Raw genomic sequence first — 144179 nt, 5'->3', positions numbered from 1 at the left:
TTAATTAACATTAGTGTTATACATGGTGGTACAGAAACAGGAGCAAAAAGAGAGAGTTACAATTTTAACTATCACCCTAATGATGGCAAATTAACTAAAACGGATAACATTACAATATCGACTCGTTAGTTATTAGGCATTGTGGTGATTGGTTTACATGGCACTAAATCGCAGCAGCTAATTTGATTTAGAGTTACGTTTCAAAATTAAATTAATACTAAAACCCGTTTTGTTATTGAAACCATTCAAAGTTATTTTTTTTTAATATTTCCTTGCATTAGGCATAATACGTAAGAAATACACACAAAATGAAAAGCACTTGTAAAAATCTTAATGTGTAAAAATAAATCGTAATTATAAGGTTGCTATGCCCTAACAGGGTTCATGTTTGATACTTAAATGTAATAGATAACACCTTGTAAATGACAACATGATGCAATAAATATACTGATTACTGAAATATATTATTATGGAATAAATTAAGACAAACCACATAATTAAAATACTCAACTAACACATATTTAATAACCTATTCTGTATTTTTTACTTAATATTTATATTCATTTATTTCGTATATGCATAGATACATTAATACCTACCCCAGTTAAGAACATATGATAGTATTCTTTGTCTTCAAGAATTATGACATTAATTGCCAACTCCTTATAATGTTATTTTATCAATGATATTTTATTGCTTTATTAACTCATATCAAAGTCAACAATGGCTTCAATGCGTGTTAAAATGTTCTCACCATTTGAATACGCGGTCAATCATTTTATGAGGTTTACATCATGAAGTTTTTACTTTTCATCATTCCTTAATTACTTATAAGTACGGGGCCGGGAATTTCGGGAGTTAAAATTAAAACTTTAGAGGATCCTTTAGACGAGGAGTCGAAGGAAACAGTAGTGACAATTACTTACTATATGTTTATTAAAGTATTAAACTGCATGATCCTGACATCATCATTGTACGTTATGTACAATTATAGTTGTGCCGTTCTCAAGACCGTTCACAATTTAGTATGGGAAATATTCTCGAGAATGACACAACTCTTTACAGTAAGTTGCAGAGATAACTGACCCTCTACTTAGAAACTAGTTTTTAGGGGGGTCAATTATCTCTGCAGATAAGAGTGAAATGTATTATTATTGGTGCAGTAAAGAATCTTTACTTACTTACTAGCTTTTCTTAATCTTTGGACACTGTTTTGGCATTCGTACTATATAACAAAAAACAAGACGAATCAACAAGCAATAGTTTCCATGTCTGTCGTTCTTAATTTAAAATAGAAAGCTCGGTTTTGCATCAAGGGACTATACGTCATACTTCTAATTAGTTCTTGGAAACGCAAGCCATAGAATTCCGTAGCAAAACCTACATCCCGCAGAAGCATTACATTTTTGCTAATATTTTTCCTTCGTAGATTTCTCGAGTGCGGTTGCCGGCGGCGAATCCCCGATGGACGCTCATACGTCTTTTAGCTGCCCAGGCGTCTCTGAGGAGTCTGGGAAAACGACTGTATTTAAGTAAATATTACAGGAATAGATTCTGCAGATGTTTGCTTTGAGGTCTTTTACAGGACCTAGAGATTTTTAAAATGTCGTTAGTTTTTCTACGTAAGTGTATGTGGCACATCTTGTTAACATTTAAATTACTAGCGGGTTTATGATTCTGACTGAGCGATTTTTGATATAACTTCTTGTAATGCAGCGAGTGATGTGATAATCATAATAATTACACATATTCAACAGACACGACGTCCTCGTAACATTAATTAATGAGTGCTACAGTTGGGATTCGTCGTGTATTTGAGTACGAACACATTTGCTTTATTCAATGTTCACTGTTTAAACCGAAGTTACTCTCTCCCGTTGAAGTTATTTGATCTAGTCTTTTATTGAAGAATGGTCTATTCCTTAGGAACTGGAACACTGATTAAAGCTACACTGTGAAGAGAGAGTAAGGCAGATCAATCAAAGGAAAGAGTGGTTGGTTCTTCGATGTAGCATCAATAGTATCTAATAGCGTATGAAACAACGCAACAAAGTATCTACCACCCTCAAATACTTTTCGGAATATATATCTACAGTTCACGTTCAAATGTATCTGCAATAGTTTAATTATTGTATTAAGACGTATCTCTTTTTGTTCAGCTATCAGATAATGGTAGATAATTTTGAAGCTTGGTCTGACGACTTTACTTTTGATGCTGACTGTACCTAATTAACTTAATAAGTACTTTTGGCTACCACAACAGCTACCTAAAACGAATAAAATTAACCACTGATGATCTCCGCCCTAATCGGAACCACTCCACCAACGATAGACTACATCTACGATCATGCCCAAAATCAACATCGCCATACCATGAAATCATCTGACATAGTCTTCAGCTCTTCAAATTCAACCTTACAATCTCCAAGACCTCATTAACAGAGAAAGTACATTGACCTCATTTGCATACTCTCCAGTACCATAATCAACAATGTAACAAAGTTGAACGGCACATAAATACACCTCTAGCTTTGCTTTGTAGCTATTGTATGTAATTTATTTATCAGAGCCAAGCTTCTTATGCTACATTCTCTCTAGAAGCCCTAACTTCACAAACTCTAAACCGTAGTCAAAATAATTATGTGGCTGACCGTTTCGCTACCATTACATGGGCGTAATTCGAAAAATGTATTCACTGTTCATTACTTTTCTGTAATACGATATTATGTTATTAATATTATTATATATTATGTTATTGCCTTTTTTAATTTTTGTAATTTTTCATTGACATTGTAATTTTTAATTAAATTAATATTATATTTTTATTCTCACTTTTTATGCGGTTTTTTATTTTTTATTGAATATAAATAAATAATAATAATAAATATTATAAGACATTATTACACAAATTGAGTAAGTCCCACAGTAAGCTCAATAAGGCTTGTGTTGAGGGTACTTAGACAACGATATATATAATATATAAATATTTATAAGTACTTAAATACATAGAAAACACCCATGACTCAGGAACAAATATCCATGCTCATCACACGAATAAATGCCCTTACCAGGATTTGAACCCGGGACCATCAGCTTCGTAGGCAGGGTCACTACCCACTAGGCCAAACCGGTCGTCAAATAATATAAATGGTGGAGTTCGTGGGAGCGGATATGGAAGAGAACCATCTCACATCTGAGGATGCCGAAGACCGGGCAAAGTGGAGAAGATTAAGTAGGAAAGCGGACCCTGGCGCTAGGCCGGGAAAACACTAGGTTGAAGAAGAAGAAGAAATGGTATGATATGATATGATATTGCATGCAAGTATTTGTTCAACGCATGTGTGCAAAATATCCGTACCGTGGCTAAAATACGTACACCTTAAAATTTTCGATAAGTATTCCAGCCAGATGAAAACGATCGCTGCGCTGTTTGACAATAAATAATAAATTATTTCCGCTCCGTGACGGCTTTCGCTTTATTTCACTAATTAATCGCGCATTGAATACTGAAAATGTGGCGTAAGAATATGAACAGACGGAGGGTTAACTCTTTTGAGGATCTTAGGTTAATTATCTTCACTAGGGAAAATTAGATAAAATATCACGCCTGTCATATAGATCTGGGACGCAGCCCTCGATTTTTGAAAGAATAAGCAAAGCGAAGCGAAGTTCTTACATTTAACTTGGAACACACGGCTGGCTTGATATTCGTTTTTTTTTTAAGAACTATTTGAGAATTGTTACGCAATACCTTTCGTAAATTTATTCTAATTGAAATTAAATTAGATAAACGTGTTGTTTTCATTTAATTTTTTAAGTTCTAACATGAGCAAAATCGATCAAAGGGTTTTGGAGCTAATAGAAGCGCCTAGAAGGCCCAAAAGCTATTTGTGAGGGGTTTTGCTATAACCTACACTGGTCAGATCCTTTGCAAGAAAGTATGCGTGGCCATAGTGTAGGTCCGTAGGTATGGTAGAGGGACGCTTGTCTGGTCGATTGAAGTGAGTATGCGGTGAACTGGGCATTTTAGGAGACTAATAAAGGATTAGTAGAAATCACTGGTCCGGTTGAGTTGGAAATCGATACCTGACCTGAGAATGTGCGGTGTACAAACGTTTGAATTCATTAGTCTCACTATGATAAAAATTTATAACTGATGATCTCATCCCGTCAAGCCCTAGTTTACCCTCTGGGTTGGATGGTCAGATTGCAGTCGCTTTCGTAAAAACTAGTGCCTACGCCAATTCTTGGGATTAGTTGTTAAGCGGAACCCAGGCTCCCATGAGCCGTTGCAAAAATTCCGGGAAAAACGCGAGGAAGAAGAAAAAGCATGCTCCTGTATGTAGTCATACTCAAATCAATGTTGAAACTTAGTACCTATTCTTGTACTCTTTGGCACGTCTGGGACTCCCGCTTACAAGAAAAGACGTCATTTATCCTACAGAGTGTGTAATTTATTCGTGTACTTGCACAATTATCCAGCCCTGTAATATCGTCTAATTGTTCCTGTTTTACATTTTACAATCTCGGCCGACAGAGACCTTCTCAATTAATGGTGTGGTTTCAAATGAAACAGATTTCCTCTTTTGTTCAGGGTTTTTAGGTAGGTAAATTAACTCGGCTTGCCATAACTACTTACAAATAGGTGTAATAATGTGAAAAATTGTATTAAATATAGGGACAAATGTATATTTATACTCAAATAAGTAGGTACCTGCAATCTATTGCATTACAAAGTTTGATTTTGAGTATCTATCTAAAATATAAATAAATAGCCTCGAGAAGTCGGGCTGCCTAAAGGTACGCCATAGGATCAAGTACATATTCGTATATATTTCGCAGCAGCACAAGCGGTACACCAGTGTGGCTCCCACTAGTTCGGCACTGACATAAACGCTATCGAGAACGTAATCTACTTTCTATGCATCTCACTCGTACTCGCATATAAGTGCGAGCGAGATGTATAGAAAATAAATTACGTTCTCGATGGCGTATATGTCAGTTTGGACACTTTAAGTGACTCATGGTGCGGGTACTGACCGCAGACCGTTTTCGAGTTTTGCGGCCAACTGATCTTTTCAAGATGCTTTAGATTAAATCGGGAATTCTAGGTTCACTATACATGTAGAGCAAATCTAATAGGACAGTAACGGAAAATTAGAAATTGTAAGATATGAAAGTAGAGTCGGTAAATTTGTTGTCATTTTTATACAATTGTAATTTGGTCTTACCAATTTGAGTTCATGAACATGATTTTTCATCAACATTTTGTTAATTTCTTTCTGGGATGGAGGCCTACAACGCGTAAGCTAACAGAGAACGCCTAAAAGTTTTCGTTTTTATTTGATTTTACAAAATAATTTGATATCATTCGATAGAAAAAGGAAATAGTTAGGACCTGAAAATTTGCTTAATGTTAGTATGACATGACTCAAGGCATCGGAGTTTTTATCCCATGGTAAGACTAATAGCAAGCTATGGAGTTGACATTAGCAATAAAATTCAACTCATATTCATACTCATTCTTATTCATCTATTTAATGAGTGATTTTAATTTTGCAAGGACAAGAATGCTTGTAAACGATCCTTTAATTTTGTCTTTCAGAATATAAATATTAGTAATAAAAAATAATGACCATTTTTATGTATTGATTAATTTACATTAATATTATTTTTACCTCTTTTAATATACATATTTTTAATGAATTAGTTTTTAACAAGCAGAAACGTCTGCGAACTATGCTATTAAGCTTAGAATAAATTTAAAATTGGAAAAATTACTGTCTTGGGTCCAGAGGCCGTGAGTTCAAGTCTCACCCAAGACAGTAATTTTTCCACTTTTAAATTTATTCTAAGCTTAATAGCATCGTTCGCAGACGTTTCTGCTTGTTAAAAATTAATTTAGTATGGGTAGCACATCGTTACTGGTGAATTTCCAATATGACTTGGAACTCCGGTAGGCATCTAAGAAGTGTTACGTTCTTACGGTAGATGTCGCTAGGGTCCCTTAGGCCCATATGGTGGAAAAATTTGCTGCCTAGGGATGAGGTCTTGGTGGCTCAGATGGCAGAGCGCTGGAGTATCGATCCAGAGGCACTGAGTTCAAGTCTCACCCAAGACAGTATTTTTTCCACTTTTAAATTTATTTTTAATGAAATTTCGTAATATTATTAATACAAAAAATAGTCATTATTCTTATTTGTAATATTTATATATTCAAAGACAAAATTAAAGTAACTCGTCAAAGATCTAGTTCTTGGTTATAAAATTAAACTCGCTTATTAAATAGATTAATAGTATGAGTATGAATATGAGTTGAATTTTATTGCTAATGTCGAATCCATAGCTCGCTATCTTACTCTTATCATGCGATAAAAACTCCGATGCCTAGACATGAGTTGCTAATTATTGTAGCTGTCAGTCTGTTACAAGGGGCGGAAATGTATAATTTGCATATTCCGTTATGTATGTACTGTTTTTTTTTTTAATTGATTTAGGCCATTGAGATCTCTAAAAACAAATATTATTTTTTCAAGTGGTTTACGATTTTTCTTACTAATCCATTTGGCAATTTGATCCACATAGAAATCAATACTACCTAGGGAATAAATAGGTATGCGCTTAAGTCCGAGCACGAGCGTTGCTTTATTGGGTTAAATTCAAGTGCACTAAGCCAAATACGATAGAATTACGACTGCAGGTGCACAGGTGCCCTTGAATGCTGTTACTAAAGTTCATTTTATACGAGCCGTGCACGAGTTCACTTTGTGATAACTCTTGACATCTGCCCACTGTAGCTTTATATCGTTTACTGCATTCAGGGACAATCAAATCTGACAATGACATAACAACTACAGGTAAAAAATATGATAAAATTTAAGGTCATTACGCAAAAGCTTTTCTATTCATTTAGTTAAATTACTGATATATAATACCATTATTTGAAACGAGCTCAGATCAGATAATATTACCTACTTCTTAAAACGAGGACATTAACGAGATCTACATAAATCGAACACATGTTCATTGATCGAATGAACACGAAGCCTATGTTATTTTACATTGTACAGTCACGTCTAAAACATCGATACGAAAAAAGTGCCAAAAATATGTATACACGTAGAGACGTGTATATACGTCTTTATTGTCTATATATTAAGGGAGTGTATACATAATATTTATGGCACATTTTTTGTATCGATATTTTCAGACGTGACTGTACAATGTAAAATAACATAGGCTTCGTGTTCATTCGATCAATGAACATGTGTTCGATTTATGTAGATCTCGTTAACATGGTTTCACTCGGGTGGAAATATCCACGACCATTTTTATTAGATTCATATAATAAAATCTGCATGGGGAAACAGCGTCCTAGATTGAAAACGGTTCTGAATTAATTTAAGCGGTAGAGTTTATCTTGTAGCTCAAACGAAGTTTTTCAGGAAAAATGTAAGTCTAGATTTTTGGAGTGGAAATTTAATTGGAACGGGTTGATAGAAACAAGTTTTAAACAAAAGCGAAACAAAATATTTGTATTTTAGTGGTAGGTATTATTTGTAGCTCCGATACTCTATTGGTTTAGGAGGAAACGTCCAGGAAAATCTAAAAATATATTCGTACGTCAAAAGGTCTCTGAGAAAAACGTATTTAATCGATTTGCAAGCCCAAAGTGATCCCATAAGTGCTTTGTGAACAAAGTGTTGTATGCGGAGCACTAAACACTTCCTATTCGTAAGATTTTCTTTTATATGAGAAAAATGATTATCACTGTTAAATCAAAGACTAGGTGTGGTTATGTAGATGATCATTTTATAATTCACTGTCAAAACGTTTTTTATATCTATCTACATACATAACACCACCGCTATTCTAAATTTTTAGACAAAATAAAGATATAAAAAATTCAGTTTCATATACGGTTGTTCAAATAACCTTATTTGAACAAACTGACCGCAGTTTGAATAGGTGCATACGCGTTATTATATTATAAAGCTTTACTACCACTACCTTCCACACGATTTGTTTACCTCGCTATACAAGTTAATTATTCAACGTAGGTATGAAACTGTTGCAGGCCTTACAAAAAAAAATAGTGCAAATATGAGGGATAAAAACGAACATACATTTATTATCCTAAAATTAAAAAAAAATGCACGAAGATCATAACTATAATTACGGAGAAAAAAATTAAATTGATCTAGCTAAAAAAAAACTTCCTCGAACCCGTATCTTATTCAAGGTTTTCGATTTCTAGGAGGCTGATACCTCGGAGACAGGTTGGTCGGTAAAATTTGGGCCCCGTTCGTGCCACCGCGCCCGTCCGGACTGCTCGGACCTGCGGCTTCCGACTGTGCCCCGTCACACGGGAAAAGTAACAAATTATTTCTTGAACGCCGTTTTATTTGGTCGACATGACGATTAACAATTTCGCCCGTATTAGCTTCTACTGCATAATCGGTGCTACCTAAAAATTCCTTCAAGCCACTTATCCGAATTCCTAGAAGTATAATTTCTGCACCAGATCATGTCACCTGCTTGGAAGTCACGGTGCGCACCGCCGGCAGCGCGTTGTTGCCGCGCCTGCGCTTTGCGCGCGTGTGCTCCTCTCTCCGGTTTTAAACAATCCAGACGTGTGCGCAAACTTCTACCTTGTAGGATATTAGCAGGACTTTCCCCAGTCATACTATGTATTGTATTTCTATAAATTAAAAGGAATCTACTCAGAGCTATCTCCGCATTGAGTTGCTATTTTTGCGCCTTAAGCAAAACGTGTTTAAATATTTTTACAGCGCTTTCCGCAGACGAGGGGTGGTAAAAAAATTAAAGTCCTGACTAGAAAAGGGGGAGGGGGGGGGGGGTCCGTTATCTGATACTACTTGTTAGGAATACCAAACCTAGCCCAGATTTCTCGCAACTTAGCGATGACAGCGGCCGCAGTGGTACTCGTAATTTTGATAACCTCAATCCACTTGGAACACGCTTCTACTATTACTAGACACATAACTCCTGCGATGGGCCCTAAGAAATCTAGGTGTAACCTGGTCCACGGGCGCTCCGGCCACGGCCAGGCGCGCGGGGCCTGCGCCGGCGGTGCGCTGGCCGTCGTCGCGCACACGGCGCATGCGCCGCACGTCCGCTCGATCGCTTCATCCATGCCCGGAAACCAGGCATAACTTCTCGCTAATGATTTGGTCTTTACGCCTCATATCTGAGTTTCACGAAGTTCCCTAATAACCTTGTCTTGGCAGCCCCCCGGTATTACCACTCGGTGTCCCCACATGATGCACCAAGCCCAAGTTCTAAATTAAGTTCCTTCCTACGATTGAAATACGGTTTCAATTGCTCTAAAATAAAACTTGTTACGCGACGCGTGTTTGTTGTTCTTTTATTTTTTAGCACTTTGTAATCTAATAGCAGGGTGTCAGACGCAAAGTGGAGATACTTTTGTTCGGGCTCCTTTTTCTCTTTTTTTTTTTTAATACTACATCGGTGGCAAACAAGCATACGGCCTGCCTGATGGTAAGCAGTCTCCGTAGCCTATGTACACCTGCAACTCCAGAGGAGTTACATGCGCGTTGCCGACCCTAACCCCACCCCCCTCGTTGAGCGTCATTTTCCACTTCACTTAATTTATGCGCTTTAATAAGCCGCGATAAGACATCCGCCACGTTTTGCTCTGATTATATGTCGAAATCGTACGCCGACAAACATAAAGCCCATCTCTGTAACCTACTGGCCGTCATACTCGTTACGCCTACATTGGGTCCAAAAATGCTAACCTGTTCGCAAAGAAAAACGCCTACTATACAAGTATTACTACTATACATTAAAATACACTGCACTCATGTTTTGCTGATTTTGTTGTGGCGAGGTGCTCCCGAATTGCAATGTGCTAGGCTTGGCTGTGCTCGCGCTTGCCGACGTCCCCGCGCCCCCGCTAGTCTCAACCGCTAGTCCATCTCTTTCCGCCGCCTCAAGATTCGATGCGATGGACACAGCTTTTTCGAAGTCTAATTTCAATTCAGTAAATAATCTTTGCCGAAATAAATCGTCACTAGTTCCGCATGCAAATTGATCACGCAAATTCTCGTTAAGTGCTGTTTTGAAATCGCAATAGCGAGATAATTTCTTTAATTCCGCTACATAATCCTTTACGTCAGTACGTGACCTTTGACTTGACGACATTGGCGGAAGCGAAAACGTTCTGCCAACACAGATGACGGCGGTTGGAGATGGTTTTCCATTATTTTCACAACCTCTGCGTATGTTAATTTTCCAGGTTTTTTAGGGCTACATAGGGTTACCATTAACTCATATGCTGCATCGCCGATGGCCGAGATTAATATCGGTAGCTTCATGTCGTCCGCGACCGAGTTGACCTTGAAGAACATTTCCACTCTGTCCACATATACTCGCCAATTTCCATTACTTAAATCGAAAGCACTTAACTTGCCGATGGTTGTCATGATTTTCCACGCGAAGCACTTCGAAAAAAAAACTGTATTATCCCAGCCCGTCGCCAGTGTTAAATCACAGACTAGGTGTGGTTCTGTAGATGATCATTTAATAATTCACTGTCAAAACGTTTTCTATATCTACCTACATACATAACAATTACACTGTTTGCTTCACTAGCCTACGTAAAATATATAGATTAGCAAACAGACTTTAATCAAGAGATGTCCTAATCTGACTACCAAATTATCCTGTGATATTGAATTTTAGCCGGATGTTGCGTAGACATTTTACCCTAGCTCCGAATTAATTAACAGCCGGTATACATTCGATTCAAGACTTGTGGCTGATAAGTTTACTGCCTGACTGCCTACTTACTCACCAACTGAACATCTGAGATTATCAGAATCAAATGGCGGCTTGTTGTAATGCTTGCCCACAGCTCTGACCTTTAAAGTAGTTCCCACGCAAACGTACTCACTGTCATATGAATAATTCAATTTACCTGTATGTTACTTTGAAATATTAGTTATTCTATTGATTCATGAATACTACCATCATGGCCGTTTTGGAGCAGTCTAATTGGAGATTGGGAACCACTCCTTACAAAGGACTACAGCATAACCTATAATGTTGAAAATAAAATTATAATTTGGGGACTGACGGCCTGAGCCCATTGCGGTTTTATCGTTTATCATCGCGGCCCCAACGCTTTTGCGATGGGTGATATAATATTTATTTATTGAATCAAGTTATCATAACATTGCAGCTTACGCCAAAGTGTTACATAGATTCATAACTTAAAAACAACTTATTTATTAATTAAAAACTAACTTACATCTACGAATATCTGTCTTGCATCCTTTCAAGCATTCCCTTCCACTCAGATATCAGCCTTCCTATCCCTGTCGCAAACAAATCACACTCTAGTAGTGCCGTGAGTAAGGAGTTAGCGAGTGCAGTTGCGCGCAGTACGGGGAGTGCAGGCGCAGACGAGTACGCGTGCGCACTATGACCAGCAGGGGCGGTCGCCTCCGTTTACTACAGTACGCATAAGGTACAGAAAGTTTTAGAAACTTTTCTAGGAGACCAGACAGTATTGGTCTTACACCTCAAAACCTTAACTAAGTATAAAGCATGCTAGTCCTAGATTTCTACGCAGCTCTAGTGAATCGTAGCCTAAGTGCCCCTGCAGAAATCTAGTCGGGTACATGAAGGGGTAATAAAGATGTATTTTCCTATATATTTAGGTTGCGCAGAAATTTCTTTTGGATTTATTTTCTTCTTTTTTTGGGTTCTAGCGCCAGGGTATACTTCTTTTCATGCGGACTCCACACTACAGCGTTTGTCTCGAGTATGCTTCTTACGAGTGCCGCATATAGTGCTCGCGTCGCATCTACAGTGAGAGGCCGAGTTTCGTACGAAGCCCAATCTTTGGAACGCCTTGCGGGTAACATCCTGTATGTGTGGTCGCAACGTTAGCCGTGAGTCGAAAATTACTCCGAGGTCGCGAACTTCTTCGACGCGGGCCATTGTGCTCCCTGCCATGCGGTAGTCATGACAGAGAGGCAAGCAAGAAAGAGAAAAGGTCATTACCTTACATTTTTCAATGTTAAATAATAGCCTGTTTCGCAAACTCCATTCGTAAACCGCGTCAATGTCGTCTTGAAGATTTTCACAGTCACTAGCGGATTTAACTGCCATGATCAGCTTTACGTCGTCTGCAAATAGCAGTACCGTAGATGTTCGGATAACTTCAGGCAAGTCATTAATCAGAATCAAGGATAGCAACGGCCCTAAATTTGATCCCTGACGTATACCCGAGCGTGTTGTACGGCTTGGAAAGATATGGGCCATACTTAACAAAGTGTTTCCTGTTCTTAAGGTAACAAGAAAACAAGCGCAATAGGCGGGGGATGAATCCCATTTTTTCCCAGTTTATGTAGCAGTAGATCGTTGTCTCGTTGTCTCCCTTTTGAATGCCTACTGAAAATCGAGATAGACGACGTCAACCTGACAGTGATCGTCCATCTTACTAGAGAGAAGGTCCACCAGTTCCACCACATTGGTGGCCACAGATCTCTTGGGTAGGAAAGCATGCTGTTGGCGATGTATGGCAAGCACTGTGGTAGAAGGTAATCATGGAGAACCATCTCAAACACCTTGGCAAGGGCAGACAATATGGTAATAGGCCGATAGTTTTCCACTTTTAACTTGGAAACTTTCTTAGGGATCGGGGTGACACGGGATATTTTCCAGGTATAATATGAAAATGTATGTGATCACATCAATCAGGAGATCAATGCAACCTTTAATTATGAATGCTGGAATTGCATCCGGACCTGCCGACGTACCTGGCTTCAGTCGCTTAACAGCACGCCTGAAAGAGTCAGCAGTGATTGTTCGAATATCCACAAGTTGCGAACTGGCCAGGGTATTTGAGCTGGCCGGCACTGGATCGAGTTTCGGAGTATCTGGAAGGAAAACCGACTGGAAGTGTACAGCGAGCGCATCGGCTGCACCAGCTCCCTGATATCCCGTACCGTCCCGTGTGACTAATGGCTCAGTTCCCCCGTGACTCCGTAGAGTATTCACATAGTATATGCTAGTCGTCAATGTCTCTCTATGGCATCGCAGCTCCCCAACGGATGGGCCGATTTCGATGCAGTTTTTTTACGTGACAGTCAGTTTTCTCTGTTCTTGGTTTGGGATAGAAATCGATGTAGCTGTTTAAAGAGTATCACCCCTTTTCCAAAATGATTTGGAGCATTTTGAGGCAAAAATCGCTCCCCAGAGTCGCGAGTTTGAGTCTCTTCCGAGAAAGTGATTTTTTCCACTTTTTATCTAAATCTAAGTTTTATGTAATTTTCTATCACAAGTTTGTTTGATTTTGCAATCAGAGACACATAACAAGTAAAAAACGGAAACATAAGTATGCTGGTTAATTACTAATATTACTTAATATACTCGTATATCAGTGACGATCCAGTCCAAAAAATAAAAAAACAAAAAAATCCCGAACGTGCATCTAAATTTAATCTGCTAACCCTCATAGGTACCTCGTCAATCGTTTTCCAAATTTCCATTGACAGTTTCGTATGTAGATGTCGCTCGTTAGCCGCCCTTACCTGGCCGTCGATCGTATTTCCGTCACATATTCCGCAAATGCGAGCGAACAAGTGTGTCGAACTCATGATCCAGTATACCGTGACCCGACATGCGTACAAATCAACGATACGTTCGGAGTACTCTCTTATACAGGTCCGTGTCACCAATGCTTGTGCTTGACAAGCTATTAAGCTATTGGAACGATACCTACTGCTGGTTCAAACTCGAATCCTTTGAGTCCCCTGCTTTAATAAGACTCGATTCGACTTTTCGAACTCTTATAATTAAGTCGAAACTAAAGTTCTTTTCAACTTATTAGCCTTTTGTAAAGACTTTAGTCCTTTTCAGAGAACTCTCTTTTTTACTAAAAAATTTAATGCACTGTCTTTATGTAAAAGTACTGTATTTGGGTTAGGTACACCATACAAAAATATATTTTAAATATTGTTTAATTTAAATAAAACCTACAATATTGTAGACGGAGTCTTTACTCGGAGGCTCGATTACTTTTAAGTTGCATTAAAAAAAGACTCGGGACCTAAAAGACTCGAAAGTTTCACAGAGTCTTGTAAATACGAGTTGAGTTCTTAAAATGTAGACTTATAAGACTTGGGTTCCTACCAACACTAATCCCGTTAACCCCTCCGATACGCCGTGAGCGTGCTATTTACAAAATGCTGCGACCATATCCCCGATAGACCACGACGTTTAACAGTCACATGTCTTCTGTTTTATTAAGCCGTAAATCATGTGCGGAATGAACACTGTTGAAATGTGTATAAAATTGCGAATGAACTGGGCAAGTAAGTGAACTGGAAAACCTTTATTGTTGTTGTGTAACATAAAGTGACAGAGGGACAGTTCGATTCGGAATGGTGACAGGTATAGGTAACGTCACTATTATACTGCGACTACGAATATATTTTGCTTCATATAGGTTTTTATATTTCATTCCATTTTATGGATTTCCATGGAATGAAATATAATACATATAGTTTACATTCAAAACTAAGTATAATATATTACAATAGTAAGTACCTCTACGCATTTATAATGTTAAATATTTTTAGTTAGATACATAGTTATCACGATAGAGTTTTTATAAAGTGTAATATGTAAGGTCTTAAAATCAATTGAATAGCTTGTCTCCAAAATTAAGCAATTTACTTTACTTTTATAACATTGAAAACTCAAACCTGATTAACACCGCTATAAACACGTAGACGCGGCCCTATCTCGCATCTGATTTTTGAAACTCAAGCACTATCACTTTATAGCTGCCTTTACATCCAATCTCCAAATATTTACGATCGACTTAGGCATGAGTTTATCACGGAGGCTTGTTTGGACGATGATCCGGGCTCCCTTAGGACGATGCTTGGGACACTTTTATTACGGGCCTTAAAGAGCCTATAGCAACACAATAACCCAGTTAGGAACGTTAGAAACTGGCTATAACCATTCAGCAAATAAAACAAAAATAATCTCACGTGCTTAATACGTATTATATATACATTCTATGTATAGTTTGCCGTAAAGTTTATTTTTGCCACATTGTCATATATGAGGATAGTACACTTTTTTATTTCATTAACTTTGACTGACTTTCGTTAACTTTGAAGGAAACCAACATAGTACAGTTTTCGTAATTTCGGACATCCTTGTTTTTAATTTTGCATACAAAATAATTAAATGCCCGATGTACCGCTATTATAAAAAATAACTCAATCAAAATTTAATTAACAAAAAAGACATTTCTTTTCATTAGTTATTTCAAGTAGTAGTAAGTATTAGGTGATGAGCGACATCAAAACTGAAGAACAACAAAATAATATATAAATTTTGTAAAAAGCAGAAACTTCTTAGAATACATTTAAAAGTAAAAAAAGTTACCGTCTTGGGTGAGACTTGAACTCACGATGCTGGATCGCTAGCCCAATGCTACCAAAACCTCACCCAAGGACAGCAAATATTTCCACCATATGGGCCTTTACGGAGGCACCCTAGACACATTTACCGTAAGACTGTTACATTTTTTAAACGGCCAAGATACAGATGGCAGAGCAATGTGCTAGCGATCCAGTGTCGTGAGTTCAAGTGTGACCCAAGACAGTAAATTTTTGCAGTTATCAATTTATTTTAGGGTTAAAATATTTAATATTTCATTTAGGTAGACGTACATCTTTAAAAACTTGAGATTTATCTTAAAGTTTTATTTTTTTTAACAATGATCAAGAAAAAGTTCTTGAGAATGTGTTTTAGTATGTAATATTCTCCTAAAAATAAACGTTTATTTTATTTAAATTCAGTGAAAATATATAAATTTGAATCTAGGGTTAAAGATATTTAATATTCTCAAAAGAAATTACCATTTCACTTCATGAGAATCTAAGAGTTGTAACTTTATTATTTTAGATGGCGACTATCAGCGTATCAGTTGAAAAATGTAATGATAAAATTCGGCTGATAATCTAGTACATATTATCTTACTAAAAATTTATTCGACTTATATCGATGATATTCAATTAACGAGTATCTATGCCCGCAACATTACAATTTAAAACAAAAATAAAATACAACGTAAACTCTCGTGTAAGTAACGAGCCTTTTCGCACTTGTACAACGTTTTAGAGTAGGTACATATGGCCCTTTAAATTTTCAACATACGCACGTATAGTGCTGGTTACTACACTGTAAAAGTGATAACGATTCAGTTAAAATGTGTATCAAATTGAATTTGTGTATATATCTCCAGTGATATTAGTATATTACACAAAATGTTACATATAACGCCTAACCTAACCCTAATAACCAATAATGCTAAAATTACCTAACTATATATTTTTTGATGAAAATTAATTCAAATTAGATAGCTTTTATATTACTCATTTATATGAATAGGTGCGCAGTTAGCAACTTTGCTAGCTGTAGTTACTATAACTACATCCACTAATCCACTAATGGGTATAAGTATAGGACTGCATATATGTTTACCCCCTATATATTTTGATAAAATGGTCTTGTTCAACTGCGTATAGTATTTTTCATATGCACAGATCCGGCCCACATCAGCCTCTGATTGACAGAACCTAGACGTCTATAAAAATATAAGCCGACGAGTAACGACGGGCCTTAAATCCGGTTTCGAAACACACAGGGCGGAAAAAACGCAACGGTAATTCCATATCTTATATGTTCATCAAATGTACAATAACTATGCGCAATGTTTCCGATAGTCCTTATGTTAACGCTTTTCTGGTTGAAGGAGTCCGTGGTCTTTTCGACAACCTAATACTAAGATTTCACGCAGGTGCTAATTTTTACGAAAGCGATTGCCGATATTTCAATCCAATTTATAGGTGAGGTAACAGGAGTCCTTGATGAGATTAGACCACGATGTCTTCCTTCTCGGAATTGCCAGAAAAGCCAGTGATATTTAGCTGGTTTCAAATCTACGAATTCCGCAGATCTTGTCGCCCAGCAGATTGTGCAGCAATATATGGTCGATTGACTTGAGTAAAATATATAAATAAATATTAGGGGAAATCTTACACAGATCAAGCTAGCCCCAAACTAAGCAAAGCTTGTACTATGGGTACTAGGCGACGATAATAATATAAACAAACTTATATAGATTTTATTTAAAGTCCCAAAGTCAACTCAATAAAGCTTGTGTTGAGGATACCTACTTAAAACAACGATATATACAAATATGTAAATAATAACATACATAGAAAACACCCATGACTGAGGAACAAAAATCCGTGCTCATTGCACGAATAAATGCCCTTGCCAGGATTTGAACACGGGACTACCGGCTTCATAGGCAGGGTCACTACCCACTAGGCCAGACCGGTCGACAAAATATAAATATAGTATAATTTCTGTGTTTTAGTTTTAGTACATACCTTTCTTTAAATTCAGCGTGTTAAGTGAAAATATGCTCCTGTTTCCGATAAGTACGAGTACCTACGTAAAATAAAGATTGACTGTGACACCGGCCGTTTACCGCTGCTGCAACGCTGCAGCAGTAACGCTTCGACAGTAGCACTGCTGCGGTCGCAATCCGAACGGATTCAGACTGCACCAGTGTTACTAATATCGGCATTAAATCTCGGCCCAATACGAATAATGATTAAGACACGTTTCAGATCTTGGAAAGATTTTTAAAAAATCGATAGCTTAATGACATGTCAAAATTAACGTCTATTTCGATACCGCTGTGATCCCAATAAGATCTATGTGCGATATTTCCAACGTCAGTGACATTGGTTGCCCGAATCGAGCTGCTTCTGTCAATTATACGACATACAAACGATATCTAAATGAGAACTTATCTAAACCATTAGGGCTAAGATGGTCGGCTCTTTATCATTTGTCACCATACCTGTCCCGTTCTAATAAGTATGTAAGTGCGAAAATGACGGGCATAGTGACAAGTGATAAAAATGGAACCATGATGCCGCCGCAGCTGTGGCAGCATGGTTCCATTTTTATCATCTGTCACTATGCCCGTCACTTTCGCACTTACATACTTGTTAGAACGTGACGGGCATGGTGAGAAATGATAAAAAGTCGACCATCTTAGCCCAGCAGAACTTATCGTTATCGTATCTCATTCTTCAATTCTTGTCGTTAGAGATTTCCTGCAGCAAATCAGTCTGCAGTAAAGCAGCAATGCAATGCTTTTAGTCTGAATCTGAATGAAACCTTATCGCGCTTAATCAATCAATCAATCATATATTTATTTGCAAAAATACAGAAACATAAGGTGTTAGAACTATTCAGGTACAATGTGTATTTTACTTGCAAGCAAGCATGCAAATATAATGTCAAATCTAAGCATTGAAAAATAAGTCCCGATGACCTGTTCTCACTTACTCCTGACGCAGCTCAATGGCTGAAACCTTGGATATAAATTTGTGACATACCTGATATATTTTCGATTTTTTGTGATTTTTTATGCCATTCGATTAAATAAATAATTGAAAAATAACAAAATTGAAATTAAGACACTAACATAAATAATTAGAAAAGTTAGGAAAAACTACTGAGTTTTTCCTACTGACTGCAGTAGCCATACAACAATAAAAATAATAAATAAATAATAATAAATAATAAATCTTTATTTACTTGAAACCTAATACAAAATGTGAGGCTTTGTGAACAGGTACTTTAAGAAGAAGTGAAAACACAATAATAATACTAAGATGGAAAATGCCAATGTAAAAAATCTAAATATTATATAAAGAAAAGAAAAACGGCTGACGTGTATGTGTTTGTGTGTGTGTGTGTGTGTGTGTGTGTGTGTGTGTGTGTGTGTGTGTGTGTGTGTGTGTGTGTGTGTGTGTGTGTGTGTGTGTGTGTGCGTTTGCGCGCGTGGGTGTGTGTGTCTGTACAGTTCTATGTTTTAAAAAAGGGAAAATATTATACATATAGGGCTAAGGTTAGTAAAATGACTCATTTGATAGTGTTTCATAGTGATTCCGTTTCTTGATAGGTCTGTGATTTAAGCCATGTTTGTAATTTAGACTAGAATTAGTAATAAAGGGGAAAAAAGAAATATATAATAAATATGAAAATAATTAGACCAATTTGCATAGTTGAAAACAATTAATAGTTTATATTTTAATACATACTAAAGACTTTGTCATTACTCATTAAAATCGAAATATTTTTTAATATTATAACAACATTTGTCAAGCAGCCAGTTTGTTAATTTACGACTAAATTCATTATATTGCAGCAGCTTTAAGTTAGAGTTGATAATGTACCTTTGAAATAGACGCTTAATATCTTTAAACTTGTAAGCCTGTGGGAATTTAGTTTAATGAATGCCTTTCATAACGAGTTTGAGTCAATGCAAAAATAATTACGAAAAGTAATAACCAAAATTAAGTCCTTTAATTCCCAGCAGCCCAGACAATGCATATCTAAATATAGTTATTAATTTAAATTAAGCAAAACCGCCGTCGCAGTGCGTATCCGTAGCTTAATCTAGGTACCGACGAAACCCAGGGGAATAGAGGAAATTTTGTTGAGAAAAAATAAGCTTCCAAGACCTCTGCGGCTACTAAAGTGAGTTTAATAGTTCCCCCTTCAAACCATTTTATCTTAAATCGGCTCGTATTTTCCGCAACGCGTAATACCCGCTTCCGCATCACGCAGAATCGATGAGAGTGAATATTAAAGTTCCGGGATGTAATAAATGGGTTTCTTCTCGGCAGTCAAACAAACGGGTAAGTGCGACGAAAAATTAATATTGAATAATTGTTTGTTTAACAAGCAATTCACCCACGACAATAGAGCTTAAAAAACTTATATTTTTTAAGAAAAAAAGTAACATGTTTTTAAAAAGTACATAGAACTCGTTAAAAAAAAATGTAAATAAATATTAGTTTAAGCTCTACCTATACAAAAGCTATCTCAACAAGTAGGCACTCAAATATTAGGCGCCAATCTTACACATGACTGAAACATAGACTGTAAAGATTGGGTTTATGAGGTAGTTGGCTAAATGATATGAAAAGTTAATAAAACAGATAATGCAGTCATCTCATAACTTTTGAGCCTATTATCTACAAATTTATTTTATGAAAAAAGAAAGGCTAAGATAGATATCTTTTTCAACACAACGCGCCGTCTGAATAATTTGTTGTGACAAATTATGGCCCCATTCAAAAGAAGGCTGCGGCGCTCAGATTTATGTATGTTTTTAGGTTTTAGGCGGAGCGGCGTGATTTTTGCAATTTGAGAAGCATTTTTTCTGCTTGTATTGGAAAACGGGACAGAATTTAAATATTGTTTTATATCTAGAGGAGCTATAAGCCATTTCGGGTCTTTTATTTTCCGGAGCTTGACATCGGGCCGGGATCGTCAAATGTTTTAAACTATATTGATGGCAAGAAAGAGGAACACTTTTTTTTCCCAGGCATTTTGTTGCATCAACATACAGCCAATTTAAATTTAATCGTTTTTTTGTTACATTGTTTGATTAAAGTTTTATTCATAAACTAAAACGAGTAATACGAGTACATGATCGCTGACGATTGTTAGTCATGATTAATGATCTTGTTCGGTGATCCTTGTTTGATCAGAAATGCAATTCAGGCGGCTCAAGCCAGTTTAGTTTGTTCGTCATCCAGGTGATCGTCCATGTGTACTATACGTGATAAATATAGTTAGCGTAACTGAATAGTCTCATCAGCAGATGATTTTAACCGTTTCCAGGCCGATGCTAATGCACGTCATCGGTTACTTGTAAATAAGTAAGTAATCAGTTGGCCGTGCTGATTCCGGGCAACGCAAGGTATAAACGAATTATCTTTATGGTGAAAAAGATGAAGGAGGGCTTTTAAGTGCCGTAATGTTATCTTATTTACTGATATATACCAACATTTTCCTCCCTCTTTGCATCGGGTGCATCATCAACTGGTCTTGGCCCCTTTCTAGGGAACAACTTCTCTTTGATAATCTGCCGCCAACTCCTTCTGTCTGTCGCCGAATGTAGGGCATCGTGGAATGTAAGCAGATGGTAGACAGCCTGGTTAATATATTAGTAAGGCGCGCTATCTAATGTATGTCCAAATTCTCCTCTCAACACCATACCTCAAAGCTCTTGATGTTGATAGAGATATTTCTATCCTTCCATATTTTCTCCAGACTGACATTCTTGACAAACTGATATTTTTGAATCCTGTCGTCGAACTGGACAATGAGATGAGCTGAAAGCTTGACCACCAGCGGTGATCAGCTATAATTATGTTGTTGGTGTTTTCTCGTGCCCGTTGTGCGCACGGGTCTTTGCCAACAAGATTAGCTACGTCAGCCACACGAGAGCACATGAACGCCAACAAAGGAGTTGAAGCAGTCGCCGTGGCCGAAAACGGTCAGGAACATATATATACTACTAGAAAAAAAAACTGACTCTGGCGTCTTGTCTACAGCTGGATGTACTAAATAACACCATTTTATGTATTTATCGATCGCCCTCAACTCCAAACGCAGAAAGTTTCATCGAGTCTCTTAAATGTCATTTGGAAACCCTAAAACCTGGCAATAACCTCATAATCACCGGGGACATCAACATTAACATAAAAATGAAACCGTTAGAGCCCTCGCATGAGTATAAAAACAGAATAAATTATTTAAATATGTTATCCATGTTCGGGCTGATGGCTGGGCACATGAAACCTACTAGGGGAAAAAACTGTTTAGACCATTTTATTTTAAAAATAAATAAGGTTAAATATTCTTCTACCATAGCCATCATCAAAACAAGTACAACCGATCACTATACAACTTTTCTTTTATTGTCAAAAACTAAAACTCTACATGTAGTAAATAAAACAAAAACTACTATAAACTATGAAAACGCTTTAAGATACTTAAAAGAAAACGCTTTATCGGAGCTTATGTTTTGTAAAGACCCTGATATCTTAACTGACCGTTTAATAAATATATTGAGTGAAACGCTAAAAGCAAACACTACCTCTACTACCATACCTAGCACAAAACGTATCATCAAACCCTGGATATCTCCCGGTATATTGCGCTGTATACGTAACCGTAATAAGCTACAGCAGAAATTAAATAACGATCCTTATAATGACGTCTTAAAAATAACATACATGCGCTACAGAAATTACTGTAATAACCTTGTTAAAAAATTAAAAAGAAAATATGAACGAGAGTTACTAGCTAACTCAATAAACAATAATAAATTATTATGGACAAACATTAAAAATCTAACCTATACTAATAAATCAAGTAAATTACAAACTGAGTTAATAAATATTAAATCAACTGCTTCAGAGTCAGCTCATCATATAAATAAGTACTTTGTAAACATTGGAAAACATCTTGCGCAACAAATTCCTCCTAAGTCTCACGACGATCTAAATGTGTATCTCAGCAGCCTTCCTATACAGCCTGGATCCTTTGTTCTACTGCCTGTAAGCAATGACGAAGTTTCTAACATACTAAGAAACCTCAAATCTAGTAGTGCGCCGGGATGGGACAGCGTACCTACGACGTTTTTAAAGTATGCAGCTCAAGATTTAATTCCTGTAATAACTCACCTAGCAAATCTTAGTTTTAATTTAGCAATATTCCCAAAATCATTAAAACAATCTCTAATCACTCCTGTGTACAAGGGTGGGGATAGAGACGACATCAGCAACTACAGGCCGATCTCGGTGCTACCTGTGATATCGAAAATCTTGGAAAAGATACTTAATGCTAGATTATTAAGCTACCTCACAAAGTTTAATCTTTTATCACAAAATCAATTTGGTTTTAGACACGGAAAATCCACTGAAGATGCTATTACTGCCCTTACCTCGCTAGCTGTGAATGCCCTAGATAGTAACGACAAGTGCTTAACTGTCTTTTTAGACCTAAAAAAGGCGTTCGACACCGTCTCCATTCCTATGCTTTTACACAAACTGGAGAAAAAAGGAGTAAGAGGAACACCGCTTTCTTTGTTTAAAAGCTATCTCTCTGGCAGAAAACAACGCGTCAAGCTGGGAGAAGTTATCAGTGAGGACGAGACTGTGTCATATGGTGTGCCACAGGGAAGTGTCTTGGGGCCTACCCTGTTCTTGGTTTACATCAACGACCTCTGTGACATGGTCATCCCACATGCAAAAATATTTTCCTATGCAGATGACACAGCCGTCGTCTTCACTGCTAAATCATGGAATGAGGCTAAATCCAATGCTGAATCAGGAATGGCTCAAATCTCTACATGGTTAAGGATAAATTTGTTAACACTTAATGCCAATAAAACAAAATATATATGTTTTTCCATCACAAATTCCACACAGCCAAATTTTGACATGAACCTTAAGATCCACTCTTGCAATCTGAATGATTCCACAACCTGCAGCTGCCCAATCATAGAAAAAGTTGCCCAAATAAAATATCTGGGAATAATTCTTGACGAGCATCTAAATTGGTACTCTCACCTCGAGCAAGTTATCGGTAGAGTCAGGAAATTGGTTTGGATTTTCAGGGCGCTAAGACATATTGTACCAGGTAGAGATAACTTGATCCCTTCTAAACCACGAAACATTTTAAATGAAATTTACATATCCCTGGTATAGTCTGTATTGGCGTACTGCATATCTGTCTGGGGTGGTTCCGCTAAGAGTCGATTTATTGATCTGGAACGTGCACAGAGGGCGCTAGTGAAGGTCATGTATTTCAAAAAATTAAGATACTCGACGGAGAAACTATACCAGATTAGCGACCTCTTATCAGTCAGAAAACTCTATATTGTGCAGACTATACTAAAGAAACACAAGACCCTTACCTACAATCCTAACTACAACACAAAACGAACTATAACGAATGTAGCGAGATCTTCTCATAATAGAACCACCTTTGCGAATTCACAACTCAATGCAAAATCCGCTCACATATATAATAAAATCAATAAAATCCTAAACATTTACCCTAAACAGTCCCAGGAATGTAAGTCCACCGTAATCAAATGGCTCACAAATAAAACATATGAGGAAACAGAATGCCTATTACGATGAGTACCATTACACACACACACACACACACACACACACACACACACACACACACACACACACACACACACACACACACACACACACACACACACGCAGTCAAGCTTACTGGAAATTAAATTAAATTAAATTAAATTTATTTATTTTAATATAGTTTATGTCGTCTTGTATCGTTCATAATTAATGTATAGCTTGTTAGTAGTATATTTTGTCTGTAAATTGTAAATAGTATTTATAGGTAGTAAATTTTGTAAATAGTACAGATCTTAGTATTAGTTATTAATTAATCACGGAAGAGCGGTGCCTCCCAACACAGGCAATATTGCTTACCGGGAGACACCATCCCCTAAATTATATAAACTGTATTTAATGAAATAAAGAATTTTGTATTTTTGTATTTTGTATTTTTGTATACTTTCTCCAGAGCAGTGTTGGGCAAAAATCAATTCGAATTAGAATAAGAATAAAAACAGAAATTTTATTCTTATTCCAACACAATGGAATAAGATTAAATCATGCAATTTTTATTTTAAATAATGAATAAAAGATGAAATAGTTATTCCAGAAATGGAGTTATTCTAAATAAGGTTTTAGTGGAATAAGTTATTTAGAATTAGAATGAAGTTTGAAGTTGTTGTTAGGTCAATCTTGAGAGTCGATTTACTACCACTTCCTGACGTTCGATTTGGCTCAAATTTCGTATACTTGAGTATCTGGTGGACTTTGTGACTGTGCAATATTATGGTGCCATGAAGCTGGTCTGATGATGGAGCCAGAAGATGGCCAAAGGAACTCCTAAAGTAAACAAAATAAAGACACCGTGTTTCGGCTCATTTGATGTGTCTTGACAAACACTTTGATGTTGTGTGGTATCCAGGGTCCACGCCAGAACTGGATAGTAACCAAGGGCGTCATGTTATGAAACTACGCCTTCTCATCCATTTAGGGTTCGTTCGATTCGTCGCTAGTAATAATTACATATTCAGACAAAATATTACGTTGGAAATAGAATTGTTTTTTTTTTTTATATTGTATTTAATTTATAATATAATTTAGAGGTTTCAGACGCTAAAGTAAATTATTTTTAAAATTCTAAAAAGTAAAAGTACCTAATGAACTTTGGATTTGTAGTTGATAATGGGGAACTTGTTGAATTGCACACTTTGTCATTGTCATCATTTGGCATACGTATGTTTTTCTGAAACTGTATGTGGACTTTACGTCATGCATCATCCTGTCAAGTATGTACATTAGATCAGCACGGCTAGCACATGATTGAATGGACAGTATGTCGACGCAAGGTCACGCGAGATAGATTACCCGTCCTGTTCTTATCAATATAGTTAGTGCGTGACGGGTAGTCTATCCCGCGTGACCTTGCGTCGACATCGATATACTGGCGATTCCATCATATGCTAGCCGTGAAAGTTTGTGATAGGATTAAAACAATTTTTTTATTTATACTACCGGCTTTATAGCTTAAGAAATTGGTGGTAGTTATACCACCAACTTCTTAAGCTTAAGTATGCTATCTCGTTCACATCTACGGAATGTAAATGAGATAGCAAATGACGACAGGTAAAAAAATAACCCTTGTAATAACAAATACCCTTATCACTATTTTTTTTGAAAGTCCCAGACTCACTGCGCTACACTGCGTCAGAATGTATTTATCGGTTATCGGGCATGTTTCTACTTTAAGTATAGATACCATAAAACTAAAAACAATAGGATTTCATTACGATTCTTTTTTTTTTTGAAACCTTGACTGAACACCTGCAGCTGGCGGCCCTGCAAAAGATCTTTGAGCATGTTATTTTGCCGTTGAATAATATGAAGAAATTTTAAATAACAAAATTAGCTTTACTAAGAAAAATTCTCACGTTACAATTCTTATTCATGTCATATTATTTCAAATAAAAAAATCATGATTATTTTTATTTGAATAAGAATAATTTATTTCCATTCAATTTCCTCACCGAAGAATTATTCCAGGCGGAATTATTTGAAATAAATTTGACGGGAATAAAATCAATGTGATTTTATTCTTACAAATTCTTATTCCAATCATGATTTTATTCTTGAATGCCCAACACTGCTCCAGAGCACTGCGCCATGGCACCCATGGCCATTCCGATTATTCTGCAGATTTCAGCCTTAGATGACCTGTTGTTGCCTATATTAGAGCTATGAAGTTATCAAGTGTTACGCTGCGCTCCAACTTCCGCTGGCGTTCTAATATCATAAGTTTGGTTTTAAGACCTATTGATCAAGAGTCTACATTTTTCACTGATATTTTCCATCCTGTTCAGGAGACAGCCCGTCTTTGCTTCGCTGGCTGCCAGAAGGGTGGTGTTATCAGTGTTCCTTAAGTTTGATATTTTATGTCCTCACGATGTATTCACCGTATTCATTTTACAGGATTAGCGAGAGAATGTACTCTTGTCGAATACCTTTCTTGAAGTTGTAAGGGTTTGAAGTGGTTCAGTCAACTTTGACTACTCTCTGGCTGTTGTAGTATAAAGATTTCAGTAGTGCAGTAAGATATCGAGGTAAGTATAAACATTACCAAAAGAACATCATACAAGCGATACCAGTCGACGCAGTCAAAGGCCTTGCTATACTCGTGAACGGGTGCTGTTTGTGGAGACCGGTATGTTTAAGCTTACACGGGCTACATTATGTTATAAGTATGTAACTTTACTTTTGAGTGGCATTAACGTGAGACACTTCATTCGGTTCTAGTCGGATTTAATTTTTTGTTTTTTAATTATTTATATAAGAATTCAAGCCTTGGAGACCCTCTACATCTCTAAGGATAATTTAATATTTTTTTTTATATTTTATCTCTGACACTGAGAGACTTATACATCTCTAAATAATTTTAGTATTTGTTGTTTTTTTTTTATCATAGTTGTTTTTTTGTGTAATTTGACATTTAAAGACAGTATACATCTCTAATAAAGTATATAATTTATTTCATCGATTCCATATTTGTAATTTTTATTGTTTGTAAAAATGGACAAGTAAAAGTGCCCCTGTGGCCTATTTGGTGAATAAATGTTTGATATTTGATATAGTTAACGAAACACGGTTGCTGGCGTACCGCACTTGTACCACTTCTCTATAATTTGCCTGACGTTCAGTATTGCTCCCTGGTGTCTTTGCCCTTCACAAAACTTGCCCGTTCTAGAGGGACCTGCCAATCGAGATAATAGCGGATCCTGCTGTTAATAACAAGAAGGAGAATTTTGCTGGCTTGCGTGATTGGGTCAAGGGTACGGTAGTTATCTTATTTCTTATGCAGATGTATGAACACCGATTGGGTCCAGTTTATAGTCCAGTCGTCGTTTTGCCATATGTGGTTGTATTACTTATGTATTATATGTTAATGCGGTTCCTGAGGGATTTGATTCTCTTTATTGGCTTTAGCCGATCGATTGCTACTTTTTTAATAATAATAATAACGCAGGGCAGCTTGTGGCGAGCTGTTGGGGAGTAGCGACACCACGTACCCGAGCGCTTCTGGGGAGTTCTGTTACCCGCAAGGAGGACGGGTGGGACAGGATTCTCTGCCTTAGCCGCCCAGCCAGAGGGGATTCGTTAGAGCTATAAGTTCCAGGGTGAAATATGCATAAGACGCGAGTTGGCACAGTGGCTCAGCCACTGGGTAGAAAGCGGCGTACACCTCTCGACAGCCCTGAGCCGCTCACACCGCTGTTGCCCTAGAGCCATCCTAGATGTCGCTGTTTGTGAGGGCCCATCTTGTGAGGGCGAATCACCGTCTGCCGGAAATAAAATTGCATACCATTTTATTAGGCAGGCGTCCGGTCCCATAGCCCAGTACTTAGTCCATCACCCAATAACCTAGTTCATTTAATACTCGTAATAACCTATTTTTATTTTACTCTCAATAGTCCGTACACCCTGGCGGATGCTGCCTCTGCATGCATCCCATGACACGAGCAAGGGCAGCATCCGCTCAGTGTACTCCTTACATTTTATTAAAGTGTTAAAAGGACTCTACGTTTCGGCTTCGGCTCCGCGCACGCCTCCCAAAGGTCCGGAACACCATTGTTCCGTGATGGGAAAGACATACAAATAACAATAATATTCTTTATTGTGCACAATGAATACTTGACTAAATACAGCAATTTAAAATAAAAACTAAGCAACAACATGTATACTTAGGTACAAGCTGCAAAAAGGCTCAACCAGGGATTGATGATTCGGAGCCGTACAATTGCCTACAAAATATTTTTCATTGAAATATTCTATATGAACGCGAAAGCGGCTGCATGATTTCAGACATGGAAGAGTAACCAATTCTTTAATAATTTAAGCTGCTACAAATTCAAATTAAAAAAATTACGCGATGGCATTGCGGCGTGGCCCTTAATTTACACGACAGGTTTTATTTTTACCAAAATATTTAACATTTCTAGTCTCACGATGCAAATCTGTCCCTTAGCTTATAATAAGTGGTTTACTGGTCTCGTATATTAGATAAGAGTGTAGTATTTAAAGAAATTTCTATACGAAGTTCAATCTCTCTAGGAAATAAATATTCAAAACGGTGAATTTACATTTGAAAAAGGGCCTAGTTTCGGATCCGAATACATAATAGGTATCAGAAACGACATGCGAACTTTAATAGTACATTATGATACAAGTGTGCTAAGTTTGGTCATTACACACGCGTTTCATACAACGTTTTTCAACACACTTGCGAGGAAAAAACAAAACCTATAAATTAGCTTTTTTTTTTGTCGAAACAGTAAAATCCTTACGTGCTTTCTGTGCTAGCAACTTGCGAAACTTTTCCAATTTTATGACAAATACGGAAAATGGCTGGCGCGTTTTTTTTTACGCACGATTCCAATGTGCGCGCAAGGCAAAGGCGAACGAAATCGACAAACAGCCAATTAAACAAATGTAAAAAAGCTAATATTTTCGTATTTCTATTCGACGTATGGAGATCAAATCGATAAAATGTTATGTTTATTCATTAATGTAATTTACGAGATAATTTAATTTATAAATTATGTTTGGTTTGATAAAACCTCGTTGAACTAACATTTGAATCCTAATAGTTGATTTAAAAAAATGTATTACTCGACCAAATTAAGAAGGCTCCGTTATCCATGCATATTATTAGCAATCAGTTACCTTCTTAACTCAGTCGGATAATATAATAAAAAAGCACGAGTGTTATAATATACTGAAAGAGTAAGCGTGTTTAATAAGTAGGATTATGAGCCAAAAATTGGTGGAATAAAAACGTCGTTTTGAGCAAGTGTGTTGAAAATATTATACTGATATTGATTCGATTCTCAGTGTATTTCACTTATATACCTAACAATGTGGTGTGAGTGTAGGAATGTGTGTACAGAGTAATAAATAAAAAAAAACAAGTCCAAACTTTTTAAACTTGAATGCCGTTCCAGTAAATGAACACCTTGCAGAATTTCTTATCCGGTTACGTATTACTCGTGTGTGGGGATTTTCGTTGCCTTCGTATAGCCCGGAGGTGCATCACGGCACGGGTCGCTACAGCATGGCTCCAGGGATTGTTGCATATTCATAATTCAAATATGTGCTTCAATTTCAACCGACGCTCCTGAGTCGGATGTGCATTGACGAGTGTGGCGAAAATATTTGATAGTTTATTTAATAATCCGTCATGAAAATGCAGGTAAATTTTGACTGTGTTTAAAGGATCTGTTACTAATTAGTATGTACTTTATGAAAATTGAGACCGTTATGTTTTAATTTTAGAAATATCTTCTTTCACTTGACGGTTAGGCTTAATGCACCAATAGATGGCGTAAGTAGTAGCGGATTCAGGAATTTATTTCGTTTAATTTGGTTGGCAGTTGACACTTAAAGATCTTTAAAAATGCTACCCTTGTAAACGGCCTTGTAGGCCCTTTGTAAACGAGCCGCCTTGATGCATCAATGTCTTATTTTATTATCTGTGAAAATTTGGCAAAAAACAGTTTAAGGCACAGTATGGTAAGTTACTCTATGGTTTACGATAGGTGGTAGTCCTGCACTCTGGCGGCAGAACATTGCAGTATTTATTTATTTATTTATTTCAAGAGAAAACTTAAGTGGTATACATATTTTTTCGCCAAACAGAGGACAGTTTGTTAGCAAATAGTGCGCTCTAAAATAAAACTAACACTGTTGTGTCAATATACTCCCTACTTGGCAAGTGGTCATGAAAGGGGCGCGCTTTCTAGAATTAAGTTATCTATACGCTTATTTCTTTATGATGTGTAAATTACTTTTGCAAACCTGACTTAGTACGGGGATTTAAAAAGAAATATGGGGCTTCATAACGCGCGCTGACTCACGCAGCTTAGCCCGTAAAATAATGTTAAGTAGGTAGCAGTTCCGGCTAGAGAATTTTCGCGGTCAGCACTTCATCAAATTTGTCATATTTAAATTGGTATCATAAACGTCATGAAATTATTCACGCAATATAATACGCGGTTTAAATTTGATACGCATATTTTAATAACTAGAATAGTTCGCTCCTAACTATAAACTCGCGATTCGTCTAAATAATTGATTTAAACAAGCTTGTCTTTTCATCACAGACTTGTATAGAGTTAATTCATAGATATTTATTTTATTAAATTGCAATTGAATATAATCTTTATTACGCATTTGAGATAAAGGGCCTTTTGGATCAGAATAAAAATGAAGAAATATGATATGGCGGCCGTTTGTTCCAATTTGACTACGAATTCTTATCAAGCGGCCTTTCAGTTCCCTAGTTATAATTTTTTGTCATGGACTATGGTCTGATGGTCGACTTTATAAATGATATTTTTGTATAAATGATGACTAAACTACCATTTTATCCAGTTTTTATTGATTTGACGTATTTTCCACTTCTGACATCGATAGTTGATAACTGCATAACATGGTCGTTGGATAATATGTCATTTGTCTACATTTATAGCTTTATCTTAGTTGATTAGTGGATCAGTTAAATGCTATAAATGACACTTGTCTAGATTTATACCGTTTTATAGCATTCATACATTCATACCGTTTTGTCTATTCATCGAGTTTCAAATAGATGTTTCATAACCTTAAAATATGTCACTCTATCATAGTAACCTAAACGTTATTCTCGCGGCTTTATAAATAATTAAATCACTTCTCAGATAATCGTCATTCAACGCATTAAATGATTTATGATATGGTGACAAAAGCATCATAAGCCCCAAACCAATTTAAAAAAAATCAAGATTGCGAACGTTATGTCGATTTAAACTAAAGTAATTTTTCCTAAAATAGTGACGAACTTTATCCATCAAACCTCGATTTCCAACTCACTCAGACTAGTGTTACTCGTATACCTAACTACTAACCCACTAATGTTTGATATGCCCGTTATAATAAAACGTCCACTTTCCTGCGTACAAAGGTACCACCATTTGCAGCTGGGTGTACCTACGCTATGGCCACGTAAGCTTCCTTGCAAACGAGTTAACCAGTGTACGAGTATCAAGACTATTATTACACTAAAAAAGACCCGCGAGCGACTCAACTGTGCGCGCAGTTCGACAAAGTCAAATATTTTAATACTACGCATGAGGTTGTATAGAATTTCATTTTATCCAATCAAAACTTTTATTGACCAATCACAACTTTTTTTGATAGCGGGAAATTGTGTATTGGGATCACCCACAATACATTCAATGCTGCTGGCAGGTTTAATGATAGAGAAGGGATAACTGTCAGTGTATTATGAGTATTTGGGCGGTTTTCCTAAGTCAAAAATGAGAGCTTGGTCTATTTTTATTTATTTAAACTTTATTGCACCATAAAAATAAGTACAAATGGCGGACTTAATGCCTTAAGGCATTCTCTACCAGTCAACCATAGCCTATAAATCTTTCGTCGCTGGAGAATACAACTTCGTAACGTCACTTATACTGAAATATACCTAAGTATAAAGTTTGCTGATTTACTTGCATACTTTTGGCCGTTTCACCTTTAATCGACACAAAACACCGAAGGTCGTGAGTTCAAACATCTTCAGCGCTCAATAGTTGTAATGATTCAGAGAGCCTACCGCGAAACTCGAACATTGACATTTCGTTATTTGCCTCTTTCTCGAATATGATAGAGTAATCGAAATAAAGAGGCCAATAACGAAATTTCAAGTTTCATGTATAGCCCACCTGGTTAGGAAGATATACAAAAAAAGGTTCAAAATGTTATGCTTTGTATTTTGGACGTTGTCGAATTACCTAAGGGTTAATACAAATTTTAACGTTTCTAAATTGTATATTGATTAATCGAGGAATGCCTGGTATAGGATATTTTATGGAAATTATTTTGAATACATCTCCAGATTTAATGTGTTTTTAACCATAGAGACTATACATCTCTATTGTATTGTAGTAATTATTTATTTTAAGATTATTATAATGTAATGTTTACCCAGGTTTTGGCTGGTGTGTTTATAAATGTTGTTATGTATTTTTCATGTCACTATATGATGTTACTATAAAATCTATAAAAGTTGTATTGACTTGTAAGAGCCCTTGAGGCCTACTTGCAGAATAAATTTTTGAATTTTGAATACAACCAGCTTAAAATCGTTGAAAAATTACCCTTCTTTATAAGAAGACGTATTTTTTGGAACAGAACCAATAATTTAACTGGGTCAAAACGCTTTTTGCTGTTTTTTTAATGTAATCCTACTGATCTATTTCAAATAAAAGGTTGCAGAAATTGGTAATTCTAGAGGTCAAACAAAATTGACCTAAGATAATAATAATTCATATTTAGCTAAACAAATGAATTTGGCTAACAAGTATTTGCTGACTCTACCAACAGTATTAATAAATCAAAACCACTTCCAACAAATTAAAATCTAATCCAAAGTTCTGTGCTAAACTTTAGTAACAATAACTCAATACCTATTATTATTCAAGATAAACTAATGCTTTCAGAACACTTACGTACTTTGAGGTGCATATATTCTTCTTATTGGCGTTAAATAACATTTCTAAATTTGAATTTACTTGCATTATAATTCGGCCAACCGTTCTTATAATTAGAAAAAGTGCAAATGTAAAATTTATACATATGTTTTGGGCGTATTTTTTTTATACTACGTCGGTGGCAAACAAGCATACGGCCCGCCTGATGGTAAGCAGTATCCGTAGCCTATGTACACCTGCAACTCCAGAGAAGTTACATGCGCGTTGCCGACCCTAACCCCCTCCCGCCCCTCGTTGAGCTCTGGAAACCCCCAAAAATACCCCCAAAATCCTTTCAACGGAACGTCTTTACTTTTTTTCTTTCTTTTACAGTCCCCTGTCCCTCATTCTGATAATAATAGTAGTGTTACATTATTATGAATATACCTACAAAAATTGCCCTTGTATTTTAAGGACCCTTATTATGTACCTGTTACACAAAATAATATTTTATTATGTCTGCCGTAAATGCTGGTTCAGTATTGCGTTCAAAATTACATACTGTATATTGTAGTTTTAAAATGAGCTTACCCGAATAACAACATTCTGGCAACGATCTCTATTATGATGGATACAGGATGAATAGTAAGATACCTCTACCTCACTACTTTTATGTGGGTTTTACGATTCCGAAGATAAACTGAAGACGTTACGTGAGTACTTATGCGAAGGTATCTACTCGTATTTTAAACCTTTCGGGTGTGGCCTATAACAGGAGCAATAAATTAAAGTGTAGGGTTCCTATTGAACAAAAAAATGCAATTTTGCATGGATACATAAATTATGCAAGACGAAGAGAACGGTAAAAAAAACTACAAAAAAAATTAGGGTATTCTCATATCAATGTTTTTTGAATATTTTTTTCGGCAGCCGTATTGTGATCTTAAAAGGCGCTACAACTTTTCAAAAACTCCGCTCTTTAAACCTGCTGTACCTTAAGTTAAAATTCAAATGTGTATGTGTAATGTGTAGCGACATGAAACTCTTGCATGTACCTCCTAGTAGTAGGGCAGTGTTCGCGAAGTTGTGTTAGTATTTTTTGTTTGGATAAACATTTTCTAAAGCAAATATTATTGAATGTACCATCAGCAGTGCATCGCGACTTTATTCATTCATGATTTCTCCATGTAATTTCGTAGCTTACTCTACAGCCAATGTAATCACCAAAATGTTTTGTCATCTTGTAGTTATAAAGAAACCGCGTGATGCTTAATGTTGACTAAAGCTTGCGTACCTATCAGCGTTAATTAATTCGTGAAAAAGCTGAACGCAATAACTTCAGCTTATTGCATTTTTCCCTGGAACATCAGTCGGAGCTTCAGCATAATTAAAGTGAAATAACAAAATTCTTTTTTGCAGGCATTTTTATATTTAATCGATACCTACTCCATTTTCCTACATAGGAAAATATAACTAAAAGGGCGTAACCGACATGTTGTTGTTTGGAAAGTTACGTTCTTTAGTCAATTTAGCCTGAGCATAGAGTTCGCTGCAGTCTACAAAACTTCCCCCATCACTTAAAACTTGCATTTTCATTTACCCTGTCATGGCCATCACTTTAAGCCGCGTTATTTTAAAAGTGAGCTTTATTTTGTGCCTGTTAAGGTTGCTTTTAAAATGACTAAAACTGAGAAGATATGAGGTTGTGGAAGTTAATGGGTCACGTGTACCTTCATTTGTTTCTTGTCTATAGATGAAGTTTGGGAAACAGTTTATCTTGGTTTTCAAAACTTCAACATGCGCATATTTATCGGAGCGATGTCTTCCGTTAACTACGTGAATTTCGATCGCTGTATCTGAGCAAAGCATGGGTATGTGAGATTTTGGGATGAAGATCTGTTATGGCGTTTAATTTGACAACCCGTAATAACTTAGATTGTTGTGGTCCGCATATCTACCTATATAGTGCAATCGTTCACCCACGGAGTGTGGAGAGTTGCGACCGGTCTAAAATAATACGAGCCAGTACGAAACAAAAGAAATGACTCGGGTAGGCAAGACCTAATTTTCCGAAAGCATAAAATAAAAATATATTAACCCCGAGCTTGAGACTTTTAAAAATGCAGGCGACTTAAAAATTATGAGAGAGGATAGTGGAAAGACTGACTTCGTTTTTAACATTGTTTATTATTTTTAGTACTTGGGGTTAATACGTGTACGTGTGTGTTTAATAGGTGTGAACCTGGACTTTCCTTCATTCAAAATAAAATTGTAAACTAAAATATTGAAAATAATACTTAGATTTTTATTCAATAAATATTTTGCAAATAAAATTACTTTCGTGAAACTGCATGGAAATTTAAGATATATCGATTTCATCTTAAAGCATGTGTCTATATGATGAAATGTTAATGTAGATTGCTCCGTGTTACAACGTCACGCTGACGTACATGGAGATTCAGTATAAATTTTAATATTTATAAAACATAGCGGCGATTGGATTGGACTCGTTCATTAGCTAATGGTTCCGAGGAGCATATCGCGCCAGCCAAATGGCGGTTACACCCACGTAGGGCTAGAGCCGCGGGTTTTTAGTACCAAGAAAAATATTAAAATGTAAAAGCCTGAGTCGGTAATCGTTACAGATTACTATCACGTTAGTGATTCAATACTCTTTTAATCTGTTTTCGCTGCAACGTTCGTAGCTGCGTAGTCTCAAATATAAAATACTAAATTAATGCGTAAAAACCCCCAAAACCCCTAAGATAGTTGCTTACAAGCTAACCCGTGTAATTGTGCCTATCTTGATATACAATAATTGACAATATATTTAATTGAAGTCAACAGGTCAATCATGTATGTATTAAAATAAATAAATATGATAACCTATTCTAATATTGCATCTCTACGATCTTTACGACAAAGTTGATTAAGCTATTGTAAACCAATGATTAAAATTACTGAACTAACAAAAGTCTTTCTAGGACAGGAAATATTACGCAACGTAAATAATCTTCCCACATAATATATTATCTAGACTGACATACCTACTAACGAACGTGGCAGAAGAGTTGTGTGAAGTGTTGTGGGCCGGAAAAGTGCTGGGCACGCACTTTGAATAAATTTCCGTATGAATCAATAATCTGACAAGCAAATGAGAAAGTCAATTACAAAAATCAGTGGCAAACAAGCATACGGCCCGCCTGATGGTAAGCAGTCTCCGTAGCCTATGTACGCCTCCAGAGGAGTTACATACGCGATGCTGATTCTAACACTACGCACCCTCGTTGAGCCAATGAACATACAAAATTAAAATAGTAAAGAAACTTGTAGAATTGTTATGAATGATCTTTAAAATTAACTCAATTAAATTAAAAAAAAAAAATTAAAATTTATTGATTTCAAGCTATTTGGCTCATATTTGTACAATATTCAAACAACACACACATTATAATAGAAATAGACACTAAAGAATAACTACACTAAAATATACAATAAATTTACAAATTATAATAATTATGCTAGCTAGCCGACGCCTGTTCTCACATGCCTATTACAACAGTGGGTGATGTAAGGACAGTCGAGACGGTCTGCAATCATCGCCAGGACAGTGTTAGAGCTGGCACCAGCGCGGCAGCGCGCATGCGCATGGAGGCGTGAAAACAGGCCGTGCGGGCCCCCGCAAACATGCCCGAGGCACTGCAGTAGCGGGGCAGCCCCACCACTGCCCTGAACGCGTTATTGTACTGAACGCGGAGCGCGTTGTACGATCTCTGCGTGTAGTTTGCCCACAATCCGCACGTGTACAGCGACGTGCAGTGCAGTACGCCTTGAAAAGCGTTATCTTCACGTCCCTAATACAACGAGCAAACCTGCGAGCCAACATATTCGCTCTCACGCACAACGCCCTCCGCTCCCGCTCCATGTCGGCATCATCTTTGAGGTCCGCAGTAACAATATGCCCTAAGTACTTAAAACTCTGTACTCTGTCTAAGAGCGCTCCGTTAAGGCTAACAGGTGGTACGTTCGATTGCTTGCTATTGCGGGCCTCAAAGACCATGTATTGGCTCATCGTCACATTGTACCTCAAGCCGTGACTCACCGCGTACCCCTCACATATTTTTAATAATCTTCTAAGACCACAGACTGACGCGCTCAACAGCACCATGTCGTCTGCGTAACTTAGATTATTAACGCAAACTCCGTCAACCTGACATCCGACATGCCGCCTGCTGAGCGCCTCAATCAGGTCGTTCATGTAAAGGTTGAAGAGTGCGGGAGAAGTCAGACCACCCTGTCTCACCCCGCATTCCAACCCATACTGATCAGACATTGCTCCCGCCCACCTGACAGCGTTGACCTGATGTCCATCCCAGTACTTAAGGATATTTATTAGTTCTAGCGGTGGGTTAATTGACTCGAGCTTTTTCCATAGCACTTCGTAGGACACCAGATCAAAAGCCTTAGAGAGGTCAAGAAAGCATGCGAATACCGGGGTCTCGCGATCGGTATAATATCTGACGGTATGCTTAAGACACAGTATGGCACTTTCTGTGGACAGGTGAGGCCGAAACCCAAACTGGTTATCGTGCAACTTTAAGTATTTGCCTAACTGTGTATTAAGCATAGCGTCAAACACTTTTGCAATAATCGTCGCAAGAGAAATGGGCCGGTAGTTACACTTATCTGTCAAATCTCCAGTTTTATTTTTCACTACCGGCACCACTATCGTTTTCAGCATGTCTGTGGGCAGATATGAATGACTCAAACACAAATTATAAAACATAGCTAGGACTCGTGATATGTGTGGACCAGCATGCTGAAGATGCTCGATGCTCAGACCGTCGTGACCGGGAGATTTGCCTCTTGAGATCGACTTTATCGCATTAGAGACATTTTTGGCTGTAAATCTTATCCCTACTATGTCACTTATGATCCGAGCACCGGGCGTTACACGCATCGGTCCCAGCGGTGATTGTACACGAAAGTGGTCTTTGAAAATGTCCGCTATGCCCTTTGAGTCACTCACCCCGTCAATACTCACCGGAAGGCCAGGCCGTACGTTCATCTTTTTGTGTTTTTCCAAAAACCTCTAAAATCGCCTTTAGAGTGTTGTTCAGCTAGGGCATCCATTTTTAGCTGATCTTCATGGTTTTGGCATTTGAACATCCTACGACTGTCACACATCTCATTATATACTTCGCCAGGTCTAGGCTTTCCGCAAGACACCCATTCCACAAATTTCAACATAGCCGCCCGATGAGCATCAGCCACATGTTTATTCCACCCCACCACACGCTGACCTTTACCCCCCCTACCTCTGCTACCCCTCCCACATACCGCTGCCTCACACAATGTTGTTACAATATTTTTATACATATTGTCTAAGGTAATAAAAATCCAAAAAATAGATTACACTTTTGTTTGTAATCTTTCCTAACTCTTTTTTTTAAACATTCCTTCTGTGACGACAAAAAAACCGCATTCCTGAAGTGAATAATGTATTATTTATTTTCATTTTTCTTTAATTTTTGCTTGTATACCTAATTTGTTACTTAATGTATCACCACAATTGCGACGGAGACTGACCAAAACATTTCTAAACGCCTATACAAGTAAGTATTTACATTTTTATTACTAGTTATTTTCAAACAAAATATAATGTATTTAATTTCATATCTAGTAAATTGGCAGAAAGCCTGCACTTAAGATTTAAAATGTACACTCAAACGAAATACAATTTGCACTTGTATTCAAGAAAATTAGTTTCTAATTTGATATTTAAAATTTAAAAAGGCTCTTGGACTAATTGGCAAAGCTTTAACCCATCCCACAGAGTAAGTAAAGTCTAGACGGCTGGTAGGAGTGGTAACAAAGTTGAAGCACGCAAGCTTGAAAGGAGTATTCACTTCAAAGTATAAAATAATTCCAAATCAATGATGTACACATGTGCCAAAGGTACGAGTACCCTAGCAATAACCACCAATTTAATTTCAGTAGGTTATTAGTGGGTATAATTTAATATGTTTCAATTAAGTGTTAAACGTTTATGTGAGACTATACATAGTATACACACATAGTATGTGTAATACGTAATACACATGTATTATGTTGACCGGTTTAGCCTAGTGGGTAGTGACTGCCTACGAAGCTGATGGTACCGGGTTCAAATCCTGGTAAGGGCATTTATTCGTGTGATGAGCATGGATATTTGTTCCTGAGTCATGGGTGTTTTCTAAGTATTAATAAATATTTATATATTATATATATCGTTGTGTAAGTACCCTCAACACAAGCCTTATTGAGCTTACTGCGGGACTTAGTCAATTTGTGTAATAATGTCCTATAATATTAATATTTATTTATGTAATAGGTACCTACGAGAATGTAAATAATAATTATAATATTAGTGGCTGTATCAAGGGCCAGATACAGAACGCGGTACTCTTGGACATGGAGCCGTAGTTTTTGATACATAATTGTTGACTTTTTTTAACTCTAATTGAAATATATTCTTATACAGATGTTTTTATATTAAGGAACTGTCCATGTTTTTCCATTTATCTCGGTCTTTGGCCTTAATTGGCCAATTTTCGCCGGCCATGTTTATAATATCCTTCGACCAACATGTTTTGAGTTTTCCTGCTTTTCTTTTCCCATGTGGTCATTGGCCACTTTGTGACTTTACTGGTTCATCTTTCATCTGTCGTACTGGCTATGTGGGCGGCCCATAACCATTTAAGCTTGAGTAGGTATAAACTCTAGTGCGTCCATGCATGACATTTGTTTTGGATCTGATGTGCTTAACTACTATTAACTTTCTGTTTTATTTTTATTTTTAGAATACTCCTTTACATCGCTGTTTGACAGGTTCTAGGTAGTTTGCTCTTATTCGTGTGTACCCAAGTTTGACAGGCATATGTGAGACAAGGTAAGATACAACCATGTAAAGTCCATCACTGATTTTTTTCATGTTTAGCCTGTGGTTTCCCTTTAGGAGTTCTTTGTAAGTCCGAATTCTCTCCAGCCGACCTACTTCTTCACTGGTGTTTCGGTGCCGAATGATATCCACTTGCCCAATTATTTAATATAATTATTATTGGGGGTGTTGCGGGCCTTTGAATGCCACGTCGATCAAGCAGTGATGTATTGTGACGGCCCTCTAATTAAAGTTCATTACTAATGCCCGTTGAATCCAGGAAGTTCCAAATTCTTTGGGCCGTAATGTTCCACTGCGAAAAGACTCCTGTTTTAAATTCATTTAGATTATTTTGAAACGTCACTTTAAACACTCGCGGTGGTACGCCATTTTCTTTGTCACATAGATTAAATTTCGCAGATCTAACTGTAACACGTAGGTACTAATGATTACCTACCTTATTGTATGCAGATTATATACACAAAAAAATTCCATTGTGTGGCATATCCATTATCTGTTGTAATTATGGAGTATGGAATTAAAAGGAGGAAAATCTCTTATGGCAGGACTATTGCAAAATTGACCAGCTTTCAGATTTAAATAATAGTTCCTAATCTCTCCGTTGGCGCTAGGTAGGTTCATGGATTACATGAACCATAGAGGTATAATAATATAGAGATGAAATGGGGGAGCGGCAACAAATAACCCGGCCAAATTACGTAGGTTGTTTGTGGTATGGTATCAGGAATGTTAAAACGTGTTTTTAATTTTGTTGCATTGCGTATGTTCTATCCCTCACGGGCGCACGCGTATAGCACATCTATATAAAAACCAGGACTATGACATTTAATTTGGTGTAATGTGGAGCCACTTATTTAATGTTTCTTGATTGACACTTTTCATACATAGAGATTTTCCTTCATTTCTATTACACACTCACACACTCCATTTGAATCCTGATTTGAATCCTGCTTGTTCTATAGGTTCATGGTCGTCAATGACTATGAGTACCTATGTACTTATACAAAAACTTAAAACTATTGCCAATAAATATAACTCGATATCTCTAAGTTTTTTAAAATTATTTATTAATACTAAGAATGATCACTGGCAGTAATAACGAAAGTGGCTGCCATCTGATCTTTCGATCCAGAGGGCAACCTAGGACGCTAGACCTTTGTGGGAAAAAGACACCCCTGTAAAACCAGAAAAGCCATAATAATCATCGCTCACGCCTTTATAATAAATAACCATTCAAGTTGACTATCTTCGTCTACACCCCAATAAATTGCAAACACGATAGAAACAACGATCTTCTCTTCATTTGTATTTATTTTACGACTTATTTGTTTGAGACTTTTACGTTTTTGTTATCCAGCCAAAACTTGATTTCTTGACGCTGAGCGATATAAGTCTTCTATAATACAAATTTATTTGACAACTTGTGTTGATATTATCAGGGATTATTAAAAATATAACATAATTTTTTCGTGGATCACGTGGGTATGTAGGTTGGCAAATATGCAATATATATCAGTGACATATTATGGTGGCGTTCTGTCGCCAAAACATAGACATATGTAGACATAGAAATTTTTTATTTAACACCACATTGAAAAATGTTTACAGGCAATGCTACAAAACATTACAAGCCTTAGAATTAGACTAAAGTCACAACTGAATGATTACAATAAAAAAATTAATTATAATTTTAAAATTATGAATATTATGATAGTAAAAAGGAGCGAACCTCAGCATGTGTTGCAGCAGGCTTACCTACTACAACGCTGGTTTTCAGGCCGACCCTTCGTACAATACGAATTTGCTTGTTGCTTGTCGGAAACAGTGTTAAGTTTTAAGTTTATGAAATTTATATGTATGTTAGTGTATGTAAGGTATGTATATATGGGCCTTTATTTCTTGATAATAAATGTTTTATTTTATTTTAAGGACGAGGAGACGGCACGGCAAAGTCTTCAAGCGTGTGTGATGTTTGTGGGTTCTGTGGTTCAGGAGGCTGTTTTTAGGGTTCTGTAGCCAAATGGCAAAAAACGGAACCCTTATAGATTCGTCATGTCCGTCTGTCTGTCCGATTATGTCACCGCCACTTTTTTCCGAAACTATAAGAGTTATACTGTTCAAACTTGGTAAGTAGATGTATTCTATGAAGCGCATTAGGATTTTACACAAAAATAGAAAAAAAAAAACAATAAATTTTGGGGGTTCCCCATACTTAAAACTGAAACTCAAAAAATCTTTTTTCATCAAACCCATACGTGTGGGGTATCTATGGATAGGTCTTTAAAAATGATATTGAGGTTTCTAATATCATTTTTTTCTAAACTGAATAGTATGTGCGAGAGACACTTCCAAAGTGGTAAAATGTGTGTCCCCCCCTCCGTAACTTCTAAAATAACAGAATGAAAAATCTAAAAAAAATATATGATATACATTGCCATGCAAACTTCCACCGAAAATTGGTTTGAACGAGATCTAGTAAGTAGTTTTTTTTAATACGTCATAAAATGTAAAAAAACAATTTTTTCATCAAACCTATACGTGTAGGGTATCTATGGATAGGTCTTCAAAAATGATATTTAGGTTCCTAATATCATTTTTTTCTAAACTGAATAATTTGCGCGAGAGACACTTCCAAAGTGAAAAAATGTGTCCCCCCCCCCCCTGTAGCTTCTAAAATAACAGAATGAAAAATCAAAAAAAAATATATGATATACATTACCATGCAAACTTCCACCGAAAATTGGTTTGAACGCGATTTAGTAAGTAGTTCTTTTTAATACGTCATAAATGGTACGGAACCCTTCATGGGCGAGTCCGACTCGCACTTGGCCGCTTTTTTTATTTCGAGCGCTCATTTTTGTCACTTGAAATTCTGTGGAAAACGGCGAGTTGATATTTTTGAAATACGAGCAATATAAATTGGGAATCTAGCGGTGTTGCCTAGTAGTGGATATATATTAAAGGGAGAAATTTAAAAAACAGCCCCGAGGTTTTAAAGCAATACAAATGGGTCTTCGTGTTAGGTTTGCGTGTTTTATTTAGTAAAATACAGTAACATTCAGAACTTCTTCCTTTTTGGGCGTCTATTAAAAAGGGTACTTAATGACCAAAGTCGTGACCTAATGGATGGGTGTTAAAAATTAAGAGAGGGTTGTAAAGCTTGAGGAACTTTTAAACGCATCGTTAACCCTTTTAAGACGTAGTTAAGTCAGGTTACGGCGGGAATAACTCTACACATTGTCTTCGTATTTTATTACCGTAATAAATATTTAAATTTCGGTTATGGAACTCTTCGCCTGTTAAGATGAAATTTTTCCCTGGATATAAAAAGTGTTTGTTTACTTTTCGAGTTATTAATAAACATTAGGCCTATAAAATATTCCTGGGATATGGTTTGGTAATGTCGTTATCATAAACATTGCTATAATTATATATGCCTCTGATTTTTCTAGATATTATCGGTCTTTAAGCAGGAATTAAATATTTTTGATTTTACGATATACCTTATACATGATATTATTCTATTTCTAATAAGACTAACAAAATATTACCCTTTTAAAACATTAACCTTACAGTTTGAGTAAAAGATAAAACTTATGACAAACACTGCCAGGGTGTACTTTATGTTCCCAAAAAAGGCATTAACACCGTAGGTAGTTTCATGTATTACACTTTTCTAACTTTACTTGTAAGTGTTTGTCACGTAGACATGGCGCCATCCCTAACACGTGGTGGTCCTCTACACACATGTATTGTTAAAATATTGACGCGCCAACCACAGCTGGTTTACTTAGGACGAGTAGTTTCTGCGTCAGCGTCAGGCCATTTTCCTGAATGCTCATTTGCAAACATGACCTACAAGGCATTATGCCCCTATTTGGAAATGTAATGCACACTTACAATGACCAAGGCCTGAAGTTTCATGATCATACTGCAAAATAAAATACATCCTCAATTAAGATTCTTATTCAATTTAGGATTAGTTTATATAGGCTAATTGTCAAGTGTTTTAAGACTCACAAGCTCATAACATAACGTACCTAGGTAAGTCTTCAGCCTCTAAATCAACAAGCCCTACAAGACCTACCACATCATCATCATCATCCTCGCGTAGTCCTGGCATTTTGCCACGGCGCATGTGAGCTTGATGGGGTCCGCTTGGCAACTAATCCTAAGAATTGGTGTAGGCACTAGTTTTTACGAAAGCGACTGCCATCTGATCTTCCAATCCAGAGGGTAAACGAGGCCTTATTGCGATTGGTCCGGTTTCCTCACGATGTTTTCCTTCACCGAAAAGCAATTGGTAAAAATCAAATGATGAAAATGTACGAAATCTACATAAGTTCCGAAAAACACATTGGTACGAGCCGGGGCTTGAACTCGTGACCTCCTGATTGCAAGTCACACGCTCATACCGCTAGGCCACCAGCGCTTCTTCACCGACTATATAAACACTAATATGAGTATTGCTTTTAAATTAAATTTTAAGAGTTAACGGGTTTTAGAGTCTTGACCTTATTAGACTTAGGAACGTGGTAGTGAATGAGATCTGATATTTGTTAAATCTTAGTACCGTCGAGTTTACAAACATCTTTGTAAGCCAACGTTCCAAAAAAGTATTTAAACGCATTACTGTCATTCTCTTAGAGGCATATAAATACATATTTTTTTAACGTTGGCTTGTAAAGTTATTTGTAAACACGAATGTATAGGTGGGTAAATGTTATTTCTTCAAATTGAGAAGTCACATAAATCCTCAAAATGTTTCCCAATTTGTTTATAATTTGGTATGCCTTTCCCTAAGCCGATCCCATTATCCGGTCCAAGAAGGTGTGAATAATCAAACAATAATGAAATTACAGCGACGTTCTTTAACGGTGTGCCTACATTTAAACACAACAAACTCGTATCTCTCTACGGTCACGTAATTAAAACAAGACCATATATCCATTGAATAAAGTCTAATCTGAGTTAACACCATACTGTGATACGATTTGTGATAAATTACTTTTGTAAATTATCTCGGTACCTTTTACCTAAACAAGTCTCCTGTAAGAGGCCAAGGAAAACAAAGTAAAGGTTTTTAAATAAGTAATACTTACGAGTTTTCTTCCGTATAATGTATTTTTTTCCATTTTACGCATGATTGGTGTCATTCTAAACAAATGAAGCAGAAATTGACGAGTATGACGAGAAAAAGAAATTTCAATAGCGAGGGAAATTTAACATAAGGTGACGCGCTCAAATGGAACTCAATGGCTTTTGTTTATATTGTTCACATGTGTAGCTTGAGTGCCGTCTGGCACCTGTTTCATCAGTTTGACAGTTGTTACCTGACAAGTCGAGGTACCACTCGGATTCAGATTGCACTAGCGTTACAACTACAATATTTCGGCGCGACATTGCTGCCGACTGCATTGCTGCCGTAAATGTCCAAAATCCGGGCTCAACATTGATTTTAAAATAAAATAATATGGATCTATAAAACATAAGTAGCTCACCATTAGCATTCCCTCGTTCCTGCCAGAAATATGTCTTTGTATGTATAGTTATGGTAATGCTTAATTGCTTACTGCTACTTGCGCCTGTTGTCTGCCTCTATAATTAATCAATTGTTTTTCTATAAGCTGTATATTTTATAGAGGTGTGCCAATAAAGAGTATTCTATATACCTACTTTAAAAAATCTTAAGTTCCACTGTTCACTGCGAACGGAACGTCCCCGACGTAACTTGCAGGGATTCCAGGGAATAATTTACCAAGCAACCTTATGAAAGAAGCCATAGAGAAAACTGCGATTAGTACAACTGCTTACATTTCTGAGAATTACGTTTTCGTTCCTAAGCATGATATATTATATTTATTGTATACGACACTTACTGATTATATCCCTTAATCTATAAGCAAAAAAAAATTATAAGCACATTTTTCGGCAATGTTACAATTTAGAGGCCTAATTTTGGCCTAACCATACGGTAATCATGTAATTTCTTTGAGACAAAAGACCTAGAACGCTTAACATGACTTGCGTTGTCGCGCGCGACTTTAAGTATGAAGTAGTTGACATAGTTATGAAGTAGCGCGCGACGTTGCAAGTCATGCTAAGCATCAGTATCTCACAAATCATACAATTCGGAACGTAATCTGTTAATTTTTGGGCAATGTAAAAATGTGTGTACTATAACATAGTAACTACTCTAACGTAGCGATTATAGTCAATCAAAATTATCACTATTTGATACTCGTAACAGAATTGATTGTAAATTGTGTGCAGAGTTTGTGATACATGTACTACTACAATAACGACATAATCAACCTACATGCTTTTATTATAAATTGTGCTGTATTAGGTATCGCTTAAAATTTTGTATTTTGGTCTAACGACTTCAAAAAATGCATATCTAAAATAAAAAATAAGGTCATCTTTTGGCTTGTTATACTTACTCCATTTTCAAATCTATGTATTATTAAATATGCCTAGCATTTATATGATTTTTAACATAACACTTAATAAGATAGACCTTGAGTTAAACGTAGAGGTCGCTAATGATACTAATAATAACGATCTTATCATTTTGTCTCGATCGGCCCGGCCATCATCCGGGTATACATTTAACGTCGTTGTATACAGAGCTCCCGTTTGTTTCATTCAATGATTTCCCAGCAAAGGCCGGACGGAGATCGTTCCCGCGATTACGAACGGATCAAAGAAGGCCTTAAGCCGTTGATACATGTGATCAACCGTGTTACACACGATTTATTTCAATCATTGCTACATTTTTGAAAGTTAAATCTGGATCGGGTTTGTAGATTCTTTGGGATAGAAATTGGATTAGGTACTTACAATTTGTGGAGGGTTTTGCTTTGTCGATCTTGTTGGATGTTTGGTAAACTGCTGTATTCTTGTGGAGAATCGAATGATATGTGCAATTTGATGTGTATTTAATAAATATACTTAATGTTAGTCTTCGTTCTATGGAGTGATTGGATGAACTACTTAATCTTATACCTTTAAACGAGCAATTCTTGTATATATATTTCTGTGATCTCGGAAACGGCTCTAACGATTTCGCTGAAATTTGGTATATGGGGGTTTTTGGGGGTATACAATCTATCTAGATTAGTCTTATGTTTGGGAAAACGCGTGTTTTCGAGTTTTCATGCGTTTTTTCTTTCGACGCAGAATATGGTCGCTAATTTCGTGTTGCTGGCCACTGTCCGTCTGGTCCAGCGGGTTAAGACGCGGACTGCTAAACGAGTGTTACGGGTTCGAATCTCACCCGGTGACTAACTTTTGTTTTTTTTTTATATGTTCAAGTTTATATATAATATTTTAATTTTTATTGTTTTAGACAAGTTTAATTTAGTAAAAAAATGACCTATGTAATAAGAGAAATTGACAATAGATGGCGTTACTCTGTGACAAGTGCTGTAAGGTTAAAATCGATTGTAAATAATAATAATTGTCAGTTAACATTTTACTTTTTAAGTTTATGTAGATTATCACCTATACACCACCATATTACAATAAATAGTTATAACCGAGCAAAGCTCGGTCGCCCAGGTACTGTTCTATGATATGAAATCGACTTGCAGTATTTAAGTAAGTTAAGAGATATGTTATTATTATTATTTATTTATTCATTAACAATATTGCAATTGTGTCTGAATATTGACTATATCTAATACTTAATCTAACATGCGTCAATTCTATAAACTATAATAAAAGATGAATTACAAAACATCAATACGAAATAATTATTATTGAATTATTTAAAAATGACAACTATCAGTAAAATATTTAATAAATTCATCAATGGAATAAAAGCACTCCCGCAACAACAGCGCTCTTAATCTGCTTTTAAAAATATTAAGGCTAGTAATGTTCTTCCACTCACCAGGAAGTTTGTTGTACAGTTGTACACCCTGGTAGTGTGCGCAATGACGCACTACTTTTAAGTTCGGCTGCAATTTACAATGTAGGTATTTCCGTCTTGTATTCTCCCGCACTCGTCTATCTTCAGTAGTCTCGTATTCGCCTAGACTTTTAACCAGGTCAGTAAGGAGCAACAGGATGTACAAACACGGAACAGTTAGTATTCCCATCTTTTTGAAATGCTCTTTGCATGGCTCAGGTTGTGAAATTCGGACTATGGTCCTTATCGCCCGCTTTTGAATTACAAAGGCTTTATACATATTATAGTCATAGCTATTTCCCCAAAATTTTACACTATAACGAAGCTTTGATTCAACCAATGCGTGATAAACCATCTTTAGATGTTTACGATTAACTACGTCCCGCAAACTACGCAGAACATAGCAAGCCGAGCTGATGGAAGCTTCTATACTTGCAAGTTCATTTTTCCAAGTAAGTAGATCGTCAATGTGGATACCAAGGAACTTAACACTAGTAACATTTTCGATGTTGTTACCACAAAATGTCAGATTCAGCATGTCCTTTTGCCTAACAGTAGACCTAAGGAGCATTGCACTTGTCTTACCTGGATTCACCTTCAATTTGTTGCAACTGAACCACTGATGAAATAATTCTAGCGCTCGATTTGCTTTATTATTTAGATTTTCCAGCGAACTAGAGTTTACAATGGCATTAGTGTCGTCCGCAAAAACTACCAAGTTGATATCCGGTATTTCTTTTGTGACAAATTGTATCAGGTCATTTGTATAAATAACGAATAAAACCATTCATTCATTATGTAGATACAGATACATTCCCATACCGTATTATTTTCAATTCTTATCCATTAAAATCAGACTCTAAAAGTATCCACTTATTTATAAAATGCTGGGCAATGGATCGATCAAGTATAAACAAATCCAATTATATTATTGTTCTTGTTCGGTAACAATATTGGCAAATTGTGGCTTACTAAAATTCCACTAAAGTTTTCCTCGCAGTGCAAACCGCCGTACAAATAAACACAAAACTACGCAATTATCATACATTATTTAATTACATGGTAACAAATAGCCCCTAGTTTAGCAACATAAAATGAGATAGTGCCTATAAATAACGCTTGGGACGTGGAAGCAATATATCATTAGTTTTACATTGCCCGGACGCGTTGTTTTGGTAAATTTTACACCATCTATGGAGGTTTGTACGAATGGCACGAGTATGCCAACTATTATGCTAAATGAGCTAGTATCTGAATATGTCGATGAGCACCTAAACTATACTGAAATATTTTTTCGTAGGCCCCTAAGATCACTACCACTAAAATCAAGTGGATTGTTAACCCTTTATCAGGCTGACAGTTCAAAAATGAAAATCGAATGTCAGTCTTACTCATCGAAAATAGAACACAAGTTTGAAGTGCCGTATGTGGGAAATATATCTCCCTTAGCCCGGTAAAGGGTTAAATAAATATTTTTGGGTTATTCCCACTAGTTACCATGAAGTTGTTACCAGTTGGTAACTACTGGGAATTTTCTTCCCACCTTTTACCACTGAACGCTGACAAAATTTTGGTGGTAACTACTGGGAAAAATATTGCCACCTTTTACCAGTGGTAACTACTGAAAAAAAATCCCAGTAGTAATTTGGTGGTAACTAGTGGGAATAACCCATTTTTTCAAACCAAAAACGTCCTGCACGATCCTTCACTACTATTGATTGATTAGTTTAATAATTTTTGCGATATTTTATCAAACTACCAAACGTAGTATCCATGTTCAATTCCAGCCTAGGAGATTTTATACGAAATTTTTGTCTAACTTCGTCGGTAATAATATTTCTGCTATTTTGTAGGTGATATTTTTGCTCAGGTTATCTTAATGCTGCTAGCTCTACTACACAAAGGACTCGTAATTGACTTTGGAAAACTAGTTCGAATACGATAAACAGTTTAATGAGTTTTCGAAAATTACTTACGGTCATTATGCTTGACGTGACATAATGGAGTGAACCTCGATGACGCGAAATCCTCGTTAACACCAAAATGCTCTTTCCTTCCCTTCAGAGCCCAAAATCAGTGACGAGACGATACAATTTAGTTAATAACAACAATATAAACAAACCTTATTGAATGTAAGATGAGGACCTTATATATTGATTATTCCACCATTACCGAAATATGGTTTTCATTCACAACGAATAAACAGAGTAAAGAAAAAATGACAGGGGTTGGTTTGGAAAAATTCACATCATTTGTCCCGTATCCCGCCCACCATGATTGATGCCATGGTGAGGAAAACATCAAGTTTTTTCCGTCGTCAGGTAATTCCGTGAAGTTTCCCGGATCAGGTCAACTGAAAATGATACCTTCTACTTGGATGGGCATTCAAATCATCGTTTTACGAAGATGGGAAGGTGTGTTTATTCCCGTGAAGAATTTTTACTTGTGGAGTGTTTGAATGAACGAGAGGGAATGTTGTATTAGGTACAAGTAAGTTTTTTATGCCTGATTTGCGAGCGAGCTGGAACAGCGCGCTGGGAAGCCTAAAAATGCCGCTTTGTAATTCCATTTTTTAAGCTAGAAATTAATTGTAGTATTGCGAGAAAGGAATAGCTAAATTATTCTTCCAACAGTTTTATTTCTATTGTGTTTAACTTTAACTTACCCTTATATCTAACGATAAGAAAAGTCATGTTATATTAATATTAAATAGTTATAAAGCATAGTTCATATAGAATTGGCACATAATTAGCAATGTTTAAAAAATAATAATTCCATGGCGGGAAAATATTGACAATTACAGTTCAATCACCAACCTTCAAAGTATTAATGGTGAAAATATTATTTTCCTAGCTTTATGCATTTTAAAGTTTTCGGCCATCAAAATTGAGAACAGGAGATTGATCGTGCACAAATACTTCGAAAATTCTTATCGATCCCGGACCAAGACAGCTAAGTCGCTTAAGATGCTAAAAGCTAGTATTTGTAGGGTCATAAAACGTTACAAGGAGACTCTATCAGCCGACAGGAAAACACAAACTAATCGGAGGTCTGGGACAAATAACAAGATTTTGGGAAAAAAGTCCCAAGGTCACTCAAACAAAATTCAGGACGGTCTAATTACGATTTATCCCAAAAATTCAAAGAAACTTCTAGAGAGATAAAGATGATTCACCTCAGAGGTGGCTATAAGAGCTATCGAGCAATAAAACAGCCAAATCGGACTGTTAAACAGATCCGACAAGCTAAAACACTAGCTCGACTATTGTACGACCCAGTATTGACAAAATTCGAAGGTTGCTTGTTGTTGGACGACAAGACGTATGTAAAACTCGATTTTAATCAACTACTCGGTTCGAAGTTTTATATGGCCAATAATAGAGGTAATTTACCCGAATAATATAAGTTCGTGAAACTTGACAACTTCGCAAAAAAACATATTTTATGGCAATTCAAAAATTCAATTTGAATTTGAATTTTTGAATTTTGAAGGAATTTATAATTTCGGCTGTAAGAGAAAAGTTTTATAACATAGTCAACAATGAAGTCGGACCTTTATATTAAAGAGTGCTTAGAGAAATGAGTATTGGTATTTATTAGAACCCATAACGGTCCTGTGAAATGTTGGCCAGATTTAGCCAGCTGCCACTACCCAAAAAAAGTTTTGGTATGGTATGCTAATAATCAGGCCAATTACATACCCCGCGAGATGAATCCTTCGAATTGTTCCCAATTTCAATCTATCAAAAACTACTGGGCAATCATGAAAAAAAATTAAATAAGACTAGTCAAATTGTCCAGGGTATCAATTCATTGCGATCTACAAGAAATCAATACGCCAAAAATGTCGACAAAAGTGTTGTTCAGAAAATGACGGGGGTCCATTATGAAAACAGTTCGTAATTATTTACATAACAGAGTTTATTTATTTATTTATACATATTTGAAAGCTAAATACATTACTATTTAAAATTCACCATTCATAACTTTCTTATTTTATTAACTTAAAAAAATAACAATCTTCTAGTGCGTACCAATTCTATATGAACTATGCTTTAATAATTACACATTAATGTAAACAACGACAAGGGGAATCTTGATCCACCGTGATACAGTTTTTACTAGTACGGGGATCAGATGACGCTTACTCAATGTTTTATTGCATTTACCTTAAAACTTGTGTACAAATTATTTACAATGGTAAGTTCACCTTGTATCATTTATTACTTGTAAGCAGTTCAGCAGCATCATGTAGCTAAATAAAGTTTATTTTTAATTTTTTTTTTGTTTTTTTCTTGTGCAGTTAGTAACAATATACTAGAGATGGAAATATGGTAGTCCCTTGAAGGAAAAATTAAACATGTTCTAAATAACTACAGGAAACTTTTCACTCAGTCATGAAAAACTCAAAAATATGAATTTCTTCCATTAATATTATAGTCGCGAGAAATTGTGATTTTTTTAGTCATATTCCTAAGCTTCATGACCTATCCTACAAGAATTCTGTAAGACGCTTTCCGATTTCGCTTTTAACTGATTTTAGGCAAATATTTCGTTATACTTGAAGATAAAAAAAATCTTGAAGAAAGAACTAGGTATTTTTTTCCTATTTATCTACTTTCTGGTAGAATGTCGGTAGGATTCCTGAATATATTATGTGTAAATAAATATCTTAACATGCAATCACTACACTATCACGAGTAATGTACTCATAATTTCTTAAGTAATGTCAACACTCATGAAAGTGCCCCGTATTGGTATTCTCAAAATTTTGGTCAAGCGTAAGGTCACACGAGCTCACGTACGCACGTCGCGTCGCCGCGCGCTCGAATATGCCAAAATATATGCGAAAGAAATGTCTTCGTCACGAACAAATAACACGGCTTGTAGTGTGGATGGATGCAAAAACCAGGGCTCGGAACCGGTTTATTTTTTAATTTCCCGAAATAGCCCAATATTTTTAATTATTTTACACTCTTTACGTAGGACTGGATCATGTTTTTAGGTAACAACTTCGCATTATTAGATAGTCCCATTAAAAATTTAATAATAAACCAAAGAACGAAAAAGAACGTAATAAAACCGGTATTTTTTGTATGAAGAAAAAACCGGTTCCGAGCATTGGCAAAAACAACAAAACTAATAAAAAATATTGTTTTTGCTCTTCCGATAGGAAAAGTAAGTAGACATTCTCAATGTAAGTACACCTATTGTTATTATTTTTAATTACCATACTTGCACGCTACGTAGGTGGTATTGAATGTCTTTAAAGATGTATTATTTTTTACGACAAATTAGCTCATAGTTATTTTACGCTATCCTTTTATACACCTAATCGCAAGTTCTAATACTAGTTTGACAATTAAAACTTATATTTATACCTACTTAAGTAGGTATAAATATAAGTATAAGTGTAAGTATATCTAGGTATCTTCTATAGAATCTATAGTTTAACTAGGTACTTATTTGTAAATCATTTCCAAGCGTCGGCAACCCTAGCGTTGTGCCAGTGCGCGCGGTGCGGGGAGCGACGCGTTGAAGATCACTCCATTGTATCTTTGTGTAGGTATTAAAACGGTAGGTACGTATTTGCGTTTTCTTTGAGAGATAAGTATCTGTTCGTAAGAACTATTATACAATCTGTGGTAAGGTGTCATTATTGCTAACCGCTAAGGATTCCTTGCGTGCAACTGAATTGCCCTACAAAATAAGTCTTATGTAAGTAATCAATGTCCTTTAAAATTATAAAATTGATCGAATTTTTCGGTTTCAAGCTATGCAAATTTAATTCCAAGGGAAGAAAAAAACCTAGCACCAGAATCCAGCCACATCCAGGCATGGGCTGTAAGATCCTCTCAATTTATAAGAAGCGAGCTCTTCATCTTTTGGAAAAGACAAAGTTTCGAGCCCTATCCTGTATTAATTCGTTATTTGCTTTAACGAAAGCTTACATTTTAAGAACAACGGCTCTTGAAAGCAATTTGAATTATTAAACCGGGCCAAACAAAGTTTAGGATTATCTTAGCTTAGGTGTTTATTTTTAAGGGTCTTTGTTTTCTACACAGTTGGTTTTCAAATAAATGCGAATAGGTATAGTTAATTATCTGAGAAGTGGCCTTGGTTGGATGGCAGTTGCCTAGATACATATAACATCAAAATCTTAATTAAAGAAACATTACCTACCTTTGCATAGTTACGTAAATGTACAAGTATTAAAACACGGGAAAACCGTGTCAAATCTATTTACTCTGCCTTTGAAATCAATCTCCTTCTCCTCTCCCAAGGAGGCACATTTGGTAAAAAAATAATAACTTGATAAATTATAAATTGCACAGACAGATGATGACAATGTGGTACGTTCCACAATAAAAAAAGAAAATCGATATGGTTTTAAAATGTTTATTGATATTGTTTATAGTAACTTAATAAATTGTTTTAAAATAATGTGTAGAGTATATTTTATGTAGGTATAGCAATCAGTCAGATTTACATAATGTACATTCCCATTTCTTTATTAATTTTATTTTTATTTTCCTTTAGTAAGAATTCGATATGTTTTCTAAAAGAGCTATTTGTATTTGTATGATTTGATATGACCATATGACATTTTTTTTTTTTAAACAAATTTCTATAAAGAAAAGTAGCTACTGTATGTAATTGCATGATTTCTATAGTAATCTTAATTGTATTTTTTTTATTTAATGCATGTTAATTATATGATCTAATTTTTTGAAAATATGTGTCCCGCCGAGTTTCTTGCCGGTCCATATTGGGAATTTAAATCTTAAAAATTGAGGGGATTTAAATCTTCTCGGGTCAGAGGTGTAGGGTTAGAGCCGGCGTAGCTTTATTTGACGTTGATAAGTGCATTGTAATATGCCTACTTGAATAGTAAAATATCATTATCTTTATCTTTAATATTGAATTTAAAAATTGGTAGATTGAGTACCAAGACGGTTTTTTTTAAGACAATCAGGCCGATTCAAAAGTACATTGACATCAGAATGATATTTATTTTGAATCATGTTATTGATTATTTATCATGCGTCTCGCCCGTGCTAATACATGTACGGACGAGTTCGAGCGAAATGCACGATAACTGAATGCCAGTTAGATGTTATTCTAATAGCAGTGTACGTTCGAATTGGCCTGAATGTCCTCCAAATTTGTTCCCTCAATTTTCCGACTTTGATCGAAACAGTCCCGTGTGTTTTGCGCCACGTGTTGTTATCGGTTGCCAATTTCTTGAGGTTCAAAGAAATCTTCTTTCAAGGGTTATTCTTATTTAAAACTTATAAAAACTTGATTCTTTTGTAAATTTACTCAACATTCTCGGATATCTTAACCTAACAAGCAAGCTTTTATACACGAACCAGTTCCACTGAACTTCTCTACTCAGGATTCGATTGAATTAGAGCTCGGGCAATTATTCAATAGGTGAATGTTTTAGTGTAAACAGCATAGTCGACGGACGAGAGTTAAGAATAAAGGTCAGGCGCAGTAAGAGAAACTTAGTTTATTTTGTTCGGGGCAAGAGAAACCGTGAGGTGAGTCCTTCTACGTATTTTCAGGTTAATTATATTTTTAGTATTATCATTGAATTTGGTTTTTAATATCTTTAAGTATATTTAACTGTTTATTTTCCCTACATTTGTTTCCCTTGACTCCCTAGTTTCTTTTATCGCACTTATCCTTACCGCTTTTTTAAAAAAACGAAAAGTCAAAAACAAATTCCAGCACCAATTTTTATTCTGTTGTTAGATTATTTTACGCATCCCCAAACCTACTAGACTGGAGGAGGAAAGTATAAAATATGTTTAATTGTAAAACGTAATAATAAAGTCTTGTATTATGACGACTCCCCAACCCGCATTGGGCTAGCGTGGGGACTATAGCCCGCAGTAGCGGCGCGTGAAAATTCTGGCTAAGCAACTCGGAACAAAAAAACACCTTAACATTATGTACTTTTTTTCATGATAAAAGTGAGGCGTGCGCTAGGTGTGTCCTTGGACCGTGCGACCTTTTGCAGTTAGTGTATAACCACCTTTGCCATACTATTATACACACAACATACAAAATATCACTGGTTTAGTAACTTTATATATAAATTTGTGCACACAAGTAAGTAAAATCACATAAAAATCACATTAAAACTCTAATAATAACAACAAGCCTTGGTAACAACCGGGACGGGAGTGTTCACAAACACACAAATTCTAAAACCTATTACTACAAACTTACAAACAGTACTTTCTGTGAAAAAACGTTCTTTATCAAATTATTAAACTTGATACTACATAAGATTCTTGGATTTTTCTATTAAAATTCATCTTTTTTTTTAAAGGTTTTTACAAAAATTGTTATCAATGATAGCAAAATACTGTAAATTTTACCCATTTATTCAATTCAATGTTTTTGTATGGCAATATTAAGAATTCGCGCGGCAAACGCCACTCGATTCAAAATTGTGAACCATTACACTTCAATATAAATCTTACCTGTTTGTATTTAAGGTTTAAATTCAAATGAAGCAGCATGTTAATAATAACTGACGTTATCGCGGCCGTGTACAGACGGCCTACGGCGTACCCCGAAGTTCGCAAATTGCGAGGATCTTTCCCTGTCACCCTAGTTACGCCATTGGAGTAAAAGAGAAAGTAGGCCGCAATTTGCGTACTACGGTGTTCGCAGTAGGCCCCTCAGTGCTCGCGGACTTTATGAATATGTGCGTGCATTTTTCCAATATAAACCTTATGCTATTACGTTTAAGGTTTTTATTCAAATGAATAACCCGATACAAGACCGAGTTGCTTTGAAGCTCATTCGCGTCGTGAGTTTTCGTATCTGTGTAGTGGCGCTGGCGCATGAATGAATAGTCAAGCTTAGCTTCACTTCGCGCGCCTGATATGATTAGTGCTTTAGTAAATCGTGTTATCAATTCCAAGGTAATGTAATACGTAGTGTTTTCATTATGGATATATTTTTAATTTTAATGATGATATATAAGTTTGGTTTATGTAGCAATAAATTTTAGGCATGCCGGTGGGAATCGAGTTGTATGGACCCGCCGCCCCTGATAGCCCGAGCCCTCTTGCACATGAGAGGAGGCCTGTGCCCAGCAGTGGGACGTATATAGGCTGAATTATTATTATTATTATATTAATATGACGACTGATATCGAATACCTAATGACTTAAAGGAAGAATTGCATGTCAACAATAATTATCATTGAATTACCGTCTCAGTGTCATTGTCTAATGACTGTGCAGGGTATATTTCCAATAGCTCGGGTGAATTGAATTTTACGGTGAACGAATACCACAGCCCTATTCGAATTTTTAAATTCCTAATGGATTTTTTCTTGATATAATGCGAATTTGACATGACTCTTGCCTTGCATCTCTTTTATTAGTGGTTGGCTTATTTCACCACCCAGGAGTTTTGAAATAAAGTAATATATCACAGCAATAAAGAAGTCTACAAAACACCCAATTAGGTATACCTATATAGCTGTATTTGCGTGATTGCGTAAATAGCAACTAATCGTCTAAAGGAACAAGTTTTTATATTTAGGGTACCTACATCAGTAAGATTACCGTAACCTACACAACTTGTATATGCTCTATTTCTTTTGTTTTAAAAGCGGGAGCTACGAGTATATATAGTTATTTGTACAACAAGAGAGCAAAGTTTGATATTTCTTCGAGTGCTTATTTTGAGTCCCGTGCAAGCGAAAGATTCTATAATCTTGATAGAATCTTAGTCAATCTTAGTAAATAGAATCTTGAGCGTAGTAAGGGACTCAAAAGCGCACGAGATGTTGATCTCGTGTAATACACAAAAAATTTCACGTCGGCAGTGGGAACATATTTGGAAGGTAAAAATACAACCTGAAAACATTTAATCCGTCTTCATCACTATTTCACTCATGTTTTCTGAAGGTATTCTAACAATTAAGTACGTTTAAGGAAACTAAATGGCATAGTTAATAAAAAAAAAATGTTTTTTTTTTACTATTTTTTTTTTAAAGTAACTAAATGTTGCATATAGCGTTGTTGTAACACGGGCATTACATTTAACTCAACCAAACAATTGAAAACTGTGACATATCAATGTCATTTCGAACGTCGATCGTCCGAGATAGTACTTACGTTTAGTAGCAAATGTATGAACTCGCACTAAACACTAATCAATAAGTAAACAGTCCCTAAGGCAAGTGTACACGCTCGTAAGGGCCTTATAAGATAAAAATGAATGATTGATTATCTCCGAAATGGAGTTAATTAGAATATCGGTGTCTTTGAGAAAGTTACTTAATTTAAGCTCAGGAATGCACCCTCGAAATTAACGCAAATCAAAAAAAAACACTGTGTATACATAAGTTACAATGCCATTAAAGCCAGTAGAGTCGTTGAAATTATGGATGAAAGTCATGGAAGTAGATTTTTTTGAGAGATAAACTGTTTACTGTTAAATAATTGTAATAGTTCTGAAGTGTAAAATTTTTAATGTAATGTAATATGTAATATAAATTGTCATGTTTGTGTCAACGGCGCTACACACGTTAGCGGTATGCCCAGCGTGGGCGGAGCAGCGGGCCGCACTCGTGGCCATAGTGGGGAGCGAGCTTTCCTTGCCAGCGGTGGTGAAAGCCATGCTTGGTGGGGAGAGGCCATGGGTGGCTACGGTCTCCTTCTGCGAGGACGTGATGGCGCAGAAGGAGGCGGTGGAGCGCGGCAGGGAGGAAGATTCGGCCTCCCAGCCAATGCGCCGCAAACGTGTCGGGCGAAGGCGGTTGGCATACGACTGCCGATTACCCCCATAAGGGTTCCTGTGGGCGGCAGGCTCGGGGACGTCTGCCGCCTACACAAGAGTCCCTGCGCAGGCGGGCGCGATGCATGATCAACGCGCCCACTGAGGTGGAGGGGTGATATATATTCCCCCACGAGTCGAGTCCGAGTCTGGACGGCCGCTGGCGAGGTTGCGGAAGAGTACTTCGGCGTTCCTGGGACCTCGCCCTATAGCACTGAGGCGGCAACAGAGGGGTTTTAGTGGGTAAACCATGGGTCTCATCAGCCTATATGGGAGTCCCACATAACCATCCCAGGCCGGCCCCGCGTCTGGGTGGTATGCGAAATGCATTTCCCCTCTTAAAAAAAAAAAAGGTTTGTTAAGGTAAATCCCGATAATAAACCACGAAATGAATTGGCAGAATTATCCTAAAAACTGTCGTTGTTATGTATCTCGAGACAAACCAGTAACCACCGAACCAGTGTAAGTTCATGAGAGAACTGGGCTTGCCCATGTTCCTGCAACCAATAGGATTCGGGATACACGGAAAGTTTAAATCACTCTAAGGCTCGTCTTCTCATGTTGATCATTAATGTTGAATCAAGAACAACGAAGCATTACTAGCAAATTTACCGCATATATTAGTGAACAAATAGGACCTTTCTTGAGTTCCTTTAATCAATGCGCATAAATAACAGTAACTATGTTATGGTATTAAATTAACATGAAACTGCCATAAAAGGACGACTCGACTGACTGACATATGAATAAGTATGAAACTATGGTTTCGACCTCGAAACAGAGGAAGTTATTATACTCGTATATTATTATATAGTATAAGTTTAGTATAAACTTGATCCATCTTTTGTTTTTAGTTTAGTGGGTACGTTCGGGTGTGTTTAGCAAAGATATGTTACTATTATGATTTGGAAGAATGATGAATTGAATGCTTTTTGCTGATATAGCAAAAAAATCCTATTACTATACTTTACTTTAACTTTGCCTTCCGAAGAAAAAAATACACACGCTCCACGAGATGAACAGCTGTGATATTTTTTAATCAGAGGAAAAAAATTGTTTCTAGAGAGGCCCTTTGTAATATTTTGGAATCGGGATTGAAATTAAAGACGTGGTTTTTCAAAGCTTGACATAATAAGTATCTATGAGTTTGAGGGACTTTTTTATGAGAAAATTGCAATCGGAGAACTAACTTCAATATAAGTTTTACGCATTTTTAGATACATTTTAACGCAAAATAGATGCTAGCCGGCGAGTTACGAAATATTACCCGGGCTACAATATAATACAATACAATAAATGAAATACATTCTATGAAATCTTAATCAAAAGGGCTGTCACTCAAACCTGTTGATTGCATTGTTTCGCTACAAAGGGCCATTTTCCGATTGCATTATAGTAGGTTTGAGTATATGAGTATGAGTATGGTTTGCTGTACTGTCTATATGTCGGTCTGTTTAAATTAAAGTCAAAAATGTTCTTTATTCAAATAGGCCCAGCAACAAGCACTTTTAACTATAAAATATGTACTAGCTATATAAATATATTATATGCAAGAAGCAAAAAGAGCATTCCATATTAATTCCTATGGGCGTACACAATTAAAGAAACAGACTATTGTAATAATATTTGCATGTTAGATTTAAATAGATCAAGTGTTAGCAAAATGTCAGTGAAAAAATCGAACAGACATGGCACCGGCACTGAACACAAACAGACATATAAAAGGGATAAAAAGCTTGTAAAAAGTGCGCTCCAGAAGAAGACATTATGATGCAGTAGGTTCAGAAAACGGAGTTTTTAAAAAGTCGTAGCGCTTTTTTGGGTCACAATACGTTTACGATAAATTTAATTAGCAATCTTGAGGCCTTTTTTGAGGGACTGCATCGATACGAATCCTAAGCTGAGTTTTTGAATTTCACTCGATAGAAAAGAGCATAGCAATAAAATGCATTTAATAAATTTGTAACAAATTATACAGAACAGCTAAAATTATGAAAATTGCTTCTAAAAGTATAATCAATATCATGCTTGAGAGAACGTATTGATTACTTTCTATTTATTTAAACGCACAAAAAATTAAAATAACAAAAAAACTTTATATTCGCGCTCCCGCACTGTGGGCTGGATCGGCCGAAACGAGGACATTCTTAATTTTTTGAGAAAATTATTAAAAAAAATGCTAGTTGATGGAGAATTGTGTAAGAAACACTAAATGTGGTAGACATTTTTTTCAAAACAAGGCATATTGAAGGCAGAAAAAATATAAATATGTTTTTTGTATGGGACCCAAAAATAGGTATCTTGTTGCTCGGAAGCTATCATCAGCGAACTCGTCTTCTACCTTTCAGGACTTTATTTTTCTACTTTTATAGAATACAAAATAATTAGCAGGTTTGTTCTGTAGGTGCCCGTTTTTTTCTTGGTCCAGTCAAAAGTCCACATAACTTAGATTTTTTTCATTCATGTCTTTAAAAAAAAATATTTTTGTATATTTTGTTAATAACAATAACAAGTTATTGCGAACATAAACGGATGCGACGTTTTATTGGCCACATTGTTAATGTTCCATCTCGCTCACGCTTACTCTCAGTGAGAATGAGAGAAGAACACGAACTTACTGGGCCTTAAGAACGCAGCTCGCTGAGCACAGAGCGGGCGGCTGTGCCGATTAAAATGTTATTTTTAGTTAGTTTTGACAAAAAAAGTAACGGATCAGTTCGATTAAAAATAAACACAAACATTTCAAGAATTTTCATGTTAATAGCTTTTGTGGATAAATAGTCCAACGACCTTAGGTTTCGAACATTTAAGTTGCTAGAGAAAGCACCACAAAATTAAACAAAACAAGACAAAACAAAAGGTAATCATGGGCCATACCCCGGTCAATATAAGTCTACTAGAGAACGACTTTATTATTTTCCATCGTGTTATGATCTAAAAAAGCGTTACGATTTCGGTTGAACCTACTACACCTTAAATAGAGGAACTGTATCTACATTACATTTCTACTATTTGCAGTTATACCGTTGGTACAAATAACGGGCGGGGCTTTGTATGTCACAGTAAAAACTCCATTATTTAATATACTTTAACATGACATTAATGTCAGTCCGCCCCATTAATGATCATAAACTATAGTATACCTGGAGCGTACACATGCAATAGGGGATGCCGCGCCGCGCCGTCACGATACCAAATAATTTGTTCTTACACCCTCAGCACCGAAGTATAAAATGTATTTTATGCTTGGAAATTGGAAAGTTGCCGTGTTCGGTCGTAAAAAGCAAATGTTTGGTTACATTGTAACGTTCGGTTACGATAAAAGCTCCCTGACAGCGTTTAATCATACGGTTTCAAACGAACTTTCAAAGAAACTTCATAACACATTGTTGAATACTGGTAAATAATGACAAACTAATATTCTACTTGTGGAGCTCATGCACTTATAGTTGAGCCTCTTCTTTGGCTTAGTAAACAAAATGTTTGGAAATGTAAAAACAACTTTACATCACACCAGTTCGGAAAGGCTATCTTGATTATTCAAAAACTGATACATTTTATTCACAAAAGTAGCTAAGTAATTTGATGAAATTTTGAATTGTGGAGTTGTTGATGTTGGCTGGTAGATTTGACTTTTAAATGAAGATTTTGAATGATTTTTTTTTAATAATGTTCATTTGGAATTGATTTGGTTTCATTTTGTTTGAAGTTTTACAGTTAGTATTTTAATCGCGTTGGTGTGGAGAAAAAAAGTTGTGTTTCACTCGGTGGCAAAATTTGTTTTAACTCTCGTGCCTTCAATTGAAACCCACGCAACGCACAAGATTCCACTTTTCAATTTGGGGAATTTTTAATCGGGTATCAATATTAGCACGAGCAGCACTTTACCCCCTGTAAAACAAATCACTACGAGTATTTAACCCGGATACGGTATTTTTCTTAAAAAACCCCGAGTCTTTTAACACATTGCATCGCTCGGCGGGCGCTCTGTTTGTAGTCGCTTTCCTCTACAAAGCGGAAAAACATTGTAATCGTTTGTAATCGGCTATGCGTGTAGCGCTACGAAAACATACATTACATACCTACATAGGTACCCAGTTATTTAGCCTGTTAATATTATTATTCTTCCCATATTTTGGTTAAATGTATAACAAATAAATAGGAGTAAATAGGCCTAGTTTTCATGACTGATGATGAGATTGTAAATTTTACTGTCGACCTGACAAAATTGGCTTATTGGACAGAAATAAAACAAATTTATGTACTAAGAGTAGATACTTGTACCTATAAGTTAAGTCAGGTAAGATCTCGAGAAGATCAAACCTAGATCAAATGGATGCGAATGCTAGTCGACTTTAATAAGCACCAATTTTATATAAATAAATAAATATTTGAGGACAATCATACACAGATCGACTAACAATAAGCCACAAACTAAGCACAACCTGCACTATGGGTATACTAGACGACTTTATGCAATAAATAATACAATACGACTGTACACAATAAATAACACAAGGAAATGATATACACAAAAATAAATGCCCTTACTGGGATTCGAATCCAGGACCTCCTGCTTCGCATAGGCATAGGCAGGGTTACTACTGAGTAAGCTATAAGGCCGTTAAAATGTATATTGTAGAAAATATCAACTTTTTATTAATACCTACATATATGTTAATATGTGGGTTGGCTTGACAAAAATATTGTTTTTGTCAAGCCTCACTTACCTTATTTTGCCAATTAATTATGACAACATCGTAAAGTGTAATATTTATTACCCCATAGGGTCATGTTTTTTATCCTAGACTCATATAATACCCTAGTTTTATCTAGTCAAACTTTATTTTAAATAAAGTAGGCAGGTTTTCCCAGCATTGATCTTACATTGCCTTTGTCATTAGCTTAGTTGGATCCAGGACCCAACTCGTTGGCGATGTTTCAAAAACTCTTGTGAACTGATCGCAATCGGTATTACACCAATACTCAAATATTTTATACACAAACGAGACAAAAACATGGAATGTTGCCCGCTTTGTTACAATCCACGCTTCTATGATTTCGGGATCGCTCTCACTAAAGACGGCGGAAATTGCCAAAAGGGCTTCGTCAAATACCTTATCGGATGTCGAAAAAGATAAAGCCAATTCTTGTTTTATCTTCAAGGCCGGCTCTAGAAGAACCTCTGATCTGTCTGTCAATAAATCGCAATTCTCGCCACCTAAAGGTAAAGACGTAATTCGCCGTTTTCAAGAATACTAAGTACAAACATTGAAATAAATGTTCTGTGACCTAAAAAAACAAGCGTTTTGTAGTGTAACCTTTTTAATACGATACTATTATTGAGGTGTGGTCATTAAGGTAACGTTAAGATGTTATTTTGTCTTGTTTTTATAATGTCAATAGGTGTATTGACTTATTAATTTTTAAAATACTTATGTTGCTTTGTATTATGTATGTTTAGGTACTTACTTAATATCAGTATATTAATGTGCTTTAATTTTATCATCAATATCTTACACATCGCTGAGCTTCGGCCCTTGAGAGTCAAGGTGAGGCATTGGCAGTTAACCTGGATATAGCGAAGGCGTTCGATCAGGTCTGGCATCGGGGTTTCCTGTCCATGTTGCCATCTTACGTTATGGACTGCCCGAGGGACTATGCAAATAGATCGCTACCATATCGCTACCCAGCTTTTTGTCCGGCAGACGCATACGAGTGGAAATGGGTAGGGGTGAGTAAATATTACCAATACTCGTATTTAATAATTGAGGTGGGTAAAAACTATTGCTAAGAAAAAAATAAGAAAATGTTAATTTATTTCGGAAATTAGAAACGGTTTTTCTTTTCAAAAGTAATCAGTTTATTCAAAACAGTTTTGAGAAACATTCAAGTTATTTTTAAAGACCTATTTGATCATGTGCAGCACAGCACGTTCGTGGTTTCTATTTTTTGTGACAAATACTTATAAAAGTATGTATGGAGTGCCTTCCTTGAAAATATATTTCTTACAATTTTGAGTCCTTAATCCTACTGGATTAAGCGGCTTACAAAATACACCTATATTTCAAATGTATATGCACCTTTCGGCACTCTAATTTGGGTATTAACGAGTGACTCAGTATTTATTTACTCGTCAGTATTTTCTCACTGACCATCTCTACATACGAGTTGTAGTAGACGGTAGCTGCTCCGATAGCATGGACATTAACAGGACAAGGCCACCGTGCTGCACCGCACCGCGCCACGCCGTCTCGCGCCGCACCGCCTCGCGCCGCACCGCCTCGCGCCGCACTGCAGTGAGCCGTAACGTTTCCCGTTCCACGTCAAGATAGCTCACCTAGCACAAGGCTCACCACATCAAGCTCCACATGATACCAGTAAAGTGTCTTGTGTGAGCATTCCGTCATTAATGTAAATATAAATAATTGTATTTATTTCTCCAAAAAATTGTGGTCACATTCAACATAAAAAATAAAAAAAAAACCACCACCAATAATAATAATAAATTACCACCTTCCAGCATGGTCGCAAGAACGCTAGCGGCGTTACCCCTCTGCATAGGGCTCGCGGTCGGATCCGTGTTTCGTTTACACGTTCCGAATACCCGTTTCCGAATAATAAGTAAACGGTTTTCTGGCCCGTTCCACACGTGTAATTAAGAAACGTGTAATTAAGAGCCGTTTCCACGGATAAACGGGTATTCGAAGAAACGGATCTTATTTACCCGTGGCTCCGGAAACGTCCTTGACGAGTAGCAAAGGAACGGACCGGCGTACGTAAGAGCTACAAATTATTAGACAAAAGATTCATGACGTTTATGCCATATTTAACCTTATTCCGTGGTTCATAGAGTCGAAATTCAATAAACGGTTTATTTGCAAAACCGTTTTCTGAGCAGAGGGCCTACCGCGAACCACGTTTGACGTGTTGCCGCCCCGTCACACTTACGTAAAATTGTATAAGTGCGACAAAGAGGCAACACGACGAACGTGGTTCGCGGTAGGTCCTCTGTTAGTTTTTGCTTGCAATGTTTTAAGTTGCAATAAGTACGAGTAGAAAATTAGAAATACTGTATAGTGCTACCATAGTAGTATTTTATATAAAAGTTCAAATACTGAAACTTTATTGTTTATTATATAACTTGATAGCAATAAATATAAAGTGCTAGTAATAAAAAATAAAATCAATAAAGACTGTACACGATAAAATCTGCCAAGTGCTTGATCTGGTATTCTTTTTACCAACTGAACATTTTAAACAGTTATATTTTTAATAATCTGTAGATATAAGTCCTATTGGGGTACCTATGTGGTAAAAATTCAATCAATTGTCAATCATATTACAATGTATGTGTGAGTTTTCTTGAATATACTATACATTCGGTCAATATGAAATATATACATATTTTTATTTTTTAACTGACGTGAGCCTGACATCTTTGTCTTATTATAGTAAACCATGTAAAAATTATTAAATTATCATTTGTATAATGATCTGCCAATAATAAATGTACTTATAAATTGTATTGTAATTAATTTTGAATTTACGAAAATTTTACATATTATTATCATATAAAATGAACTTTATAAGTTTAAGTGTACTAATAAATATAAGATGGCCCTTTTAGCTTAAAGCAATAAATGTCAAAATCAGAATTACCATAATGCGCAATGGTGGAGTCAATATAAATATTACTAAAAATCATAGACAACCTATGTTTGTATTTTTATTATGTAATTCTTGTAGTCTTTAGTAGTTTGTGTCACAAGGGAGTAAAAAGACATATTTATGGCGTGGTTGTAAATTAAATCCTAAACGAAACGAAGAATTTTACAGTAAAACTCCAAGCCTAGCGAGGGACTCTAATCAAAGTGAGCGATTCAAATGTTAACAATCAAACTGGAAAAAAAAAATTCTAACATAAGACTCATACTGTTTTTCACATCGCCAATAGTCCGAGGCTGAAATGGTGCCTTTCATCTGAGTTAATTTTCACTCTCAACTCTAATTTTCATTTGGAATACAAGGAAAGTAAGATACATGTGTTTAAAAATATATAACTAAGTACATATAAACTTTTATAGTCTTTCTTGAGGGTACTTACATTTAACAATTTAGGTAAATGTATCGTTATTTATAGAATAAGAAGTTAAATATCAGAATGGAAATTGTACAACAAATCCGTTTAAAATTAAAGTTTAATTGCTTATCGTAAAAAAAAAACAACTACGAAAGAAAGACGCTAGTGCAGAAACGTACATTTTCTGCACACTTCTTAGAAAAACAACGACCCACTTTCAAAGCATGAGAAATGAAAAAGCCTTTTTAGGAATAGGTAATGTTATTTTTTTTTTTATAGGATCGGTCGAGTTCAGTAGGTAGATTAGATATAACAGAAGTCAAACAAAGGCTCAAAATTGACAATATTTACTAAAATTATTTACTTAATTCCATCGAATATCGTTTAAAACAAAAATGTATAAGTATATAAACAAATGATATCAATAGATTTCGTTAAATGTAGTGTATAATCAACATAAATAGTTGTATTTCAAAAATAGGTAATCTTGGGGAACGTATGTAAAAATATAATATCTTAGAACACAAAGTTTGGAAGTTTAATAAAAAAAAAAAATCATGAGTACGACTACGAGTAGACTACTTATTTAAATGATTACACAATAAAATTGAAATCAAAATGATATTCGTAAAAATTAAAAAATGCAATATCTTAAAACAATTATTAAAAAACAATCAAATGCTAGTATTAAGATTAATTTGAAAACAAATTATAATCAAATATATATACCTCAGTAATAACATCTTGTAGCTCTCACTCTCGTCATAGAAAAATGCCTTTTAGTGTGGTGCGGCTACAAAACAATGGGATACATTTACTTTAATTTTTGCCGCTGCATCTGTTACAATTTTAATATATGCAGATATGTTTATCTTATTACAAGGACATAAAGCTCATAATTGGCTGTGACAGTTCTGATAACTGTTTGGGAACCTATTTGTTTTGGCGATATCGTACAATAGGGTCTTCGAAAAACAATACGTTCTAAGAATCTAGTGAATGGAACGCCACCGGGCGGCAAACTGTGAAAGTGTCCCAAGTGAATATGAATGATTGCCAATTTTGAGATCTATCTTAATGTATTAAACAATATAATCGAAAGGTAAGAAAGGTAGCATGAGCCTTTAAGGTTATCGCGTGAAATTCTTCGTTTCGAATGCCGCTTGTGTGTGTATTTTTTTTTTGCATCATTGGCAGATTTGTTGTTTTCGCATAGCAGTAAATTGATAAAAATAACCACAAAGTAATTCATAATTATTTTCTTAACTGTTATTTTTAACTAATATAGGTAGTATTTGTCTGAATACATATTCTTCACGAAACTATTACACCAGTATATATAAAATGTGTTTCTTTCATTGAAATATAATATGTAATGATATTAGGTTAAAAACAATAATACTAAAAAAATAAGATTCTAAACTAGGGCCGAATAGGTTTAAAATTCAAAATAATAGACAATATAGAATAGGGACACCTACTTCGATTTATATATAGTATAGTTGGCTAAATATGTAATATCCACCCAGTTAGAAACAATTAAAAAAATTGTACGCCTAACAAGTTCATCTGAAGTCAACATTCAATAGTAGACCTTGTAAGCATTGGCTCAAACTGTTTCGGATCCGTTCGGGCCGGTCGTAAGTACACGTTTAAACGGAGATACGTATCTGAGAAACGTTTCTTGGGAACGGTTCTTGGAGACGGATCCGGATCCCGGCGGTTCCGTTTAAACCGTGTTCTTAGCACCGCCGGGCTTAAGAACACGGGTATCCGTTTCGGCGTGTAACACGGATACCGGGAGCCCTCTGCACCGCCAGCTTCTGGGGAAAGCGCCCGCCCTGTAATCGCCTAAGACCCCTATCAACCGGATCGACACTTCCGTGACAAAAAAAATTGTGCCGAGCGACCACGGGCCCAACGTCTCTATTGCAAGCACTGCAGTCTGGGCCTGGTCCGCAGCCCCAGTTTCCGACCTGACCCGTCTACGTGGGACGGAGGCAGCGTGTCCACGCAAGTGGCATCCCACGCCAAAGAGTGACCCAGGCTCCAGGGCACGAGCGTGCAGGCATCAGGTTTCTTACACACTAACTTTTCACACAATTATACTTAATTATACATGCTTGTATTAACTATTCAACTCATGTTTTACCAAGCAAGTATGTTGAAAAACGTTGTTTGAAATTAAACTGCACTTTTGGCTCTAATACTTACAACCGAATTTCCGAATATTAGTCAATATCCTTGCCAATTACATACAGTACAAAAATAATGATGTCTTAATATAAATTTAGTTTTTTATAAATTACGTCATTGCGTAATAGTTTAACTTTGCACTAAATTGGTAACATACGTTTTTATAAATTCAAGTGTAATGAATATGAATAATAAAATTCCCGTGAGAGTTAAGTATGTCGAATATCGTGTCATGAAACATAGCGAGCGATAATTGACTAAAATTACGTGAGTGTGACCTACCTTACAATAATGTTTAGAATTAATACGAATATATGTGTTGTGTAGGTATACGAGTATAATTTGTAGATCTTTTGAGTTAATATTTTTCTTTGATATAAAACAGTTTAAAATGATTAAATAAATATTAATGCAGGTACATTTACTCTGTTTTTACTAACAGTAAAAATTGTGGTTACCGAACTTAAAAATACATATTTTAAAGTAATTAAAATAAAGTTTGTAATGAGAATAAAATACAAAAAACGCAGCTTCAATTTCTCGGAAAAATAAACTACTTACGTACTTACATCCTAAAAATACAAGTCCTAGGATTTCGATTATATCATCCAATCAAAATCTAGTTCTATAAATATAGCCGCAGCGGAAATATCTCTGGTGTTAATTAAAGTGAAAAAATATTTTCTATGTGGATAATTATGTCTCAAACTAACAATCTCCAGGGAAGGAAGGTTTCATTGAAACGTCAGAGGAAATTGATGGGCTCGCGAACCGTGACCAATATAGGCGAAGGGGTGAGCCCGTCAGCCGAGTCAGTCGCTCGGCCGGCGGCGTAGTGGCCACACGTTCTCCCACACTAAACGGGTTCCACGCGCTTGACAGCCCACGTGGCTTGACATGTGTTATCATGTTTTGATTCCCGCGCGTGTTTACTTTTGAATTTTCAATGGGAGTTACGTTAGCTTGAAAAGTGGTCGGTTTTATTTAACTTTATCGGTGTTTTGGGAACTTTAGTGAACTTTGAGGATGTACGCGTTTGCGATTATCGCCGCTTTCCTGATATTGCCGGGGCCATCAAGTATCTACTCAGATAATTTAGGTCGGTGAGATTTATCGTTGTTGTAATTAATTATGCCGGCTTTCAGGAGGCTTATTTCCTTATGCTCCTTTAACGTACCAAAATGATATTGAAAATGTATTCGTTGCGTACGCTTGTTCAGCGCAGCCACATGTACCAAGTGAGCGCGATGCACGTATATTGAATTGGCATTTGTTTGGTATTTAAATCTTGTTTCTTATGGCATGAATAAGGTGTTTGTTTTACAAAATTTGATTTGCGTTGCTTCGTTAAAGTAATTTAAATGTGTATTATGTAGAGCTTGTTATCAAACACAGGCTACGAATTCATATACAAGAACGTGGAACAAAATAAGAGGCTAAAACAAGTCCTTAACATAATTGGCCCCTTTTGCATGTATTTGGTTAATAAAATTATTTTAATAAAATTGCGATTAAATTGGTTTTTAACAAGGAACAGAACCTACTGGCTACTCGGAATTGTAATGAATAATTAATAGCGCAGGTCGCAATTAATTAATAAACATCGCTTCAGATTAATAGAACTTTAAGGACGAGATGCACTAAGGACAATTAATGCGCTGATCGTTAAATATGGCCGCCCAGGCAAATAAGGCAATGTGGCCTAAAGGCCAGAGTAGGGAGTATAGCCCAATCCCTTTCGTATTTGAGAGGAGGTTTGAGCCCAGAAGTGGGACGTATATTAGAACGTTTATATTATAATACTATATATGATCGAGCGAAAGCAAAAGTCTCAGTTTCAGCTTGGGAAAAAAACATTTTCTTGTCCACAGGTCACATTTTCAACTGATTCTCGTGAAATTAGGAAATTGTATATGTCAATTTATTTTCTCGATTCAGTTTTTGAAAAAAAAAATGCAAAATCGTGGAGCCATAGAGGTTCGCGAGGTCTACAGCTCACGGATACACAAGTAAGATTGATTTTGAATAATATGCTTTAGTTACTGGTATATAAATTATAAATATTAAAATGATAGGAAAAATAGCCAGTTTAAAAACAATAGCCACATTAAAAATAACAAAAGATACGTAGATCATATCAGATGGAAGTTCAACATATTCTTATTACGATCAAACGCAGACTGATCGGGCATTTATTACACTTCAAGCAAAATTGAGCTTTCAGCTCAAAGCTTAAGGAATACATTAGCCTGTTTTACACGCTGTAAAAGCAATCTCGTTTAGCGTTTTCATATTGACTTATTTGTAGATACTTTTATCCTGGTTTGAAAAGAGCTTTATTAGGATCTACTTGTAAGAAATGTTAGTAGGATTTATGAGAAAAATCAAGAATAATGATAATTGTTTACAAATGGCTAGTGCTGAAGGGCATTTGATTTTGTATCTAGGTATTTTATGTTATATTAATAATGAATATATAATCAATATTACAAACATGGTGATTTGGTGGAGTGTTTTAAATATAGAGGTTAAAACAAGGCTATTAACAATTTTGTCACAGTATCACTGAAGTTTTTATCCTTAACATTGATTCGATTTTGGTTTAGTTGAATATTACTGAAAATAAAATAGATTAAAATTATCTTACAATTATAAACATTAAGAAATAAAGAGACGCAAAGAGAATAAGCGTTTTAAATATAGAAGCTAAAACAAGGCCTTTAATAGTTTTGCCACAGTATCACTGAAGTTTTTATCCTTAACATTGATTCGATTTTGGTTTAGTTAAATATTAGTGAAAATAAAATAGATTAAAATTATCTCACAATTATAAACATTAAGAAATAAAGAGACACAAAGAAAAGAAGTGTTTTAAATATATAAGCTAAAGCAAGGCCTTTAATAGTTTTGTTACAGTATCTCTGAAGTTTTTATCCTTTACATTGATTCGATTTTGGTTTATTTGAATATAACTAAAAATAAAATAGATTAAAATTATCTTACAATGATAAACATAAATAAATATAGAGCCATAGAGAATGAGTGTTTTAAATATAGAGGCTAAAACAGGGCCATTAATAGTTTTTTGTCACAGTATCCCTGAAGTTTTAATCCTTAAAACATTGATTCGATTATGGTTTACTTGAATATTAGTGAAAATAAAATAGATTAAAATTAACTGACAATCATAAACATTACTACGAGTAAATAAGTTTTGAGAAACCTGTAGAACAAAAAAAACATAATTATTTTTAATATGTAGGGATTTGTATGTTTTCTTTACAGTGGCGGTGTAAGAGTTACTCTGAGATGGAAAATAAAATAAAATTAGTAGCATATTTTTAAATGTTGACTAATTATGCCTCCAAATATGGAGCTATTTGATTGATGTGAGCGTCGTTGCGCTACTCGTGCGTAACGTTTACTACGGCGTAGCAACACCGTAGCCTTGAGTATGTTTCGTGGCAACAGCTCGGTTGATGCATTATGACCAGATTAAATAACACAGATTTCCCAATGTAATATAGTAAAAACCTAAAAAATATAACATTGGTTCATACACTCTCGTTGAATTTTCAATTGGTGTAAAAGTGACAGCTACATTTTAGGTTAGTTGATAGACTTGAAACCAGACATACAGGCAAACTGTATCGAAGCTTTATTGAGAATGTATCGATGCAGAATCATGTTTACGTGTGCGAGGGTATACACCAACAGCATTGCTGCAAATAGTCGCCGTGTGTGACCTTACCTATTTGTCATTAATTAGGATAAGTTTAAATTCTGATCAGCCTCTAATTGAGTGCGATTATTATATTTAAATCTTAGCTGAGTTACTGACATAGTAATGTATGTATAAACCGTGAACACGCCTTGGTGAAACGTTCTGAATATCAATATTTTGCGGTTTTTAATCAAGACTACGGCGTGGTGTTACACATACTAGATTATACTAAAATACAATTTGATTTTAAGTTTAGGTATACGTACCTACATACCACTACATACATACTCGTATATAGAGTTATATAAGGATGAGATGGGTACATAGACGAATAGCATTTTAATGATTATGGGAAATTCATATCAATTGATTAACACTAACAGACACTGCATCAGAAATGCTGCTGGTGCCGCAATCAGCATATAATCTTTAAATATGTTTAGAAGTTGAGAAGTATTTTATCTTGATATATGCACACTACGGAATGAATACTCGTATTTTCTGAATAAAAAAATGGGAAAAATGTTGTAGGTATTAGTTTTTAGTATTAATTTAGCTTTGTTTAATAGAAAATTAGTTTATATTTATTAGTGTACCATATATACTTATTGTAGATTACGTTTATTGCAAAAAATATATAAAAAGGTCACATCAATTTGTACAAATCCAATTACGGGCTTGATTAACACAAAAGAAAGCCGCTATGTTCGGAACATCGAAAACAAGCTTTGTCGAAAACAATTGTCATTACATATAAGTAACCTTTGATGTCAAACGTACATTTTGTTGTCCGGGGTAGGGCTGGCTGTATTGCTAATTGATGAATATCATATACTGTCACGAGGCTGGTATTCTAATTGCTCACAAAGCATTCATCTAAGCTTTTCCAGTGTAAGTGAAGTCTTTGATCACGTATAACCGTTACTGTTCTAGAGCTCTTGGTTATACTGGTTTAATAAAGATAATCATCGGTAAAAGTTAAGAATAACGGCCGGGATAGGTCACGCGTGTGTCCGCACCCTGCCCTCGTATATTAAATAAAAACGTGACAACACGAATTCGCGTCGTGACCGAATCGCGTTAGGGCAACCCTATTTTACAGGGTTTTAAAACGCGAAATTATCTTTGACCCAGTTTTATGATTCTGGCACTGAAGACTGTAGTTATTATTGAGTGTAGGATGGTAAGAGAACACGACTGGTGAAAAAATATAATTATAAATTTCATGTCAAATATATTTTTAGGGTAAAACTATATTATATGAAAATAACTGACTTCTAAGGGACCATTTTTAGCAAGAAGCTCTCAAATGTACATAGATATAAACAAATAAAATTGTGAATAAATCACAATACTCTTCTTCCTTGTGTTGTTCCGGCATTTTGCCACGGCTCATGGGAGCCTGGGGACCGCTTGACAACTAATCCCCAGGATTGGCGTAGGTACTAGTTTTTACGAAAGCAACTGCCATCTGACCTTCCAACTCAGACGGTAAACTAAGCCTTATCGGGATTAGTTCGGTTTCCTCACGATGTTTTGCTTCATCAAAAAGCGACTGGTAAATATCAAATGATATTTCGTACATAAGTGCCGAAAAACTCATTGGTACGAGCCGGGGTTTGAACCCGTGACCTCCGGATTGAAACTATTGAAAGTCACACGCTCTTACGCTAGGCCACCAGGAGCGCTACTAAATAAATCACAATACTAACAACACTAATATATCCTTACTGATTTTTATTACATGAAACGTATTTTGTCCTTTGAACTAAACTTCACTGCTAACAACAGGACTGCGGCTACATCCTAAAAACCCAAATACAAAGCTCTTCGCCGTAACGAACTAACCAAAAACAAAAAAGTTAGAAACAAGTAGTTATTTCAGGTTAATGGTTTTTCTCGCCAAGTTTTCACATAGATACCGAAACGTCATACAAGTTAAAAGATTAAAATAAGCTTGGTTAATCTCATAAGTACACATAACATTAGGTACAGTCAAGTGTAAAAATATGGGTGTACACATCTTACTCAAAAATATGTCCCATAGCATCTTATTCCAGTGTAATAAGAGCGTAGTACCATATTTATGACACGACTCTCTCGATACATATTTTAGCAGCTGACTGTACTCATCTGTAACTTAAGGTTGCTTAATGGTTGCATTTTTACTATGTAAAGATGAAGTTTATAAGTGATGAATGCATGAATGTTTCTTTATTCAGGCAATAGACTTATTACATAATTTTAAAATACAAAAAATATTTTTTATTTAAATATTTTATTTTTTTTCGCCTGCCTATCCTCCATAAAAAAAAAAAAAAAAAAAAATACAAAAACAATAAATTAAAAAGATAAAAAAAAAAATACAAAAAAAAACACTGATACAATAAATTTAAAACATAAAAAAAAAGAAATACAGTAAAAATGAGATACAAAAAAATACTAAAAACTACTTACGGTCCGGTTGCAGGCAATGCAATGCAATACAGGATTTTTATAAATGTTCTAATAGTCATAATTAGCCTATTATTTAAAATGTGTACCCCGTTCCCTGTCCAATGTTATCTTGCGGTGACGACACATACACTACATACACACACTGAAAGACTCATACTACACAAATCGTAAATGTATAAGAGTGCAACCGCTCATTCCATTTGCGTTTACGCATTCATTAGACATGAGGTCTAGGGTACTATAAGATTAAAATAAGTTTAGGCTTTGGAATTTGTCGGTTATAGTGAGAGATCGGTAACGAAAATTACATAAAAGACATTGTAAAATATTTTTCACAGTTGTCACAAATTGTAGTGTTTTCCTTACACCGATACCATAACGAACGGTACCTAATACTTATGCTAAAATTTAGTATTTATACCCAGGTGCATAAGAGTAGGTAGAGATATAGTATACTACATTGAAATACTTTCTGGCCATCGTTATAATATTTTTCTACTTCAGAACTTATATTTGTCGACTGCCAGTGATATCGAAATCAACTTTAAGACATTAGATTGCAATATTTATGAAAAAACTCATTTTTACCAAACTGCAGTAGGTAATTTATAAATGATTTGTTCATTAAAGTGTAAAATTCATGGGATTGCTTCTTATTTTTTTTTACTTTTTCGCTCCACTTAAAACTGCCGATAGTCAACGACATTACTCATACAGCCAGTTTTCATGAATTTCAATACCTAATATTTAATTTTAGGTAATATAATTAACTATAAAAAACCTATTTAATGACACCCCTAATAATAAGATTAAACTGAAAAAAAAAAATGTGGCGTACGTGAATATTTTTTGTAATTTTGTTTTATGTACATTGTAGATTTCTAGCCGGAACAAAGCCGCGGACCGACAGACAGACGGATATAGCGAAACTAAAATGGTTGCTAGTTGAACCCTAAAAATACCTAATAAGAAGTCCGAAGAGAAGCCTATTCACAACACTATACATTAGAACTTAGAAGTTATAACATATTTTCAGGACCTTACGTGTTTGAATTTAGCGAACTAACATGGTTGAGTTTGGGAAATACGGGGAAATGGATACGGATCATTAAAAAAAGCATAAACGCTTTACATTCAAAGCGTTTATATGCTTTTTACATTACCTATATACGGTGCTACTTTACCACACTGGTGCGGTAATTAGCACTTTAAGTCCCTATGTCGAAAATTTAAAAGGCCGTATAAATGTATGTACTTTAAAACGTTGTACACACGCGAGGTAATTTGCAACTCGTGTCGATTTAAAGCACTCGATTCGGTAATATTTTAATTTATCGCAATTGTTGCGAATTTCGTACTTGTATCGCAATGTACCTCCTATTTTAATGATCCCGTTGGAAATGCATCCCTGAAGTGTAACAATAATAACACAATCCTTCAAAAGCATGCACTCTGAAAAATATTCTCTCTCTATAATATTCAAACTATTTCCAGTCTGTGCGGTGGCCTAAATTCGATTCGGATATCACTGAAATATTCTCCCAACAATACGTTGTCTTACGCTACGTCAAGTAATATCACATGGTTTACGTGGCTTAGCGCATAATAGAAACCGAGGGAGTTGCAGCGTTCTTTAAAAATTCTGTCGAAGTTTGCAATAATACTTATAAAGGTCATAGAGGTATTCATTGGTCACGGGGCTATTATGTAATTTGTTAATTGATTGTCGTTTGGTTAGCTGAGTAATTTGCGCTAATGTATTCAATTACCCGACAGTTGAAGTTTTCAGGTTTTACCCTGGTGAGTTAAGTCTATTTTATTTATTTATTTAATCTTTATTGCACAAAAGTAAACCTTATAGTACAAAAGGCGGACTTAATGCCATGCCATTCTCTACCAGTCAACCTATATATAAAGGGTGATTCATGAGACGTGAGAAGGACCAAGCCTAGACAATTAGTAAATGTTAATGAATCGTTCACCGTCATATTTAAGTAAATCAATTACGCTTTTTTCTGTTATCTTAGTTTTAGTTAAATGTTAGTATAGTCAGCAAACAAGCAGACGTGCCGCCTGATGGGAAGCGGTCATCGTCGCCCATGGATATAAGCAACACCACAGGAGCCCCTTAAGCGTTGCCGACCCTCGAGAACCCTAAATACCCGCTTCTTGACTTGCGGCCGTACAAATGTGAAATGCGCTCCGCCTAGCGGAGTCGTTCGGTGGGAATCATACTTAAAAGTCTTATATTTTCTTTGTTACCACTCCAGGAAGCAGGCGTGATTACGTGTATATATGTAAATTCATACGGACATATTCGGATATGCTTCGCTGTGTAAGATAGGTGCTCGACTTCCTCGTATTAATTTGAGCCAAGTCCATGCATACTGCGCTTTAAAATATTCAGTGTTTACATTTAGCATTGCATTCAGAATGTAGGAGTTTCGTAGTTAAGTAAGAGCCCGTAGCCGTGTACTTATGAGAGTTATTATAATATTACTGCAATAATATTATTAATATCAATCCTAATCTTTACAATTACAATCGTTCCTGTTTATAACTTAGGTACCTACCCGCCATATTAATGTATAACTAAGTATAACGAAGTATAAACAGAGTTCTGATACTTTCGTCTATAAATAAATAGTATATTATACAAGTGTGCTAAGTTCGTCATTACACACGAGGCGATATTGTGCAATAAGGAAGCCGATGTGGGTAATGACCAATGCACACGCGTTTCATACGACGTTTTTCAACACACAGAAAAAACAAAACTTATTAATTAGATTTTTTTGTCAAAATAGTAAAAGTATATACAATTTTCAAATGGTGGCTTACCGTTTTAACATCTAGTAATTGCACCAAAGAGTGCTAGGCGTGTAGGCACTAGGCACTTATTCGCCAGTTCATTGAAGTAAGCTATCAACACGTTTTCCAAGAAAGACTGGGCGTTTTTGCTGATTTTCAATCAATAAAAAGTTTCATATGCCGCCAATTATTTTTCACCCGATTTTGATGGTAAAAGGCTATCGTTCTCGGCTCTTGTCTCTGTTAGTATCATTGGCAGCGTCAATTTTATGTGTTCTTCATTTTCAATGCTTGAATATGACATTTTTGTCAATATATTAACTAAAAACATGCAAAACTATTCCAATTTTATGACAAATACGGAAAATGGCTGGCGCGTTATTTGTTTTTTTACGCACGATTCCAATGCGCGCGCAAGGCAAAGGCGCAAACGAAATTTAAAAAATTTAAAAAGCTAATATTTTCATATTTCTATTCGACAGATGGAGATCAAATCGATAAAATGTTCTGTTTATTCATTAATGTAATTTATGAGATCATTTAATCTATAAATTATGTTTGATGTGATAAAACCTCTTTGAACATTTGAAAGTTGGTTTAAAAAAATATTACTCGACCAAATTAAGAAGACTCCGTTTCCATGCATATTATTAGCAATCAGTTACCTTCTTAACTCAGTCGGATAATATAATGAAAAAGCACGAGTGGTATAATATACTGAAAAAGTACGCGCGCTAGGATTATGAGCCAAAAATCGGTGGAATAAAAACGTCGTTTTGAGCAAGTGTGTTGAAAAATGTATTTATGTCTTTCAATGAAAGTTTAATAGATATATGATCATGAGGTAAAACTTGATTATACATTTTTATAAGTATGTAGCGTACATATATATTATCTACATATTAGTATTTTTTATAATTTAATATAGATTAGTAGATATTGTGTACACATACTTACGCTTAAATTCAATTTAGTTTCACATTCAGAATAAATATGCCCCACATAAACGGACGAGCGGACAGGATCCGACATAGATATTTTCTCTCACAGCTTGGTTTTATGAAGTTTTTCCTCTACTTAGTTGATTTTCTTCTATGCAGACAGTGGCAGATTAACCGAACAGCAGAAAAAGCATATGCTAAGGGCCCCGCGCTTAGGGGGGCCCCGCGCTCCGACCCTGACCATGCAATTTCGGCACGCGGAACCGGCCAAGTTCAAGTAGAACTTGCACTCCGCGGATCCTGTACTATCACATTTTATTTACAATGTATTTGTTTCGTAAGAGGCCGTTATCGATTTTAGTCGCAAAAATGTGAAATTGATAGATTTAGCGCATGAAATTGTACACCTTTTGTTAACTATTAAAAATAACAAGTACTGGTTTCTATTAGCACGTCTTGTTATCTTTCATTATAATATTTTTTTTTTTTGAAAATAGACTCACTTAATTAGTAATGATTATTTTTCTGATGGACGTTTAGGTAAACGCGCGTAAAGCAGTGATTTTGTCGATCTTATTTATAAATTTTGTAAAGTTTGGACTGCTAAAAATGGTAATTTTGTATTACACATATCCTGTATTTCAACTTTAATAAACTACATTTTTGTTATTATAAATTTTAAGTGGTGTAAATGAAAGTTAGACGAAATCAATTTTCTCCAGAAATTACTTCAAAACAAGTGGCAATTTCTCTGAAAATTGACTTAATTTCAACGTAATTTTGATACAATCTACACCATTTGCTGAAACTGTTCTTATACATCATTTTGTATAATTTACTACCATAATTTTTTGACGAATTTTTAAAAACTATCCTTTCTCGTCACCTGTTACCGGGGACGCTTGCTTGCGACCTCATTATTACAAGGTAAGATGAAAAAACGTGCTAATAGAAACCAATACTTGTTATTTAGATATTACTTACGTAACAAAAGGTGTACAATTTCAACGACTAAATCTATCAATTTAAAATTTTTGCTCTAAAATCGTTACCGGGCTCGTAAGTCAGTAACAATATTGATCAATTATTATTATTTGTTATTATCCTGTCAATTTTTCTTTATAAAGATACCAAATTAAATAGGGTTACGCAAAGACCAAGAGCAGAGTAGCATAAAACCGAAGGTGCAGAGTGTCTCAAAACTTTTGTGCATGGCTAAGCTACAGGAAACAGCAGCGCTCGGAAACGAACAAAAGAAGATACTGTGTTAAAAAAACATATTAGTGAAAAGCAAGGAAGGATGATTTATTTATTAAAGTGAAAACTTCCTTAGCGGCGCTGTGCACTTTTTGGGATGGGGAAAAAATGTTAAACTCGTGACAGGTCACGTGACCGACAGATTCGACAGATTGAAAATTCGTAATTGTTTTGAAAAAACAGCAGGGCCCCTATGCAGGGCTTTGCATTCGCGTAGGCCGGATGTAAAGCCCTGCATAAGGCCCGATACGCAAAGTATTCCAGCAATTCGTACTTTCGAGCAAGAACTAAGGCCGAGCAGCAGGCTAGCCGAAATCAAAAAAATCGCATACTAGGGAAAAATCGGTGACAATACAATATTATCGACCTGATCTGATGATGAAAACTGAAGGTAAGGAGGAAACCTGTATAGAAGATAGGAAATGTGATTGATAAGATAACACAACTTCATTAAGATTAGGGTCTTTTAAAATGGCTAAAAAAAAAACAAATAAAAAAATAGGCATTCCTTAAAATAAATAAATAAGGAAAATACTCCGGATTTTAAATGACGTCATATACCTATAGTTCGTGTCATCCACAAAGACGCGCCCCGCTCTTCTTCCTAATCGCTTAGGTATAGTACAAATCTGCAACTTTTTGGCAATGTAGTAGTTATGTCTACAAATTAATGTGTATAGACAGAACTACTAAGTAGTAAAAGATTGCACACCACACTTGTAGGTACTATAGGCGATTGGGAAGAGGAGTGGGGCGCGTCTTCGTGGATAACACGAACTGCAAGACACAAAAAAAAATCTTGTGTAGGGGCTCCATTAATTTTAATTTTTATTTGATATTTATTATTGGCTGTTGTGGCTGCAATAGAAGTAGGTACATACTTGATTTAGGTAAAAGACTGTCTACCTGTTACGGGTCATATACGTAAGATAGAGCACACTGAACGACAGATTTCATGAATGGTTTTACGGTTAAAATACAGACCTCAAACTTGGTGTAATAATAAAGAAATATCGGCCAAGAGCATATCGGGCCATGCTCAGTGTAGGATTTCGTAGTTACCATTCAGTCAAAAAAGGCCAAACGGGGGCTATTAGTATCATTTACATTACAAGCATGAGGGAGTAACCTTTGCAACGCTTTGTACGTCTTTTTAGTAAGAAGAGAAGATTTTTTGCAATAACCCTAAAGCGACTAAACCGATCATTTTCGCTATAGTTTTCATTGAAAGTATATATTAAGCTTTAGAGGGGGGGGGGGGGGGGGGGGGACACATTTTATTTTCTTTCGGAGCAATTATTTCCGAAAATAATACTTTTTTATAAAAAAAAGGTTTTTGAAGACCGTTATTCGTTTTGTAAGACCTTATCCAACCATAACTACGCCACACTGTAGGGTCAAAGCAAAAAAAAACTAAGAAAAAACATTTTGTATGGGAGGTGCCCAATTTTTTTTATAAGTAGTTTTTATTTTACCGTTCTGTCGCAATGCATGATTTATGTACTTATCCATGCCAAATTACAGCTATTTAGCACTAGAATCACGGAACCAACCCTTGGACAGACGAACATGGCGAAACTATAAGATACACTGCATAACATGTTACAAACTAATCGAGAACGAGTCAAAAAAAATTAAGACATCGTAAAAATTTTGTGATGGTACTGAATCCTCGGGGTGCGAGTCCAACTCGCACTTAATCTTTTTTTTTTAAACCAGGGGGCCCCGCAAGTTATTGTACTAAGGGCCCCGCGCCTTCTTAATCCGCCCCTGTATGCAGATAGATAAATACTCGTTATATGCATTTATTTATAGACATCTGTCTACGACTTATTTGCAGACTTCCGCAGAGAATCTGTGAGAATGTTTAGATATTCTATTTGAATAAACTTATTACGAGTACGTATTTAAGACTTAGTTGCTACAAAATGAAGGAAATCAATTTGGAACCTATAAGAAGTACACTTTGGCTGTAGTCATTTGAAAGAGATTATTTATAGTTAAGGCTATTCTTAATTTAAAAGCAGATATTACGTCATAACTTAATTAATTTTGTATTAAACACGTCTGTAAACGAGACGGCGATGCTTAGAAAAAAAACACTGTTTCGGGCGATACTCGAACTCGCAAACACGGGATAGGTACCAGTCTACCGCTCTGCCAACTGAGTTATCGGAACTTTCCTATTGACAGCAAATATATCCACCACAACCTTCTCATGAAAGTATGTATATCTGTTACTCTACAGAATCAAGCTTTTAAAACAGATCCACTGTACAATAGTTGTGCTGTATACATAAAGTGACTCCCAAGCAGCTGTCTTATGATCCTATAGACAAATTGACTTCAGTGCCACCACTCAAATGAATTTGATAAATATCACTCTCAGTCTTTTAATTGACATTTGAACTGCTGGAGTAGAAAAATAATGAAGATATTAACCTCAAGCTCAGTGAGATATTAAAAAATACTAAAAAATAGAATATTGGGCATAAGTAAGAAGTTAAACAGTCCCCGTACCCTCAGGGCGGTGACAAATAAGCATACAGTCCGTCTGTTGGCAAGCAGTCACTGTACACTATAGGGAGCTATCCAATGAGCATATAATCACTACGTTTTAAGAGACGGGACTCCCATACTAGCGAGTGGAATTAGTTTATTTCGCAAATCATTACCAAAATGTACGAAAAAGAACTGTCAAAGAACCATAGTAAAAACATAAGCGAGTTAAATAGTGTAGTACGCTACACGCTTGCGTTTCTTATCGATATCGAAATGAAACATAGACTCCTGTCTACAAATTTTGTACTCGAAATCAGGTTAGGATCGAGTCCACATTTAAGTTGTATGTTATATAGTGGATAGTTCTATGAGTGGACTAATACGTGGTCGGGCTTAATGTGGACCCGATTTTTTTTTATAACACCTCGTTGGAAAGGGGCTTTTTCTTCCCCACTAGGAAGGATCAAAGGATGCAAGTTCACGAGAAATTTCACATATTTAATTTAATTATTTACACTGATACAAATAAACATACAGTTATCGATAGTTTTAATACATCCCTAGTTCACAACTAAAAATAATATAAAATATCTAATTTTCGATGTGTTTAAAGCCTGCTGCACCAAAATAAGGTCAAAAGTATCTAAAGCAATGCTTACCGGTCTTCATTAAAGGGAAATTTCGCCATAAAATCCCTTTTTTCGTTATTTTCTCGAGTGGCTCGTTTGCCACATATTTCCTTAGTAAACCGTTTTCTCGGTGGCATTGCAACAAACTCGCTCTTTACTCTGATCACGGTTCACTATTTTCGATTTTTTCACTAAATAAAAAAGAAATTGCACGAAATACCCTAAAAAAACTTTGAAGCCTTCATAACAAACAAAACAATTAGGCTGACAGTTGACTTGATGTAAACTTGACATAGTAAATAGTACTGACGTTTTCTTTTTTTTCGTTGGTAAAGATTTGCGAAACAAACTCCATACAAAACTTTTTTTGTTCCTAGTTGCGTCAGCCTGATAGGGAAGTGATAATTTAGGAAGTAGTCAACTTCGGAATCTATAAAGTGACAACTTAGAAAAAGGACAATGTTGGAGTGGACGAATGAAAAAGTGGACAAGTTTGGAAAGAGACAAATTAGGAAGTGGCCAAAGTCGACCGGAGGGCATTAAAATAACTAATAAAAACCGGAAAAAGTTTTGTGATAACACAAAACCTTGCTCGAGTTCAACTTGCATTTGATCGGTTCTTTTATAAATATTACATTCTCATGAAATACTTAAGGCCCCGTGCGTTAAGGTTCGTTTCTCACTCGCACTGAGCGTAAACGCTTAAGCGCGAGACCGTCTGTGTGTGCGTCTCGTCTCGATCCGTCACACTATTGTGCACCACCAACTTGTTCTCATGCAAGCGAAGCACAGTAAACTAGAAACAGTAATCATACTGCATCAGAAAAAAACGTACGGTCACAGGTACCCCTCTTCTTCCTTTCCAATGTTCTCGACAAAGAAGACTTTATTGTTTATGGCCCAGGAAACCTTTAATTTACAACATGAAGGAGATTGCTAAATAAGCTTAAATCTTCAGACAGAGTTTATACAATTTGTGACACCACGCTCAATTATAAAGCTAGCGCATCTAATTATAAATGCCCACCATAATTGTTATTAATTTTTGAGCAGCAGTTGATGATATATAGTTGTCAATAAGACACTTGGTAAAAACTAGTTTTTATTAAGAAAAACCGTCAAAGGCAGATGGGAGCGCTGATATCATATTTTATTTTTTGAACTGAATTTTTATTTTTAGTTATAAGTTTTAACAAAAAAGAATCGGTGAGTAATGATGAGTTCTATCAAAAATAAAATGGCGCATTTTTAGAAGCATTTATTTTTTATTTTTTAATCTGTTACGTGTGCAAAAATTGTTACAAATTTTTAAGGTGCGTTTTATGTTACCTATGTTTGTAATTTTTTTTCTATTGAGCGCAAGCAAGAAATCAGTTTTCCAATTAACGAAGTTCCTAGAGAAAGGCCTCAAGATTTCATTTATCAAACCATATTAGATTCATATTTTTTCCAACCATATTATGATTTAAAAAAAGCGCCGCGATTCATAAAATCTGCTAATATATATCCGGCTAATATCGGCGTCAAAATAAAACCCGTTGGAGTCTGAGACGGTTACCCCATTTCACTATAATAACTGGCAAGTAAACTTACTGGTGTTGACGTAAGTATTATAATATAGTTGCAGACTTAACTCGGTCTATCTGTTGTAGCTATCTCTTCCAGTTAGTCTCACGTACGACAGCATGCATGAGAATGGCTGCCAAGTATTCATTTAAACTTGATAATTGCATTCAGACAACTCAAGCATTAGTTAGAATTCAGTTATTATGATAATTTATCGCTTTTTATAGCGCAAAATACTTAAACTACTTAATTTGTAGTGGGTAAAATGGACTGGTAATGTAGGGTGTCTTTTAAATCAACAACAATACTTGATAATAGTAGGTATAACGTACCAAAGTAGCCACTTACTTATTAGGAAAAATTGCACAATAATTTCGATGAAAAAATGCATTATGTTTTTGAGCTGTTTAAGAAGTGGTTACCTGGGTATACGTGAAGCATATGCAACAAAGATACCTGTTACTTACAATTCCATACGGAATACAATTTCTAAATTGCACGAAAAGCATTTCCGCTTTTATCCAAATTGCCTTCCGTTTATTTATCATTGTAAGAGAATCGCCGGGAAGCGTAAACATTCTGTTGTATTTTTGTATAATTCCACGATCCACGACAATAAACTCTTAAGCATTTTTCTAAAATGCGGAAAATAATTCGATGAGTGTCCTTAGATAGAGTCTGTTCGGAAAGAGAAGAGTCGTGGAATTTATTGGGCCCACGTATACCACCTATACATTCCACGAGTCTCTTCATTGCGGACAGACTCTACTTGTAGGTAATTCTTGTTTAGGTTTATTATGTAGATCGTGTCATCCACGATAACGCGCCGATTTGTCAAATCTATCTTTTAATAACATGAAACTACGAGTCAAGGCACTCGTCGTCGTGAATGACACGATCTATATACATAAATATATTGCAAGCATCAATATAAATATATACGAGTACACGTTTTAAATGTAAGTACAAACAATTTGGCTACCACCAGTTTTGACTAATTTGCCAGTACGAGCGAGATGCATAGAAAGTAAGTTGAATAGAAGTGAACGAATATGTCAATGTCAAAACTGGAGGTAGCCACTCAGGTTTTTGTTTAAGTTCGTTTTGTCAATTGAGAAAAACTATAAGATCAGCGGCGGTATCATGGTTCCATTTTTATCACTTGTCACTATGTCCGTCACTTTCGCGCTTACATATTTGTTAGAACGTGACAGGTATGGTGACAAATGATAAAGAGCCGACCATCTTAGCCCAGCTGTAGGGCTAAGATTGTCGGCTCTTTATCATACATACTTGTTAGAAGGTGACAGGTATAGTGACAAATGATACAGAGCCGACCTTAGGCCCACTGAGCTGTAAACCTCGCGACCGCCTGTAGCTCGGAAAACTTAATCCACATAAAACTTCCATTTAATTATGGAACCTATCAATTATGTTCTTTAGAAGTAATACAACTATGTGTTTATGCTGTTTTTCCACCAGAGACGTGCGAGTATACGTAGCGAGGAATGTGTTTATCATATATAGAAACACTTTATTTACCTATACTCGCTCAGCGCAGCTCTAGTGGTAACAGCTCAGCAGAGCGTAGTTTTTGTACATACAAGGGAAGGATGTGTGCGAGGTATGGACGCGAGCGAAAAACTATCACCGCACCCCGCTCGCTTATTTGAAAAGAGCCCGTTACACACCGTCGCACCTCTCAGATACCTCGCACATCTCTGGTGGAAACATTCACAACGTTCCACATCCTCGCACCTCTCGGTTTCCTCGCACATATCTGGTGGAAACGCAGCCTTAGGCTTAGGGAAGCGTAGCAAGCGTGTGTTTTTACGCACTTTGATTTAGCTTCACCGCGTATATTTGTATGTTTATGTGCTTCAAATCTTGTAACTTTTTGAATTACTTCTCAGTGTTTTATTAAGCTGAAATAGGGCATACTTCCGTTTTTCCGATGACAATGCAATAATATGCTAACATGGAGCAGATCTGATGGTGCAGTTGGTAGGTAGCCATAAGTATTCTTCAACGGGAAAACTAAACACATTGAGTTTAGGCTCATTTGAAAGGTCTCGAGTAGTACTTGATAGACATGCAATGGAAGCCGCCGCTTTCTACCCAGTGACTGTGAGCAGCCACTGTGCCAACTCGCGTCTTATGCAATTTTTCACTTCCACCCCTGCTGGGCTAAGATGGTCGGCTTTTTATCATTTCTCACCATGCCTGTCACGTTCTAACAAGTATGTAAGTGCGAAAGTGACGGGCATAGTGACAGATGATAAAAATGGAACCATGCTGCCACAGCTGGAGCTTATAGCTCTAACGACTCCACTCTGGCCGGCCGGCTAAGGCAAGCCAGAGGCAGAGAATCCTGTCCCACCCACCCTCCTTGCGGGTAACAGAACTCCCCAGGAGCACTCGGGTACGTGAGGTCGCTACTCCCCAACAGCTCGCCACAAGCTGCCCTGCGTTGACTGATTGCACTGGTAAAACCAGCGGGCGATGGGGTCGTCACATCCCTACTCCTAATTATTATTATTATTAATGAAGTGATCAATATTTCAATAGCATTTTTTGAAATGATCAAAATATATGATCTGCCCATAAACCTTAAAAATAATAATATTCTTATGACTCAATATAGACACTGTATATTTTGAAACAGTGAAATTCTCCGGCAAAATATAACATCGCGTCATTAACCCCGTCCAATTCCGTTTGAAAACTTTCATGGGCACCGGAGAAGGTTAAGAAACAAGAACGCTCTCAGAAATTTGGGTAAAATAAACAAAATCTTCATTTACATTATCGTTGAGGAAATGGTTGAATTTCGACAGAATTTGCACCTTATACCCGGGAGCTGTGGGTTTTGTACTAAAACTAATAAAGATAAGTTTCAAGCGTAGTAGGCACGCTCCTTAAGTCTAAATTAATTAATGTGGAGATTATGATGTAAACTTGGATTAAAGCAGGTATTTAGAGTGTTCAAAATATATATACAGGGTAGAATTCTTAGATGGGGCACAGAGGCTAGCTGGTACCTGATCCCGTGCTGCTACGCCAAAGTTGTCTTTGGAACTGCTCTAGCTTTCCCACAGTAAGCTCAAGCTCACCCCTTAGGGCGTGTTGTGAGAACTGGACGACGATATGACCGACCAGGCAACCAGTAAATCAATCAGCGACGAAATGGTCAATTTTGAGTGCATACTATTTTGACGTTAAAAAATAAATTAGAGATAATATTATTCACACATTTAGTATGAAAAAAGTGAAATTGTTGCCCGCTCTTTTTTACGCCAAATATGACTGTGGCGCTTAAGAACCCTATAATTGTATGGACATTGGACACATCATAATGAAATATTTAGAAAGAACAAAAATCCATTTTAAATTATTTTAGAAATGTCTCCACACAATGTTTTCACCCTTATGCCTAAAAGTAATAATTGACGTGTAATAGAACACAATATATTTAAATTTAACTTTTTCACACTAAATGTGAGAAGAACACTATCTCTTATTTCTGGCTTTAAGTGCCCTAACCTAGGTTGTCTTATGAAATGGAAACTATAAGCATCATTTTTTTTCTTAAATCAGATCACCAAATTCCAAAATCCGTTATTAATAAGTGAGGGAAGGTCTCCTTGGACCATTTTCGCGTAGCAGCGCGGGATAAGATTGGTGGCCTCAGTGACCCATTAAAATCCACCCTGTATACATAGGTATGTGGTAAATATTTACCGGAAATCAAAGTTATTTATGTTGCGCAAATGATGTGACGACCGTTTCAGTATTTATTTATGAAACGATTTTTTTATGTGCACATTTTTTAGGGTTCCGCAGCCAAAATGGCAACAACATAATCCCTATAGTTACTTTCGTTATGTCCGTCTGTCCGTTTAGGCAGCAATATTACTCGAAAACTATAAGGTATATCTTAATATTCGTATTTGAACAAAAGTTGGAAGTGGAAAACGGACTGAAGAATTTTCGTGGGCTGCTATTTAGTTTAGGTATTAAAATGACTCCATGAATGTAACTAAAAGGGGTTTTTAACCCGCAACCTCCGGATTGTTAGCCGCGCGCTTTCCGCGAGGCTACCAACGCTTCCCAAGATCAAAAAAAAAATAACCTTAAGCGACGAAGAAAAATAAAAATATTTAACGACGAGGTTCAGTAAAGTTACGCCAAATAAATACTTATTGGCGCCATTAAGTTGTCGAATAAAGTTACCAGCAAATGTTTACTGTGAATGTTTTCGAAAGTTGCAAACCGTTGTTTAAAAAACTTAGCATATTACCGCTCCTATGCCAATATATAAAAGATGCGTGCCTACTTTTCAAAGATAACCCAAACTTATTCACATCTCGTAGTGAGACAAGTACAAGACACACAAGGGCGCAATACAAGAATTTACTGCACCAGCCCCCTTGCCGCTCTTATATTTATAAAAATAACTGTTTTAATATGTGTATAACCATGTATAGTAAATCCCATCAAAAACATAAATGTGCAATGAGAGCGAGAGAGGACTAGATACGATATGGATCGGATATGTCAATGTCAACACTGACGTTTATTTACAAAAAAACATCACTTCTGACATATCCGATCTATATCATATACATCGTAGACCTAATATTTGACGTATCTGGAAGTTCGAATCGGGGCGTATAACCTTTATTTTACTGGCTTCGTTAAACTCGTAACGTTTAATAATAAAAGCCTTAAGAATGAAAGCCCTTTGAACAAGTTTTCTTGGTAATTATTTTTGAGTATTGTTTTTAACTGAAACATGTTCAGGTGAGCCCTGTTAAAACCAATTAAGTAAGTTGTTTTGAAAACTTGTTTTAGGCATTGGAAGTTTGTTACCTGATATAAAATAATAGGCCAATTGCACGAAGCATGCCTATTCCTAAATTGAATGTCTAACTATGAATAAACACAAAATAAATACTAGGAAAAAGTATGAAAATTAGAATTTTTTTGATGCGAAAAATATTTGGCCTTTGTATGGAGAGTGGGCCTATTTTGAACCGATTTTTTTCGCACCAAATAAATAGTTCTTTTACTTTTTCCTAATCAGGGCACGATACCGAGTATTCCTTTAAACGGATCCCCACTATTTTTGTTACATCCTGTACAACGCTGTTTGTTTATTGTTAATTTGGTGTAGCTAATAATTATAATGGTCATGAAATGCGTTTGATTTACAAAACAAAATATTACAATAAAATACAGTAAATGCATACTTCAGTTCATTTCCAGAATATTAGCACCCAGTATTTTGTTTACGTACAAATATCCCTCAGATACATTTCATAAAATCTGTCAGAGCGTGGCTTGTTTCGATATGTACCTACCACTTTATCCTTAGATTACTCTGGGGATAGATTATATTGCCATTATCCTTATGTAGCTGGCCGACTGTTACTTTAGTTCCTTTTCTCATTACAGGGATATATAAATGACTCTAAAAAGCTTATTACTGTACTTTTGTCAATATATTTTTTGTTTTCAGTTCAGTTTGTTAAAAACTTATGAAAGTAAATAGAATTTCAAGTCCTGAATATGATAAGTCACCGTGTAGCGTTGCTTTTAGTTGGTTTCCGAATATGATTGATTAATTTATTGATGAAACTTGTGGTTATACAGTTTCATAAGTATTCGCAAAGAGAAAGTTTAAATTCCTTACCTGACAGAGGGTATCGGAACTTTAATAAAAATCATAAATTATTCTTTCTGTAAAGACTTAACGTGATTCAGAACTCAGTAGTCATGTATCTGCACAAAAATTCACCTCACAAATTCCCTCTTAAAAATAATCCTTCAAGGTTGCAATACTCGATCTAATTTTACTTAAAGTAAAGCACGTTACACAACTTCAGGGTATAGGTACATTGTATCAAATAAGTAGGAATAGGTTAAATTAATAGTACGAATACTTGAACATGGATAATAGGATTTCTAATGTATATTTTTCTATACAGGTTCCCTGGCGAGCACGCTCAAAGACATGCATCGCACAGCGTGCGACGACGAGCTGGTGTCGCTAGCATGCCCCACGGGCACCGTCGTGAACGTGCAGGCAGCGACGTACGGCAACGGCACACGCACCTGCGAAAACGTCAAGCCGGGACAGGAGACGAACGATGGTTGCTTGTGGCCTAATTCTATGCAGGTTTGTATGACCGACATTCAGGCATCAAACCAGAATTCTGACATCATTATTGCGGTAATTAAAGTTAATTGTTAGAATACCTTCAGAAAACATGAGTGAAATAGTGATCCGTCCGTCTGGAATACATTTTTTCAGGTTGTATTTTTTGATGGCTGACTGACGTGAATAATTTTGTGTACTACACGAGATCAAAGTTATTTACATCTCGTGCGCTTTTGAGTCGCTTACTACGCTCAAGATTCTAAATTAGATTAGAGATCTATTATAGAATCTTTCGCTTGCACGGGACTCAAAACAAGCACTCGAAGAAATATCAAACTTTGCTCTCTTGTTGTACAGATAACTATTTCACCCTTTTTAGTTTTATCTCTCTACATAATCTCCTTTCAACTCCATACACTTCACCCAACGATGTTCCAGTTTTTTCAACCCCTCCAAAAATATTTTTAGTCAAACCCTGAAAAATATGCTTCAGTTTCAGCTATGACTTCCTCATTTGCTGAAAATCTTTTCCCACCGAGCCATTTCTTCATGTTTGGGAATAAAAAAAATCACATGGGGCCAAATCTGGAGAGTAAGGTGGGTGGGGCAGTATTTCGTAACGCAATTCAACTAATTTGTCTGTTGCGACTGCTGACGAGTGTACAGGGGCATTGTCGTGGTGAAAAAGGATTTTCTTCTTTGCCAGATGTGGCCGTTTTTTCACAACTTCTGCGTTAAATTTTTCCAACAAAGAAGCATAATAAGGGCCATTTATTGTTTTACCTTTCTCTAAATAATCTATATAAAGAACCCCTTGGCTGTCCCAAAAAACAGTGGCCATTATCTTTCCTGCCGAATTAACGGTTTTCGCTTTCTTTGGGCGCCCGTTCGTTAGCAGAAGTCCACGTCCACTCGTCCTTCATACCTATCAAAGCGTCCATATGGCTAGACCCCGCTATCGGAGGTGCAAAATGGTAGCTGTCAAGTTCTTAGGGATAGGTAAAAATATTTATGATGTCGATATCGATACTTGATTTTTCCGTACAATCTGTTTTTTTTATGTATAAGTACCATTTATTTGACTACAATTCAACATGTTTTTTGGGATCCATGAAAAACCTGATCATTCATTAAGAATACGGTATCCCCTTTGGTGGAAATAAAAGAGAGAATCACATTTTGTTATTAATGCATTTATGAATGGTTTGTGCTATGAAGATAACGATAATTTCTTAGTAATGATTTTTATTTATAGAATCAGATTGCCGCATTCTAACCGATGTTTTTAAATCTTTTTCACGCGGCTTATGTTTCCCTTCACCAAATGTCACTCGGGGCGTCAAAGTGTCTACGCAAAATGTTACACGCTCGGTCCCTTTAGAAATCGATCAACTCTTTTCTTCTATCTCGATATAGTTCTGTGCTTACGTTACGACTCTAAAAGTCATATATAAAATATCAACATGATAAATTTCAACTGGAATTGTTAGATTTGTTAGGAATGTTTCATTAATATGTTAATTAACCTGCCTTCGGTGGCAAAGGACGCTTACGAGCCAATTTCATACTAAGTGTTTTTATTATTATAATCAGTTTTTAGTCTCAAAAATTATAAACTGTCAACATAATTGGATCGAGAATTTTTCTCTGTAGTTTATTTTAAATTACTTATTTAAAATTATCACAATAAGTATCCATTCCGTTACTATCTCCTTCTATGAATAAAAAAGTTCGAACTTAAATAAATTCGACCACAAGTTTGGGTAATTTCAACCATAATGACTTTTTCTTTTACAGCTTTAAGAGTTTATGTCCACTCTGACCACTTACTGAACGAGCGAACTGTCTTTTACTAACATCTAACAAAAGAGCAAGATAACAAGTTATACCCTGTTATCGTCTATGTGTAGATTTCCTTCGGGACTGCAGCCGGACTTTAATGCCGCGGGTGTGGTATCATAATGCATGAGTGTTAACTAACTATTTTAATAGTAACATGGGACATTGTTATGCTGTGATGTGGCAAAATTCTAATATGATAAACATAATTATGTATATTTTTCTACTCTTCGACCGTAATGGTTGAATTAAGATTTCGTATACCAAACTATACTTACGTACTTTCCATGTATGGGCTCCCGCTAACTATAAGATTCATTTCGATATGCTGTAGTCACCTGTAAAAATTACCAATCACGTGCCGCCGCGCTCCTATAGAAAAGACTAATCGGCTGCGGGGCGCGGAGCGGGAGGCGTGCGTTTGTCTACTGAGATACTTACCAATTTTCATTAATTATGTAAAAAAATGGTTTTATAGTAAAAAAAATATATTTTAGATGACTCGTAGAAAAAGTATTGTATACAATAGTGATATAATCAAGCTTTTCAATCTCGTACCTAACTTACTCAACTCAACAAGCTTCGTTGCCTAAACACGGTACTCGACTGAAGAGCTCTCTATTATATCACGATTGTATATAATACTATATTATACGATAAAAGTTCAGGCAATACATTATTTAAGGTAAATAATATCTGATCTCATATCAGCTTTTTAAGGTTTCATATCAAAATGGTAGTTACCAAACGGAACGCAATTGCTAAGTCCTCACCGTCGGTCCGTCTATCTGGTCGCCTGTCTGCCAAGAGGCTGTATGTCATAAACAATCACAGTATAAAATTTTCACGAAGTGCGTACTATACTTAGTTACACTATCACAACATTAAAATTATTCAAAAAAACACAAATCATAGACAGCGCACTTCACTCCGTCAATAAAGCCTAGGTCCTAGATTCCTAAGAACCGCTAAGTAGCTAACTACTCTAGCGCTACTCTGGAACAATTATTTATAGTTGACAGCTGGACACTTTTACCAGTTCTACCATAAGAGATTTCACTCCTTTTAATTCCACACTCCATAGAAGAAATGATACTTTTGATACTGACATTTTAGAAGCATTTTTGAATACGGTCGTAAGAGTCCTAACTCTTGCGTCCAAAACTAGATAAATAAATCGACTCTTGTCTATTTACATGTAAATTCGTTCGGAGAAGCATGGTTGTGATATTTTAACACGCGGTAGCGTGCCCCTTATTTTTTACCCTCGAAAGACCCTCCGTTGCGGTTATTAATAGGCAGTCGCTTGTATAGGTAATGGATATTGATTGAAAATTGTTTGAGAACAATGACTATGCATGAAATAAAAAAGAGACCGATTTTGATTTAACAGCTTGTTAAGATTCTCATATTATTTTGATACGACCCTGAGATAACTCTGATTACATTTCGCGAGCACCAATCAGTGTGAGCCCACGCTCTCCTATTAACTCATTACTTCAACTACTCATTGCTACGTACTGGCCAACTAGCTGCTACTGTACAGGCAACACTGAAAAAATAAACATATATTTTATTATTACATTGTGTATTAAGGGCGGACGGTAAATAAGAAATTACGAACAAGTGTAAATTTTAAGCCTAAAGCGAAGGGCTTAATTATCATAAGTTTTTAATTCTTGTACCGCCCGTGGCATACAACACATAATGTTTTGCATCACAATTGTGAGGAAAAAAATAAGCAAATTTTAAGCGAAATAATTCTTGAATACATTTCAAATATTTATCCGCCAAATTGTCATTTTTCAAAAAACAATACAATACTGATATTCCCGTCCGCTAAAATAGGATAATAATGGCTTGAATTTATTTACTTTAAATTTGTCCATAAAGAAGAATTTCCCGTACTATTTTTGTTACAATAAGGTGAACATTTCTGAGCATTATTATATTTACTAGACTTAAATCGACCGGGACATAAACCGTGATTACCTTTTATATTGTTTTTGAGCTCCCGATATTTCGACGCAGTTACTTGTCCGCGGGTAACTGGAAATAGCGGGTGGGTGTCAAAGTTGTGTAGACCGCGCTCGGTCTACCCTCATTTGTAATAGACAACACAAAACGGGTGTGTAATGTTTTTAATAATAACAATTTGCGAAATTTCATTTTTCATAATTTGAATTGCATAATTTTGATATGCAGAAATTATGATTTGGTATAAAAACAAATACAATAAAAACGAATTGCATAATTTCGAAAGTAATTATAGTTTAGTAGGTAGCATAGTAATGTATTTGCATAACAGGCAACCAGTATAATGTTCACTCTGTATACTATTTTATACTCAGAACGTTTTTTATTCATGAAAACCAACAGCATAATGTTGAAGGTGTGGTTTCACAATCAAACCACGGGAAATCGTTCATAAACTTTATTTGATTGAGTTTGCTGAAAGTTTAACAACACTGAATTACTAATTAATAAAAAAACATAAAACATTATATTTGCATGGAACATAATCGATTTTTCTAAGCGTCAAACTTACCTACATCCGTACTTTACGTCTGTCGACATATATTTTACCACAAAGCAGCGGCCAGTGTGAGTTGGAACCTTTGTGGTTCCTAAAGGATTCAGATAAACTTCATATAAACGCCTAGTGAAAATGAACAAGCAAAAATACAATTTCCAAGACATATGGTTCTCCCCATATGGTCGCAGTTCTACCTAACACTCCTCCTCGCTTCGCTCGTCGTCGTACCTAACGGCGACCAGCTTTAAAGTTGAATAGGTAGATTGTTGTATAATTTAATAGTTTGATTGACACCAAGTATATTTATCATAGAACACTATGTCACCATTCGTTAAAATTTTGTACTATATTTTAATTATTATACTAAATGTATGTTATAACAAGTAAAATTATTCCTAAGGATTGTTATGAAGAATGTTTTTATGATGATAGAGCATTCTGTCATTAAATTAGTATGACTAACAACTTTATATGTTTTGTTTTTATACATAATGTTTATTATGAGTTTCAATAGTAGTTAAATGAAATTATGCTAAAAGTTTGTATTAAAATTGAACGGCACCCACACAAAACACACAATATAAAAGGTAATCACGGTTTATATCTCGGTTGATTTAAGTCCAGTGAAACTAACAGTGAATCATTCAAAACTGTAAATATTTTTTTTTTAGAAAAAAAAAACGAAAATCCTGTATACATTATTATGTAGTGTTTTTGTATACCTGCCAAATGTACCTACACTTGTAAGTACGGATAAGTGCGTTTACGGATTAATCATTTCCGCTAAATTTTCCGCCTGGTTTTGAACACTAGAATTTATTATAGATAGATAGATAGATAGAATACTCTTTATTGGCACACCTCAGTAAAAATATACAAGAAAAATAAACCATTGATTAAATTTAGAGGCAGACAACTTAATTATTATTATTTCCGTTGGAACGGAAACTCAAATCCTGTTAAACAATGATAAAATATCTAATATACCTACAACCTTGCTGTCAATTTGACATGTAGTATATGTTTGTTGAATTGTCATGTTATATGTTTATGATAAGGTATTATTTTATTTAATGGCATAATCATGCAAATGTATGATAACATTGATTACCTACCTAAAGCGAGACAATAGGTACGAAATCTATTGAAATTAAACCGCAATCGAAGTGAATTTTTAAATTTAGCCAGCATTAATTTCATTATTGTAATACTATTTTCATTTATTTTTTAGAATAATATCTTTCTTTTCCCATGGAAATAGTATATTGAGTGCAATATGAGTGGAATAGCCAAAATTACAAACAAGAGTCATTTGGTTTTTATGAATTTTGGTTTTCAATTTAATATCACCCGTGTTAGTTTTACATCACCCTCGCAAAGAAAGAAACTAAGTTTAAAGCCAAATAAAACTTTAAATAATGTAGATTTATTCGAAAGATACGCGTCCTCCAATTTGTTTAATATCTATATATACGAGTATATAGCCATGAACGACACAGATTCAGCACAGGATCCACGTTTGAAAATAGTTTAAAATATTTGTCTCTAATATGCTCGGAAATGTTATGTTTATCTTATTGTAAAACCTTATTAAAATAAGCTAGGATGGTATAACGTGTCAGCAAGCGTAAAATCCCTCCTAGAACTCCTTTGTTATGAATGAATTCTGAAGTCCTCCGTAACCTAATATTCGAAATGGGTAAATTACATATGTCTTAAAGATTTAGTTATTTAGTCTGTATTTATCTAAATAACTAAATCTTTAAGACATACTCGTATGTAATTTACCCACACCCACTAGGCGGACTTATGTCGAACTTGTAACGAAAAGATATACAATTAATATCTAAATCGTATATTTATGATCTGTTAGCGCTTCTCGATGTAACAGGATGAACTGTATTACATTTTCCTATAAGTAATATTACTTAAATGCTTTCCATTGTTTCAGTACTCCCTGTTACAAACAGTAGTGGAGGCATGTCAGAAGAAGAAAAACTGTCAATTCAGCACGGCGCTGATGGCGGGGGCCCCTGATCCATGCCCTAAGGCCAGAAAATTCGTACGAGTGGCGTACAAATGTCGACCGTGTGAGTATTACCATTAAACTAGTTTATTTTCACCTTGTGTTTTTTTATCGTTTCTATTATTTTGAACTGCAAGAGCATTGCTGGACATGACATCCTATGCTTTCAACCTTGACAGGTATTTAAAAGTTAAATCCGAAAAGCGCCTCAGGTATGGATATCGGCAGGAGAGTTGAGGTGAATGAAAACAAAACTACACAGAATACTAATCGCAAACAGTATTGAATGAATGAATGAATGTGTAAACGTTACTTAAGCCCACGATAAAATAAAATAAAAACACGAAGAAACTAACTTCTAAATCTCGCTGTCATTACATGATTTACTATTTCTTCTCTAATGCCGCTACCTAAATATACTACAGTTATTACATTCAGTGCCTTATTGTTCCAATTAACAGAAAACTCTAACATAAACCCATTGCCAAAATTAATTTAAATCTATCAGACAGTAAATAAGTGGTTACCTACTACATTCTTTAAACAATTTAGGGTACTATTCATAAAACTATGTATATGGATATATTATGTTTTTTTAGTTCTCCGAGCACTGTTTTACAGCTCTGACACAATATAAACTAGGAAATAAAAACCCCCCATCACATTTGTTTATTGAATCTAAACTGCACAACGTCGACAATAAGACTATAGAAAGCTTTGGTGGCAAGCCCGACATGTGTTGCGGTTCCCTATTTCCTATGAAAATGCATTATTGCATAAAATACCTTATTTTATGAAATATGTATCAATTCTCTTCTGTACTTGAAGACACACGACGGCACATTTGGCACCGTACAAGGCAAACAATATATCATAACTATGTCCGCTTGAGAATAATTTCCAATGTATAATTTCCAAATTGAACGAAAAATTGGTATTTCCTAAATTGATAATATTGAGTGATCTAAAAACATCGGCCGCGATTAAATTATTTTGCGAGATAAATGCGTTTAGATGTGTCCAGATGATCGATTTCTTTGGGATTCCTTTTAAACTAAACTTCTTTATTTTAAAGAATACTACTAACTTAATACTGTTGTATAGGTACTAGTATCTTATCGTGGAATTCGAAAAAGTGATGCCTGATTCAATTAGTTATTTGCGTTGCGTTTATTTTATTGCCTACTCCATCTTTCTTTTACTTTGCAACGAGGCATCTTGAAAGTCCAAGCAAGAACTAACTAAAATAAATGAAAAAGAAACCACTGAAAATAAGCAGCCAGTTTAAGCTACTTTTAACAAGAAACCGTTGCTGAGTAGTACCTATACAATTTATTTACAGAGCCCTGTATGAACTTTTATTTACAAAGGCCGTGAATATATTGCATGTAAATCAATAAAAGCTAGCCAGGCGGATCTGCACAATCTTCCGGTAGAACAAAGAGAGATTCAATATCGGTCAGATAATGGCCGCAGTAACTTAGTCTTTATGAAAATAACAGGAAATCTGACCAGCCATTCAGTGCTCTACTTTGCGGGATGGATAATGGTCGTTACTTTATGTTTTTTTTAGGTTTCCCTAATCAACTAGGAATCCTTATAGTTTCAGGTATTTAGCAAAACTCTTTTTTAGCAAGTTACTGTTATGTTTAATATTACCAAGTATTATTTAGTCAAATGTATCATTTGGCATAACATATACTTCCCGTTTTAAGCTTACGATCCAATGTTTATTTCACATTGGAAAAATCAATTATTGCAGGTAAAATAATTAAATCTACGAGTAACAATATCTAACTTAACCTAAATACTTTCGGTAAGTAACTTGTCGCAGTTCGTTTACGTTGGGGTTACGGTTCTAACCTATCTTTTTGGCAGAATTTTGTTTCTGATAGAGTCACGCTTCTAACCTAGCCTCTCTGTTAGCAGTTCGTTGTGACAGTCGAAATTGTAACCTAACCTAACTTATCAATGATTAGTCTGATGCACTTTTTGTTTCAGGCAAGTTCAGGCCTTGCTATTAAATTATACAAACTTTCTTTGTTTATGTCATTACAAACTTCGATTTCCTGTATACTTTAATATTAGTAAAAGTAAATTACCATTTGCCAATCTTATAATTATAGTTGAGTACGCGAAGTGACAATTTAAACAAACATTATTTGCAATTGCTATAAAATATACCAAAAGAAAACTTTTGTTTTATAAACATTTTGTCAAAATAAAACTTGACAATGTTAAATGATGCCGAATTTCGTAGTTGTTCCTATTTTTTTATACGTTTTGTAATACGATTCTCTGGTATTCTTCTTATAATAAATTGGTACGTTTTGAAATATAAAACATATTTCTAGGTATTGGATGATGGTTAAGGGAACCATCAGCAAAATTTTATTTTTAATGAAATACAAAAGTAAACTTTGCTTATGTTACAAATGTTACAATGCATGTGAAATAAAACAATTTCATTGTTCGAGCAAAATGATTTAAATGCAAACAGCATTTTTTTCTTTTTTCATTGGTAACTGTAAAATACAATTATTTAAACAAATATTATTAATAGATTAAACTATTTGTAGTTTAATCTGTTAATAACAGTTATTTTGATAATTGTATTTTGCAGGCGTTATGATTACTGAATATCAATTACGTATGTTTACATTTAAATTGGTTATGTTACTTAATGCATGCTTGTGGGTTGGGGGTCTAATTCGAGGCAGTGTTGGATAAATATAAATGGTACGTATTCCACAAAATTTCCATATTATGATGCTTATTGAAACGCTATTGCGAAAAACTCTAAATAAGATAGTAAAAAAAAAAACCTGAAGTTTCAACAGTAAGAAAACGTTGACTTATTTTTGATGAATTCAGATTAGATTAGCGTTTGGCATCAATATCAAATTTTTCTACATTTTGTGTGTTGTGACAATTTTGCATGTCCAATTTGGGGCCATTTCGTGAGCTGTCCCGTACAAACGCAATTTAATTTGCATATAACCTTTTTTCACATCCATTGTGACAGAAAAAAAATCCTATATCTGAAAATCTTCAGAGGATTCGCGTTTTTACAGGACATTGGTACACAATTTAGTCAAATACTCCTTCGCTAGCAAGGTACGTGATAGAACTGATATCGATAATTACGATTGGCGCCCGTTCCTAAGAAACATATTATATAATACTTGTTATACTACCTGTCAACTGTTAAATAACTTATTTATCCCAAAGAATCCACCTATACGTCTACCACCAGTGGCACTGACATATTCGCTAGCGTTTGCGTAACTTTCTATGCATCTCGCTCGTACTCGCATATTACGAGTACTTATCGTGTAACGTTGCAAGCAATAATTGGTACAATTGGTGCAAGTAGCGCTTACTAGATTCAATTTACAAAAAATAAATACATAGTACAACTCATAAAAATTGATCTAGCTATATGTAGGAGAGAGTTTGTTATAGCGTAGTTTTTACTAGTGTCGATAATTTATTTATGAAGGTATTTACAAATTTGTTTGTATGTGCATACAAAAATTTTGTACCTATGAAGATGAGTAATCTGGGACTAAATTTACTTCACCAAAATGTATTTTTTCTTCGAGGGATTAATTTGAGGAGTTTGTTAAATCGCATCTACTGTTAACACTAAACTTGTATCTATGAAGTATTTATACAGTTAATAGCGTATTTTTATCTAGAACACAATTTATGTTGTGACAGACCCACATGAAAAGTTAGATCAAGTCTGATGAAAATATTTTTTTTTTCTTTCTCTCGTCGTTTTTAACCGTTTGCAATACCTATGCCCCTACCCCTTACCCCTGGAACATTGATTGGTGCCTCACGTGTAAATAAACTAGGGTATTTTATGGGTAATCTATAGGCGATAGCTACATACAATATATTAGCTGCCTCTCCCTTATTTATAGAATTGAGTTGGAAACATGAAATTTTGCTAGCACCTAATTTTCAAACGTCTTCATGAATATCGTTTTGATACCTAATTATCAAGTTGTTACCTAATTAATACTCGTATATTAATCGGTACACAATAACTCGGATAATTGCTACTCCTGCATTAATGTAGGTATAAAATGCAATAAAGTATTTATTGTTTAAATCTTCCATGACCGATGTAGTGACGCTGCAAGTTTTTAAACCCTAACAATTAAAAAAAAAATCTGGAAATGTTTGATTTTTCATAATCCCCGATGCACCGCACTTAAATGGCCGACAATAATTCAGCAGTAGAAAACAAAAGAGGGTTCAGTCTAATCGCGTGAGCGGGCGTTTTTATGAGCGCTCCTGGAAGTGTATTGATGTGATTTATGCCCTGTTAATAAATTCCTGGACGAGGTCGCCGCCCCGGGCGCGGCTGATAAGGTGCGGCGACTACTCATTAGGCCAAACTGTCGGGTTGAACGCCGCGTTACGCTTAGTCCACACTACACTTAATCATTTTTGCTGATTTCATAAAGCATTGTCCTAGTTAAGGCGACATACCTACTATTTACTATTTAAGCGCTGGTGGCCTAGCGATAAGAGCATGCGACTTGCAATCCGGAGGTCGCGGTTTCAAACCCCGGCTCGTACCAATGAGTTTTTCGGAGCTTATGTACGAAATATCATTTTATATTTACCAGTCGCTTTTCGGTGAAGAAAAACATCGTGAGGAAACCGGACTAATACCAACCAGGCCTAGTTTACACTCCGGGTTGGTAGGTCAGATGGCAGTCGCTTTCGTAAAAACTAGTGCCTACGCCAAATCTTGGGATTAGTTGTCAAGCGGACCCCAGGCTCCCATGAGCCGTGGCAATATGCCGGCACAACGCAAGGAAGAAGAATACTTACTATTTACTATCTATTAAGACAGCTTTACATGGAACTGCATTGTCAAGGTGACGGGTGTGAAGTGAGCCGCGTGTTGTCGTTTGGACACGTCAGTTAAAACCAATGGTATACTCAGCTGAGTCAGCATTAAAAAGAGCGGATCATACTATGCGTCGAAAGCATCTTCCTTTCTCTTAAATTAAAGCTTAACAAAGAGAGGTGTGCAGAACCGTATAAATGTAGAACAATTAGACCAACAGATACTTTTGAACGTGAACTGTAAAGATTTATCTCTATTTGGAAAAGTATTCCAGGGTGTCAGATAAATGTATCTGGCACGTTATTTTCGCTACTATACAGATATGGTAACTGTTATGTACCATTTTGTAACACTAGTAAAAATACCAGTATCAAACGCATTAGTGTAGTGTGTTGTCTTCTTGATCATCGAATCTACACGGGAGCCTAAAAATCCTCGCATTTTTTGGTTTTAGGTCCCTAATGAACATATTTTTCCCCTACGTATCCAATTCAATTGGATCGCAGCCATCGCGTATCAAATAACATTACTTGCAACGTTGCCTGTATCTATGGGATATTTTAAGTTCCGGATGGTGCCATAAAAATACATACATATATAGTTTTATGTCACGAACAGCTAACGTTTCATTTTACGTTCATAAAACCAATAGCAACATGATTGATACGCGCTAATGAAATTAGGTGAAAATAATTGTAATACGGGTATATAGGCTACAAGTTTAGTGTGAACGAGGTTTTATGTAGGTAATCTATTCCTGACGTCTCACTGATAGGCTTAGACTTCTTTTTACCACATAGTTTCATATATTCCACTGAACAGCTTATGTGAAAATGTCGGAAATCGTACCTACCCTGGGCTCCGAAGTAGCAGCCTTGGGCTGCAATTTAGATCAGGGTAAATGTTAAACTGAAAAGAAGATGAGAATTAACTTCTTCGGTTTTGGATTAATTTTTAAGGTTTTTTTTTCTATAAAAAAGTAATATCTATCTATATACAATCAAATTATTGCATAAAATATTTTGTTATTATTTTCAGTTGTAACACTACTGTATATGCCTACATTATAAAGTGAAATATATAAAATATAGCCACGTAAGCTGAAACGCGGGTTCGATTACGGCTACCGGTGGACTTGGCCATTTCAATTTTTCTCTAGTGTATGACATTTATTTCACTTTATCATCTATATACTTTAGATACACGTTAATACGTGACTTTCGTACATTTTCTTCAGAAAATAGTACATTTTTTACTAAAATATCATCGCTTTTCCCCGTGGAAACCGATCTCCATTATTATAATTAATTTCGAATGTTAAAAGCGAATTCTTTTATTTGACTTTCCCTAAGCTGAGATGATCATTATTATTCTTCAACAAACGTAATTTTATTCTAATATTATTTACCTTACCAACGTTTTTTGTAATAAAGTCATTGAACATTTATTTTTATTTATTACATTTAGGTACCATGAAATAAACATGTTAGACATGCGTTACTGAATGTTGTAGTCATGTTACAAAGGTTGAAAGTAACTACTCTATTTATATAAATTATATTTCTTCCAAAAATCGTCAGTAGAGTACAAGTTTCTACTTGTGTAATGAATCAAAATTTACATATTCCTAAAACTCTTGTTTCTATCTTTCAAAAGAAAGGAAAAAGTGCTGCACCGTAGCTAAGCTATTAATCAAGTGTGGGGCAGGAGATCTTAAGGGTAAGCTAACACAGAAGGCTTTTTAGAGAAGTAGGTTTAGTTTTTCTTTCATTTTACAAACTAATTTTATCCATTCGGAAAAAATATATCGAACTTCAATATAAGACAAAAATGGACTGTGTTTTGTACCTAATAATAGTAATAATTATTAATTAAAAAAAATTACAACATTGCGGCGAGCTGAAAATGTTAGAACATATAAACCAAACAGGATTTAAACCCAATGTTCCTTAGCTGGAAGCTATTTTGTTTTGTCTGTGGTTTTTTATTTTGTCAGTTTACAAACAAATGAATACACATATCGTTTTGCTGTCTGCGACAATATAATGTTTTACTCTATTCAATCCTGGTAGAATTCCACTCCAAACCCAATAGGTTTTGGGCCCAGGATACGCGAATAATTAGTACGTAAATAGTTTTCGGCAAAAAGTTCAAAAATTAATTCGAAAATGTCGTATGAAAATTTGCCGACGACGACCTCGTCTTCCACGTCGAGTTCCGGGATCGCAGTCAATTTTGAAAAGCTCAGTGGCATAGCTAACTATGGAAACTGGAAGTTTTTGATGCGTATGTACTTGATTCACGAAAATCTATGGGATTGCATACAGGAAGAGTCTACCGGCGTTCCCAAGGTCAGCGATGAGCGTCAACAACAAAGAACGCTTGCAAAAATATGCCTGATGGTGCAGCTGTCATCGTTTTCACATGTACGTAACGCAAAGACTGGATACGAAGCTTGGAACAATTTGAAAAATGCCTACGAAGATAAAGGGCTATGTAGAAGACTAGGACTGCTACGTACTTTATTTGGATTGAAACTAGAGCAATTTAAGGATATGGAGGCCTATCTCTTGAAGATCACTGATTTAGATCAACAACTACGAGACATAAATTCTCCATTAGATGATGATTTCCTGTCAGTAATTATGTTAAGTGGTCTACCACCAGACTATGATCCACTTATTATGGCATTGGAAAATTCTAACATTAAATTGTGCAGTGAAACAGTAAAAAGTAAATTACTACAAGAAAATTTACGACGAGACGATAAGACCGAAGAAAGTTCTATGTTTACAAACCGGGGTTCTAGTTCAAAAAGTGTCAACAAACATCCATCGAAGGTTAAGTGCTTCATATGTAAGAAACCGAATCATTATGCAAAAAACTGTCCAAACAAAGCCAATAAAAGTGAGAAACGCAGTGAGAAGACTGAAAAAGCGTGGAACGGAACGTTGCTAACCGCTTTGGCAGTTGACGTTAAGTCAAACTCCTTTTACATTGACAGCGGCTCAACTTGTCATATGTCAAACGATAAAACGTTATTGCAAAATTATGTTTTGGAAACTCCGCGTTCAGTAACAGTGGCGAATAAAGAAAAGTTGCATAGTGAGGGACATGGAACCGTCGAATTGTTGTTAAAAGGACACAGTGAAACTACGAAAATAAGCGATGTTGTTTACGTGCCGGGATTGTCAACAAATCTTATTTCCGTTGGCAAGATGGTAGACAAAGGACTCGAAGTGCATTTTAAGAAGCAGAAATGCGATATTTATTGCGGCAAAGATGTAATTGCCAGTGCTACGAAGGTGAACGGCGTCTATGAACTGGACATGACGAGTCAACCGTCACATGGATACGAGCTAGCTGCGGCATGTCACTCTGAGGATTTGGGTGAGCCAGTACTTAAGGTTCTTTCAAGGGATCAAGAAGCTGCTAATCTGTGTGAAATGAAGTCATCCCAGGAGTTGTGGCATCGTAGACTTTCACATCTAAACAGACGGAGTATGGATTTACTAAAAAAAGGTATGGCTAGTGGAATTGATTACACTAATGATAAACATATTTCCTGCGTAGCATGTCTTGAAGGGAAACAAAGTCGATTACCATTCCCCAAAAGGTCTTATACCAGAGCTACTGAGAAACTTGGTCTGATTCATTCTGATTTAATGGGACCTATGCCAGTTTCATCATTCAGTGGTAGTAGATATCTCTTGACTTTAATTGATGATTATTCTAGAATGACTTTTGGATATTTTATTAAAAGTAAAGATGAAGTATTGTCTGTATTTAAAACCTTTAAGAGTTTTGTTGAGAATCAAACTGATTTGAAAATAAAAGCAATTCGTTCAGATAATGGCACTGAATATGTGAATAAACAGTTCCAGATGTTTCTGAAAGAGCACGGCATCCAGCATCAGACAACCATACCATATTGTGCAGCCCAGAATGGAGTCGCAGAACGCGCCAACCGCACGGTTATGCAGGCAGGACACTGCATGCTGCAGGATGCTGGAATGGACCCGAGGTTCTGGGCCGAGGCATTGAATACAGCAATATACATTAAGAATAAGTCACCAAGTAAGGCGGTAAGAGGGACCACACCTGAAGAGCTATGGTCAGGTAATGAAGTCAATTTATCTAATTTGAGAGTATTTGGCTGTGTCGCCTATGCAATGATTCCTAGTGAGAAACGTAAGAAATTAGATGCAAAGAGCAAAATGTATGTATTTGTGGGATATTGCGATGGATCAAAAGGATATAGACTAATTGACCCTGAAAACCCGTCTAAATGTATTAAGTCTCGAGATGTACAGTTCTTTGAAGATAAAATGTATAAAGATATAAAACTGAATCAGCAAAATTCTACTACAGATGGCCAGTTACATTTAATTAGTAATGGCATGGATAATACTATTAGAAATGCAGATCCTTTAACTGCAGATCCTTTGTCAGCTGATCCTGTTGTGGAAGTATCTGAAGTATCTGAAACTGAACCAAGCACTTCTAGTTCCAGTTTTGTAGATGATCCTAATGATGTCACTTGGAATCCTGATATGACTACGGATCAAGGCTCTAGTGAGTATGAGGAAATGACAGACTCCGTTAATGCAGAGATTGCAATGACAGTTGCATGTCAAGGTGCTGAACCAAAGACAATTCATGAAGCGCTGTCAGGACATGATAAAGTACATTGGAAGGAAGCAATTGTGGATGAGTACAAGTCATTTGAAAAGAACAGAGCCTGGACATTGACAACATTACCTGCTGGAAAGAAAGCTGTAAAATGTAAATGGATTTTCAAAAAGAAACTTGGATTGGAAGATTTGCAACAGCCAAATTAACCATAGTAGAAGTAAACATATAGACATTCGACATCATTATGTGCGGCAAGTCGTAAGTGATAAAATTATTAACTTAGAATACTTGTCTACTGATCAAATGCCTGCGGATGTTTTGACAAAGCTTCTAGGCAAAGACAAACATTTTAATTGTGTTTCTAATCTTGATTTAAACTGTTCGGTTTAAGGGCAGGTGTTAGAACATATAAACCAAACAGGTTTTAAACCCAATGTTCCTTAGCTGGAAGCTATTTTGTTTTGTCTGTGGTTTTTTATTTTGTCAGTTTACAAACAAATGAATACACGTATCGTTTTGCTGTCTGCGACAATATAATGTTTTACTCTATTCAATCCTGGTAGAATTCCACTCCAAACCCAATAGAAAATCGCCTTTCATAGAAGGAGAAACAAAATTTTTAAAGAGTTCGTTTTTGAAGAGAAACTTCTTTAGCGGTGCTGTGTACTTTTTGTGATGGGGAAACATTTTTAAACTCGCGACAGGTCACGTGACCGACAGATTCGTCAGATTGTAAATTCGTAAGACGGACACTTGACCTGATCGAAAAACTCCATGATGGTTCTAGTAATGATGATGGTGTAAGAATCTTTGACATTATGGATGGAAGTTGATGTTTCTGAGAGATAAACTTTTTAATGTTAAATAAGTGTAATAGTTCTGAAGTGTTAAATTTTTAGCGTAATATAAATTGTCATATTTATGTACGATAGCGCAATAAAAATATTGTATTTTACCACATAAATGATGGTACTTTTAAACTGATAATTAAAGCAATTTGTGCAAAATTATTCCCTAACCATTCCAAAATATCAAAAATGCACAACGTTATATTCAAGTTTTCACTTCTGCCGGCACTCCCGGAGTACAACCCGTTGTTTTTTTTTTAAGAGTTTTAGTAGCTATAATTATATCTCATAATTAATATAAGTGAATTTGTTCGAAAAAAAAAATATTTACGACGAAATTTTATGGAGCATATAATGAGAATAATGAAATTTTATCTGAAACTGAAAATTGAACCCTAACATCTTAGCAGATGCTTATAATACCTCATTATTTGTGATTTTTGGCATACTTAGAATTGTAGTATCGGGTGAACTTTTTTAAATATTCTTTTTATTCTTTTTATTTATTAAAAAAATACTAAAAACTATCCACCGATCAGAAAAAAAAACTCAGGAGTACAGGTTCACATAAAAATAATTGACTTTCGCGCTTTATTCGTAATAAGGCGGGGTACCCGATTTAGGCTTCTCTCTCCTACTTAAAAAGAACCAGTAATGCCCGCTTCGATTCTCAGACTGTTACAACTGAGACGAATTTAACTTTTCAACAAACCCTGAGGGCTTACCGCAAACACCGAAGTTCGCAAATTGCGGGCACCTTCTCTTTTACTCCAAATAAGGCGCAGTTAGAGTGACAGAGAAATATACCTGCAACTTTGTGTTCTCAGTAGGCCCTTTGAAATCCATTTAGAATGTAAGGATGGATGTAAGAAGGATGGCAACCCTGGCTGTCAAACGATAAGCAGCTGATTTTGCTAGGTCCCTTGTAATTATTTTAATTTTAATGATATTTCATGTAATATTAAGCTGTTTAAGTGTGTATTAAATAGTTTTAACATTAAGTTTTATGTATACATAATAAGTGAAGTGCTTTAGTGACGTTTACGTGTCTTGTAATATCTCAAATTTGTAGCCGTTATAGGTTATACATTTGAAATCTGTGTTCGCTTTAAAATCCTTTCTGGTTGTTTTTATCACTAGTAATTACTAAGTGTGCGTATAATAAAGCGTAAATCATTGCACAGGGTTAGAACACAGTGTAGTCATAGTCAATCGTCACTATTTCATGTAAGTACGTACCTAAATATCACTTGGCTTGAGTAAGCGAATCCTTGTTTTTTTTGGGTTTAATATAATAAAAAAAAAACATCTACAATGCTAACCCGCAGAGCAGCCGCAGCGGCTCGCCAGCAGGAGACTGATAAACTCCAACTTACCTTGCTGGAATTGAAAAAATCCAAGGAATCTTGTGCTCAATTGCTTAGTGAAAGAGAAGACAGTGAGAAGGAACTATTATTAGTACTTAATAGCAATGATAAGCTGAAAAAGCAACTGTGTTCTTTAGAAACTGACTATAATAATGTAAATTCAGAGCGGGCCCAGCTTCAGGAGACGGTTGACAGGTTCACTGAGTGTAGTGCTGCCTATGAGCAGGCCCTGAAGGACATCAACTCTTTGGAGAGAGCACTGCACGACGCCCACGAACAAATCTACGAGCTACAGGAGGCCCAAAACAATGTAGCAGCAGCACACACTCAGACCTTATTCGAAGAACTGGTTCGGCCCGACTCTCAGTTGGTTACCGCACCAATTGAAAACCCTGTGGCCACTACAGATTTAGCCAATGATACCACCACACCACGGTTAGTTAGTTGCAGCGGAAACAAACTAAAGAAATATATTAAATTAAATAGACTTATTAAAAAAAAAACAAAAGTTGTCAAAAATAAATAAATTGTTTTTTAAAAAATTGAGATTTTGTAAAGTTAATGTAAGCTTAGTGGATAAGTTAGATTTATACTCTGCTCAGTTAGAACATAGTAAATTACAATATGAAACTGACACACAGACATTAAAATTAAAAGTTCAGAGTTTGGAGGATTCAATTAAATCCTTAGATGCAATAAATGAGAGTTCAAAAAAGTTATCAATGAATATTCTTTAGCCATGGATGATTTAATATCCCAAATTAGGCAAAATTCAGAGCGGGTTGAGTCTCTGACCAATGGCCAGTCATGTGCTTGTATGCAAATGAATGGTCATTCGTCGAGTCGAGCACTCGAGCCGAACCTGTGTGACAGTTTGACTCCATCACAACAAAATGATGATAGCTCCTTCCACACTACACAACAAAGCACACCTGAACCTAATGTCATTATGTACTGTGATGAAATTGGAAGCAATATGAGCACATTTTTAAACTATTACTTAAAGGGACTTAGTACAATCAACAATTGTCTGCCTCATAGTAGCCTTGAAAATCTCTCAAAACGAATTTTAAATGATAGTACTATTAATTCAAAGACAACACTGCTTATTCTTATGGGGAATAGGGGTAATGTGAATAAAAATAATTTAATAAAATTCTTTGAACAATTAAAGACACTTATAGTGAATGAAATTATTATTTTCACATTCCCCTATTGTGATCAAATGTCAGAGGCAGAAAATAACACTAGGTGTAAGTTAAATATATTTTTATATAATCTTTGTACATATAGTGATAAGTTTAGTATAATTGACACTAACAAATTTGTTAGCAAATACCATATGCCTATGGTTTTTTGGACTAAAGGTAAGTTATACCTTTCAAATTATTATAAAAGACAAATAGCTTTGTCGCTATCATATTTGTTTGACATTTCTGCCAAAAATTTGGCAGTTTATCCTGCTTCTATTGAGCAGACCGGTATGAACTTGGTTTTGGTTCCAGTCATAACCAATAATTTAAATTAGCTCTTAAGACAAAAGAATCTGTCTCTGGCAATTTAGCTTTTAGTAAATCTGATGAAAAATACTGCAAACATGGAATGTACATATGCACTGGTGCATGGAATGCACCACCTGGTGCATCAAAACATTCAATGTATTAGAGGAAAAGATTTACAGATTGAACTTTTTTTGAATGATTATAATATTGATATTTTATGTATTACTGAACATTGGTTGAATAATAATGAATTAATGCCTCAATTTAATAATCACCAGGTGGGCAGTTCGTTCACCAGACTTAGTTCCATACATGGTGGGTCATTAATTATATTAAATAGTCAGTTAAAATTTAAGGAACGTAAGGACATTGTATCCATGTCTGTTGAGCGGACTATAGAACTAAGTGCAGTAGAATTGGAGCAATTTATTGTTGTCTGTGTGTATAGGCCGCCTTTAAGTAATTTTGAAATATTTGAAAGCATAATGGAATCCGTCCTACTTAAAATATCACCTTCTAGTAAGAAATTACTTATATGCGGCGACTATAATGTAAATATTTTGGAAAATTCAACAGTAAGTTGTAGATTGTTGAATCTTTTCAAATCATGTAATCTCAACCACATGTTTATGGAGCCTACTAGAGTGACTGCCACTAGTGCCACCTGTATAGATAATATTTTCACTGATATTTTTCCTACCGCTAAAAATGTAATCAGCAAGTTAGAATCAGACCACTTAGGCCAATTAATGGTGTTTGAGGCTGTAAGGAAAAATACCTTGCGAAAACAAATAACTTTTGTACCAGTAACCTCAGACCGCGTGGAACGAATGAAACAAAGTTTAATTCAGGCGCTACCCTTTCTGTCTTCCAACATGAGTCCTAATGATATGTATAATTCATTCTTTCACACTTTTATGGAAAATTATAATGCGATATTTACTACAAAATCGGTCATGGTTAGTGATGCATCAGTTTTTAGTGAGTGGGCTACTGCAGAGTTACATCAACGAAGACGTGCATTGTATGCCTTGTATGAGGAACGGCGGTTCAATACGAGTGATGAATTTAAGGAATATGTTAAACAATATTCGAAGAAGTTTAAAATAGATTGCCATATCGCTAAGCGTAATTATTTAAGTCAAACAATAAAAACTAGCTCTGATATAATTAAAACAACGTGGAAAGTAATTAATGTGGAGACTGGTAGATCAAAGCAAAGTATGAAAGATCTTAAACTAAAAATTGATGACAAAATCGTAGATTCCAGTTTAGATGTAGCAACAGAATTTGAAAAATTCTTCACCGAGGTACTAGCTTCCACAACTAAGAACTTAAATTCATCACCCTCGTCTGCCGTTACACTGTTAGAAGAGAATGTCCCAGAATGTACTAGAAACCTTAATTTTGAACATGTGAGTGCCTCAGATATATTAAAGGCGTTTAAATCAATTAATGTAAAAAAAACTAGTGACCTTTGGGGAGTCTCCGTTCATACTGTCAAATCCTTAATAGAAGTTGTAGCGCCTGACCTGGTAGTTATATTTAATAACAGTGTTGACTGCGGTGAGTTTCCTGATCTAATGAAACATAGTCCGATATCAGTGTTACCAACATTCAGCAAAATTTTTGAAAAAATAGTTTTGGGTCAGTTATTGAAACATTTTAACATTAATAATCTAATGCACAACAAACAATTTGGTTTTACACGAGGTCGCTCAACAACCGACGCTGGTGTTGAGCTAATTAAACAGATCTTCGATGCCTGGGAGGAGTCACAGGATGCTTTAGGTATCTTCTGTGACTTATCTAAGGCCTTCGATTGCGTCTGTCATGAAACATTGATCAGGAAACTGCACTATTATGGAGTAAGAGGCTCGGCACTGAATTTAATAAAGTCTTACTTACACGGTAGAATACAAAGGGTTGATGTGAGTGGACAGCGATCACCGGGGTCATTGGTCTCTATGGGTGTACCGCAGGGATCAATATTGGGGCCGTTCCTGTTCCTTATCTACATTAATGACCTGCCTTACCTTGTAAAGACCCACCATGACATAGTATTGTTTGCAGACGATACCTCACTTATTTTCAAAGTCAAACGACAGCAACAAGCTTGCAGTGATGTAAACAATGCTATTTCTAAAGTAGTAAATTGGTTTAATGTTAATAATTTATTGTTAAATGAGAAAAAGACTAAGTGCATTAAGTTTGTTACAAGTCACATAAGGAATGAGCAAACAGGTGTCATTGTCAAGGATGAGGAATTGGAACTAGTAGATAGCACAGTTTTTCTTGGTATAACTTTAGATTCTAAACTACAATGGGGTCCCCATATTGCTAATCTCTCGAATAGACTGAGTTCTGCAGCTTTTGCAGTGAGCAAGATCCGTCAGTTAACAGACGTGAAAACAGCTCGATTAGTTTACTTTAGTTACTTTCATAGCATTATGTCATATGGTATTTTACTATGGGGTAGTGCTTCAGAGATAAATACCATTTTTGTTCTGCAGAAGAGGGCTATTCGTGCAATATATAAAATGTACCATAGAGACACACTTAGAGATAAGTTTAAGGACATTAACATAATGACAGTGCACTGTCAATATATTTATGAGAATATTCTGTATGTACATAAAAACATTGCCAGTTTTAAGAAAAACTGTGAAATACATAATATTAATACTAGAAATAAGCATAAGCTCGCAGTGCCCTTCACTAGGCTCCATAAAATTAAGAAATCATTCATGGGTAATTGTGTAAGATTTTACAATAAACTTCCTAATATTATAACTGAATTGTCTGTTAGTAAATTTAAAAATTATGTAAAACGTAAGCTTATCTCTAAAGCCTATTATAGCACACAAGACTACATGAATGATGAAACACCGTGGAATTAAGTGTGATTGTAAAGAATGAATTATTTATTGTTATGTTATTAATGATGAAATTGATAATTCAATGTATATATATATACCGTATTTTTTGACATTTAGATTTTATTCTAGAAAGGTTCTAGACTAGTATTTTTATACAATTTTGATGTTTGACGATCTTTTTGTGAAATTCTTATTATTAAGTTTACCATATCTATAATAGTTCAATGTTTTTTTTAGAACAATAATAACTGTATCAATAAATTGCTCTGATATTTAGATTAAGATGATATTTGTAAAATTTGACGATTTAAAAGTGCTTGTTGCTAGGCCTATTTGAATAAAGAATATTTTGACTTTTGACTTTTTGACTTTTTAAGGCGTATATAGTAAACAATAGAGTCAGATCAAGATAAATTGGCAGCGATTTTGATAGCCCAGCTTGTGCAAGTGTTAAGTAGACGACCGGTCAGGCCTCGTGGATATGAACCCTGCCTATGAAGCCGATGGTCCCGGGTTCAAATTCTGGTAAGGCCATTTATTCGTGTGATGAGCATGGATATTTGTTCCTGAGTCATGGGTGTTTTCTACGTATTTAAGTATTTAAAAATATTTATATATTATATATACCTATCGTTGTCTAAGCTACCCTCAACACAAGCCTTATTGAGCTTACTGTGGGACTTAGTCAATTTGTGTAATAATGTCCTATAGTTTTTTTTTTAAATATAATTTCATAGAAGTTTAACGTTTCAAATAACACTTGCACTGTCGAGGCCATCAAAATCGCTGTATATACCTAGACATGTTCAAAAACACTATTCTCGTTTCTTCCTCAAGTAAAAAGGTACTTTCACGACCGTTTAGCTTCCACTTCCCTTACAAAACACTCGGACTCCGACACTAATTAATAAATGAACACTCAAACGAAAGCTTTCACCGTGTTGGTGGAGTCGGATTACCGCGTTAATGGGAAAGGGTTATTTCCGACCGAATGTTAAACAATATGCCTACTATAACCGTCCAAGAATATAAAAGGGTTCTTTGGCAACTAGGGAATACTATCTAATAAAATTTGTTTGAATAAGTATATTTTGTGTCAATGTAAACTGAACTCCGTTTTATTATTTTTTAAATATAAGAGTCACTACGTAGCCGCTGTCATGCAGATAATTAAACGACGTTCTCATATTGAAACGATATTATGAAATTCATAGCACGAAATTTAACATGATTATTCAAGTAACATCTATCTCCTCGCTTTGATCTTTAAGATACTTCAAATACAGGGTTTATTTAGTCACCTGCAATATATAGGTCATACTGAGCAATTTTTACTATGGGACCAACCCCGAAATCGCGAAAAAAATTTGTCTGTTTCATACATTTCGGATGTCTGACCTTGACAGTTTCTATGGAAGAGTAATTTTTTTTCGCGGTTTATATAATTGCAGGTGGCTAATTATATAAACCTTGTATTAGGTCTAGATACGATATGGATTGGATATGTCAGTGTGAAAAGTGACTTTACTTCAAACAAAAACGTATCTTATAGTTCGAATCAGGCCGTAAGTAAAATTATAATACAAATAGATTGGAGCGAGTAGAAGGGTTACATACTTCTTTCTTTTTTATTATATGTATTTTTAGCAACGTAATATCTAATATATATATACATATACTTATATATGAAAGAAAGGATATAAACAATAACATTAAATTCCCAAGTAGCACAAAACTGCATTATAAGGTGTCACAAACTGTTCACGTCAGTAACTTTAGCATTTATATAGAGTTATAATATGACATCCCAATTGCAATAGCTGAAAATTAAGCTATCGTCTGTATAATAACGTTATTATGCATCACCACTGCACAACTGTAGTGCTGCAAGCGTTAATATAGGAAAACAGTTCTATATTATACAGCTTTTAGCAATTAATGGAACTGAGAGCTGAAATGTGGAACTGTAAGCTGTATTGGCGCATTTTTGTGGGCTTTAACTAAGCTATTTTCTGAATAAGACGTCACAAGTGTACCCTTAGACGCTTGCATTTTAAGAAAGAACATGTGAACTACTATATTGCAATCAGTTATTCAGTGATATCAATTAACAATGATATAATGCGCCTGGCTGCATATAGTGGAACATTAGTAGTGTTAATCAGCTTATTCCATGCAATCCTATAATAACACTTATAAAGGCCCCATGATCGCTTTGGATGAATTCATATACTTCTGAATTACAGCAAACTGCTGGTTATTAGATCACATGTGGCTTGTGAACCCAATTGGAGCTGAATACTTGTACCAGTGTGGGCTATTAATCTGCTGATGTAGTTAAATAAGATCTTATAGACTACATTTCTATCGCCTCATAGTTATTTATTAGTTACTCGCCACCAGCGTGGCGACATTGTGATCTGGAAACAGAAAAGGAAAACTGGCGGAATACGCCGAAAAATTAATAGAGAATTTTTGAAATCCCTAAAACTCATACGGAGAGTTTAGTAGTTCATTGCTAATTGTGCCACTATTTGCGTACAATGCGGCCCACAATGATGCTATACACAAATCTATAACTGATTTGTTTGACACAAGATCTCGCCGTGTCAGCTTTTTGCTGACTTATGTACTACGAGTGGACACTTAGACAGCCCAGTACTAGTCAATGTACCTCGAGTGAACACTGAAATAGCTTCTACCATTTTATCGTGGTTGATATGGTACACATTGGTGATCTGCCATTTTTTTAGATTTCAATGTTATATATTATTCATTTATCCTAATTAAGTCAACGAAAACGACACCGGATTTGTGTAGGAAACCGGATGATTTTATGAGTAACAGCTTATCGTCAATTTATACGAGTATTATGAATAAAAAAGTATTCTGTGTTCATAACATCGACTTATTTAATACTAAATTTTTTAAGTAAACAGTGATATTTTGGGGGCGCGTGTAAAATTTATCTACATTCATATAGTATTTGACAATAAAATTTCTTTCCCATTTGAAATTCACACACATGGGAATAAAATCAATGTTGTACTTAGGTAGGTACCAAAACTAACGTTTACACCTTCATTGCACCTTCTTTATAAACATCACATCACGTCACGAAATAGTTCATATAAGAAAATAATAGAGGAGTGGAGCAATAAATATTCACAATCGTCCCAATTATGCATTCTCAACTCCTTAGAAGCGTTAAATCAATCCTTTTAAGTACTTTGTGCTGATAAAAGGGCAACAGGGACTCTATTAATCAGCCATTAAGCTGTAAATAGGTAACACGTGATCCACTAATCAGTCAATGTTCAGCTCTTAGGGTGACTGTTACCTTTAGTAATGCTGATATAATGCTGATATAGTGCAATATTTCCAATTATTCAGCTGACAGCTGATTAATTTGTGCCCAAAATAGAGTTATATCAGCACTTACAGCGCCTCTAACACTCTTATTCAGCTGGTTTATACAGCTAAGGATTCTATTCTAGACAATAATTCAGCTACTATACAGCAGGTCTGTGCTACTTGGGTTATATTATTGTTTATTTCCTATTAAAATATATTTCAAAGCAAACAAATTAATTATGTGCTGAACAAAACTTTCACAAATTTTGACTTACATGCCAATTCGAACGTATCGTATGTCTGATATCAGAATGACATCTGTTTTCATTCAGTTATCGTGCATTTTGCTCGTACTTGTCCGTACATGTATTTACGCGGGTGGTACGCACGATAACTAAATAACATGATTCAAATATAATTCTAATATCAGTGTATGTACGTTCGAATAGGCCTGTTAGGTGTAATTACAGGTGAAATAATGGTGCCCTTTAGATTCATGAATATTAATTAATTAATTAATTGAATTTATGACTCAGATTTTAAGTGTCATAATAATTTACTGTATAATATGGGTACCGAATTAAAATTGACATTAGGTAAGTAAGTAAGTAAATATTCTTTACTGTGCACCATAAAGTTAATAATAGACAGTAAATGAAATATACTTACAAGCTATGTAATAATAGGCGGTCTTATCGCTAAGAAGCGATCTCTTCCAGACAACCTTTGGGTAGCAGGAAACTATGAACTTACAACATTGAACGGGTAGTGCCGATATACATATAATTCAACAAAATGAAGACGCAAACAATATAATATATACCTACATACTAATACAATAAATACATAATTATATACATAATACATACATACATATAATCACGCCTATTTCCCGAAGGGGTAGGCAGAGATTACGGATTTCCACTTGCTACGATCCTGACATACCTCTTTCGCTTCCTACACTTTCATGACATTCCTCATACACGCTCGTCGGTTTAGGGTGCTCTTGACCTGGCCTTTCTTCAGGATTTCCCCGATTTGATCAGAGAAAGTCCGCCGAGGTCTACCTCTTCCAGCTCTCTCTTCTACTTCTCCCTTATACACTCTCTTTGTTAACCTTCTTTCACTCATTCTTTCCACGTGTCCAAACCATCTCAACATACCTTTAACATAATATATTATACAATCATAAATAAAGGCAAGTTAAGGCAGCGAAAGGTAAAGAGTTTTCAAGAGATTAGGTATAATGGGCATAGGTTTTTTGCACCAAATATACCTGCAAAGATTAATGTTCAATTACCTAATTACAATCAATTATATATAACTTGCACTGACCGACGTGGCGCCGACTTCAAACATATCCGTAGGTATATTTTGAAGTTTTTTATTGCATCAGTAGCGACGCCTAGAATCTAGAGTCTAAACATACTTATGGTTATATCACACCACATTTCATGCCGTCATTACTTACAGACGAGTTCCGGAGCATCGTGGCCTGCGAGAACCAGACCCTGACCCTGGGCTGCAACCCATACTCGCGGATAGCCGTGTACGATGCAGAGTTTGGACGCACCCTCTTTTCCACGGAATGCTCGCAGAAAGGAATGCCTGACGAGAGTAAGATTTATTCAAAAATTTAATTCACAATTGGGGCCAACACAAGTGGGGATTTTAAATTCAGAACCTAAATGTCTATGGCATCTGATTATTTTATACTAGCTGTGCCCGCGGCTCCGCCCGCGTGGAATTCGGTCTGCGTCAGTAACCGGCTCATACACCGCTAATTTCTCTACCTCTCCCCTGGAGGTGGAACTTGAAGTAAACTTGACAGATGGATACGCTAGAGGACTGTAGTCCAGATAAAATATTTTACAATTAGGTACCACTTAATATAACTACACTCCATTTCAAATTCGTCCTTATTCAAATTTTTGACGTGATTTAAACGACATAGAGTAGGAGATGTATATCGGACAGTACAGTTCCACTTTTGTATTTTTTTACGTCCTTGACTGTACCTATCCAAATCATGTCCATGGAAAATATCATCCAAATCGGTGCTCCAGACCAATCAGTCTAAGCATGAAAAGGTAAGAAATATACACATAGAAATCCATACTTCCGAACACTTTCGAATTTAGGTGTAATACAACTATCTAAACTATCTTAGTTAGAAGTAGGATTAGAGGAAAGGAGAATAGATAATTATCAAAAACTTGAGGCCGAGTATTTACATTTTGTTTACAGTTATGTTTATGTATGCACAACTAAATATATGCATATAATTATATCTACAGTTACATACTAATAAGTAGGTATGTAATAGTATATTTACATAACATTGACATTTTACAATATTTATTTGTACACCACATTGTGAGTCTCCCCGGCGGGCATCAGCACGAATAGCTCCGTGCGGCTGGTAACGTGCGAGCACGCCACGTAGAGCTGCCCGTGCGAGAAGCAGCCCGTGCGCAGGTCCACGCCAGCGGCGCGCAGCGTCTGCCTCTGCGACTTGTTGATGATAATGGCGAAGCAGACGCTCACGGAGAACTGTAGGCGCTTGAAGTGGAACGGGAAATTGCTCAAGATGAGGGGGATGCGCGGGATGAACACGACTTCTGCGGCGCCGCACCCCGTCAGGATCTGCGCCTCAAAGAGGTTTCGCTACAGCTGCACTACTTTTAGTTGGGTTCCGTTGCATAACTTCGGAGGCGACAAATTCCGAAGAAGCATGATTGGAACTCCAACTTTCAAGGTTAATGTGTGTGCTGGGAGTCCTAAAGCACTCAATGAGCTAAGGAACTAAGGAACTCTACCGGGTATGTTGTGACATTGCCTTCATCCTTTGTTAATGGAATTGCTCATTTTTCTGCGTGAGCATGGACCGTTCTTCTATGGGCGTGAGTATGGATCTCTCACAAACCCAAGAATGGCTCAGGTCTCCGTACACGCTACGAATGAGGTTTTCAACGGATGGAACGATCCTGCATAACGTCTCTGGTAGTTGTGGCTACGCCTAAAATCACGATCGTCGCTATAGTTTCGTAACCTCAATGCGTTGCGAGACTTTCATGAAAGGTTCGCTTTTTTTTGGGAAGGCATTTTCAGTTTTTAGTTCTTATGGCATTTTAACGCGTATAAAATGCGAGTTACAAATCGTTTGACATTTACACCGCAAACATCAGAGATTTTTTTTTCATAGTACCCACCTTCGTAGCCATTATTAAGTGCTTAAAAGAGACGATACGTATGAATATGGATACGATAAAATTACGATTAGGTATAATTCATGACAGAGAAAATATTTTTTAAAATAATTATGCAGTTATACGCGTGTTGATATGTGTGTTGATTTTGCCACTACTTAACTATGTGAGTAAACTCATTTTTAACCGACTTCCAGATTTTAAAAGGAGGAAAATCGAGGGAACTCTTCAAATATGAAAGTCATACATATAATGATTTTTGTATTTTCTTTAACAAATCTAGCATTTACATTTAAAAAAGTGACATTTGATGAAATGGAACTGCTGATGATGATCGGAATGGAACAACTCTTCAACGATACATAGTACACGTTTGGCGATTTGTCCTCTTCGCTGTGTTTGTTAAGTAAATTAGATTTTCAAGACAATTTTTTGTCAAGTTTGAGTTCTGACGATGGGGTTCATGAGGAATCGAGGGAACTCTTCAAATGTGAAAGGCATACATATAGTGATTTTTATATTTTCATCAACAAATCAAGTATTTACATTTGTAGAAGTGACATTTGATGAAGTGGAACTGTTCATGATGAACAGAACGGAACTCTTCAACGATGCATAGTTCACGTTTGGCAATTTGTTCTCTTTGCATGTTTGTCAAGCAGTTAGGTTTTCAAGGCACATTTTTATATTTCTATCCTATTTAGTTTTTTTAATAATTATCTGGTGCTTTATTTCATGCATGGTGTTAAATAATTTATCTTAAATGCAGTCGAATACCCTATTGCGGGTATCTTACCAGTCAACCATATGGCAAATCTGAAATGTGTCAAGGTGGGTGCAGTGACAAAAAAAAACATGTCTTTTTAATTTAATTGTATGAAATCAAAAATCAACAATAATCGTTCTTTCACCGGTCTCCCTCATTGAAGTCGGTTTTTTTTTCTTAAACATTATTAGTTTACTTGATTACTAACGGTTTACTCAGTTCCCCAAATAATGGCACTGTGCAATGTATGGCAATTAATTTACTGTCGTTTAATTTCGTTATATTATTACATCAACACAATTGAAATTGAATTGATATCCGTAGTAGAAGAGGGGGGCCTCTTCTAACTTTAGAGTTAATTTGGCAAAATCCTTCCTCGGTGGCTTAATATCAGCACCATATCTGTTAGTTTAGCAGGGTACTCGATACTCGTAGCACATTTTTGTTGTAAAAGTTTACACCTCCTTCCTAAGTAGCGCCATATTTATTTATTTATTTATTTAATCTTTATTGCACAAAAGAAAACAATCTTATAGTACAAAAGGCGGACTTAATGCCACAAGGCATTCTCTACCAGTCAACCTTAAGGCTAAGCAGAGAGATTGAGAGCGCCGCTACAATTACAATAGCAAAACAAATCAAGCAAAAATACATAAAATAACATATACATACAAACATAATACACACATACATATATAAATATATATATATATAAAGACGAAACATCTGAAGCTAATAAATAAATACATTAAGAATCTTTCATTCTGCTAGCAAAGAAAGCACGTAATGATTTTTTGAAAGCGAACTTATTTGGCGCATTTTTGATGTAAAAAGGAAGTCCATTCCAAAGACGCGCCACCTGCACGGTGAACGAATTTGACATGAACCCAGTCCGGTGAAGAGGGATGGACAGAGACATATTGCCAGAAGAGCGAAGTTGACGGTCGCGGGTAACGCCATAATATTGAAAGAAGGATTTGAGGTATTCAGGAGTATGTGGATCGTTAAGCACAGAAAAAAGAGTGGAAAGCAAGCGAATATTGCGTCGTAGACGAATGGGAAGCCAGCCAAGTTGTGCGCGAAAAGAAGAAACGTGATCATATTTGCGGAGGCAAAAAACGAAGCGAATGCAGTTATTAAGCAGGCGGTCCAATTTATCGAGCAACTCTTCGTTTAAGTCCGGATAACACACATCACCATAATCAATAATGGGCAGTATAAGGGTGTTAATTAGTGCAACTTTAGTTTTGATCGGTAAGAAGTGCTTCATTTTGTTGAGAGAATGAAGTGAGCCCATGACCTTACGACTGATTTCAGTAACCTGTGCTCTCCAACTCAAGGTACTGTCTAAAAGAACACCCAGGTCTTTAACACGTTGACTAAATATTATTGGGGAGCCGTTAAAGTTTACTGATGCAAGTGCGTCCAAGTCTAGTTTAGTAAGCTGTTTGGAACTACCTATAACAATAGCTTGGCACTTAGACGGATTTACATCATCCATATGATTCAGGTGCAAACTTAACTCAATCGAGTGTAGTGGCTACACCCCCCTAACTCCCTTCTAGGGGTTGAATTTTTATAGCCTATAACTTGGCCGGGCATTTTCTCGACAGATTAGTAAAGTTTGCATCAAAAACCGTTCAGCCGTTTTCACGTGATGCGAGGTTAAATAAACAGACAAACAGAGAAACAGACAAACAGACAAAAATTCTAAAAACTGTTGGACGTATTCTGTTAACGATTCTTAGTATCCCCAGCCTACTTTTTTTCGAATATCTTCCATGTACAGACTTTCGACCCCCTTCAGCTTTATTATATGTATAGATAGTATGTAAGTTTTGCTATGAAACAGTCTGGAACAATTAGAAAAGAATTACGTGTGAGTCCTTCGACTGCAACAACTCATAATCGGAGAACGCCGTGTAGGTACACATGCAATAATATGTGACTAGCTGTTATGGTTCTACAAATAAAATCGTCTCAGATATTTTTGCGGCCTACGTTGTGTAAATATTATTGCAGGTGACTCTACATTATTATAACACGTAATTCGGTCACATCTCCTTCTCTTTGGAATGATTGCAAGGGCAAACTGAGAAGCATTAAGAGCTAAATATTTTGACATAATTTGATATATATTAACCATAGCTATGGCTTCATTTGACTTTTCTTCGATTTTTTCGATATTTTATAAATTACCGAAAACCAAATTCTATACAAATTCTTGAATGCTCCTAATTGTTATAATAATTAAATTTTCGAAAAGAAAACAAACTTAGGGACGTAGCTGTGGTTGACAAATTGTGCTGAAATATTTTCAACAATGTTAATATCCAGAGAGTAAAATGAGGACTACTTGTATGAAAAGGCGATTTCGCCTTAATATTGCGAAATTTAATAATATTGTGGAACCGTTGTAAACATTTTAATTAACGGAACGATGTATCTCAGTTAGAGTTGTTTGGGCACATTGTAAAGTAATAAACATGAGATGAGTAGGTATAATTAATTTTGCCTAAATTATTTTGTGAAGTAGGTTGATATTGTCGAAACCATTGGTCTATCAAATTGGAGTGAAAAATAAATGTTATACCTACCTAATACGTTCACTAACTAGGTAAGGCTTGTAAATAGCAAAGTTTATTCCTAATTATAGAAATGTTTATTACAGAAATGAAGAAACAAGTCGCGAATCAATTTGAAAAATGTTTTATAAAAATGTTCGCTCGTATCAAATAGGGATGGTGCCTTGGATTTAGTTAATATATTTAATTTTCCGTAGTCAACTAGTTTCATAGTTTTTTTTTTATATATATTTTAAACTTTTTATTTACAATAACAATATACGTAATGGATATCTACAGAGGATTACTATAATTTGCTTACATCTAAAATAGGCCCTTGAGGCATTGTACCAAGGATGCTGGCAGCATTTTCTCGTTGTATCGCAATTCTGATGCGTTGTGCGAGGAAGCCGCCAGCTCTTCGGTTACCAGTTACGTGAACCAGACGCTTCGCGACTTCTGCAAAAAGACGCGAATTCTGCGATTTATTACATGTATCATCCGATAGATCTTACAAAAATATTATTTTTCTTCTTGTGGTCTTGTAAAATCATTTTATGACTTAATGTTTTTGAAAATAATCGCTCTAAAAGTAAAAAAAAAAGTTGAAAAGTATAAAGTAATTTCTCATAAAAACTATTTTGAACACGGAGGTGAAATTCAGATGGCAACTGCAGCTGCATTACCGCTGCGGCATATTAATTTCCTTCATATAGTGACGTTCATAGCCGCATTCCTGCCTCGATTAGAACGTGCAATCCGTCGCTCATTTTGTTAAGGAAATTGCCAGTGACTGCGCCCGTGTCAATACCGCAGCAGTTATATCGTAACAGTAATGCAGCTGCAGCTTCAACATTTTCACGTTTTGCATATATAGTAGATACATTTTCTAAGTAATACAACGTAATGACATTTTGTTTTACTTGTATACCTTTTTTATGGCCGGAAATCTACAATAAAACCGTTTTAAGCCCACCTTTTGCGACGGACGAGCAACTACGGAACCTTATTAGATACTTTGATAGTTAAAAATGTACTTGTATGTATCCGTTAGGTTAACTTTAGACTTGAGTTAGATTTAATAAATTTTCCAAGTTCGATCGAAGAGTTTTTCGGAAACATATTTGCTAGTATCAACATCCCTATAGTAAATCTTGATTGTGTCTAGACACGCTCTGTGCGCCGGATCTGAACACTCCTTTAAATGTTCCTCTCTGTTATATCTCAGACCGTATTTTAGTTGCAAAGCTGCATTTCACTGCTACGAGACATATTAATTCGGCCCATATATTACTCGTTTAAGTTCTGTTGAGAGCAAACTTTGTCTTTGCATATAGCATGTATCCAACATTTTCATGATTCACATTGTATTTTGCTTTGAACCCCAGTCATTCGATTTAGACTCACTCGTACTGAACGTACAGTGATGTAAGTAATATAAATATATGTGAATGTTTTTTACATATTCATGTTCTCCTTTTTGCTTTAGATCTTTTTAGAAATTTGCTAGCAGGTTAATACTTAAGGTTACGTGATGAAACCGCTAACTTCGTCATTCAATTTAGTAGTGAGATTGATAGAGACGTCGCACTTTTCCTGCTGCTGTGATGCTCTTACTTTTATTTTAGATTGAGAGATCAAAATCTTGATCGTGATTATTAAATCAACAAAAGATACTACGTTAAAACAAAGATCAATCTATAATTTCCCTCGGTCTCTCTCATTTTTCATATCAGATGCTTCCAAAATAACAAAGCGGCTTCTTTGGTCTGCAGAAATCAGGGATTATGGAATTGCGCATGCTGCTCTTGTTTTGTTATAACTCTGCTTCGGTTTTCTTAAGCTCACCTATTTTTGCATACCTTCCCGGCTTGACTTCACCCTAAAGGTAACATTACTGGGCAGCTCCATTACTGTTGCGCCATTATTGCTGCGGCGTTTATGTCGCCGCAGTATGATGTTCACCGCCGCATTACTGCCGCGATTAAAACATTTAATCCATCACTCATTTTATCAAGGAAATTGACAGGGACAGCTCCGCATCAAGGCGGTAGTAGTAATGTCGCGACAGTAACGAAGCTGCTGTTCCCATCGCAATGTTGCCTTTAGCAATGTTGACTACATGATAAAGGAGTCCATGGAGTGATGATGATGATCAATGTTTCCCTCAATTTAGACTAGTGAGAGCTAAATATTACACGAATGGTGGTCTAGCGTCTAACGGAACGTGGTCGTCGAAGTGACAGCAATATGTACACGCAGGATATATATGTGTATTCAGTTGACATTATGGACCTTTTAACTATTTTTTTTCCTTAAGATGGTGAGAATTAAGCAATTTGTGAGTCTCTTAATCGGATGCACAAATCTCTTTAATGTGATAACCATATTATGGATAGTTACTATTAACGGTAAAAACACTAAAAACCTAGCGAATAACTGTCTTAATTTTTTAACACAAATAAAAATTTATATTATCCTTGTGACCTTATTTATTTATTTTATTGTTAGATAAATAATACTTTATACTCCTTATACTTGGCAGGTGGTTAACCCCCCGTATTTTGCTCCTACTACAGGGTTCTTTTTAATTTAGCGGCGCTATTAGTTTCGCGTCAGGTGCGCGCGACGCGACTCGCCTCACCTGATTGATGGCTGGCGCACTTGTTCCGGTTCTCATTCATGTACCTTTAATGTGTACTTCCATTTCGTTACATGCACATTATTATATTACACAGCTATATTTCTTGATGACAGTATTCATTACGTGTGTATATTTGTTTCAATGAGTTTACGATATTTCGATATTGCTCCAAATGCCCATCATCACGGAGTGACTGGGACTTAATTAAATTAGAACAAAAAGTGCGCAATAAACACTAAATGTAAATAATCAAAATCATCCTGTTCATGTTCCTCCGCGATAAGATGTTGCAGTAATTAGCATAGGAATAATGTAGGTATGTCAAATAAGTACCTACATTTTTTTAAAGGCATTTCTTTAAAAAGTAGTACCTATAACGACCCGGATAAGCGGTTGCAATGGGTCATCAATGGGTCTATCCCCAATATGTAGGTAGGTACTATCATACTTGTATATTTAAACATCTAATCAAAGCATTTTCTGACACAGATTGCAAGGCGCTAATAGCAGGCAGCAAAGTGATGCAAAGTTGCCACGGGAAGAGAAGGTGCGAGGTGTTGGCTTCTAGAACAATCTTTGGGAATCCATGCAACCGCACCAACAGGATGTACCTCAAAGTTGTTTTTGCTTGTGGTAAGAACATTTTGTAATTTATAATGTGTTATTAATATTCAATTCCCAAAAATGGGTGAAATACATACCTACTGCTCAGAGTGGTATTTGGTTGTAGTAAGAACATTTTATAATTGATATTTTGTTGTTCAATTTCCAAAAATAGGTGGCACATACTAAGGGTAAATTTATCGCATGTGGATGTGGCACTTTCTTCGATATAAATAAATAATAATAGTTTTTTTGACTACTAGGTTTTTAACTACAATTTTTTTAACACTACGTCGGTGGCCAACAAGCATACAGCCCGCGTGATGGTAAGCAGTCTCCGCAGCCTATGGACACCTGCAACTCCAAAGCCGACCCTAACACTCCGCACCCTTGTTGAGCTCTGGTAACCTTACTCACCGGCAGGAACACAACACTATGAATAGGGTCTAGTGTTAGTGTTTTCTGTAAGGTACAGGTACTACCCCCACTTGGGCTCTGCTCTAGATCAGGAATGACATCCGCCATGCTATACCCTACCACACAAAACAACATAACATTCACTGTGCCCATACCTCTATTTTGAACGTAGTTTAAGGATATACCCGGGTCCAGCAAAATCTGCTTACTAATAGGTTGGATTCGGTCATACAAATATGATTATTTCAACCCTTGATTATTGATTCGAATATTTCTAAAATATTGTCATAGATTGGAAAATAAAGATAGATACTGAAATACTTAATGTAACAATATCACTCTTGAACCTCTTAGAAAATGGTACCTTACAGAACTGAATTGAATATTTACCTATACAAACTCCAGACCAACATTACAGTAATTACATTACAGCAAAAAAGATTACGATTAAAAAAAGATTATTTTTCAATATTCTTCACGTGGCTTGCTTTTTATCCGTGTTATTAAGAGTTTATTTTGCTATAAAATTCAGAAAAAATATTTCTTGATTCTTGAATATAGAAAGATGTGTTATCTGCATAGGTATGATACTACTTGCATAGGTATGAATAATGAAATCACTCTCGATGCTGGAATGACTTTGATATATTACTGCATAATATTTTTATTTATAATTTATGAATCTTGTTAATAATATATAAAACTCTATTAACATTTTATTTGCAATAACATTATACATAATAATGGATATATACAGAGGATTACTATTACTAGCTTAAATCTTCTATATATACATATATAAACGTGAAAGACCTAACTGACTGATTTAAATCAACGCACAGCCCAAACCGATGGGACTAGAAAGTCCAAATTTGGCAAGTAGGTTCCTTATAAGGTCATAGGGTCCACTAAGAAAGGATTTATCAAAATTCCGTAAAGGGATGAAATAGGGGTCCAAAGTTTGTATGGGGAAACAAGATTAGTTAGACTATTTTATTCCAAATCTTACAGGAGTATTCCTAAAGATAAATGAGTAAACACTTGTTTCAGGTTTTTTGAAAATTCAACCCCTTAAGAGGGGGAAAAGTCCCCAATAGGGTTGATATTTACAAATTACAAAAATGGCATGAACATTAAAATATAACGTAGCCGAACTGAACAATCATCCCCCTGGTGAGGGTGTAATGGGGTTGAAATCTCAAAATATCAATATGGGTATCGTTTTTATGGTTTTGTGGGACGCTAATTACAAAAATGGAAACAAAATTAAAATATAACTTATATAAACGTATTATATATAATAAATGGGAAAAACTTATTTCAACGTTTTTTTAAATTCATCCCCTAAAAGGGTTTAAATGGGGTTGAAAGTTTGTATTAGGTTCAAATTTTATTTTAAGCGAAGAACTTGAAACTTCGTAAAAAGGTATTTTATTAAAAGAGAAAAAAACTGATTTCAGCGTTTTTGAAAATTCATCTCTCAAGGTGGTCAAAAAGGGGTTGAAAATTGTTGAGCAGTAGACTCATCGTTCGTCGTGATATCTATTGTTAAGTAGCAGTACTGATAAATGCGCTACTTGCCGCTACATGTCAACTACGAAAATATAAGCGTTTGGGTAAGAAAACTGATGTAAGGAATAAGCAGTCTAGTCTTTTGCAGAGATTTGAGTCCATTACAGAGTTTTTTTTTATTTCCAAAAAATAATAATATGCAGCATTATACATTATAACCTAAAATTGAATTACAGGTACTATAAAATTACGCTTATTTTTTTAATGGTACTAGTATTTACATAAAACATACAAAATTATTAACGGAGTCTTTATCGGAGACTCGAGTTTGAATTACGCCTAAAAAATAGTAAATAAAACACTCGAGTCAAGACCTAAAAAAAATCGAAAGTTTTTATAGAGTCAAACCAAGATAAGTTGGTAGCGTTTTTGGCAGCCCAGCCAGTGCAAGTGTTATTTTAAATGAAAAACTTCTATGAAATTATGACGTTAACTTAACACTTGCTCAGGCATGGCTATCAATATCGCCTGCCAACTTATCTTTGTCTGACTCTAGCACAGTTTCGTAAAAACGAGTCGAGTCTAAAATTTCGTCTTCAAAGACTTGAGTTCCTAATACTAACACTACTTGTGATATTGAAAGCTACTTTATGTAAGTTAAGTAGGTAGGTTATTGTAGGTAATTTTACGAGTAGTTACATTGAAGACAAGAAACTTATTGAAATTGTTTTGGAATAGACTAGAAAACTTGACATGTACTGGAACATTTGAAAGTTAACATATAGTGTCCAATCAGTTAACATGTACGAGTACTTAGTTTGTACTAACTTAGTACAAATTAAGTACTCGTACTTAGTACGTGTACTAAGTACTTAGACTAAGTACAAACTTGTACTAAGTTTGTACTTAGTCTATGTTGGTATTAGGAACTCAAAGGGTTGTCCCTTATCGGATTGTAAGTATTCTTTACACTAAAACTGTTAGAAAACTCTTCGTATATATACAGCAGTGCTAAGCTGCTATGTGTTTACGTGTCACATCGACAACCATCGGGATTTCAAGGAAAATTCAATGCGGTTGTGTTAACATTGAATTTTTCTCTTGTAGGGAAAAAGAGTGACAGTTTAGAAATTGGTTTCAGACGTAAGGTTTTCTCATATGAAACTTTGATATTATATTAATATCCGATTCTTAGTAAACTCGGCTTCAATGTTAATAATACCGGGTGACTTCAAATTGGTAATGCAAAATCAATGTTTTACTTCTACGTCTCGTGCAGCGTGTATTTTGATACGACCACATAACCAAAGGGTAGTTTGTTTAAGCTTTAATTAATACAATTTCATACGTTATATAAGAAACAGATGACTTTTATTTTTCCATGTAAAATAATTCAGCAAGCAATCATCAACATATCACTTTGTTTTAACTAAAAACGTCGCATTTAGTGACGTGACATCAAAAGTGTCACAACTGACTATGATGTACGAATTACATTGCCGCTCAAAAAGAAATCAAAAATTGATTATGCTCTGATAGTTTTATAGCACTAAAACCTACGTCTTTTAATTTATGTTTGCGGATATATCAGATATACACACTGTATACGAACTTTTGGTATAATATCAATTTCAAGGCGTTCGAAACGTATAATGTTTGATGTAATTAAATATGTATAAATGCACGTGTCCTGACTGACTGACTGACTCATAAACGCAGAGCAACTACAAATGTTAGAAAATTGAAATTTGCAGATCAGATTACATATATTTATGATGTGATGTGTACAAGAAATAAGAAGCGATTTTGAGAGATCCAACCCCTAAGGGGGTTAAAAAGGCGGTAAAAGTTTGGATGGGGTTTAAGTTTTATTTTAAGCTAGGAACCTGAAATTGTATACATATTTTATTAGGCGGGCCGTATGCTTGTTTGCCACCGTCGTGGTATAAAAAAATAATCATTAAAAACAAGTTATTAATTTCTAGCGTTTCTCAAAATTTATTCCCTAAGGTGGTGAAAAAGGGGTTAAAAGTTTGTATGGAGATCAAACATTTTTTGAGTGCGGGACTTGAAAAGTTGTATAAAAACATATTATAAGAATTCAAGAAAAGTCATTTCAGCGTTTTAAAAAATTCATCTCCAAGAGGGTTAAAGAGGGGTTGAAAGTTTGTACGGGGTTCAAATTTTATTTTAAGCTACGAACTTCAAACTACGTAAAAGGGTCAAAATCGGCCCTACCTACAGACGACAAATACCTACCTGCCTTCTTTCAAATCCCGATTTCCTAGCTCTGGGTACAAAAGGCCTTGCTGGTCACTTTTTCTATCGTATTTGACATGTATTTCGGTTTATACCAATTTCTGATCCATTTATGATTAATTTAGGTTAATATTGCATAAGATTATTACATATTAATTTTCTATTATGTTATAATACAGCTCCAAAGGGAAGAATGAGGTAAAATGCCAATGTCTTCCAGACAAAAAAGTGTTAAATAAATAATCGAGTTTGATGAAATTCTCACCGGGATTTAGAGGCCGAAATTTATTTTACTGGCACATTTACCCTAGGGGTTAAATTTTGCGCAGCAGTTAATTACTTCTTAAATTGTGATTAGCTGCAATTAAGAGCTTTTCATTTTTTATAAAGAATTCATCAGTTAGCAATTTATAATAATGAATTAAGAGAAAATACCTGCTGAGGCTTTTCTCAAATTTGAGAATTTTAGGTAAATATCGCCGTCGTGCTGACAGGGATGGCTCCTAAAATTAGTGCGATAAGGACAACTGCAGCTTAGGCGAAAAATCCTGCGTAAAATCTCAGAAATAGAGGTTTCGTTCTCGTCATTTTCCTCCTCTAAAACTTAACTAATTGTAACGAAATTTTGGGAAGGGAATGAGAAAAAATATATGTTTGACTGTTTTGATTTTTGCGTTTGTTGTTGCCAATTTTGTATACTACTAGGTGTCTTTTTACGGCGCATTTATTTGGCCGTTTTTAGCTATTTTTAAAGTAACCTAATTCTTATATAATCAAGAATATTAAAGAAAGCAAAACGTAGAAATAGAAATATATTTATTTGCTTGAAATGTGGTACAACAAATTACATGGTGTGGCGGTCAGCAAAATATTATCTGCGCGTGTCGATAGCATGGTAGAGATTCTCGCACGCGCTGATCTAATTCAGATAATGTTTGTATGGCGTAGATTAAGGGTGTAAAATGACGATCACTCAACTGTATATAAACACTTAGTCAATACGGAATAAATCAGTTTAAGTCTACCCGTCATCGGTACCTTTTACTCACCCAACCACGTTTCTCTAAAGTTTCCGTTCCCACGCGCGCGCGCGATAATCTCTACCATGCTATCGACACGCGCAGGTAATATTTTGCTGACCGCCGCAGATGGTAACATTTTCTATACGTTCCAGTAGCGGCGCGTGAAAACTCTGGCTAGGCAACTCGGAACGAAAAAAAACACCTTAACATTATGTACTTTTTTTCATGACAAAAGTCAAGCTTGCGCTAGGTGTGTCCTTGGGCGCTGCCTTTTGCAGTTAGTGTATAATACAAAATATTTTAGTAACTTTATAGGTTTAGTAACTTTATATATAAATTTGTGCACAAAACTAAGTAAAATCACATAAAAACATTTAAAACTAATAATAACAACAAGCCTTGGTAACAACCGGGACGGGAGTGTTCACAAACACACAAATTCTAAAACTTATTACTACAAACCTACAAACAACACTTTCTTTGAAGAAACGTTCTTTATCAAATTATTAAACTTGAGACTACATAAAATTCTTGGATTTTTCTATTAAAATTCATCTTTTTTTTTAAATTTTTACAAAAATTGGTATTGATGATAGCAAAATACTGTACAATTTTACCCATTTATTCAATTCAAAGTTTTTGTATGGCAATATTAAGCATTCGCGCGGCAAACGCCACTCCATTCAAAATTGTGAAATAATACACTCCAATATAAATCTTACCTGTTTGTATTTAAGGTTTAAATTCAAATGAAGCAGCATGTTAATATAACTGACGTTATCGCGGCCGTGTAGAGAAGGCCTACCGCGTACCCTAGTTACGCTATTGGAGTAAAAGAGAAAGTTACCCGTAATTTACGTATTACGGTGTTCACGGTAGGCTCCTCAGTACTCGCGGACTTTATGAATATGTGCGTGCATTTTTCCAATATAAACCTTATACTGTTACGTTTAAGGTTTTTATTGAAATTAATAACCCGATACAAGACCGAGTGGCTTTGAAGCTCATTCGCGTGGACTCTCTATAGCAAACTTTATGAGCGTGTGCGTGAGTTTTCGTATCTGTGTAGTGGCGCATGAATGAATAGTCAAGCTTAACTTCACTTCGCGCGTCTGCTATGATTAGTGCTTTTGTAAATCGTGTTATCAATTCCAAGGTAATGTAATACGTAGTGTTTTCATTATGGATATATTTTAATTTTAATGATGATATAGAAGTTTGGTTTATGTAGCAATAAATTTTAGGCAAGCCGGTGGAAATCGAGTTGTATGGAGCCGCCGCCGCCCCTGATACGTTCAGCACATCTCGTTGACAATATGGGCATGCAAAATTATTACTTTAACATCTAAATATTATTTACATTCTATTTACATTTAATGATAATATTGATAATATATGAACGGCTGCTTGACACCATAATGATATCTACACTATATGTACACGTGCAGGCAGAGGTACTGGTACCTAATATTAAAATAAAATATAACAAAAAGTATTCATCTAGGGCCAAAATCCAGAGACGAAAATGCTGAGAACGTTAGTATGGAAAAATGACCACTGTCTCCCCTTAAAAAGTTCAAAAAAAGAATAATGAGATCCCTGTCACTTTTACCTGTACTTTAATGTCACTAAGGTTGAAAGAATAAATAAATTTACTTATTTATTGATGGAAATTATTTATCCAAACAAACATCTGTCTTTCTCTAATAGGTACTTACTATTATTTATTCTGTGGTAATATCTATGAAAACTGCATAAGACTAAGGCAGATGTCACACTGCTCCGCACTTCGCAGCGACGTACGGTGCTGCGGTTTTTAGTTTAGTACTGCAGAATCTATATTTGTATACAAAAACCGCATGATATAACACAGTGGCTCCGCGTCTCAGTGCGAAGGTGTGAACCGCAAGACGGTTCGCACCTTCGGACGTCGATACGGTGCGAGATGGGGGGTATGCCACACCGAACTCCGCAATTCCGTCCTGATTTTTGTGCAAATAGGACGTGATCGGAATAGATCTCGATATTCTCGATATAGATAAGTTTATTTTTGAAATTAAAAGCCGTCCAGTAATTTGGAATATGAAATGTGAAGCGTACAGTGATCGTGTGCAAAAAGCAAGACAATGGGAGGAGGTGGTAAATATATTTACCGACCCCCTATATGACTCGATAGATGATAAGAAAAGAAAAAAATGGACATTCGGGTGCAGTTACAAAAAAAATTCTTCGTGTTGCCTTAAATCTTCAAAATCTCTTACAAAAGATTAATGTATGCGTCTGGCTTGTAAATAGGGATGTACCCAGTATCTTCTGCGTTTTTTGAGTTGATTATATAAAACCCAAACTAAAATTCGGCGCAGTGTTTTGAATAAATTCCTTTTCAATTGTACTAACAAATGATCACCCCGACGTTCGAAAATGAACGCGGTTCGTCGTGCACCGCAACTTCGGACGAAGATACGAAGAAAATTCACGGTTGTGCGTTATCGCTTCACGCGAATTCGTCGCTCCGTACGCCGCAACGAAATGCGGCGTCAGTGTGACATCCGCTTAAACGTGGACAATTCATGTTATGAATTTGGTCTATTTTTTTTCCCAATATCTGTATCTAGTTCTGAAAAATGTCTGTGATCAAGGCTATAACCGCGAAAATCGAAGTTCGTCAATTGCGGCATTTTTCTCTGTCACTCTAATTACGTCTTAGTGAGAGTAAAAGAGAAAAATCCCCGCAATTTGCAAATTTTGGTTTTCGCGGTAGGCCCCAGTGCTCATAAATTGCGTATCCCATTTGTCTTATTTTATTAATGTTAGGGGAGCCTAAGAGGGGATTTCTGAAGTTACTCGAGCTCATCAGATTAAAATAAGGGGAATACTTACCTTCATCCTTGAGTACCTCCACCATGTTTGAGTTCTTAAAACAGAACCGCACATCCAAGATAGCTCGTCAGAATATTTAAAAAAATCGATCATCAGAAATACTCGAAAGCGTCAGAATAAGATTTAGTGGATTCATTACTTGTTAAATCGTTCATTTCAATAATCTGACGATTTCAGCGATCCGCAAGTGAGTGGCAAGGTCAGTTTCAAAAAACGTGACTTTGATGGATGGTTCACAGCGTCCAAGCTGGACGAACGTGTGCTATAACCTTATCCTTTATCCGACAAAGACACTTGTCTTTCTTTTACCATTCTATCCAGAACGCAAGAGTGATCAAAACGTAAAAGTCGCCATGTCAGTAATTTACGAACTCAACGTAACATTTTTTACTTAGTTTCTTTGTTTTCTTTGGCAAAAAGTATGCATATTTGACCTACTTCATACTTTTTACAGATGATACTGAAACAGATACGTCACTCTCGTAGAAAACTATAATGAAGTCCGTAAAAGCTAATTTTGCTCTGATTTCAATAGAACAAAGTGAGAGAGCGTCATTATAAACGACATAATTTCACAGGAATTTGACAATAGAGATGACATTCTTACACTTTGTTATCTTAGTCCGACTCTACTTTGGGTCAGTGTTATCCACTGAAACATTTTGTTTTAAAAATATTCCAAATAAATAACTACCTATGCCACCTATTTCAAACAACTATGAAGAATATGTATATTGGAATATCAAGAGGAAACAGGCGTAATTGTTTTGAGACTGACCTATCTGTGTAGCGTACATACTCGTATGTGTGTGTGTGTTTTCTGGATTGTTAGTACGAAAAGTGGTAAGGAAGCGTGGTTGTTTTCAAATACCTAGCTCAACTTCTTTGAAACTAACTCAGTAAGTAACACATTCTGTTTGCATCTTTCGAGTTGTTGGTACACAATAGCTGGATGTTTTACGAGCGCAAGTTTTGCTTTTCTTTTCCGTTTTTAAGATATTTAAGTTTTTATGTTTGCTGAGAAATATTTTGGAAGATAATATATGTATGCTGAGTTGTGAGAAACGGAATGTTCCCTAAAATAAACTCAAAATATGGGTTGGAAAGGCGATTAAAGAAATCTTATTGTTATTTTCTGTTTTTCGGTGATGATAAAAATACCTACAGGGTGATTCATGAGACGTGAGCAGGACTAAGCCTACACAATCAGTAAATGTTAATGAACCGTTCATCATCATATTTAAGTAAAACAATCTCGGTTTATTTCTGTTATTTAACTTTTTGGGAAGGACAAATTTGATAATCTACAATCATGGACACAACACACAACACAACACAACACAACACACAACACACACAACACTTAATTATGAAAGATAAAACCTCTTTAACCGTTATGACAGCACTTTGATTATGAAGAAAACAAAATGTCACACTTGAATGAGATACGATTTTTCAAAAGTAACCAGGCTTCGGTGACATTCAATTTGTCACTTGTTACGGATAAAACAAAGAGGGTGACCATACATGGCGTAAATAAATTAAAACATTTTTTTTTGAACAGTAAAAAATAAAAGAACGTTATTCTCACAAATACTGCTACGAAACAGTTGCTTATAACTTACTGAATGCTCAAGCTTGATCCTGCTCACGTCTCCTGAATCACCCTGTATAATTTACTTCCTTGAATCGTGGCCAATACAAATGTAACTTCAAAATAGTTATGCCCGAAGAATTCTACATAATAATCTATATAATTCAGATCTCTATTTCCAACGGTTTGGGCTGGGCGTTGATTTAAGTGACTGAATAGAGATCTGAATTTTTCACAACGTTAGTATCCACTAAGAAGGGGTTTTTCAAAATTGATCCCCTAATGGGGGTAAAAAGGAGATGAAAATTTGTATGGGGTTCAAGTTTTATTTTAAGCTAGGAATTCGAACTTCGTAAAAATATATACTATTAGAATACAAGAAGATTTCAGCAATTTTGCAAATTTATCCCCTAAGGTAGTGACAAAGGGGTTGAACGTTTGTATGGACATTAAATTTTTTTATAAGTGCGGGACTTGAAACTTTGTACATGAGGATATTATTAAAACACAAGAAAAGTAATTACAGTGGTTTTAAAAATCATCCCCTAACAGGCTTAAAAAAGGGTTGAATGTTTGAGTACATTAGAAATTCTTTGAAACTGCTTATAAAGGCATAATATAAGATAACAAAATAACATTGACTGAACGTTATTAAAAATATCACCCCTAAGGGGGTTAAAAGGGGATGAAAGTTTGTCTGGGGGTTCAAATTTTATAATAAGTAAGGAACTTGAAACTTCTTAAAAAGGTAATATAATAAACAGGAGAAAAACTTATTTCAGCGTTTTTTTATTGACGACCGGTCTGGCCTTGTGGGTAGTGACCCTGCCTATGAAGCCGATGGTCCCGGGTTCAAATCCTGGTAAGGGCATTTATTCGTGTGATGAACATGGATATTTGTTCCTGAGTCATGGGTGTTTTCTATGTATTTAAGTATTTATAAAATATTTATATATTATATATATCTTTGTCTAAGTAAGTTCCCCCAACACAAGCCTTATTGAGCTTATTGTGGGACTTAGTCAATTTGTGTAATGTGCTATAATATTTATTTATTTATTTATATTTATTTATCCCCTAAAAGGGTTAAAATGGGGTTGAAAGTTCGTATTAGGTTAAAATTTTATTTCAAGTGAGGAACTTGAAACTTCGTAGAAAAGTATTTTATTAAAAGAGAAGAAAAATGATTTCAGCGTTTTTGAAAATTCATCTCTCGAGGTGGTGAAAAAGGGATTGAAAGTTTGTATGGAAATCACAATGTTTTTCGAGTACCGAACTTGTAACTTTGGGCATTTGAATATTATTAAAATACAAGAAAAACAATTTCAGCGTTTTTAAAGATTCATCCTCTAACTGGGTTAAAAAGGGGTTGAAAGTTTGAATCCGTTACAAATACTTTGAAACTTCTTAGAAAGGCAGGCTAGCCGATTACAAAAAAAAGTGATTTCGACGTTTTTGAAAATTCAACCCCTAAGGGGGTTAAAAAGGGGGTGAATGTATGTATGGGCTTCAAGTTTAATTTTGAGCTAGGAACTTGAAACTATGTAAAAAGGTATTATATTAAAATAGAAGAAAATTGTTTTCAGCGTTATTGAAAATTCATACCCTAAGTTTGTGAAAAGGGGTTGAAAGTTTTCATCGGAAACGATTTTTTTTGTGTATAGTGAACTTAAAATGTATTGAAAAGACACAATTCGAAAAAAACCAGCCAAGTGCGAGTCGGACTCTAGGGGAGGGTTCCGTACAAACCTGTAGGTATATAAGTAAAAGTTCACCCATCACGACAATCGAGTCATATCAACTATTAAAAATATTTTTATTATATGATGTAACTAAAAGTTTACGGTTTTCGCAATTTTTCCTTTATCTGTGTCTCAAATTTTAAGATTCTGAGTTCATGGAAGTACCCTGTAGGTTTTGATTTCCTTGAAAGTGTCGAAAATTTGCGGAAATTTGCGGCCTAAACGGCTGTATCTTTTGATTGCGTTGGCTTAGAAGTTTGATTTTATTCCAGCTCCAATGGACAGTAGACCTGAGTATTTGATATATATTCCAGCTTGATCGCTCTACGCGTTCCTGAGAAAAGGGGTCTTGACAGTCAGACGGACGGACGGACGGACAACAAAGTGATCCTATAAGGGTTCCTTTTTTTTCTTTCGAGGTACGGAACCCTAACAAGAAAAGTGATTTCAGCGTGTTTAGAAATTTATTCCCTAAGGGAGTTAAAATGGGTTGAAAGTTTGTATTAATCCCCAAAATCTATGAAAAAGGGTTGAAAATTTGCATCGGGAGAGAAGTTTTTTTTTAATAGTGGGCTTCAAAATTATCAAAGGAGTTGACAGGGATTACATCGAGAGATTTTTTTAGTTAGGATCTAGAAACTTCGTTGGTTGGGATGGGACAGACAAATCTCATGCATTGTATAATTAGTAAGAAATGATTAACCGTCCTTACTGCAATCTTTTGCTGCATAATGTTCTACGCTCATGAAGAATATATAACCATCTACATACAAATTTACGCGTACGAACTTACGAAGTCGCGGGCAATAGCTAGTTAGTAATAAGTAACTAACGGTCATTTACATTTCATGGAATAATGTATTATTAGTTAATAGCCATGTCATATAAAATTATCATTTAACTTAAATAAGGACTTCACTGATTTGTTTACTTAATTCAATAATCTGAAATAATTAATTTGAAGCCGGGCGGTGCACAGAACTCGACGCTAAGTGCGACGAACTAGCCGGACCGCCTGTGGCCATAATTTACAGTTACTTATGTCGGAGGAGTGCTGCTGACCTACACCGACGATGGTTTGGCTGCACATTTGCTGCAAAAATTGGTTTTGTCAGTAGTTACTTGTAAGTGTGCCAGCGACGTCCTCAGCGGTACAACCCTATTATTATTTGAAACCAGATTTGCATTTTGTCCTCTAGGGTGCAAAGTAATTTAATGGGTTTTCTCTCGTTATTTTGATACGTTGGACTTTAGAGAGATAGTTTTTAATGATAAGTACCTAACAATTTCATAGTAATCATTTAGATTAGATTTTGGTATGGTGAACATGTGTGTGATTATCTGGGTAGCAAAATAATGCACCTATTGAGACCCAAGCAAGACAAAGATTTCAAAATTCAACTATGCTGCCTTCTTAAATAATCGCTATGTAGAGTCACGATTAACATTAGTCGCTTTTTTTTTAAATTTATTTTCAAAAATAGTATATTACATCTTAAACTTATGTTAGGTTCGCCAAACTTACAAGCTACTACAACTACAGCTTACAGCTCGCTGTTAGGACAATGTCAGAGCCTGACTTATAGCGTAGGACCACGCTGAATGTTTTGTATGTACCTAAGTAAACCCCATAAATATAGCTCTGTTCGAAGAGCGTTGGGTCCTGCAGCTTCAAGTTTAAACCACACACGCCCTCTACGATTTTTTTTATTTCCTTTAGCAGTTATTTAGAAGGTGACATTGGTCATTAAGCCAAAGAACATTATTAAATTATAGGTATATTAATGGTTTCTATTTATCTGGTTTACTACTTAGTGGATTAATTACCTTCCCAGTTAAAAATCAGATAAATCCTATCATCAATAATTTTGACCTGTCTATATATATATAACGAGGAACCCAGTACAAAAACCTCCATAGCTTCCGCATCTTCCCGGACGGACGCGCCTTTTGGTTAGCGAAGTGAAAGGTTTAAGTCCCATTGAAAACATTTTCCTCCTATTTGTTGTTGCAGTGCCTCTGGGCGTTCTCACAGAGCAGTATGAGTCCGCTCGAGAGACGGACGAGACCATGAATGGGGTTCTGAATTCAGCCGCTTCCGAGTTATACGATAATACAGGTATGTCTGTACCGATATGCGACTGTTTTTGTATCATATTAGGTACATTATTTCATTTTATTCAAAATGATTTCGTGTGTGTGTGTGTGTGTGTGTGTGTGTGTGTGTGTGTGTGTGTGTGTGTATGTGTGTGTGTGTGTGTGTGTCTGTATTTGCTTCATTTATATTCTTCTTTTCTTTCTTACTTTGTTTTTTTAGTCTCTTATTTTGCCTGCTTTTCAGTTGAACCGAATTCCGACACTCTGGAATTATACAACCGTTCCGAAGCCCTCACCGTGTCCGCGTCGTCTCGTCTTCATGCCGCTACCGTTGTCTGTGTTTTTGTGTCAATTTTAATTTGTTTTCTGGTGAACGTTTGTAGTAACCTTGTGCTTGGTATGGCACGAAGTACTTAGTTGATTTTTTTAATCTTATTTCTATATTTTCGCATTTTGTACCTATATTGTTCTTTAATATATGTTTTCTATCTGTCTCTATCTATTTGTCTCTATCACTTAAGTGAATATTTATCTCAGCATTCTTACCTAATCTTAAGCTGCTTTTATTTATTTATTCATTTTATTTATTTAAAATTTGATTCAGACAGCAACGCTCATATTACAAATAGCTTATAAACTAACATACATATCCATTTTATAAAATTAAAACTTAACACTATTTATGCGACAAAAAAGACGCATGTTAATGTTTCAGATGCTAAATTTGTATGGTTTGATTTAGTGAACTCTGAAAGATGGAATGAGGTAAACGCGACTCCCATGGTGAACCCAGCCGTCCAGCCGCCGTGGGTCATCAGCACGCCAGCTACGACTACTACCGATCCAGTTGCTACAAAACATGAAGAGACTGCAATAGTCAATACAGGTAATTGGGAAGTTAAGATAATCATATTTTATCGACTAACCTACCGTAAACTCAAAGGGCGTGAGAGATGAAATGGCGAAATTGATTTTAAAATGCAGTTAAACCTAGATTTTTTTCATCTAGCGTATGGTATATTCAACATTACGATAACTTTATAATTATAAAGAAGAAAGGGGACGAAGTCATGTGACCGCTTCTCCATAAACACGAAGTCCCATTTTCATCTCTGGATATTAACATAATAGAAAAGAATCAGAAAATCTAAAAAATACAAACGAAAGCCCCTTAGCCATGGCTTATAATTGAGTAAAATTATTTTCCATATAGCCAATATCCAGATGGCGAAGCTGTCTTCTACTATCATCTTAACGTTATAGAGTTATAGGATAACTAGACAGTAAACAAAGACGACTCTTGGCAGAAGTGGTCGTTTCCATCATTTTAGTGCTTGGTAATGAACTTCATAACACGATGCCATTCTTCTCTGTTGATTGCCTTCTTGGCAAATCCGTAAGCCAAACTATCTACCACTCACTTGACTATATTCTTAGTATAAGCCTGTAAATATCGATTTAAAATTAGCGCATTTTACTATATACTTAGGTACCGCGCCTTAAGTGTAAATTTATCTTAAAGTTTGAAGCTAACCTAGTTTAATTATATAAGTTTAGTAAGTTTGCGGAATAGCTAATATGTTTTGTTTAAATATTTTGATTCTTTGTTTTTTCATTTGTTATGTAGTTTCGCAGTGCCTTGGTAATAGGAATCTCGATAACTCAAACCTCGATAAAACAAAATCCTCGCTGTACGAATTTTTCATACGTCTTACCTCTGTAACTTGAAACCTCTTTAAGACGAACAAAAACGTTAAACATCCTCCCTACTTCGGTGTCTTCTATTACCTACTCGAAAACCAGCCAACACGAAGTTTTTGGGATGTTCCTTGAAATCTGTGCTATCGCGGTTCCACTGTAATACCTACTGTAACGCTGTGTAACTAATTTGAACTATAAAATAATATAACAATTTTTTTATATCTAATATATATTAATAAAATAAACTTTAATACTCGTATAAAATAGGTGCATACATAAATTTTCAAGAAGATATCATTAGTAAATACAAAAATGTTAAATGAATCTCTGTCGCTTAAATCCTGATGTCCATATCCCGATCACTTCCGTAAATTATGTATAGGATATTTCTTTTACTTATTTTTTCTGTAAGTAATGATTACTTTTCAGTGAAAACCAACTCATATTTGTTATTAGCAATTCATTGAAAAACTTTATTAGTCCAAGGAAAAACTCTCATAAATAGGACAGATTTATCTTTTGAAAAACTAACTACTTAAGTTATAGATTTTTTCTCTGTATTTAAGGAAACTTAATTGACGCACAATTTCTAACTTGATTACATGGATAGTCTTATTTATATCATGAAGAATATGTTATTTATATCATGTAAAGTTATACATTATATTAGAAAATAGATAAATCAAACAATTAAGAGCTGTATTTCTTTACAGGGTCACCGACATCACGAAATATCGCAATTTATGTTGGCATAAGCGTTCTACTCTTCATCATCTTTATCGTCCTGCTCATCGCAGTACGCTGCTATATTATAAGAAAAAATACGAGAAACTCCAAAAACGGCGACATGTTCATAGCCGAAACACCCAACGTGTTCAACGATGCCGTCTCAGACATCGACAATGACATTGACGTCACGCACATGTCGGGCACTTTCTACGACCCCGTACATCCGGACATGATATTATATAGGGACGTGCCTGGCAGTAAAGGGACGTTACGCGCTATGAGACCCTTATCAACCATATACCCCTGTGCCGGCGCCAGTATGTACGGTAATTTAGATTACGTCCCTCCGCAGTACAGAGAAGTTGCGGCTGGGAGGCTCAGTAGAGAAGCAAGTAGGGAAAAAGAAGATGTAGAAATGGATCACGAGGTAGTAGTTAGTCCAAAAAGTTTGAATAGGTTTTCAAATTCTCAATATTATTACGGCTGACGACGTGATGATAAGGCGATCGATGACGAGTCTAGAACTTACTGTTTTTAGGGAGATTGTAAATGTTTTGTCAGATAATGTTATATAAGAGGTTTTGTTATGGTAATTGTTTTAATTTTGCACCAAAAACCACCCTATATAATATTCTATTGTAATTTCTAGCGATAATCTCATGTGTTTTGTGTTGTGTTTATTATTGACAACATTATTCGCTCTTTACAAGAAAAAAAGAATTTATGGCTAGTCCTAGTATTTTTAAGCTAGAATTATCGTCCATCGTGATAAAAACTGTCTCTTAATGGCAATTAAAATTGTTTTTAATGTAAAATAAAATAGTTCTGTAAATCTCTAAATAGGAATAGACCGAATAAATACGTGTATTATAAAGAAATACTTCTCTAAAACTTTTAGCTACTGACTGTCTGTTCAACTTTTAGCAGGAGTAATGCCCGATTTACACATTGTTTAGTGTTAAGTGTGAGTACTCAAGTAGTAAATGTATGAACTCGCACTTAACACTTATCAATGTGTAAATCGGGCTTTACCGCGTAATGTACGCGGATGAGCAGCGACATAATGATTTAGTGTGGCTGCCAACAGTTCGGCACTGACATAAACGCTATCGAGAAGGTAACTTACTTTCTATGCATCTCGCTCGTACTCGCATATAAGTGCGAGCGCGATATAAATAAAGTAAATTACGTTCTCGATAGCATATATGTCAGTTTTGACACTGTCAGTGACTCAAATGCGGGGCACGTCGTTTTGTCACAATTTACACATCTGTTATTTTAAGAACTATTTCCTAATACTCTAAATATTTATATATTTGCTGGAATATTTGAGTATTGATTGATGAAATCAAGCATTAATCAAAAAACGCCTTCGCGTCCTGTAATCTACTTCTTCTAATAACAAAATTTCCGTGAGATTCAGACATTTGCATTTAACTTCTTTTCTTTTCTTCATATTTTCGACTTAAAATACATGAGTGACCATATATTTAATAAACGAATGATTTTGTAATAAATGGATATTAC

At 35.6% G+C, this 144179-nt stretch overlaps 1 protein-coding gene across 2 annotated transcripts; it reads left to right on the top strand.

Moving 5' to 3' along the window:
• The first annotated feature begins 69633 nt into the window (after window positions 1–69633).
• Window positions 69634–143320, top strand: LOC133522081 (protein eva-1 homolog C-like). 2 transcript variants are annotated; one of them, XM_061857284.1, is made up of 8 exons: window positions 69635–70103; window positions 90882–91072; window positions 97381–97519; window positions 118387–118530; window positions 126586–126729; window positions 140140–140244; window positions 140965–141108; window positions 142637–143320. In XM_061857284.1, exons 1-8 carry the CDS (start codon window positions 70031–70033, stop codon window positions 143137–143139), a joined length of 1443 nt encoding a protein of 480 aa, XP_061713268.1. In that variant the 5' UTR covers window positions 69635–70030; the 3' UTR covers window positions 143140–143320. The 2 variants fall into 2 exon arrangements, with proteins under 2 accessions (XP_061713269.1, XP_061713268.1); XM_061857285.1 differs by lacking the exon at window positions 140140–140244 and having other exon boundaries at window positions 69634–70103.
• The last annotated feature ends 859 nt before the right edge of the window (window positions 143321–144179 follow it).

This window comes from Cydia pomonella, chromosome 10 (assembly GCF_033807575.1).
Source record: "Cydia pomonella isolate Wapato2018A chromosome 10, ilCydPomo1, whole genome shotgun sequence".
NCBI classification, from domain to species: domain Eukaryota; kingdom Metazoa; phylum Arthropoda; class Insecta; order Lepidoptera; family Tortricidae; genus Cydia; species Cydia pomonella.
Note: the sequence above shows the minus strand (reverse complement) of the source record. Positions and strands in the feature narration are given on the sequence as shown.

Bases quoted from the DNA above. Each gene is read 5' to 3' on its own strand.
- LOC133522081 (XM_061857284.1), top strand. From the start codon at position 70,031: ATGTACGCGTTTGCGATTATCGCCGCTTTCCTGATATTGCCGGGGCCA. The intron at 97,520-118,386 runs GTGAGTATTACC...CATTACTTACAG, and splicing joins GGCGTACAAATGTCGACCGT to ACGAGTTCCGGAGCATCGTG. The intron at 118,531-126,585 runs GTAAGATTTATT...TTTCTGACACAG, and splicing joins GAAAGGAATGCCTGACGAGA to ATTGCAAGGCGCTAATAGCA.